Below are 119,488 nucleotides of genomic sequence, written 5' to 3'. Positions count from 1 at the left end.
CGTCAAATCGTGCGGCCTATTCGGGAATGTGTGCTATGACTTTTATAAGCGATCGGGCGTACGATGTTCGTCCGGCGGGCGAAAAATCGGCGCGAAAAAACCCATAGACAACATGCGGGTCAACTTTGACGGATCGTAGCTCTGAGAGAGAATTTCGCAGAACACGTGAATCACCACATTTGGAGAGGCTATCAGGCTGTGCGAGAACATACCCCAGGGGGTATAAGTTGTACCCCTGGGGCGCAAGAGCCCCCCAAATTTGCCCCTAATACAAAGTATAGGGACGGGTTTTCCTACTATGGGAAATTACATAGGATTTTGTATTGAACATAACTCGGCATCACAGTGTCATAGAGACAAGGGGTGGGCTCATTTGAATCAGGCAACCAATCAGTCTCTCAGGATCACTGTGAATCTATCAAGCCACGCCCTAGCAACCATATAGAGCACCATAGCAACAAGCCCCATAGACTTCCATTGAAAAAGATCAAATGAATAACTTTGGATAGAAGTGTCATAGAAACATGAGGGTGGGCTCGTTTGACTCGGGCAGCAAACGGCCAATCATGTATCTCCTTCAACACTTCACTAGCCACGCCCTAGCAACCATTAAGAGCTACCTAGCAACCTTAAATCCAAAGATAGATATCTTAACATCTGAAAGACATAAAAGCATGGGGGTTTGGTTTATATTGTCAAGCAGACTTTGAAGTATCATCATTGGCAGCTGCAAGGCCACTCCCTAGCAACCAACCAGAGTACCCTAGCAACCATTTTTCAAAACCAATATCTCTGCATCAGAACATCGTAGAGGCATGGGGGGTTGGTTTATATTGGCAAGCAGCCTTTGGAGTATCACCATTGGCAGCTGCCAAGCCACTCCATAGCAACCAAATGAAGTACCCTAGCAACCGTTTTGCACGACCCTATATCTCTGCATCAGAACATCGTACAGACATGGCGGTTGGATTTTTTGACACATGCTAGCACACTGAACTTCCAACATGCTAGTCATGCTAGCAGTGATTAGCTACATGCTAATAGTGATTAGCTAAGTGCTCAAATGGGGCTAAGAACTCTATAATAACTACATAGTGACCATCTGTGACAACTACCCAACCACCAAGTAACATCATAGCAACCACCCTGGTTACCATAGCAACTGCCTAGCAACCACCCCGGTACGCTAGCAACCATATAGCAACACCCTAGCAACCGGCCCCAATTACCCTAGCAACCACCCTGTGTACCTTAGCAACGGCCCTAGCAACCATCATGGGGACCCTAGCAACCACCCTAGCAACCACCCCGGGTACCCTAGCAACCACATAGCAACACCCCTAGCAACCACCCCGATTTACCCTAGCAACCACCCTGGGTTCCTTAGCAACGGCCCTAGCAACCATCCATGGGGATCCTAGCAACCGCCCTAGCAACCACCCCAGGTACCCTAGCAACCACATAGCAACACCCTAGCAACCGCCCCCGATTACCCTAGCAACCACTCTGGGTACCCTAGCAACGGCCATAGCAACCATCATGGGGACCCTAGCAACCGCCCCTAGCAACCACCCCGGGTACCCTAGCAACCACATAGCAACACCCTAGCAACCGCCCCAATTACCCTAGCAACCACCCTGGGTACCTTAGCAACGGCCCTAGCAACCATCATAGGGACCCTAGCAACCGCCCTAGCAACCACCCGGGTACCCTAGCAACCGCATAGCAACACCCTAGCAAACCGCCCCAATTACCCTAGCAACCAACCTGGGTACCTTAGCAACGGCCCTAGCAACCATCATGGAGACCATAGCAACCGCACTAGCAACCACCCCAGTTACCCTAGCAACCACATAGCAACACCCTAGCAACCAACCTGAGTACCCTAGCAACGGCCCTAGCAACCATCATGGGGGACCCTAGCAACCACCCTAGCAACCACCCCGGGTACCCTAGCAACCACATAGCAACACCCTAGCAACCACCCCGATTACCCTAGCAACCACCCTGGGTACCCTAGCAACGGCCCTAGCAACCATCATAGGGGACCCTAGCAACCACCCCGGGTACCCTAGCAACCACACCTTAGCAACAGAGGGGCGAGTTTTGCCACTGCAAGCACCACTCACATTTTCTCAGGAAATGTACCTTCTAGTTATTATTAATTATTATTATTATACTAGATCCGTACAAATTTCGGCGCGTAACTAGTCCCGCAGTTTTTGTCACAGACCAACGAAACAGGCGTCAAATCGTGCGGCCTAATCGGGAATGGTGTGCTATGACTTTTATAAGCGATCCGGGCGTACGATGTTCGTACACCGGGCGATAAAACGGGCGAAAAAACGCATAGACAATGCATTGCGGCCAACTTTGACGGATCGTAGCTCCGAGAGAGAATTTCGCAGAAACACGTGAATCTCCACATTTGGAGAGGCTATCAGGCTGTGCGAGAACATACCCCGCAGTGGGGTATAAGTTGTACCCCTGGGGCGCGAGAGCCCCCCAAAAATGGCCCTAATACAAAGTATAGGGAGGACTTTTCCTGCTATGGGACATTACATAGGGATTTTGTATTGAACATAACTCTGCATCACAGTATCATAGAGACAAGGGGGTGGGCTCATTTGAATCAGGCAACCAATCAGGTCTCTCAGGATCACTGTGAATCTATCAAGCCACGCCCTAGCAACCATATAGAGCACCATAGCAACAAGCCCCATAGACTTCCATTGAAAAAGATCAAATGAATAACTTTGGATAGAAGTGTCATAGAAACATGAGGGTGGGCTCGTTTGACTCGGGCAGCAAACGGCCAATCATGTATCTCCTTCAAGACAACCTAGCCACGCCCTAGCAACCATTAAGAGCTACCTAGCAACCAAAATCCAAAGATAGATATCTTAACATCTGAAAGACATAGAAGTATGGGGGTTGGTTTATATTGTCAAGCAGACTTTGAAGTATCATCATTGGCAGCTGCAAGGCCACTCCCTAGCAACCAAACACAGTACCCTAGCAACCGTTTTGCAAGATCTATATCTCTGCATCAGAACATCGTAGAGGCATGGGGGTTGGTTTATATTGACGAGCAGCCTTTGGAGTATCACCATTGGCAGCTGCCAAGCCACTCCATAGCAACCAAATGGAGTACCCTAGCAACCGTTTTGCACGACCTATATCTCTGCATCAGAACATCGTACAGACATGGCGGTTGGATTTTTGACTCATGCTAGCACACTGGACTTCCAACATGCTAGTCATGCTAGCAGTGATTAGCTACATGCTAATAGTGATTAGATAAGTGCTCAAATGGGCTAAGAACTCTATAATAACTACATAGTGACCATCTGTGACAACTACCAACCACCTAGTAACATCATAGCAACCACCCAGGAGACCATAGCAACTGCCTAGCAACCAGCCAAAACACCCTAGCAACCGCCTAGCAACACCTTAGCAACCACCCCAAGTACCGTAGCAACTGCCTAGCAACCACCCAGGTTACCATAGCAACCGCCCTAGCAACCACCCTGGGTACCCTAGCAACCGCATAGCAACACCCTAGCAACCGCCCCGATTACCCTAGCAACCACCCTGGGTACCTTAGCAACGGCCCTAGCAACCATCATGGGGACCCTAGCAACTGCCCTAGCAACCACCCCGGGTACCCTAGCAACCGCATAGCAACACCCTAGCAACCACCCCGATTACCCTAGCAACCACCCTGGGTACCTTAGCAACGGCCCTAGCAACCATCATGGGGACCCTAGCAACCACCCCCGGGTACCCTAGCAACCACATAGCAACACCCTAGCAACCACCCCGATTACCCTAGCAACCATGCTGGGTACCCTAGCAACGGCCCTAGCAACCATCATAGGGACCCTAGTAACCACCCCGGGTACCCTAGCAACCACACCTTAGCAACAGAGGGGCGAGTTTTGCCACTGCAAGCACCACTCACATTTTCTTCAGGAAATGTACCTTCTAGTGTTACTATTACTATTCGCCTTGACAAAACTTTGGCACGCTACTCCTCCCGCATTTTTTGTCACAGACCCATGAATGAGGCGTCAAATCGTGCGGGATATTGAGGAGAGGTGTGCTATGACTTTTCTAAGCAATCGGACTTACGTTAATCATACAGCGGGCGAAGAAAATGTGTGAAAATATCCCATTGACTTAACATTGGAAAAACTATCTGACATCATATCTTTGGATCAGATAGTCATAGAGGCTTGGGAGAGGGCTCTTTTGACTCGGCCTATCAAGCAGTCCATAAGTAGTGACATAACAACTTCATATCCATGCCCTAGCAACCAATTTTAGCCCCCTAGTAACTGTTTAACTACATTTAAAAGCTGTATCTCAGCAAAAATAACTATATAGAAACACTGGCTTGGGCTTTTTGCATTCAGGCTGGTAAATAATCTTTAAATATCACCTCATAAACTATATAGTCACACCATAGCAACCATATAGAGCACCCTAGCAACCATGTAGCAATATAAATCCTTCTATCTCTGCTTCAAAACATCACACAGGCATCATGGGTGGCTACAGGGCGCAGAGTTTTGCCACTGCAAGCACCACTCACATTTTCTTCAGGAAATGTACCTTCTAGTGTTACTATTACTATTCGCCTTGACAAAACTTTGGCACGCTACTCCTCCCGCATTTTTTGTCACAGACCCATGAATGAGGCGTCAAATCGTGCGGGATATTGAGGAGAGGTGTGCTATGACTTTTCTAAGCAATCGGACTTACGTTAATCATACAGCGGGCGAAGAAAATGTGTGAAAATATCCCATTGACTTAACATTGGAAAAAACTATCTGACATCATATCTTTGGATCAGATAGTCATAGAGGCTTGGGAGAGGGCTCTTTTGACTCGGCCTATCAAGCAGTCCATAAGTAGTGACATAACAACTTCATATCCATGCCCTAGCAACCAATTTTAGCCCCCTAGTAACTGTTTAACTACATTTAAAAGCTGTATCTCAGCAAAAATAACTATATAGAAACACTGGCTTGGGCTTTTTGCATTCAGGCTGGTAAATAATCTTTAAATATCACCTCATAAACTATATAGTCACACCATAGCAACCATATAGAGCACCCTAGCAACCATGTAGCAATATAAATCCTTCTATCTCTGCTTCAAAACATCACACAGGCATCATGGGTGGCTACAGGGCGCAGAGTTTTGCCACTGCAAGCACCACTCACATTTTCTTCAGGAAATGTACCTTCTAGTTTTATTATTATTATTTTACACAACATAAGAACACAGCATATGTTGTCTTTCTGTACATGGTTTTTTTTGTGCCTTAAAACAAAGGCAAAATCAATGTTACTGAAAAGAAAAAAGCTTTGATTTTCTTTTAAAAATATCAATTTAATAACAGGTCCCAGTATCAAGTCCTCACATAGTGTTTTTTTTTTTCAATAAGAGCTTCTCTATAATATGCAGGAAATGTCATTTCCTTGAATAGAAAGGCTTTTTTGTGAAATCTCCTGTTTCCTTCCATCCGGGTAACCGACACAAAGCTTGTATCCAGTAGGAGCCCCTGGTAAGAGGTCAAAGGAAGGCACCAATGCTTTCCTCTTACCGTGATGCTCGCCGTGTGCAGTGAAGATGGAGGCATGTCTCTCTCGTGTGGTGGATCTTGCTCAGAGTGGCTCACGAACCTCCCTCAAGGCAAACATCCACAATAATCCATGGGTTTCCAAAAAACATTAACAAAAAGACAGCAGAAAAATATGATTTGCAGATGGAAACAAAATAAATGGTGCAAAACGTGCACATTCATACGATCACACACATCTATATACTATGAGCACCTATACACACCCACACCCACCCACCGACTTACACACGCTAATGCACATACACAATGAGATGCAGGCACTCCATCTTGTCTCCAGCAGTCGTACATTCACACGGTGCTCTCTAGGATCCACTCTGAACTGGAAAAGGCATTTTTCTCACTGTCTAGATTTGAGTTCGCCATTTGGACTAGCATTCCATTCACGGACATACTCCGTTTGTAAAACACATTGCCCAGCTTCTGCGAGCCAATGTAGCAGTGATGTTTCGACAGGTTCTCGTTCAAAGAGTACCTGCGTTTAGCCCGTGCTCCTTCCACGGGCAGTGTCATATACTTGGACGAAGACGGACGAGCCCTCCTTAAAATGGGAGTGTCTTTGAAGCATGATGGAGGGGTTGGGACTGGCTCTTGAAGAGCGGTGGAGTTGTTGCGGTTGGTGTTTTGCGTCTCTGCACTGGGTAGCGCCTCTACTTTGGGCTCGGCGCCGGACGCCGGCACAGGCTTTGGCGCTGGTTTGCGCTTTGGCTTTAGTGACCCTGAAGAGCCAGGAGTTGTCCAGCTTTGGCTTACCAGGGAAGTGGAGGTGGTGCAGTCTTGGATGGAGGTCTCTGAGGTGTGGGTTTGGGAATCTGGAGGGGGAGGAAGAGGTGCGGCGGAGCTCTTTTTGCACCCCTCACCCTCCTCTAAGCTGAAAGCACCTTGTTTGGAGACAGACGGTGTGACGGTACACCCTTGGGATTGCGCGCCGTTGGTTTGAGAGTGCACGTCAGTGACCGAGGTCCCCTTGGCGGCGGCACCACTGTTGCACACCTTGTAGCGGATCATGAGGATGATGATGAAGACGAGGACGGAGGCGACAATTATGCCCCCGATGATGATGATCATAGTGCCGCCCAAGAACTGGGACTGCATGAAGTGGCAGCGCAGATATTCAGATTCAGTGGTGAACTGCACGCAGCCCACAACCCGCGTAGCTGTCAAGGAGGTAATGCCATCGTCATAAATAGCCAGCACACAGAGGTCATACTGTGTCCCGGCAGCCAGGTTATTCACCAGAAAGTTTTTACTCGTTGGGGGAATCATTCTGTTGGGTGAAGAAAAGAACAATGTTAGAATAAATCATGATACGTTTCATTCATCATTCATTTATTAAACAGCCGTAAGGCTCATGAGTGGTACGAGTTCCTGTTTTTTTTTTCATTTATCTATTGCAAAGCTGCACTTTCAGCAGTTATTACTAGAGTCTATACTATACTACAGCATGATTTTTCCATTCTAATATGATGATGTGGACCTTGCTTTCAATGTTGAAAAGAGTTGTGCTGCTTAATATTTCTTTAAAACTGCACTATTAATTTTCAGGACACCATATATTTAAAAAAAAAAAACTTATAATGCAACATTATAAAAGATTGCACAGGGCTCTGTACAGAGCACCCCTGTACTAAGCTATTGATAAATCTGGCAAATTTAGCCAGGATGCCGAGGTCACACCTCTACTCTTTTCGAAAGACATCCTGGGATTTTTAATGACCACAGAGAGTCAGGACCTCAGTTTAACGTCTCATCCGAAGGACGGTGCTTGTTGACAGTATAGTGTCCCAATCACTACACTGGGGCGCTAGGACCCACAGTGTTCTCCGCATAAACCACAGGGTGAGCACCCCCTGTTGGCCTCACTAGCACCTCTTCCAGCAGCAACCTAGTTTTCCCAGGAGTTCTCCCATCCAGGTACTGACCAGGCTCAGCACTGCTTAGCTTCAGTGGGAAACCGGTTTTGGGCTCCAGGGTGATATGGCAGCCGGCCATATCTTTATGTTACAATAAACACGTAAAACAAACTCTGATATCAGGACTATCTCTTATCTGTAGCGTCTACTCTGCTGCAGTCATGTTTAATCACATAATCTAGAGAGAGTAATTGTGAAACTGTGGTAAATCTTCTTCGGTTCTGTATCTATAGGAAGTCCTGCTGTACCTACAGGAGCCTGGGGTCTGCGTCAGACGTGAACAATAGAATCTCTTATCATCCTTCCCCGAGTGCCCAACCTGCCTCTTCTGCAGCCTGGCAAACATTCAGCTCATTCAGCCTGCTGAAAGAAGCGCTCTATGATTTCCCCATGCAAACTGACTGGATTTGGAGCACAAAGGTTCTCAGTAGAAGCGGTCTTGTGACACAGCCGGTCAAAGTGTTTCAGTTTGCTGGGTGAGAGCGTCTGCCGTCATACATACAAATGAACGGGGGCAAGCATTTTAATTGCAGGGTTGCTCTGAGTAACTGAATGTGTGTATAATGGTGTCAAGTTGCTAGGGTTGCATTTCACAAAATGGCTGAAGAAATTTGCATGGCTCTACTGTTTGAGTAACTACTGATTTTATGAAGTGAGACTTGAATATATCCTCCCATTTCTGGATGCTTCATTGTTAAACGTAACATCTAATTAGCTCACTGCTGTGACACTATTAGTGTCACTATGCCTGGATAGCAGAAGTTTCCTCTGTGGAGGAGGTTCTTGATACTAGCAGGCAGTTGGCGCTGTTAACGTGAAGAGGTTGAAAAGTTTACAATGCTTGGCAATGACAACAAATATTGGTTAAAAAACAAAACAAAACAAAACAAAAGTACAGAGAGATTTCTGGTAAGGTATGGATACTTTGTCAATGTTGTACACAATTAAAAGTCAAAGTATTCAGGCAAAAAAAATAAAGTTTCCACATTTAATTGTACTTAATATTTAATAGTAGCCTAAAGATTACTACTTTGTTTTTGAAAAAGACTGATGAAACCAGCATGGGATTTCTCATTAAAGTAACTTTGATTCTCAACTCTGCAGGACATTCCTTTTAATCACAATCTTGTTGATATTTTAGTGTTTCTTGGACTGATCGATGATCATCTCAAACCAGATTTGCTTAGGGTTATAACATGCACTGATTTAGATTAAAAACTCTACACTGAGGTGACTGAAAAAAAAAAGTCTCATCTCAAGGATGAATGACCACAGTTTTGGCCAATTACATTTTACCCAGATTGTTTTTTTTAGTTTGAAGTTCAAGGAATTGAGACTGCCTGGACTTGCTAACTCAGTAGGACAGACAAAAAAATAACTTATTTTTCAAAAAGAGTATAGATACAGTATGTGTCATGATGAGCAGTGAAATTAGTTTTTTTTTCTGTATTTTGAAGGTATAAATTAAATTACGAGAATTAAAAGTATGATTTTCTACCTTAGAAATATGACTGAGTATCAGTCTTCAGTTTTCCATGAAATAATTAAGCACAATTAACTCAAGTATTTTACACGTCTGAGAAATGAACACAGATTCTAATGAGAAGTGAATTGTGTACTTTGTAAATTGAAGGTCTAAATGAATTTACAAGGATTAAAAGCATGATTATCTGCCTTTAGAAATGTAACTGAGTAAATATATTAATGTTCAATGTGACTTGAATAAAGGAAAAATTCGGTTTTTACTATTAGTGTCCAAATCCTTTTATCAATATGCTTCTCCTGTGAAATGGCATTCCTTTTCGACACTTACACCAGACTACTTAACATACATTGTGAGATCCAATCAATCTCTCATTGAATATTCTGTATAACTCAGAAATACATTGTGTAAGATGTGAATGACATTTCATATTGACTTTAAGCTCAGGAGTGATAGTCGGAAGGTTATGGAACTCGAACAATCAAGATAACAGCCATCATTGTGCCCATGAGCAAGAAACTTGTCTCTTTTATAAGTTCATGGCACTTTTCTGCAGCTTTATCACATAAACAAATTCAACTGGCCTTGTTTTTGTGCCGAAAATCTGATTATAGTGCGTGTTTCACTGCGACCGGTCTGTTGCTAAATGTGTTAACTGAGAAGGGAGCACTTGATAACAACATGGGGTATCAGCCAGCTGCTTCTCTAGTAGAAAATAGGTCGAGATATATCAGTAGTCTTTTTTGTGGGCTTCATTTTCAACTTTTGTGTAAAGAGCTTCCCACACAATGTGCTCTGTACACAAATGATGAGGTAATGGCTTTGCTTCTGCAGTTTGTCTCATTGAACGTGAACACTCATGACCAGTGTTATTGCAATTAGCTGTCTGTGGCTCATTTAAAGCAGCCCATTGAGATAAAGTAAGCCAAAAAATGAATCTCTTTTTGATTCCCCCAAGTGAGTCTGCAAAGCACGCAATTATGAGAAAGTATTAATGAGTACAGTGTATGTGAAATGAAATACTGTTTGAGAGTACTAAAGCAGATCGACTAACACACATAATGGTTTCTGAATATTATCAACACTATAAACTATAGTGATTATTAAATTTTATACTTTAATACACTCTAGGTAGACACTCTTGCTAATCCTAATCAAAGAGGTTCATGGATTTTTTTCTGTGTTCAGTCTCCCAAGCACTCACAACTTCTTTAAACCATCAAACCAGACCAGGAAAGACAGGCTTAGGCTGGTTTAAGCGGTGTCTTTCAGCAGAAATAGCTGCAATAGAAAACAAATGACAAAATAAAACTATATTATCAAATATTCTGGTGCCCAAGTCTTCCAAACATTTGCCTAGTCCGCCACTGGTCAGTTGGTCATTGGTCAGTCCTGCCCCAAACTCACACTCTTGATATAAACACTGAAAAACTTAATTTAATTTAACTTAAAGTATAATGCTAATAAAAAGCTGGGCTACATTATGACTAATCACAACCACAAAAAGACAAAAGCACTGCACATTCTAAAAGCCAGGCTGCAAAAACTAACACAGCGAAAAACACCAGCATTATTAATTTAAGAGAACATTAGAAATGGATTTCTATTCGACCACTTCACATGGACATACAGCTAAGCATTGATTCATCCATCCATTAGAACAACACAAACTAGTGATGGATTTTTGCACTAATGTACAAAATACAAGGTCTTTTTTTCAGCTGGCCCCCTTAACACCTTGCTGTTGACTTAAAGGGCAAAAGTCAGTTCAATCATGCATCTAGACTGATCGTGTTTTTCAACTGCCTTTTAAATCAGATCGTTTGCTCTCCTCTTGCCGGTTGGTTTGAGAGTCTATTGTCAGACAGTTTCTTAAATTTCAATCTACAAATTACAATCTACAACTCATTTCAAACCATATACTGATATATCAGCCCTTTTGCCCAAATGTTTGAGCTGTATTATTTACGTGATAAACATGATGTTCTTTCCTAAGTTTTACTCCTTGGTCGTTTCACAGTGGGAATAAGTTGTCACTGTCCTTATGAACTTTTCTCTAAATGATGGTGGTGGGGCTTCAGTCACCAAATCCAAACGAGCAAAATGAACATAGACACTGCAACAACAAAAAACAATGACTAACAATAACTGTTCAAAATCCACTGCAAGAAATGGCTAAACAACTAGCTTGCTTCCTAATCTAGTTTTCTAATAAACCTGGCATTATATATTATGAATATTGTTGGTTCTTTGACAAATTGCTCTTAATTCTCTTTTGTACACTCTCAGGAAATAATTTCAAAAGTTGCACCTCTAGGGGTACAACTGCTAGTAACTGGGCCAGTACCCTCAAATTGACACCTTTGTTTGTTATTTACCCTTAAAGGGTGCATATTAAGTGCAATAAGAGTACATATTACTACTCTAAGGTACTATTATGCACCCTTAAGGAGTACAGAAGGTTGTAAACGCTATTTAAGTGTCTTGTAAATGCATAAATGTAAAAAGTATTGCGTCTTGTAAATGCATAAATGTTAAAAGTATTGCTCACCTGTAAACAAGAGAGTCATCGTAGGTTCCATTATACTGAATCTGAAACATGCGTATTCCAGGTATATTCCTCTGGAAGTTAAATTTAATGAGTGCTGTGGATGAAGTGGCTTCTACCATAACCACCCTCTTATCGGAGCTGGTTTTGGCATCGCCTGTTTGGTTGCTGCCGTTTGCTCCCGCCCTTGTCGAAGTGGAGATGTCAGAGGAGCCCGGGTCAGGCTCTTGGATGTTATTGGTGTTGTTGCTAATGTGTGGAAGCTTTATGATGACCAGCTCCACAGTCTGGTGGGCCTCCCCAGCGGGATTCGAGGAGATGCATGTAAAAGAGCCTGTGTCCTTTACTGTGCTTATGAGGATGTCCAAAGTTCCATTGTTGTAAACCAGCGTGCGTGACGAGTTTGAAACCAACTTCCCATCAGGAGATATCCAGTGAATGGCAGGTTCTGGATCTCCCCTAGCTTTGCACTTCAATGCTACCCGTTGGCCCTCCAGGACCCTCATCTCGTTAGAGTGGCGGGTGATGAGGGGTGGCTCGCAGAGGAACTCCTCCTCTGGGATGGACCAGAAATAGCGTCCAGAGAGGTGCAAAGGTGTGGCGCAGGTCTCCAAGTCATCCTCCCGATTGAGCCGCCGAAGCCACAGCAGCTCACAGTTGCAGTGTAAAGGATTTCCTCCAAAGCTCAGAGCGAAAGAGGAGGGATTCATTGCACCAGATGTGGCCAGAACCTGCGCCCGCTGGAAAAGTGGGTCTGGCGGAAGCTTCTGGAGCTTGTTGGAGGTCACGTCCAAGCGGTTGAGCTTCTGTAAGAGGGAAAAAGTCCCCTCAGGAATGTATTCGATCATGTTGTGGTCCAGACTAAGTGTGTGTAGGCTGGTCATCTTTTGAATGGCCTCCCAGGGGATGGTCTCCAGGTTATTGTAGGATAAATCCAGTTCTTCGAGTGCTAGTAGGTCATTAAAGGCTCCCATGTGGATGAGGGTCAGTTGGTTGTTGTTCAAAATCAGGTGATGTAGCTTAGACATGCCACTGAAGGTATCATTGGCTATTCGTGTCAATCGGTTATGGTCTAGATGCAAGGCTCGTAGGTTCTCCAAGTCCGCGAACGCATGTGGAGTTATGTAGCTTATTGTATTCCTTGACAAAGTAAGATCCTGCAGCTTGGTCATGTTGGCCAAGTCTTTCCGTTTTACACTTGTGACAAAGTTATCAGCTAGCCGGAGCTCCACGGTGTGCCTGTCGATGTTGGGCGGAACAAACAGCAGCCCTTTTTTGGCACAGAGTGTTGCAAGGTTGGGGGACAGAACTTGACAGACGCAGCGCTTTGGACAGATCTGAGCCTTCACTGCCATTCCGATAACCAACAAGCAGACAAGCAGTTTTTCCATTGTAAATCAGGTTTTTACACCTAGGAAAAAGAGGGTGGAAAAGACAAAGGGTTTGATTAATATACTACTTTGAAGTACAATTTTAAGCAAATCAGGCCTTTTTTAGTTAGAGCATAATTGCAATTGTAAATGTTTATCATGCACCAGTGGTTAGCACAGCCAGAATGCATCTGATAACAGCAGGTCATTGGTTATCCCCCAGTCATTTCAGGAACTGTGATAAACAGTTCATCTTGCACAAACAAAACCCCATGTCAGATGTAAGAAATCAGCAGTTTTGTAACACAGCAGTAACATTATCAGGCTCAAAATCGGTGCTGCTAGATCTCAAAAGAAAATAAGCCAGATAAAATGTCCAAAATAAATGACTCACTAAAGATATATATATATATATATATATATTGTGAACAGTATCCAATCAGTTGGAGAACCCCTAATATATATATATATATATATATATATATATATATATATATATATATATATATATATATTAGGGGTTCTCCGTCTGATTTGGCTACTGTTCACAATCGGCCTATAATCACTTTAGAATTCTCTGAAAAGGCCGATCTCATAAAACTGATCTCAAGCTGATGACGTGCCTGTCTTGAGAAGTTTGGCTCGACATGTATGTGATCGACAATAATGTTGATAAAATGATTCAAATAAATTCTGTACAAAGGTTTTGAACAGAGGGTTAGTATCTAATGTATAAGTAAATCATAGGTTTTATGAAGAACAGGCAAGGTATATGTCAGGTTATTCCACAATATATATTTTTACCTTACAGTCAGCTGTTCAGAAATATATTATCAAGTGAAAAGGTAGGATGCATTGTATATTTACATATTTTTCTAAAGCTTTATTGAAAAAGTCTAGAATAGTCATTTGCACTTCACTCTCATTAAGAATGGCATTGGTGGAAAGGTTTTTAGTGTATTCAGATCCATGTACTGTATTCTAAACGTAAATCATGTGTAATAGGAACCAATTTTCTAACATAATATTTTGGTTTTACCATTGGAAGGTTACAGAAACAGATTGAACAGCTGGAAAAATTCTGTAATCTTTATGGTATAAGAGTGAAATTGTGCAAAACAAAAGTTGTGTTTTTTAGAAGGGTGGGTTTTTTAAACAAGAATGAAAAATGGTATTTCACTGGTGAGCAGATTGAGCCTGTCCTCCATCAAAAAAACCAACATATAAGTCATTTGTGCAAGCACCTTATTACGACCTATATTTACGTTTTAAAGTTAAGCGCCCTCTAGTGGGCATAAAAATAATGACAGTATCGCGTTGCGTCTGTCGTCATGAAATGACGTATCACGTCATTACCAATCAAAACGCACGTTTATTTAAATGCAATGTTTGGGCTTTTTACACCGATCTCACAGTATTTCCTACATATTTTACTAGGTTGCTTATTCGTTCGAATGACCATCCCTAAACCTAACCCTCACAGAAATCATGCTAAATTATGATTTATTGAGCATATACATTTTCGTGCACGTCCGTTCCCTGGGATCGAACCCATGATAGCATGATTACATTTCAAGGCATAACACAATAATCTACCAACTGAGCTACCCGAAACGCAAACCAGAGTGCAAATAAAAGAAAACAAAACAAAACATTAATATGGAAATGACCTTTTGCCTATAGAGGCGCAACTGTAGGATACGCTCTGATGGGTCGTATTTCAGGGATTTGGACAAACGACCTATACGAGCGTATTGGTTGGAGGACTTTTAGCAAGGTTTGTTAATAATCATAAAATTAGCTGCAAGTGAGCAATGTAGCAGTTTTGGGTGATTTGGGTAGATTTGCACTGTCCACTTCTTATATAAAAAGATGTATCATTGGATAAAATTAGTATCTATGTCTAATCATCGTGGGTAGATAAACATGGGTTACTCGGATTAGAGCTCGGATTTCTATTGCTTTGGAGGCTTAAAGTGTAGGTGACACAAGAACATTCACAGCTATTTTTAACCAACAATTGACAGAAAAAGCACACAAGGCATGGTATACATCAGTTATATAAAATAATAAGAATCTTTACAATCTTACACATTTTGTTAGTACAAGAGAGCTACATTGTGTTTATTTATTATCAGGTCATCATTTAGCTAAAGAAACAGGCAGATGGAGTAATACAACAGTGGAGAATCCATAAATATTGTTAACATCAAATATTTCTGTGAAAGACAATGACAATTTATTTATATAGCACAATTAATTACAACTTTTGTCGACTGATGTGCTTCCCATTAGTTCATTAAAAACAGATGAAACAAAGAAGATGAGAAGCATTTCTTGTATGACTGCTCCTTGTATTGATGTTTCAAGTGTTTGTGATTCTGAGTATGCATGGAGATTGGCATTGAATATATATATATATATATATATATATATATATATATATATATATATATATATATATATATATATATATGCACCCTGGAATGAAGAAAAACGTATCTGCCATGCCATCTTATGGAACTATGGGCCAAGAGGCCATATATTCCTGAAAATTAACCTGAAACAATTATATATATATTCGATGATGATAAAATTGATGCTATAAAGTGTGGTTTGAACTAGGGATGTCAAATTTCGATTATTTCCATGATCGATCGTTGTTTAAATTAACGATCAATTAATCGATTAATCGTTAACCATAATACTGCAAAATGCGTCTATTGCAGGCACGCAGTCAGCGGTATGACAGGATGTGCAAAAGCCACACACACACACAAAACGCTTTCTCACTTGAATTAAAGAGGTTTTAGTCTGAATAAAATGCTAGTAGCAGGATTATAAAATGAATAGATGCGATTATGATCATTTGATAAAATGAAGAGAGCGCGCCATACTTTTGAGGTCATTTTACTTTGTTGACAGTTTCCAATCCCGCACGGAGAACGCTGAACGCGCCTCTTTAAATGGTTTTGTGGTGCTCGTTGTTGTATTTTAAAGCACAATTGCAATGTTTTCAACTGACATTATTGTATAAAATTATCCTAAATGGTGGAGCGCGTGTGACTGCGCTGCACATTAAGTGAACTACATCGGCGCTGCTGCACCAAAACACAGTTGCTCACATTAATTTGATCCTGCTGGATTCTGTCCTAGAAAATGTCAGATTTTTAAAAATCCGGCATACAGCGCATTAGATCGTGACAGTGCATGCGTGCACACGAGGATGAGCGAGCGCGGATTTGGCTAGATTTATTTGGAGGTTATTGCTCATGTCTCATTCGGCACAAATCGAAATGTTTCCATATTCGCAATGTATTTGAATGTTAAACTATTATTTATAATGTAAACTAGGCTTGTACTTAACACGCATTCGCATATAGACGGAAAAGATGATCCTCTTCATATGAGCAAAAACGTCCTTGGCATAACAGCAGAGTGGACCGGTATACTACGGTCTATATGCTCCAGGAATGTGTCGGTCACAGCGCCTATTAATCGCTGTTTTGAATCCAGCGATTATTTATTTAGAAATGATAAGATCTGATTATGACAAGTGTGGTATAAAAGCTTTGTTTATTAGAGGAATAATAGGTTAACTGGAAAATGTTACATCGCGACCATGCTTTTGGACCCCATAGTCTTCATTTACGCGGCTTTGTTCTGGTTTGCCGGTTGGTCACGAATTTCCACAAATTCAGTATATTTAAGCATTGTTTCTTTTCCTAAATCTTCATAGTCTAACCCTCTAATTTCCCAGGTTTATTTTATTATCTTTCGCTTTTAATAACTGTTTTCGCATCTCTTACAGTGGTAAAAATGGGAAGGGAAATTAAAGATTTCATGAATTAAGAATTCGTTCGATTTATTAATTTGTTCCCTTATTTCACTTAAATCATGGGTTATTTAGGGAACAAAATTAAGGAAACATGGACAATTGCCACATTAATAATTCGTAGGAATGAATTAACAAGTTGTAGGAATGAATAGACTACCTGTCCTGTCACTGTGTCCCGCAGCCCTGCAAAGCGCACGATATAAAACAGTTATCTGATGAAATGATTAGTAACTACATTTCTATTGCATTTAATGTTGAAGAACTTTTATGTTGTTTCTATTTTAATGTACTTTAAAGTTTAAATCACATTAAAAGCTTAATTTGTACATTGTGAATGAATGATGATGCTTTTATATATCGTCACCGTCACTCACAGCCGCTCGCACGTGTTGAGTGCGCATGAGCCGCACGCAGCCCAACATTGAATCGGTTAACCGACCATCGATAGCCTTAATCGATTGCATCTCTTATCGACAATTAATCGATCATCGATTAATCGTTGACATCCCTAGTTTGAACAGCAGGTGGGGAGATTTGACACCTATGATTAGTGGTACTTTACTGTGATATGGCAGCAAATCACTAGCTAAATACAAGACTGGAAATAAGCCCAAAAATGCAACCACTTGCCCATATTTATAAGCAACTGTAAAAATACAGGCCCAAAGTAGCTTATAACAAGTGCTCATGGCAGCACTGCTCAAAATATATCAGTTAAGTCTCTAAAAGAGTGTGGGTTTATTACACGCAAAACACATGACTAACAAACGCAATGCATACTAGAGGAACTATTCATATAGGAACACTTCAGTTTATTAGTGTTAAATTAAGAACTACATGAATTAATTCAAAACCCAATATGCTCTTTTCAACTTCAATTTCAAGGACATCTTCCTTGTCTTATTTTCTCACACTTCTCTCAAAGATGTGACTCATTCTTTCCTACTGTAGAGTCCTTCACTCTCCGGTAGAACTGTGTGGGTGTGCAGAAGAGCTGTTTCATAATGAATGTGTGTGTGAACAGGGAATGGTTTTACAAGACCCTGACACATGGGGCAACTGTTTTATATTTAATTATATAATTATGCTGAGTTGAGTATGTAATGATTCAATACGGGGTCTAAAAACTCTACATTACAAACAGCCATCATTAAATGGTAAGAGAAGCTAACATCAGACTATGAAATCATGAGGAGACTGTCTGAGCAATAGAGCTGTAATTACTTGAAGAAGCATGATCATTGATTGATTATGCCATCTTCTTGGTGGTGACAGTCTTAATAGGATAATATATCTCAAATATGACAATTATTCATAGTTTATGTATCCTCATGACATTCCATACAATGAAAAGTGAATAGTGATGAGGGGCCGTTACAGCACAGAACTGACAAAAAGAACAATACATTTACAGTAAAAGACGTCCATACGACTCGTGCTACATTCAAAGTCACATGAAATCTTTGTAAATCTTCCCTTCAATCAAAATTAAGACATCAGAGAAAGTTCTGGTAACTACAAGGACTAACTACATGGGGTAGGGTTAGGTTTAGGGATAGGTTCAGTACATTGTAATTACTATAATAACATAGTATGTAGCTATATGAGGAACAGGACTACAGTTACTACTAATAATCATGAACAGGGTTACTAAAAAGAAAGTGCTACAATTATTTCTATATTATTATACTATAACATAATTTACTATTACGGTACTTATTAATGTTTATATACATATATATATATATATATATTTATTTTTTTTTTTTTCAGTTTTCGTTTTAATATTAGTTTAACCATTTTTTTAGTAAATATGAATTTGTAAATTTAATATACATTTAATATATTTAGCTTTAATTTATTTATTTCAGACATTATTTAGTCTGTGCAATTTTAGTACTTCACCTTTTTGAGTTGCCAAGGAACATTTCTAACATTTTAAAGTTTTTAATCAATATTTTCATTTTATTTCAGCTTACAAAATCATTGTTTAGTAGTTTTTAGTCCTGTGTCAATATCACGTCTAACGTCATCTTTTGTGCTTCTTGGAAGAAAGAAAATCATGCAGGTTTGAAACAACATGAGGGTGAGTTTATGTTCGGCATTCCTTTGAGTGAAAAATTTGATGGAAAGATGATTCTCGAACATGGCTGGACGAGATAAAATACTCCATCTCATGTGAAAGAATCATCCAGTGAAACTATCTTCAGCATGAAGGAAACTCGCAAGAGTCCCACAAAACTGATGCTGCCACCCAGTCACACAGCAAATGCAAAGATCATGTTCTTTCCCACACTGCAAGTCTTCACTATTGATTTTCATTCCACTCTGTGGACAGACCGGAGCAGCGAGATTTGAGTAAGCAAGAGAGAGAGGGAAGGAAAAAGAAAAGAGTGAGAGAGACAGAGAAATATGATCCTTTAATGGAGACTGATGTGTTGTGCATAAGAACAACAGGGAATAGTATGTGGAGTGTGATTCATGCCAGTGGATCTGATTCATGAGCCCTGACTCTTCACCAGTGCAGTAAAGCAGAAGAGGCCTCAGCAGATGTATGTTATGTTTTGCCTCAAGATGAACTGAATCATGTGTTCAAGCCACATGGTTATGCAAGGATCAGTGTCTTTTTCTACTTTTTCTACGGCTTTATGAAATAATAGGACACAGTCTCTTTCTTATATTTAAGAATATTTTTTTCTTATATGGTCTTAAAACCTAACCTAGAGTATCACAGATTGTATGGGAATCTAAAGCAGCTTGGGAAGGTACTTGCCCAAATTATCTAAACTTTATCATGGACATTGATTAAACATGTTAAGTTGTGACAAATATTCGTAAAGAGCATCAACGACTAGCTAAAATGTGTTCATTTATGATCCAAGCTTATAACACATAACATCACATTTCTTTATTACTTGTGAATACTAAATTTGTTTTACACACTTAAATAGAGACAAACTACTGAATAATAGGCCTAATTATTCTGCACATAACATGCTTAATTAAGGGTATCTAAGTGATAAAAATATTCAGAAAACAAAACACTACCAGCCTAAAAACAACAACAACAACAAAAACATTAATACTTTGTTCTTCTTCCAATCCAGTTTGAATTAATTTCTTTAGCATTTTAATTTTATATGTTCTGACGAGTGCTTCACAACTTTCACCTGAAATAGTTTCCATTTAAAAACTTTTTTCATACTTTACCAAGCACATTTGTCCAATCCCTCTTTTTGGATGACCCAAATAAACTAACTTTTTTAAATAACTTATTCACCTCACATATAAAACTGTTGAATCATTAAATGTCTATGAGGAGGGTTCTTAGCAGTATTTACAGACACTATTTTGTATCCAAAAGCTCATACTTCCCTACTAAACAGTAAGGATGCATCGATCCGATACTCGGGATCAGTATCGGCTCTGATATTGGCAGTTTCTGCAGATCGGGTATCAGTCAGATGAGACAGATCCAAATCCGATATTGTGCGTATACTAGGCTATTCTGTGTTATAGTTGAGCCATCAAAGTGAGGTAGAGATTAATGGTGAAGTCATTAAATTCAGTTCACATAAACTCTTCTTTCCGCTGAGGCTGTCTGTCATCCTCCATTCAACAATCAAATCCATGAAACTCACTTCAAAAGTGCACAGTAACTGAGGTTTAAAACCATTCAAAGAAAAGGCTCAATAAACTAACGCACAGATTTAATACACTACGTATCAATATCTCTTCCCTTTGTACTAGTGATGTCCGGTTCGCGAACGAATCGTTCGATTTAACCGATTCTTCTTAGTGAACCGGTTGAACCGGTTCAACAAATCGGACTGAATCATTTGTATCAATTCGTGTCTCCAGTAAGCATTAATACACAAATGACTTAAAATATTCACTTTTTTAATGTGGCTAACACAACATTTACTCAACAGTACACTTCAACTGCTGTGAAGAGAGAAATAAAGATAAACTTGAGAAGAGCAGCATGGATGTTGTACTAACTTTTCTATGTGGAGGGCTGCACACCCTGCGCACTGTGTTGTTTCAAGCTATTAATTCTGCACACAGGATGTGCATAAGCGCTCTGTGCCACTCTTAGCCTTTCTTATTCTGTCCCATCTATCAGATGTTTCTACCTTTATTACTGTTCTATACATTTAAAAGAAACATCTTTTACATTTCTATATAGCTGTATATACTTGTTTTTTCATGAATGTATTTTACAACAATACGAAGAGCAATGTGTAACATTTGACCAGATTTTAGACTTATTCACTTTTATTTGTAAATAAAATATTTCACTAGATTTTATACAATTAATGTGCACCCGTGTTTTGTTTATTTGACTCTAGAGTATATTTTGCTTCTGAATTATCCACTAACCTAGTTTATAATAGTATTTTTTGTCATAGATTTTGTTATATATTTTCATTTGTTATTTTTCATTAAAATGAACTTATTTATATGTAGTACATTGTGTTTAACACACAAAAGAGTGGTGCTCAGGTCAACACAGATTAATATAGAAATTCTACATTGTTTAAAAAAAAATTGTGCCATTATCGTAATGGATCAGTATTGGCAGATACTCAGAATTTTCAGGATCAGATCGGTCCTTAAAAAATGGTATCGTAGCATCCCTACTAAATAATAGGTGAGAAACAGTATGTGAAAATAGTAATATGTTTGAATTCACAAGGTGCATCCCGATTCAGGTACTTATGCACTGTTCTATATGCGTTTTTTAGTATAAACAGTGTGAGTAAACAGTGGAACTTGCGAGTTCCAGCAAGTAAAAAAGTTCCTAGATGAGGCACTTTGCTAGCAAAAGAAAAAAGTGTGGAATTTTGGACTCTTCATGTACTCAACTGTCACTGCTTTAATTGCGATGCAACGCGGAGGGGTATCAGACTCCGATGTTGAATGAAAAAATAATCTTACATATAGTTATACATAGTATATAAACATAGTATATAGTGTATAAGTGCATACTGTATAGTGCGTCATTTGGGACTCTTCATAAAAGAGTAGGTGAAAAGCACCTGGACTACCTACTCTTTCCAGTCAGATATTAAAGTGTGCATGTGATGGGCACTTTACTATTCTATGAGGCCACAGAAGAGGACTTGTGAATGGCAGTGAAGTGACACAACTGACTCTTCTATGTGTAGTAGCAGACTGACACAATGAACACTATGAAAGTTGTAGTACATCCGGATTACATTCATACTTAAAACATTCTTATAAATCATACCTTTTAACGGTCACAAACCAATTACTGACTCAAAGGAAGTGCCCACTGAGTTATTATGTGATTTTGGAGTCATTGTGCCGTATCTGGAATAGACGGATGACTTTTATTTTATAATTGATTTCAGGCTTATAAACATAATACTACCAATGCTGCATATTCCTGTAATATGCATACTGTGCACAGTACACACATTCTGTATGCATAGAATACCCAGGCGATCCATTACATTTGCAACTGTGTGGAATACTGCATCCCACAATGCACCAGTGTAATGGATGAATCAGTGGTAATATCAGATGTGATGCATGTCTTTCTTGACTCATTCTATCAGACTGCCTAATGTTAAGACATGTTTACACAAAAATCTAAATGCAAATTAAATGTCTATTATGTACAAGAATTTAACATGAAAAATAGAGCTAGCAATATATAATTCTAAGAATATACATATTGTAAGGTTGAACATTATCTGAAGATTAATGTATTAATCTGCATTTGTTTGGTTAAATAAACCATGCATGGGATCCGGCATACATACAGTCTTACATAATCTTCAATCTAATGAAACAACATCAGCAATCCCTCCTAAAATGCAAGCTTCTGATCCAAACACATAGTGATGTACAAATATCACTCATCCTACTAAAACCCTCTTTAGTCTTTTTAAGCATACCAAACAAAAGCCACTTTGCATTATTCTAAATGACAAGTGACCACACTGAATATCACATAGATGATGTATGCACAGCAAACACTTATGAAAAGCAGAATGATAGCTACTGTAATGAGGAAGCTGAAGAGTGATGTCAGTCACTTTGACAGGAAGCAATTGCCGTGTACTTCACTGCAAAGAGCAGCCCCAAGACAAACAAACGCTAATCAAGCATGTCTAAGAGAGTAAGGATGTTCCACCCCACCACAGCTCTTAATGAAGTGAGGCGTTCGGTTAAACCATAACACATACGCCCCACAGCTCTTCTGTGGTTCTTTATGCAGCGGTGTGAATCCACCTCAGTCATGAGATTGGAAACTTTACAAATAATGTTTAGATATGATTAATAATAATAATAATTACAATTCCTGTATGTTAAATAGCTAATTGCAATCATTCATATTGCACATGAAATCTGATAGAAATTGTTATATTCATGACTTTATAATTTATTTATATATTATAATTTTATGATTATGTAGTCAGCGATACTAATGAACAAAATGTATTTAATCCATGTGTAACTTGTAATGTGCAAAGCTTCCAGTGTGAGTTGCTTTTAATTATTATTAGCCGTATAAAAAAGCTGCTTGACTTTGCAAATTGGTATTTCTTATTACAGTATTTTAATGTATTGTTGTGGGGAAAAAAATACTAAAATAAAAAAAAGGTAATTGTTACTTTTTATCGTAATGTGCCCTTATTATGGGTTATTAAAGGTTCATATTTTGGTTTTGGGAGTCCCCAACAACAGGTTGACATGCATGCAAGGTCAAAAAACACGTTCATTATCTTATAATATGCATTTATTTTTACCTTATTTGCTTTACGACTCTCAAACAATTCGCTCAACTATTCATTTTTTCAAACCCCTCCTGCTGTGGTGCTAATCTGCAGTGATTGGTCTGATTGGTCGATGTCCATTACATCATGCCTCTAATGCCTGATAAAGCAGTGTTTGTGAGTGCAGTGCTGCTTTGTTTAAAGCATTACCGGGGAAACTGTTATTTTTACAGCTCCAAAAGTGGCACCTAGTGGCAAAGAATTAATTTGCATTTTCAGACCAACCCTGTGTCTCATTGTGCTCATTGTACTCTTTTGGTGAAGAAAATTTACACACTTTTGAGTGTGTAGTAAAAGAATAGGCAAGCTTTGAAACATACTATCACGTCACACAACTGCGTCTTTAAAGGACCGCTCTGTCGCACCTGTTATATACATCCTGTCACTGTAGACTGACCTGTCAATCATCTTGTCACAGTTAACTTCCTCCGCATTTCATTTCATTTAACTTCCTACCATACAGGAGAGAAAAGAAGTAGCTTGTTGATCGGCCAGTCGCAAGTATTTCATGCAGAGAACTCTGCTCATTTTTTCTGCATAATAAAAGTTAATGACCAAATGAATGTTTATAAAAGTTCGCATAGCTGTAGCAGATGAAATATAACATGGAAATCAATAAATAAATAAACAAATACATTTGTACAAGGTTAAATGTTGATTAGTAGGCTAACTCAAACCCCTTTTTGTAAACCTCTCTACCTAACCGTCATTCGCGCACATCCACCATGTTTGTAGCTTTTCAAACGCGCTTTATTCGTGTTCGTAGTTCTGGACCAAATCCTTCACCAAAGTGCAATGGATTGTGGGCATTTTTAACCATTAGAGTGTGCATAGATCCACACTTCAAAAATTTACCTGAAATAGTAGACTATCCGAGAGCTTTTGGCATACTCTTTTCAAGATACTATTCTTTGGGGCACTTTTTCTAATCATATAATCATATATTCTAATCATACATATTCCGTGTAATAAACAATTCTTTGGGACTATATATAGTTCTCAAGTTGGAAAAGACACATGATAGTTTGACTAAAATGTTAAGGTGTTTAAAAAAATACATTTATAAATGAAACATGTTCATTCTGTGGCCATTAAAAAATAATAATTTGGTCTATTTTCTGTTTCTATAGGAGCCAAAGGCTCCTTAAGTTATTATTATTTATTAATTTATTTTGTCTGGAGCCCTGGTATTGTATATGTAACAACTATGTGTTGACCTGAAAGAGACTGCGAGAATGAGAAAGACATGATACAGAATACCATGATTATCATGCATCATTCATATGGTAAAACATGAAAACTGCTCCATAATTCACACTGGTCATATTTTAAACACATTCATTTTTAAAAGCCCTAAAAGGAAATGTTTTCCTCTGAAAATATTATCATAAATATTAAAGACATGTCAACACAGCAGAGATGCAGAGCAGGATAATTAGAGAGAGAGAGAGAGAGATAAATGTAAAATGTAAGTAAATCCCTGCTGGTAGATGACATAATTGCACTCAAGAAGCATGCTTCTCCACTGACATCCATTCATAAGTAGCTGTGTATTCTAACAAAATGTAGCGGCATGTACGATCGTCTTTTGTTCCAATTAAGTAGGTTTTTATATCTGCGTAAAGGTATAACATCCATACTTCATTCAAAGGTATAACATACATACTTCATTCATAATGAATGAATGAAGTATGGATGGGCCAATGGATGACAACAGTTTTACAAAATAATTTCAACTGTTTATTTTTTCAAACAACACAGTACAATCTAGTTAAATGGATAGCTTACACTAAAATAAAATAAAAACTGTTCAATTTTTTATTTTTATAGAACGTAAAATAATATATTTAGAGACATGTATGCAAACAAACAGTTGCTGGTCCCTACTGACTTCCATAGGGTTTATATATATATATATATATATATATATATATATATATATATATATATATATTAGGGCTGTCAATTGATTACATTTTTAATCAAATTAATCAGAATTTTCAGAGGATTAATCACTATTTGCAATTACATCTGAATCCTAACCATTTTTTTTCTGAAATGCATACCAAAAGATAAATAACAGGACACAGAAACATAATTTTCATGTATTGATTCATCAATATGTGGTTCTTTTTTTCTGAATTTCAAAAGTTTAACATTTACTTAATCAAATTTACCTGAGCACTATATCAAACCATGCCCTTTAACTACAGAGTAGTTTTAGGTGAACCAGTGGTTAAATATAGCCACATATCTATGAAATTATGCATAGAGAAACTCGAAAGAATGAACTCAGAAACACAAACATGCGCCCTCTGCACTCTGGGCACTCTTGTTTTTGGGAGGTGTTCATTTGCTCTGCCACAATACTTTAGGATCGATATTTTCACGTTCTGAAAGCTTCAAGTGCCAGTAAGACCAAGTAAAAATGCATATGCTTTTCAAACCGCTGTAATTTTCGCTGCATTGCATGTAGGTGTTCTGCGCATGCGCAATGTGAAACACAGGACGCTATAACAGGAAGAAGCTCCAGCGTATCAACTACCAAAGTCATCTCTGTTTCTTGAGCTTGGCATGAATGTATTTGAGAGTAACTGGGGTAAAACCTTAAGCATCTTAGGTGTTTTCGTCGCGGCGCTCGCCGCTGTTTTTTACTATCTTGAGAATTCAGAGATCGACGAGACTTTCCTGACCTGAATAATTTGTCACACTGTGCATGCGTAATTAATGACAAACAACTAATTAACATCGTTAACGCGCTATTTTTGACAGCCCTAATATATATATATATATATATATATATGTATATATATATATATATATATATATATATATATATATATATATATATATATATATATATACTATAGAAATCAGTAAGGACCAGTAGGTTGGAAATTCATTCTGGTTTGGAACAACTTGAGGGGTTTTCAATTTTAAGTGAACTAACACTGTAAATCTTCTTCATTTAATTTTTTCAAACTTGTTTATATAAAATGAGATTATGTAAAAGAAACATTGTCTATGTTTGATCCAAGAGGACAATCCAAGACAGATCTTTACTGGTCAAACATACACATTCTCCCACTTCCGTTTATGTCATAAAAGATGGGCATGCTTACCTTGCATTTTGCAAGGATAAATTCTAGCTATTTACAGGTTCATCTAAGTTTGCACAAGTGGATAATCTTAAAAAAAAAATCTGAGCCATTTGGATATTTACTGTATTTACAACACCACTAACCAAAATGGGGGCACAATGTGAAATCCCATTTCTGGCCCATTTGCACTACGAACAGTGATGCACTGCAGATGTCAGCCTAAAGATGTTTTTGAAGAAAAATGTGGAGGCTTTTTCTCCAACGGCTGGGAGGGAGGCTGACTTGTTTTAGAGGATGTAGATCCAGACTTCAACAGGAAGAGAAATTGAGCTGCATTTTTTCCTCACGTTAAATGATGGCAGCAGCATTTTTCAGGCTGCTTATTCAAGATTAATCAGCACCTAATGGCAAAACAGAGTGCTAAAATCTCCATACAAGAGAGAAGGGTACAGACTAAGCGAGATGAATTGAAATACAGAAAGGGAAAAAAGAAACATCAACACTTCCACAGTAGTTGCCTGGAGCAATGACCGGCCTCAGCATCACTCCCACTGACACACATGCACAGAAACACAAGACAGAATCCATACTAAACATCGCTCCTTACTGCATTCACTACGTCCTTTTCTATCATTTCCTTCTGTTTAGCCTTTTCTCCTCAACTCATTTTCTAGCCTTTCCTAACTTTTTGCATCCTCCCCCACAGGAAAAAAACAAAACAAAAAACCCCACAAATGAGATCTTTCAAATATCTCCGGTATTTCTTCTAGACATCAAATAAATGCTTTGCTAACACATGCTACAACATAATCTCTCTATATTATGAAGGATATATATCAATAATCACATAGAATAGAAAAAATGAAATCATAATAATTTTCTTTGTTTTCTCAACAGTTTCTTCTACTGTAGATGACAATAAGATTACATTAAGAATTTGGAGTCTCCTGTTGACAGAATTTTCTACTGAGAAAAAAAACCTCAGTAATCTAATTCCAAGTTCTTTGTGTGTGTGTGTGTGTGTGTGTGTGTGTGTGTGTGTGTGTGTCTGTGTGTGTGTGTGAGAGAGAGAGAGAGAGAGAGAGAGAGAGAGAGAGAGTTTGTATCTCACAATTCTGTTTATATAGCAATTTTGGCCCTTTTACTCATAATTTTGAGAAACAAAGACTAAACTGAGAGATATGAACTCCGAATTGTAAGGCAGAAATGGACTCCAACAGAATTGTAATGAAATACATTTTTCATTAATTTGCAAACTGGAACGAAGTATATAGCTATTAAAAAGTTAAACAATGTTGTCTTCCCTTTTTTTCATTACATTTTCTCAAAACCAAATGTTCGGAGCTACAATATCTACATAACATTACATTTTATGAGAGACAATCATAAATACAATAAGTCAACAACCATAAGTTTGTCTGAGTGATTTATCACCCCCTGACCCCCCCCCCCCCTTTTTTTTTTGTACAAAAATATGACAAAATAAAGCTATATTTTACACCTTTTCCTGCTCTACCAACGTTCCCCCAATTTTCTGGAGTTACGCTTTAGAGGAGCAGAGTGCAGCAATCATGATAAATCTGTGCTCTGTAAGATAACCTATTGTTCAGCACTGCTCAAACCCTGAGTAGGAAAAGACTGTGACTGTGTGTGCGTGTCAGAGATGGGAACAACAGCTTGACAGCAAGAGAGCTGGCACGCAGGTCACTTAATTGGATGAGAAAATGAATTTGGCGTTGCATACGATGGGATGAATTTTAATAAAGCTTGTGACATAGGACAGATCCTATCAGGGGAATCTCATTTCTCTCTTGGTCTCCGTGCAGTCCATGGCGTCTTAGCATGAGCAGATGCAGTTAGGCCCATTGAACATTTTAATGCCACTCTAGCTGTTTATTATAAGTAGGTGTCAATGCCATCAGACAGTATGATGAGAAACACTCTGACACTAGTCTGTCAGAGACCTGTGAAAAAAAAAAACTCTTCTGAAGTGGTTTTACCATATTACCCTTAATTTTCAGAAAATCCTGCTATGTAATGATGGCCACAGCAACATGATAACACTAATGTTCCATGATTTAATTATTCTGTTAAAAATAACTATCACAACACATTCTTTAAAATCATAATTTTCTAATATAATAAGTAAATGAAAGGCTAAATATATAAAAACAGCTCACCAATGACTCACAAATGAGAAATACTGTTCCTAATTTTAAATTCCTGTCAAATAATTAAGTAATTCATTAGTCTAACTATAGGACATTTATGGTTTCCGAGCAACATACCAACTTGGCTCATCTCTATCGTATTTGACTGATGTGCAGTCACAGGTGTGCATACGGTATATCTTTTACAATTTACAAGAATAGATGAATAAAACAAAACACAGTTACAAATAAAGTCAGTAACAGTATCATCCGGGTGCAGAAATGCACTAATTAAGAGTAAAATAAAACAATAGTGCTCACTGCATAAGTTAAATACATATTCATCTTTGTTAGAGCTGTAGTGTAATATGATTAGCAGAAAGAAACAGGTTTTATTGGTTGCTGTCTCTTTAAGACCAAATGCATGTACCTAATACTTAAACACATTCGGTTTCTTTCTCAGCTGTTTACCTTCACTTAAGACATAACTGAGTTTACTAGAATATTTGCCAAAACGTGTATTTTAACATAACTTTGTGTGTATGTGAAAGAGGAATGGGTGTCTCTCTCTCTGCGTGTGCACACTTCGGGTGTGTTCGGCAGCGGCTGAGCACACAGACAACAGTGTGCAAGTTAAAATTGCTTGAATGTGTAAACTGGTAAGACCAAACATTTGCAAATGATAAACTTTAACACTCTTATTTATTTTTTCTCGAACACCTGGTATTCCCCACAAAATGGTTTTCGTTCGACCTTGAATATAAATCGCCCATGAGTGAACATCATGATTCAGTTCATCTGGAAGAGAAGACAAAAATGGTAAGACCTCAGCTGTATGGGAGCACTTTAAATTGAGTGAGGACAAGACAAAGGCAGTGTGCCAAATCGTCCCCTTGGAATTATTAAGTTCTATCTGACATTTTTGTCAAAATTGAGTTATTCACATATTCTTATTCTGTGACAATTTATTTACATTATGTGATGTTTTATTTTAAGTTTTGTACATTTTGGGATTTTGTATTGAAAAAACAAAAAGGTTCTATCTACAGAAGTCTATGGAATACAAAAACTTTGAAGCTCAATATCTCAAAACTACTGAGAATGCAGATAGAACCTTATAATTCCAAGGGGACGAAATATGCGATTTGAAACTGGCCTACATCACATCCCACATCAGCACATCAGAAAGAGAGTTCTGTTAGTACACCCATAGTATATTTTTAGCGTAAAAAAACTAGCTGCTTTTATCCATCATGTTGATCATACATTTTGCAAATGATAAAAATGTGCACCTAATTTCCATGGAAAATACTTGTGAATATGGCAGTCATAAAAAAATAAAAAATACCTACAGCAGCCCAGCCTAATAATAGTTTGTCTATATTAAAAGTATTGCTCTAAAAGGGGTCATATGATGCTTTTTTAAAAATAATTATTTTGTGTATTTGGTGTTACAGAATATGTTTACATGCTTTAATGTATTTTTCAAATACTGTACATTACTTTAAGTCCTCTATGCCCCCCCCCCCTCTCAAATGCATCGTTTTCATCGTCAAAGTGCCTCCTTCTGGCAAGCGCAGTCTGCTCTGATTGGCCAACTGACCCAGATCATTGTGATTGGTCGAACACCTCAAGCACTCAAGAAAATGTAACGCCCCTTTCCATAATCGCGAGCTTCATCGTAAAGACAGTTGATAATGTCCTTAGTTTTATGATCAGTCCAAGCCCGAAAGGGGAATAGGGTCGCTTGACAGACACAGTGATGAAGCTTGTATGTTTTTGCAGTACACAAGCCACGGTCGGTTAAGACAGCTGACTCCACTGTGTGACCATGTGTCTCTCTATCTCTCTTTCTCTCACACACACATACGGTGCCCAAAACTCCACATTTGAAGAGTCTATAGTAAATACTTAAACTGATTCAGAAGCGCCAGACTGTCATAGCAAAGTCAGAATTACCTCCTCTAATAGGTTCACGAAACAGTCGTCCATAAAACGCGATCCTGCTCTGTTGAAAGTAATCTTAAAAATGCATCTACTTTTGGAAGGCCAAATAAACTGCTTTTGCTTCCGCCAATACTGTACCATACTGTAAGTCCTCTATGCCCCACCTCTCTCAAATGCATCGTTTTCTAGATACACACAGCATCTCCCTGACATGGCTGCTTCAACACTAACTGCAGTTACTGAAACCATGCCTTCTTTCTTGGCGTGAACATTTGGGTGGCATTACGCAAATATTTCCACATAGTGACATAGACATGTGGGGACGTGTTTAAATGAGCCGTTTAGATGGGCGTGCAGAGTCTTAACTTTGATAAAGAAATATCTCTTTGGATTTGAGACTTTAGTCTTTGCAACTTTCCAGATCTTCTTCATGCACCAAGAGCTTGTAACACTCCAAAGAGAAAGGAAAAATTGAAATCACATCATATGACCCCTTTAACAGACCTGTGTGTTTTGTATCACTAGAGCAGTGTTCATTCTCTGAGCATATAAGCCCTGCTGGCGTGAGGCGCTCCTATAGTTTATTAAATGTCGCATGTCCATATTGCATCAAAATGCGACACTGTACTCCCTTCTGGGTCTGCAGCAACACACCCGCCACGTGTGAAGTCAATTGAATGAAATTCTCGAAGTTCTCGACATAATAAAAATGCAAACAGACAGACAGAAACACAGAGATTCCTGCCTTTATTAAACCGTGTCTACATCCAATGTAGATGGCATAAAAGGTTCTATTGTATTTTGTCACACCACACCGCTTGTGTCAAGTGTAGACACGGTGTTAGAGAGAAGAATATGCCATCCGAACCCTGGTGCACACCATCTTTTTAGCAGGCTCGGTCGGCTTCCAAACAAACTCTGGTGTGGCTTGCATTAAACACAACATGGACCAAATAGTTCTAAACAAACCAACAATGTGGAGCAACAAGGAGGTAAAGCATTTTATGAGCTCTTATGAGCTTGCAGGTGGTAAAATCCAAAGTACACACAGCAATGAGTGTGCTTAGTCCAGGAGACGGCATTAGGTGTTTTCGACTTAAAGTGACGCTGAGCAGACCGATAGGGCACTTTGATGCACAGCGCCGCTTTAAGACGAACACACCTTTTGGTTGGGTTGTTCAGTGAGTCCCATTAAGAAATATATGTCATTCAACCTGACCAATCGTATCACTGTGAACGTATCACTATGCCTTTAGGTTCACTGTCAAAAATGCCACTGTGAATGCTTAGCAGACCAAATGTATTGTTTTTTTGTTTTTGTTTTTTGGTCCAGACCAAATTATCTAAGAGAACCGAACTACAAGTGTGAATGCACCCTAACAAACCTATTTCCACTATAAAGAACCTTTTGTGGTTGGAAAGGTTTTTAATGGATGTAAAAGGTTCTTCATGGAACCATAGATGCCAAAAAAGAACATTTATTGTTAAGAATGTAGGAGAAACAAAGTTGATACCTCAATTAAACATAATGGAGATGGCCACTAAATCTCCTGAGAGCATCCTTAGAGTTGTTGATTTAAATTGGAAACCGCATCTAACCACTTAGAAGCATAGAAGAGTTGAGCCAACAATGTATGCCAAGCGACCTGATAGTCATCTTGACATGACAACAAGCGTGTGCATGTGCATGCTGGCATATGTTAATATGGTCTATGTGTGGAATCATGTGTCAGATGACTGACGTTCTGTTCTGTCTGGCTGTCAGTGTTTGACCCAGTGCATCCATACACACACACAAACACACACATCCCGTGCCCTTTTCTGGTGACTCTCTGGCTTCATGTGGCCCCCCGTAACCTGCCTCTAAAAGATCCTTCACCCCCCGCTGGGCTTCCGCCCACCTTGGCCACTGATCATAACTGATGTAGAGAGCCAGCATCATCAGCTCAAGCTGAGAGAGGGGAGAGATGCCGGCGGGAATGGTCAGACAGAAAGGCCTCCAGATACTTATGCTGGACTGCCACCACAACCCCATTGCATTTGAAGCAGAGGACCCAGAACTCTTTAATCTGTAACAGAGCATCTGTAGCACCTCCGCTGGGAACCGAGTGTAAAAAGATTGGTAACCAGAAGGTGATAGGTTAAAATCCCTCTTCACCTTATTACTGTGACACTAGACTTAGCCTCACTGACCGCCCACAGTCTGTTCACTGACCACCTGATTGCACACATAAATGGCAAAACCTCAAGCTCACTTCTGATTGGCTGGCTTCAATGAACCAAGTCATTTTTACAAAATACAACTCACTCTTCTGAGGAAAAACTATCCACTGGATTTGCCAAAGTTTGTCAAGTAAGTGGTTCCAAATTTTGTAGACTACATACTAGAGTTGTTCCGATTCCGATACTAGTATCGGAAATATCTCCGATACCACAACAAATTCTGGCATCGGCATCGGCGAGTACATGAACCCATATACCGATCCGATACCATTTTCTTAAAAAAGACCTAGTTATGACCGCAAGCTTTGCCTAACCGCTGCACGGTTCTTCTTCGCTGCTCAAAATGCATTGAAAACACAGGAAGTTGTGCTGTGTTGCCACAAGCAACCCCTGTTTAGAGCAGCGAAGAAGAAATGAAAACGCGTTAGTAGCCCTTATCTATATATGACTGGATCACTCATCACAATGTGGCAGAACGAGGGGAGCTCGTAATTCGTGGGGCACTAGGGCCTAGCTTTTTAGAATAGAATAACTGCAACTTTACAAAAACCGACTACGCCACTCTGACATCAGAGAATGAATGATACCCTTTATCTTAAGACACACAAGTTCGTTGCACTAGTAAGGAACAGACATGCAAATCATACAAAAGGAGTTCTTTATTATTAAAAGCAGACAGGAGTAAACCGGGCGTACCAGGCAAAACTCCTCACGGCATCTGACCATCGAATGTATGTGTTATAGAGGCAGAGGAGTTTTACAATCATTCAAAAGTCAATCACTACAAAATAAACATACAATAAAACCTTACACTCAAAAGCTTTTCAGCCACGGGCTAAAGAACAAGGAACCAAACCACACACTGTAGAGTAAACTTATCACTCACACACAAAATCGGTGCGTCTCACTGCACACAGCACCCAGTGTTCAAAACCACCACCAGCACGCTGAGGAAAAGGAGGATTCCTGACTGAAGCCCCTGGCATCTAGCAGAAAGAGAGTTTACAGTTGCTCACACATACACAAAAAAAAGAAAGAGATCACGATTAGAAAAATCACAATGAAGTCAATATAAACAGCAAAAAAACACAAATACTAATAATCCAAAAACACTTCACTGAAAACTATAATTCACACTAACACAATCTCAAAACAAAGAAACAAAAAAACAAAACAAATTACTAATAACATCATCCAACCCACATAACAAACCACTCTTACAAATCAGACTAAATGAAACAGACAAAAACCACAAAACAGTAGGTTAGGACAACGGCGATTCCTCGCATTAAATACGGAAGAAAGGCAGAGAGGAAAAGATCTCAGACACCTTAGAAGGGAAACACAATGGTTAAATGCCCGCCTGAATGCCCAATGGTCTCGACCCAACAAGGAAAAGACTCACCCGCCGATAGAACCATGTCAATCACTTAAAACAAACCACTCTAGATCGCTCGTTGATTTGTTTTGATCCTGTAGCGTCACACGTTGGTTTACATGTGCCTGAAATACACGAAAGACCCATACCCACTCGTCAGAATCCCAACCAGAGAGCTGGTTCCCACAAATAACTGCAATAACAGCTTACCGAAAGAAATCATTTCAGGAGCACGCAAAAGCTGGCATACAGCCGCAGTCAAATCACCCGCACGTTGGAAGCAAATGGGAACCCCCACTCAATCGGAGGTGACGTACATCTCGACATGAATGGATATGCGCTATTTATAGCCTAATCGGAAATGACGCGTCACCCCAACTAAAAGGAAATTTGTAGGCGGCAAATTCTAATTAAATCATTAGTATCCATACAAACATGGGAGGAGAGCATCTGGTCACAATCTACCCCTGACATTTTCGTCGTCGGCCCGACAATGAATACTTTTTATACATCTATGATTTTAATGCCAGGGTCGAAACCAGGCAACCACAGCACTAGATACCGGACTATTGACTGTACCCACTTCGTACCTTGGTCTTTCTATTGTGCGAGGGAGGTGATGTGGATTTGAATGGTACCCTGCCATCAACCTCCTTGTACGCCTAACCCCTGTATCCTCAAGAGGAGTAATCTCTGGTGACCCTACTCCCACCATCACATTACCTGGGGCGGGTACTATAACCTCTGTATACTCTGCCTCCTCTTGAAGACCATCTGTAAAAGTTTGGTCCTCTCCGGCAACTCCTGATGGGGTCTCAACTGGTGGTACTGACCTTTGCCCCTCCTGAGGGGTCTCAGGTATTACTACAAACCAATCTCCAGTCTCCTCTTCTTCGTCAGTGGGTGCTATTGGCTCCAGCATACTACACTTAGGGGGTCAACCAAAGGACTTTTACCAACCCATGGCTTTATTGCAGAGCGATGTACTTGTCTCACTTTACCCAGATTGTCCACTGGTGCAATAGAATATACCTGCTCACCTGCTCTTACAATCTGATATACTAATGGGCCCCAGAGATCGTGTATCTTATGTCTACCTCTCACATTAAAAGCTCGAAGGAGCACCAACTGACCCTCCCGTAAGGGTACCTCCCGGACCTGTCCATCATGACGGGCCTTGCGGCGGTCCGCCGCAGTCCTTAGCTGCTCTCTCACCCCCTCGAAAGCTACTTTGAGCCTATTCTGGTGTTCTAATACCCACCTCTGCACACAGCCGGCCTCCGGCTCCTGGACTCTCCCAAGCAGAAAATCCACTGGGAGCCGAGGTTCCTGGCCAAACATCAAAAAGTGCGGGGATTCTCCAGTACTCTGATGGGGGGTACTATTATATGAAAATAACACCTGGGGAAGACACAGCGGCCAGTCGCCCTTCTGAGAGTCGGGCAGAGAACGCAACAAATCGTGCAAGGTCCTATTAAACCGCTCGCACTGTCCGTTACCAGCCGGATGGTACGGAGTAGTGCGAGACTTCTCAACACCGTACAAGCGGCAAAGCTGTTGGATAAGGGTGGCCTCAAAGTTCCGACCCTGATCTGAATGGATACGACTTGGAACACCGAGTCGGCAAAACCATTCAGATACCAGAACCTGTGCCACAGTCTCTGCCCGCTGATCTCTGGTAGCCACACCCCACGTATATTTAGAGAATACATCAGTCATGACCATAACGTTCTCAATACCAGACTGGGAAGGCTCCAGAACTGTAAAATCGATGGCCAGAACTTCATTCGGCCGTGAAGCCATCAAGTGCCCCATGAAACTACGGTGTGTCGAGGGAAGGCCCTTCGCATGCTGGCACCTCTCACATTGCTGGCACCAACGTGCAATCTCAGAAGACATGTCTGGCCAATAGCACCGTTGTCGCACCAACTGAGTCGTCCGTTCCACACCCTGATGTCCGTGCTGCTGATGTAACTGTGTCAAAACTTCCTCCTTCATAGCCATAGGCAATAACACCTGCAGTGTTTCTTCCCCACCGTCTGGGCGCCTCACCCGACGGTACATTACCCCATCCTGCTCCACCAATCGGTCCCACTGCCGAAGCATCGTGACCACTGGTTTTGGCAACTGCTTGCGCTCTTCCGGTGTTGGGAGTGCCTGTCGTCGCCAGAACCTTAACAGTTCTGCAATATGTAGATCGGCCCTCTGACCTGAGCGCATATCTACAAAGGGTGGACCTGGGAACACTGTTACCTGGCTCACCTGGGCCACCGGTCCCCCATGGGCTAATTGAGCTATCCTTTCGGGGATAGCCTGCCCCGGCACTAGACTTTGGATGTCCTCCCTTGTAAGTGGATTCTGTCTAGACAGGGCATCCGCATTTCTATTACAGCGACCGGACCTATACCTAATCTCAAAATCAAAAGCAGCCAACTGAGCAGCCCAACGCTGTTCAGTGGCACCCAGTTTGGCTGTAAGAACATGACTGAGAGGGTTGTTGTCTGTAAAAACCAGACATTTATGGCCCAACAGGTACTCCCTAAATTTTTCTGTCATGGCCCACTTGAGCGCCAGAAATTCCAGTTTCATAGAGCTATAATTGTCCATACGGCGCTCAGTGGGCCGAAGACCACGACTAGCATATGCTATTGGTCGTACCTTTCCTCCCTGCTCCTGGGACAGTACTGCCCCAAACCCCCATAGCTGGCATCAACCTCCAGGATGAAAGGCAAGGAGAAATCGGCATAGGCCAGCACCGGGGCCACAGACAGTCGCTGCTTCAACTCCTCAAAGCTCTGTTGACACTGTATAGACCAGGCATCGGCAAAGTCCTGCTCCGAACACCTCCGACGTTTTGGATTGGTCAGCCTTGCTACTAGCCCATGTAACGGGGCAGCTACTTTTGCAAACCCCTCCACGAACCGACGGTAGTAGCTGGCAAATCCCAGGAAGGAACGCACCTCGCCAGCAGTAGTGGGACAACGCCACTGGGTCACTGCCTCAACCTTACTTGGGTCTGTAGCGACCCCTTCAGATGAGACCACATGACCCAAATACTTTACCTTCCTCTGGAAAAATGAACATTTCCCCAATTTAGCTTTTAATCCCTCCCTCTGAAGGCGATTCAGGACCACCTCCATCCGAGAGAGATGTTGATCTACTGATGCCGAAAACACAACTATATCATCGAGGTACAAAAGGAGGGACTGTCCCTGTTGATCCCCAAACAATCTTTGCATCAATCGCTGGAAGGTGCTAGGAGCATTACACAGCCCAAAGGGCATCCTGTTCCATTCGAACAAGCCAAATGGAGTACAGAAGGCCGTTTTGTATCTATCCCCCTCCGTAACAGGTACCTGATTGTACCCACTGGCGAGGTCCATGGTAGAAAACCATTGGGCACCCGTCAGTGAGTCCAAGGTCTCCTCGATACGAGGTAATGGAAAAGCATCCTTCCTTGTACTCGCATTCAGACGGCGGTAGTCTACACACAAGCGCAGACTACCATCCTTCTTTCTCACGAGCACAATGGGTGATGCATAGGGACTACTGCTCTCCCTAATTATTTGTGCCTCAAGGAGCTGATTTATGTGCGCTTTCACTACCTCATACTCGGATGGAGGTATCCGCCGATGTCGCTGCCTAATGGGAGTATGGTCTACAAGGGGTATGTCGTGAGAAATGAGACCTGTGCACCCAAGGTCCCCCTCATATGTGGAAAACACCGACTCATAGTTTAACAGCAAAGCCCGAACTTTAACCTGGTCTGCCGTTGGCAGTACAGACAGATCAAGGGAATCAATCTGATCCTGCACTGGAGTAACTTGAGCCGCCTGTACACTTGCGGACACTGCCACTGGCTGAACCTCGCTAACCTCAGAAGGCAAACTCACCACATCCACACATCTTAACGCACCAATAGTAACTCGTGGATACAGAACGATATCCGTTGTACCGACATTTACTACAGGTATATATACCGTTCCTCGGACCACTCTCACCAGGGCAGGGGATGCTAGCAAACCTGCTGGGAGACCTACCTCTGGTGGCTCAAATAAGACTGCCCCACTGGAATACTGGGTTGAACAGGTAGCAGCTACCAGCTTTAATGTCCCCCCGGGAATACGATTCACATGGCGACCTCGTACCCTGACTTGACCCCTAACAGTTATGACAGGCTTAATGTCGGCCTGATGACAGTGTTGCAGTGCCTGTGTAATGAATGAAGGAGCCTGGGACACAGCCGGTAGCTCAAAGAGGGCGGAGCCATGCTGGCCAAAGAGCTCCCGGTAGCAGCGGCCCAAAACATCCATCCCCAAAACCTCAGGGACTCGGCCAGCCAAACCACCAGGAGGATCCCGGACCACCAAGACCCCACACCCCAAGATCAGCCGACCACAAAGTTCAATATCTAACTCCAGGTACCCTATATACGGAATCGACAACCCGTTCGCTGCTCGCAATTGCAACCACTGGCATGAAAGGAGACGTTCGGGTCCCCAAGGCTTAAAATAAGTAGTAAAACAACTTTCTGTGACAGTCGTCACCATAGAGCCAGTGTCCACTAGACAAGACACAGGAACACCTCCCATGTGGACAACGAGCTGCGGACAAGATGACACCAGACGAGCAAGTGAGTCTGGGCTAATCAGGTGACTTGAGCCCCTCCCTTCCCCAACCGAACAGTGGCTCAACCGCTCGGTGGGTATTAGTTTTCCGGCGGCTGGCTGGCTGGAGCCGGTCCCCCTCCCCGGGGTGGACCTGCCGGCATGGTAGACTGAAACCGGGTAGCTCTACGCTCCCCCTCGCACTCTCTTGCGAAATGTCCCGGTTGGTTACACCGCCTGCAAATAATATGACTAAATCGCTGTACTCCACCCCCCAGTTGAGTTCTCTGAATATGGGCTAAACTTTGAGTAAGTTGATTTAATTGTTGTTGTTGCATTTTCATCATCTCCTTTAATTCACGCAACTCAGATGACCCTCCTGGAAGGTTACTACCAGGCTGCGACTGTCCATGCACACCATATTGTATACAATGTGCCGTTGGAACGGAATAGCTACGTCCCCTTGCACCCCCGGGGGTCCCCTCTCGCTCCCAACGAATGGCCTCACTACGCACTTCAAGCAACGTACTGTCAGGGCTACGTCGAACTAACTGTTTTAACTCACGTCTAAGTGTATTATCGCTAACATTTTCCACGAACTGATCTCGTAACAGAGCACCAGCATTAGACATTTCATGTGGCGCCTGTTCTTTAACTTTTTCCCATAGGCTCATCAGGGCCAGGGAGAATTCCACAAGAGTCTCCCCTTCCTGCTGCCGCCTAGAGAAGAACAGTTCTTGTAACGCTACATACGATCGCGTACACCCGTACAATTCGCGCAATGCCGCAATAATTTGGTCTGGATGTCGCCGCTCTGCCCCAGAACGATAACGAAGCTCTTCACGCGCCTCACCCTCTAAATGATCGATTAAAAAGAAGGCTTGGTCAACGGTAGACATATGGCGTGCCCTCATACAAGCACGTGCCTCCTCTATCCATTCATTAACATCAATGCCAGTCCTGCCATTAAATTTTGGGCACTTACGATCCCTCGGGATAAACACAAATCGCTCAGGTGGGCCGGTATCAGGAAATGAGGGACTAACTGCTGGAGGAGTCACAGCAACAGGTGGATCAGCACTAGGAGCTGGCCGCACAGCTGGTGGCCCCTGTCGCAACTGCTCATTATCAGTCCGCAGCTGAGCCACCAACGCCCGGAGCTCCTGCAATTCCTCCTCCATACTAAAGTATTTAACTTTTCTCCCACTTTTTTTTTTTTTTTTTTTTTTTTTTTACCTGAAAGGGCCAAAGCCAAAATCGAAGAAAGCGGCTCACCGCCCGATCACTACTGGCCGCGCAGGGTCGCCGTTGTCCTGTTCCTACAAAAGCTCAAAAAAAAAAAACAACACCACAACACACCCTCCACACAACCAAAGTCAAGGGAACACAAAAAAAAACATAAACCCTATATAATTCACATCTCTGTCCTACACCAGTGCAAAGACCCTGCCGACTACGCCACAATGTGGCAGAACGAGGGGAGCTCGTAATTCGTGGGGCACTAGGGCCTAGCTTTTTAGAATAGAATAACTGCAACTTTACAAAAACCGACTACGCCACTCTGACATCAGAGAATGAATGATACCCTTTATCTTAAGACACACAAGTTCGTTGCACTAGTAAGGAACAGACATGCAAATCATACAAAAGGAGTTCTTTATTATTAAAAGCAGACAGGAGTAAACCGGGCGTACCAGGCAAAACTCCTCACGGCATCTGACCATCGAATGTATGTGTTATAGAGGCAGAGGAGTTTTACAATCATTCAAAAGTCAATCACTACAAAATAAACATACAATAAAACCTTACACTCAAAAGCTTTTCAGCCACGGGCTAAAGAACAAGGAACCAAACCACACACTGTAGAGTAAACTTATCACTCACACACAAAATCGGTGCGTCTCACTGCACACAGCACCCAGTGTTCAAAACCACCACCAGCACGCTGAGGAAAAGGAGGATTCCTGACTGAAGCCCCTGGCATCTAGCAGAAAGAGAGTTTACAGTTGCTCACACATACACAAAGAAAGAGATCACGATTAGAAAAATCACAATGAAGTCAATATAAACAGCAAAAAAACACAAATACTAATAATCCAAAAACACTTCACTGAAAACTATAATTCACACTAACACAATCTCAAAACAAAGAAACAAAAAAACAAAACAAATTACTAATAACATCATCCAACCCACATAACAAACCACTCTTACAAATCAGACTAAATGAAACAGACAAAAACCACAAAACAGTAGGTTAGGACAACGGCGATTCCTCGCATTAAATACGGAAGAAAGGCAGAGAGGAAAAGATCTCAGACACCTTAGAAGGGAAACACAATGGTTAAATGCCCGCCTGAATGCCCAATGGTCTCGACCCAACAAGGAAAAGACTCACCCGCCGATAGAACCATGTCAATCACTTAAAACAAACCACTCTAGATCGCTCGTTGATTTGTTTTGATCCTGTAGCGTCACACGTTGGTTTACATGTGCCTGAAATACACGAAAGACCCATACCCACTCGTCAGAATCCCAACCAGAGAGCTGGTTCCCACAAATAACTGCAATAACAGCTTACCGAAAGAAATCATTTCAGGAGCACGCAAAAGCTGGCATACAGCCGCAGTCAAATCACCCGCACGTTGGAAGCAAATGGGAACCCCCACTCAATCGGAGGTGACGTACATCTCGACATGAATGGATATGCGCTATTTATAGCCTAATCGGAAATGACGCGTCACCCCAACTAAAAGGAAATTTGTAGGCGGCAAATTCTAATTAAATCATTAGTATCCATACAAACATGGGAGGAGAGCATCTGGTCACAACATTCTAAACTGCCAAAAGACAGTGAAGCCGCTACTATATTATAGATCAGTGGTTAGCAGTATGTCTCTGTAGTACCGGTAGTTACAGACTCTCGAGTATATTCAGTACCGGCAACTGCGTTCAGTCGCTTCCGTGTAAGTCAAAACGCAGGGCTCCAGACAGTAGCCGAATATATACTAGTGTCTGTGAATATTAAACTGCAAAATACTATTTAAATATTACTCCCGCAAAATCTACATCTCTGTGGGTGACTGGCACAGATGCGCGAGAGCTCGCTGTTTTGTAGTCTCTGCTGTGTGTCATGAGGACACGAACGCATAAACCATCACTTCATGAGAATTTACCGTTTCATTTGAGAATACTGTCATATCATAAACACAGACACTCAAAGATCTTCATGGCAGCCCATTAAAATAAATGTTTGGTTTACATGAGTAAATTGACAATATATAAAGCTACTGTTGTAGCCTACAGTAATAATAATACATCTCTATAATAATAATAATTATGCCTAGATGGTTGCTTGTTTTTTACTTGTTTTTTACTTGTTAGAGATTATCTGATTAATAGATCTTTTTTTATATTCCTAGACTTATTTGTTGCAGTTTTTTTATACAGTTATATTGTAAAACTTAAATACCTTTTTTAGTTTGCGGTGTTAGATTTTTGGCTGCATTTGAAGTTCTTTTTTGCATAAGAAAATAAATAATACTGTCAAATTCATGTTAGATAATAAAAATACTGTAATAAATACAGTAGTTCACCATGTATTTGTTCATGTTTTATTGAGGGATCTGTCTGAAGCACACCATAAAAAAATTCTAGCAATTTACACAGGGCTAGTAGTATATACAGCTGTATATACAGATATACACCCAGGTATCGGATCAGTACTCGGTATCGGCCGATACCCTGAGCCCAGGTATCGGAATCGGTATCGGGAAGAGAAAAAGGGTATCGGAACATCTCTACTACATACCCATGAACATAAATCATATCTTTCTCTCTATTTCTATCAGTCTGTCTGTCTATCTATCTACAAACAGTGTCCCGAAAAAGCATTTGGATGCTTAATCCACAATTAAAGTGGTAAGTAAAAGTACTAGCATTATATATATAAAAAAAATCAAAATAAGTGCCATTTACCCTTCTAAATAAAAATATTTGGTAGTATGTTTTAAAATATGAAATAATACATTGTTCAAAATGAAGACCAAAAGTCTTGGACACTTTCTGGTTGTTAAACTCTGTGGAGCATGTTTATTAATAAGCAGCAAAAAAAAAAAAAAAAAAAAAAGAAAAGTCAAGTTGGTTATGTGAAAAGCTCTAGCGTCATATGTTTGCAAAAGCAAAGTCGGTTGATATTTTGTGTCTAATGCAAGAAATTAAGACATGACAACTTAAAATGTTCAATGTCCTATACATCTATATTATATACAATTGTATTGCTTTACAAGTGAGTGAGAAAATCAATCATCTACACTGGAAGAAAAATAAATATAAAAAATTGGAAAGTAACATTAAATTAGGCATACAATTTTGAAGTAGAAAGACTGAAATAGTATTTTCATGTAAAACATACTTCAATAATCTTCGGAAAATTATTTTTACAATGTAAGTGGTGAGGTCTGTGCCAGATGAAAATGCAAACTGAGTATTGTTCCAACCCGCCTAATATATATAGTTTTGTATCACTGTGCTATTAAAGTGCATGTATTAAATAAACAGTTATTTTTGTGATTAACATGTTCTAAAGAAGAACTGCTTAGTGGATCGACCTAAGGTGTAAGAAGTATAATGCTTCACAATAAGGCATACCGTCCAAAGGAGCAAATGCTCATTTCATCACATCATTCATCTTACAAAACGAGAAATCTGGATATTTGCACAGACAATAGCATTCTCTCTATCAACCAACACTGGACAACAAAGAATGAAAAGACATTGATCTTAACATTTCACTACATAAATGCTTATTGTTTAGTGTTATTAGTGTAATTCAGATACTTTTACTACAAAGTAGCTATAATAAGTAAACTACTCAATTTCCTGCACTCCAATGCAGTGCAATCAGATATATGGCAGCCCTTACCATCATCAAAGGCAAAACGGCAATGGTAGATAAGATGAAAATGTTTGTGATGTGCACTTTCCAACATACCACCCAGGGCTGAAATACTCTCTCTGCCAATTTGGTGTGCGATTACGGGATGAGGATTTTATTCTTCTCACCTGAGCTGTCTGTCAGATCCATTGCACCAGGGCTTAGCAGTGTAGATATCTCTCTTTCCCAGAACTAGAAGTAATTGATCCAGATTTGAGCATTTGTATATATATATATTTATTTATTTATTTAATAGACAATATTTTTTGGAAGCTTTAAGCCACACAGCACATCAGACACTGTTCAATGTTATAATGCACTAAGGCTTAAATTGTGTCACATCAGTGATTTTATGTAAGCGTTTCTGCTAATGTTATATAAACGACTAATACACCAAGAGTGCTTACTATTGAAAATGCTTTGCGTCATCATAACCTCTGCTAAATCTGTCAAGCAGATGTATTTCAAATCCATTATAGATACAAAAATCTAATCACCGCTAAGAACTAAAATAGGCTCAATGCCAATGAACCGAGATGCTTTTAATAAAATATTTTGAAGGTTTTAATCAAAACTAATCTGTCATATTAAATGAGTATAAAAATCCCATCTGACAAAATCCTTTAAAAATACAGTGGGTTCTGAAAAAATGAGTGAATTGAGAATCTGGGAATTTAGGCTTTAATTATTATTTTTTTATAATTATTAATTAAATAATTGTATTATATTTTTGATCAATTAAAAGAAACAAATGTTAGAATTTTAAATAATAAATATTTCAGATTCTGCACTTAGGTTGCTAATCAAATTAAAGGAAAACACAAATATTTTTGCATTTACAGTAATAACATATATTTATTTATTTGTTATTACTTTTTATTAAGTGATTTTATTTACCGTGTTTTTCGGACTATATAAGTCCAACCTGAGTATAAGTCGCATCAGTCCAAATATACGCCATGATGAGGAAAAAAAAACATATATAAGTCGAACCGGACTATAAGTCGCATTTATTTAGAACCAAGAACCGAGAGAAAACATTACCGTCTACAGCCTAGAGAGGGCGCTCTATGCTGCTCAGTGTAGAGTACAGGAGCACTGAGCAGCATCTCTGGCAGCATAGAGCGCCCTCTCGCGGCTGTAGACGGTAATGTAGACGGTAAATTATCTCATCATAGTAATTTCTCCAAATTTGATGTGCGATTAATTAGATTAATTAATTAATTACCACATCATGTAATTAATTATATTAAAAATGTTAATAGCTTACCAGCCCTAATTTATGTACGCAAACCTAACTATGGACTGAAAAAAAAAACTGTACTAAATGAAAGCATTTTCACTAGTGAGCTCAGAATTTTGGATTCCACTGCATGTGATCCATAAATGAATAAATTAGGCAGCATTGCAAAGTTTACATCAGAAACACCCAGTCTCCAAACAAGCTTTGCTTTTGTAATGTTCACGGGTGGGTGTGCTTGTTTGGTGTTTCGCCTGAATGTACTTGCCATTAAAGTGTCTGTAAATATGTAAAATGAAGCAAGCATCTCATCTCTGAGCTGAGACCTGGCATTCACAGCCGGAAAAGCTAGGCTTTATGAAGATCAATAGTCCTCTCCCTTTCTCACTCTATCTCTTTGGCTTTACTCGGTCTCAAAGTGAAGAAAAAGAAAACACACCCATGTGAGGTGATTACCTCATGCATGACGTTCACATCACCCTTTCAGCCAGGCAAAGCTTTATGGGATTACAGGAAAATACCAGTGGAAAACAGGAGGATGAGTAGAGGATAACTGTCTGTGCTCCTCAAAGGAGAGGTTAAAGACGAGGGAATCGTCTTTTGTCGCCGGTGACATTTGAACTACAGTATACACAAACATTTGTAAATATTATAACTGGGTCCAATCCATCAGAGAATGTGGGAACTCTAACAAGCCTTTACAAAAGGTTAAGATCAAGAATATAAATGTATAAAGTGGTTTATCTGAAGAGGGATATCAAATGTAACTGCTCCACTGAAGTAATGGTGAACAGGTCAAAAGTTATCTGGCTATGTGATAATACAAAAATACCAACATGGTCTAGTAAGGCTTAGTTTTTAAAAAGGCACCCATGTCTACAGACTGCCCGCAGACTGTATGATGCAGAGTGCACACAAACACAGAAAATTACAATAGGTTGTTAATGATATGTGACTAAATAAATTATTTTTATCCACTGGATAAATTTTCAGATTTCACCTGCTAGCAATTAAGTAGAAGCTAAAATTAAGTTAAGCACATATATATATCAACTATATTAACTAAAAGAAAATAAACAAATTTAGAATGCAGTGAACTGACTCATGTATTGTATAAAAACCTATATTAAGATTTTTTCAAGATTTTTTTTTTAAACAACATAGAATATTAAATATTATTTAATAAGAAATCAAACAAAGTTTATACATAACAATTGCAAATGACCATTCATAAAAACCCGTCCCCCTTAGTTGCTACATCTGACAAGCCGTGATACTCTCACACCACACTTCATGTTCTCACGCAGTGAAAAATACATTACAGAGCAAAGAGGAAACTGACAACAAGCTGACAGATAAGACAAAGCAAGTCATTTTTGAAATGAAACAAAGTAATAATAATAACACCAGAAGGACATCGGAAGAATATCAGAAGGTATTTTGTTCAACTGCGGAAAGACATCAATACACATAATTTTTCCACCGACATTAATCTACTCCTGTCTGGTTTGTGTTGGATAGGGAAAAAATTGCTAGGTATCTTAATAAAATGTTGTAAAAAAAAAAAAAAAAAAAAAAAAAAATCTTAAAAATGTATGCTGGAAAACAAGACAAAAACGCATGTATACTGCAGTACTGTGTATATTTTGCAATGTATAATAAGTGATTCCATAGAAGTTCCGTAGTAGTTGATGCTATCACATAAAGATATCCATGAGTTTTATTTCATTCTGAACACAAAGTCTAGACAATTGTTCCAGTAGACTGTTGTTACTTTATTTAAATGAGTTTGCACATTGTTCTATTATTGTGGTATCATTGATTTTAGATCTACTCATCCCTAAATCTTAAAGCAAACGGTATTGATTTTAATATATCTTTTTTTTTTTTACATTTTTACCACAATCAGCTTTGTATAAGTGGGTGGATCTTGTACCAGACAAGCTACAATATGGAGCAGACTTCATGCCAATAGTCAAAAGTCTGGCTTTGGCTAGATCGAGCAGCAGCTCTGGACTCGCTAATTGTTTCTCCTGACCTTCACCCCAGGAAATGTAAATAAGCAGGATCCTAATCCGGACCCAGAAGAACTTCTCAAGGTGTGCCAGACCTTAAGAAATAAACAAACTGCCTTATATAGACACACCAAAGGGTAAAGAGCTTAATCTAAATGCTCATGATGCACAAGAAATACATTAAATCCAGAGCAACCACAACTAAAAGTGGTATTTAGTGAGATATCATAATTATTTGGGTATAAATAAATTACTCTACTGTACATGCAAAGAAGCAGGTGTTTACACTGACACATACAAGCGTAGACCTGGTTTCACTGCATGACACAGAGGAGGAAGGCTAAATGTTAACAGTCCAACATTTTTTCCCATCGTGCATTTGTTTTGTTTGTTTGATTTTAGCTTGATCCCTAAATCCTCTTGTCTCACGAATGAGCATTTGAAATGCATGGGTCACATGGTTCCTCGCGGGTATAAGGACAGCTTAACCCTAAATGTCTCTGTGGAGTTGATCATTGCCATCTGTGTGAGAGCTGATGTGGTTTGATACTCACCCTTGGCTATCCGCACCAGCCATGAATAGACATAAAAACCTAGAACAGATGGATACGCCACAGCTCTGTCAAACAGAGGACAAGTACACACACAAACTCATGGTTCAGAGAAATAAGCGTAAATAAGCACATAATGTATGACAACAACAACATCTTTCTGCAAGCTCATTACTTCTTGATACGCCTCAGTGTCTTGTCCTGCAATTGAAGATCACACAACTCTAAAAAGCGTCATATTGTGCTATACTCTCAATACTCATTTGTATTTACGACAGTATAAAAAGGCTTTCAAGCAAGCTCTGTGCCTGTCTCAAAAGACATTTTTAGATGTCTTCTTGTTTTCTCTGAAGAACAGAACGTGGGGGAGTAAATTAACAAATATCTGGTCAGAGCATGACTGGCACCGGCATGTATTTTTTTAGGGTCTGTTCCCTCCTATCCTTCTCTCCAGCAGTGCTCTGATCTCATTTGCCTCTCTGTATTGATTTTGCATTTAAGCATTAATGCAGAGTCTAATGAACAATCAGTAGGAATAGCACCCCACCTCCCTCTCAGTCTTCTCGGCATCAGGAGGAAGGGGCCGCCGAGATCTATCATCAGTTTGTTTTGCAGCAGTGCTCGCTGTTGTTTCTGGCAAATCATTGTCTTGTCTTTATTGCTTAAGAGCTGAAAATTCAAGACGGTCCTCAAGCACAAACTTTTCATCAGAATTGGTGTCTAGAATCAACTATATTAGTATGATTTCTATACTATTATGGTATTTATTAATATTTTGAATTAGTTATTTACTAGTTATTTACTATATTTTATAATATATAATATATATATATATATTGTTTTAGCTTTCATTTTCATTTTTGTAAGTTTTAGTCATTTTGTTATGCACTTACTGTTTTTTATATAAATTATTGTGCATATTATTTCTATTTCTAAATAGCTTAGATTTATATATAGCTTTTTATTTCAGTTTTAGTCATTTTAGTACCATAACGTAATTCAGCTAGTTGGCAAGAAAACATCCCTAATTTTATTTAAATTGGTCTAATATTTATATTTTATTTCAGCTTCATTTCAATTACCAAAAAGATATTTTAAATACTTTGAGTTAAAAATAACAGCTCTGCCCTAGTGAAAAGTAATATTTTTTAAATATGTACATTTATTTCATACTAAGTATAGTTCAAGTCTTTTAAGATATTTACTGACATATCGCTCGGGACTTAACCTATTGATATAAAAATTATAGTTATACTTTATTTGGAGGAAAAGTCGGCCCCGGGCCCATATGCAAAAAAAAAAAAATAGTTGGCTAAATCGTGTGCACAGTTTACTAACCTATTTCATTCCCACGATTTATAAATTGTGCACACGATTGACTAATTAATTCCCACCATTTGCTAAATCATCCAAACGATTTGTAAATTGAGGGAACAAATTTGTAAATTGTGCGCTTAATTTTGTTTTTTTCTTGCATGTCATGTGCTGGGCTCCGTACCATAATGAAAAGAGTTTTTGTTTCAGATTTGAATTATTTTGTTTTAAAATAGTAATTTAAAGCACTGTTGATATATTTATCAGATCGGTGAAGCGCTCCTGCTTAAGACCAAGACAACAGAAAGCGCATCGTGTTTGTTTTCCTTATTTTACAAAAGCACAAGGTTTTTTTGGTATTGTAAGAGCACACAAATTTAAGTAAACCCTTTGCAATTCCGATTGATATATACTCCTACATTTATGAGCAAAAATGACAGTGTATTTTTAAGTTTCCAATGTTATAAAAAAATAATAATAATGCGCAAGTGATTGTGCTGGCACCTCCATGTCCTGCAAAGCGTGCTTTAGCTTCCAATCTCTGCACACATTGATCAAACATAATGCTCAGCTCACTGTCTGCCACTGCAGCTTGGTTGTTCCTTTAAAAAACAAAAACTTTTTAACACTGTTCCAAACATATTTCTAAATTAACTTAATAAAGAAACATGACTCCTTTGCTATTAAAAAATAAATAAATTGAACTATTTTAATAGCTGAGAGAGAAGAGAGAGAAAGAAAAAAGTCACGGGATCCAGTCGGTCTCGGGCCGAGAATTATCATAAGTTTTAGGACAAGGACCAGGCCCATGCAGGGCTCTATTCCCTTGTTTCAATTACAAGTTCCCCCCAGCTCGACGGGCCCCCAGACTGCACCTGCACACCCTGACGAAACTGAATGTCATTATTGATGAGGATTAAATGCAACATATTCAAAGTGTACCTGAAGTATACTTGCAATATTTATGTATCTTTAGCTGGACTTCTGCACAATTTAAATGCATTAAAAAAAAAAAAAAAAATATATATATATATATATATATATATATATATATATATATATATATATATATATATATATATATATATATATATATATATTATTTCTGTCATTATTTACTTAAAACTTTTATTTTCATTCTTCTAAAGAACAACAATTTAGATCTTTGAGATTATGTTTCCAATAAAACAAAAGCAAAGCTCCAAAAGGGTCAACAAGCAATATAGAATGTATAATAAAAAGCAGTCAGTATGACCAGTGCTCTATATCAGTGTTGTTAAGTGCAGAGATGTGTGCACATGCACAGATGTAAAATTATTGAATTTTGGTCAGTTACTCTCACCACGTCTTGTATAAGCTATTGCACTCTTTGAATTTAATTCTGCTGAAGATTTGAGACTTACATTACATTTTTGCAACTGCTTTTTGTTAAGCCTAGGAGCTTGACAATCCACTTGCTTTATACACAAAAGAATTGTGAACACTGTGCCTAAGATCTTTTATTGTGTTTCTGAAAGGAAAATATGAAAATATAATAGAGTTGCTTTGACATAAGAGTGAGCCAACGATGACAAAATGTAAATCTTTGGCTGCCTATTCCTGGAGAGATCAAATAAAATGTTTAGCTCATTTCTCACTAAAAAGAGAGCATTATAAAACGATTTAGGGAATAGAATAAAAATGATTCACTCTGCACTTTAAAATTGATGATTTTGTCCATCCAGCTTTGCAGTTGCCATTTGTGCACTGTGGCTTTTTTCTTCCTTTTTTTTTTTTTTTTTTTTTTGAGACAGGTCTGCTTAAGCTGGCTGTCTCAGCTCCTCTGGGTTCTCCAGCACCTGTGTCTGCTGCACCTGGGGTCTCTGCAGATGGTGTTTCTCCCTCCTCTCCCTGGTGGGGTTTCATCCTTGCAACTCTCCAACACTCCAGCACATAGCTACGTCTGGCTCCTCCATCTCAAACATTCCCCACTGTTTCCCCTCTAGTTCCTCATCAGCAAAGTTTGGCTTCGAGGCACGAGGTTGAGGCCTCTCTGATCAATGCTGCTCACTCATTTCACTTTAAACCTGCCTGTGGCATTCACAAAACATGCACTGACACGCACAAACCTTACACCAACTGTGCCGGTGGTGCAACTTAGGTCGTGCTCCCTCCTGCAATCCAAACTAAATGATGCAAATCCCATTATCCAGAGAAGTAGGTCACAGTTTATATACCACTGGCTCACATAAAAAGCACAATATCTTGCCCATATCTGGGACATGGAAAGAGAGAAAAATTGTTTGTTTAGGATTTCAAGCTTACCGCACTTACATTTGGTCTCTCAGAAGATTGAGAATTCAGCCAGGACAGATGTCTAAGATGTCGCTCTCAATTATTTCACAATGTCTGTCAGTGATCCTGTCGTGGGAGCCACCAGTCACCGTCCCACACATACTGACCAAGGGTTTGTTCAGATCACTTGTATGGTCCATTAGAGCTACTTGCCTAAGTACAAAAGCAAATTCACTGGCTGATTGTTCACCTAGCAGTCTGAAAGCTCTAATACATTCAGAGATTGCATCTCTGCTTACAAATACAAAAGGCAAGCATTTCTTAAGAGAGAAGGGTAGGAAGCAACAGCATCAGCCCACAACAACAACAAGAATTTGTGCTGATTCACCTTACTCTCAGAATAAAAGGTACAAAAGCTGTTACTGAGGTGGTACCTTCTTCAAAAGCTACACATTTGCACCTCGTTTACCCCTAAAGGCTATATATTAGTACTTAAAGATATATATTGGTTCCTAAAGTGTACATATTAGTATCTAAATGGTACATTTCAGTACCTTGAAAGGTTAACCTTTACCCTTATTTCTGAGAGTGCACCTGCTTTATTCTGTTCTTTGCTGTTGTCTTGGTTAGGGGCTTTAAAATTTTGATGCCTAAAATAAATATTCACCTTTACATTTTTATGGTTACAACAGCTTTATATTAGTATCACTGAGACACTATTATAGTGGTCTTAAATGATCTGTAAATTTATAATAGTTTATTTTTTATCTTTTGGCTACTAAATCTGCACAGTACACAAAATGTGTTTTTACTTATTACTTACTTATTATTTTATATTACATATATATATATATATATATATATATATATATATATATATATATATATATATATATATATATATATATATATATATATATATATTTATATTCTTATAGATATTTTATATATTTATGTATCTATTATTCCTTACTGTCCACAGAATTTAAATTAAAATCATTAGGGCTGCAACTAAGGATTATTTTGATAATCGATTAGTTGGCCGATACTTTTGTTCCCATTGTCTTTATTTTAATTTTACTGACAAAAACACACTATTCCACATTCTGCCCAATGTCTTTAAAACAAATGTGCCAACTGAATGCTATAAAAACATACAGTGCTTAACAATTTATAAGACCACCTGTCATAAGACAAAAAACATTGTAGGAATATGATATATATATATTCTAAAAAATGTATTGTATTTTTTGGACAAATAACAAGCTGGAACAACTCGATAGTATTTATTCACATAATAACAAAAATGACCTCCTTTGCCTTTGATAACAGCTCACACGCTTACTGCCATTGTTTATGTACTTTTTGACTATTTGGTTATCTGAATAAAAAATAAAAAATAAATTGTCTACCTTTCTTTCACAAATAACTGCAATAATTATATTATAGCCAAAAAAAATAACTTATAACTATTACTAAAAATGCATATTGGAGATCTAACCAATACATAAAGCTAAAAAAAAATATTTTGGTAGTTACCAGTACTGTTAGTTAGGAGCAGCAGTGGCACAAACCTTACAAAATCGGTTAAAAAACTTATATAAATTTGTTTAAATAAATTTGTTAATTACTGTAAGCTATATAGTGAATATAGTTTAAATGTCTAGATCAAAAATTAAAACAATAAAGATAATAAAGGCTAATAAAATCACAGTAATGCTGTGCAGGAACACGTGTCGCGTGCACTTTGATCACAGTCAGTCTCTTACTGCAATTTCTTTATCCTGTAAAAGCGTCTGTTATTTCAGACTATTACACGCTGCTGTCCCTTCACAGTTCCTGCTCTCATAAATTAATCACACTGCATGTTGACTTTTAAACCTAAATATAAATGTTAAACAACAGTTATTTCAGCACAACGAATGTTTTTGCACATAATATTTTGTCTCCCTCGCCTCTCTGTGTTCCGTCTATTAAATGCACGCGCCTTTATGCAAAGATATGACCATTAACAAAAAGTTTTTTGCGCCGAGGGCACACACACACGTATCTGTAAAAGCGCCTGACTGGCAAACCATTACGCTAATGCATCAGCTTGAAGCTTCAAGATTTATCATGTTTGGGGCAGCTTGAATCGCGTATTTTTCCTGCAGGAGCTCATTGTTTTCTCCAATATTTGTAGATGCATTTTGTCCATAGAAATGCGTTATTCAGTGCTGTAATTTGATGCGGCCAGCTCTAGTTGTACATGCACTGTGGGCAGACCCGACTAATCAATAATGAGTATCATAATCGATTTTATTGTTAGTCAGTGTAGCCCTAAAAATGATCATGATTAATCTCATTACCCCCATGGCTCCAACCAGTCTTTAGAAAGCAGAATGAAGCAGTTATATAAAAATAGTACCAATTTATTCTCTAAAAATTTCCACCAGCACTCCACCAGGCCCCAGTTTGAAAACCCCTGGTCTTGATGCTTCCAAGTTACAGTACAGCTTACAGTCGCTATTTACAGTGCTTTGTGAATGACGATTTGTCGCATTCATATGTTGCTTCAATGACTACTAGCCCTAGCATCTCAAGGCCCATCTTAAATGGTAACTGCAGGGGAAAAACCAGCACAAAGTGCTCAAAAATCATACAGCGTATTGATCAGGCTCATAGTGCAGTGCTCTCAGCCTTTCTTCAGTCATATTTTTGACTCTGAATAGGCCACTCTATGCTATGAAGTGCTGCCCATGATTAATACTGAAACCGTTAAATAGCCCTTGGTCTGAGATGATGAATGATCCACATTCAGCTCACTTACCGTCCCTGTATATGTATGAAAAGCCATCAAATTTAATGACGCTTTACCTTTCCCAAATGCAATACGCACTGGGATGTCTGTCCGCAGGAATACAACAATCCGCCCCTTTGTAAATCCTATAAAATATAGATTATGCTATGTATGCAGACTGGATGTGGACAGTATTGCAGCTGTTTTTCAAAAAGAATGGGTCCACGGGGATTTCAGCCACTGTGTGCGGAAATGCTGACGACATGAAAAGCTAGAACCATTAGACAGTGAACAAATCACAGAGGTATATTTTCAAGAAGGCAAAACAAACAAATACCGGCCCCTTAAAGGGCTTCCTGCTGTCGCTTGGTGCATTGTAGCTTCTTTATTATGACAGTCTCTGTGTTTCCTCCGTAATAGCTGATGGCTTACAGCGTAGACATATCTCAGCAATTACATGTATTCTTGTAGGTATGTGTGTGTGTTGTGTGGGTGTCCCATCTGAAGAAAAACTCTGGTAAGTCATAACAGTCAGACAAATAGCACAAGCTAAAAGCATTCGCTCCCATGGTGATGTTTTCCATCATAACATATCACAAGCGCTCTAGTTTCAAATCATTTCACATACATGTATTCGCACATGTGCGGGACGAGAAGGGTTATAAGAAGACACAGAACATAGGAAAGCCTTAATCATCAATATGCTGCAGCATCCTAATGATTTGCTTCTTCTGAAGGTCAGGACAACAAGCTGCAAATTAGTGGTGATCAAGCCAACAAAGCACTATATGGAGAGAGACTGGAGATGAATGCCCTCTAGGTTTATCCAATAAATGCGAGGAGATAATTACAGGGTCATTAGGATTTAATGATACTGATGATGTTGCTTCTACTTGTGCAGTATAAAACACATGGGTCTAGGAGAGATGAAACTGTGATAGATCTCTGACCTAAGAACACATCTGGAGACAAATAAACAAATAAATTGCAGCAGAGGTCAGTTAATTTAATCCTTATGAGGATACATCCACAAATAATTAATTAAAAACACTAAAAAAAACTGTAAGATGAATTAAATAAATAAATTAAATATGAATAATAATAATAAAAAATTAGATACAGTGTCAAAAAACGTAAGCCACATTTTTAAATGTATGAATATGTATATATAGTTTAACAAATTAAAAAAAAAAGTAGAATTTGTAGAAAATATGTAAGAAAAACATAAAGATGTCACAAAAAGAAGTTTGTTAGGTCTTAAAAGATAATTGATAAAGGATACAATTAGATATAAGGTTCAAAATTAAGATAAAACATTAGAGAATAAAATATAAAGAATAAATATAAAATATTATTCCTTAAAATATGAAAATGTGGCATTTATTTTATAGAAAATTTGGTCAAAATGTTAATAAAAAAGTGAATTAGATCTTAAAATATAAGACAATATAGATACAGTGTTCATAATGAAGACACAATATAATTAGATTCTAAAGCTAAAATGTAAAACATAATAACAATGCCTTAAGGAAACGTACAATTAATCTATTTCATGCAATGAATTGGATTTCATTTTTATAAAAATGTAAAAATATAAAAATGTCATATTTATGTATATTTATATTGTAAGAACAACATACGTCTCCATTTAGATAAGCAGGCATGTGTGATTGTGTGTATAACTGAAACATCTGAGACTTTCAAGACAGTTTCCACAGTAACCAAGACAGTAGCCATGAAGCGCAAAATCTTGAGTGGATTTCAATGAAACTTAACACTGCTTTTACACAGATGAAGGTTTTTGCTGCTTCTATTATGACAGATGTGTTCAAACCTTGAGTTTATTCTCCAAAGGTGAAGTCACACTGCAGTCCACTATCTTTATCCATGACTTATCTAAATTAGCTATAAAATATGTAATATGTCTGAAGGAAAATAAAACGTTGCATAAGATTTTGAGGCCATTCAAGCACTATAATAAAGTAATCAAGAAATAAGGTAATCAGCTGAGAAATGTGGAAAGTGGCTCAAGGAGAGAATAAAAATGCAGAGAGCATAAAATGTAAGAGAAAAAGAAAGCCTGAGAGAAGAAGAGAAAATAACCTGAAGCCTTAAAACAATGCATATATTATGGCACACCTCAGATGGGAAGTGTGGCATCAAAGCTATGCTAATGCTCATAAATAAATTAAAGTAATGCAACAATCACATGCGATCTCTGTCACATACCACGAGAAAACACAGCAATCAAAAGGAAACACTTCAGTACCTTGCTGCCATATTGCACATAAGGCATGTCACATGTGTTTAGCTAAACATTTGGAAATGTCTTGACATCTAAGAGTAATGCAGAAACCAATAAAATTAAATGTTTTCTGCTCTGGGGGAAGAAATAAATTGCAACACAGTTGCCACTCACAACTACACTTCAATGGTTCCTAGTATGATTTGTGCTTAATAAACTGTAGATCTTCATCCGTGAAAGTAATTATGATGCTTCAAACTCCTTTCACTTCTTTTTAATTGTTATTTCACAGTTACTGGACCAACGTTAATCACTCAGGACCGCCTACAGTGCATTTAACGCATACTGCACACAACAAATGGTGAGATAAGTAAACAATAACAAGATCTGATCTGATTGGCTTGTTAAATGCAATTTCAGTTAATCAAAGCAAACAAATTAGTTAAAAAATTAACTGATTTATGAGCTGGGAAGTTGTAATTCGGGAAGTTTTTAAAACTCCCTAATGAAAGAAAGTTCAGAGTCCCCCATTAATAATTACAACTTAGTTGGAGTGTTCACATGCGTTCAACTTTCCAACTTGACTTGAACACACTAGTATTACTTCTAACCAGTTCTAACAACAAAGTTAAACTTCCACGGGTAGTCATAGTCTAATGGTTGGAGAGACAGACTTGTAACCCAAACGTTGCAGGTTTGAGTCTTGGTACCAGCAGGAATTGCAGGTGGGAGTAGTGAATGCAGTGCTGTCTTCCACCTTCAATACCAAGACTGAGGTGAGATGCTTGAGGAAGGCACTGAACCCCTAACTGATCCCTGGGTGTTGCATCAAAAATGGCTGCCCACTGCTCCAGGTGTGTGGAGTTGGATTGGTTAAAAGCAGAGCACAAATTTGGAGTGTGGTACACCATTAGGGCTACATGATAATGACAAAAATCATGATTGTCGATAATTCCGTTGAAATTTTAATCACGATTATCACAATTTACATTAAATGTTGTTTATACCATTGTTTGATGCAACTGCATGCCGTATTTGTGTATGAAAATAAACAAGCTGAAAACACTCTAACTGAAAAAAAAAAAAACTTTTAGTGATTTACTATAGTATTAAGCCTCAAATGTCAACTATACATTGGTTTCTTTTTTAAATTATAAAAAATATGAATGATATTATAATGTTATCCAAAAACTAATATTAAAATAATGGGAAAACCCTTAAGATAACATGTAGAAAACAACAACAACAACAACAACAAAAAAAACACATCTTAAGCATTAAGAATAACATAAGTGGACTTTGAACGATTTCACACCTGCCTGGCTGATTAAAAAAATCACCCTCACTCAATTCTCTGAGCCCTAGCAAAGAGTCTTGTTAGCAGAATTTTATTTGAACCAGGGTTGGGTTTGGAACTTTTTTAGTGTATTCCCTACTATATGCCTCTGAATGAAAGTGAAAATGACCCATACTCAGAATTCGTGCTCTGCATTTTAAAACATCCAAAGTCTGCAGACACACAACAGTGAATATTATATAAACACACACACACACACACACACACACACACAGAGCAGTGGGCAGCCATTTATGCTGCGGCACACGGGGAGCAGCTGGGGATTCGGTGCCTTGCTCAAGTGCACCTCAGTCATGGAATAGAGGGTGAAGAGAGCACTGTACATCCACTCCCTCCACCTATAATTCCTACCGGCCCGAGACTTGAACTCACAACCTTTGGATTACAAGTCAGAATCTCTAACTATTAGGCCACGACTTCCCCAAAAAGGTATGCTATTACTGTATGTCAAAAATAAATATTGTCTACTGCCACTCGCTTGCGGAGTCAGTTGGGTTTTAATGGCAGATCCATCAGCAGTCTTTGTTCTACAACCTCATCATTTACAAATTAAGAACAGCTTGTTAGCATCTGATATCTTTTTTATCCTCTATTAGAGCCTGGCTAACCTCTGGTAGTGCTTTGACAGACACATTTTCGGATCTCTACATCCTCCTAGGTGCTCGTTGTGCTCTGTGGCATCTCTAAAGACAGTGAGTGGCACATCTGGAGTGACAGACAGCTTTTGCTCACCTCATGAGCCTGCCTATCCTGGGACATAAACTCACGGTGACAGAACCTTTCAGCTTCTTAATGAGAATCAACAAAGCATCAAAGCCTTTCTAAACTCCAGCTTCCTGTCTTTCACTACATGATTCTCTCTCTTTGCAGTACAGTGGGAATGAATGTCAAACAATGCAAACTATTCTTTTTATTGAATTTGTGTAGTGACATGGCATTTTAAGTGACCTGCAGTGTGACAAGCCATACTTTACCTAAAATTATTTGAAACAACACATTATTAGACTTGTCACAATATCATAATTTTCACACCGCTGCAGTATTCATGTTCAGAATTACTATACTAATACTACGGATGGTGCTATGAGGTAATTGCTGTTGGGCAATAATACAAGGTAGCTTGACCTTGTATTTTATATTTGAATTAAACTTTATAACTAAAAAAATATATATAAAAAAAATAATAAATAAAACATGCAGTCATATTAAATTGTGTTGTTTTCCAAAACTCTATTTCAAGTGTTCAATCATAAAAAATGTTTGCTTCTAAATGTGGATTTGCACTTGCTGTTAAATTCTAAGTTCTACAAATCTAAAATCGTAATGTTCAATAAAGAAAAAAAGGTTGATGTGAGTATATATATAACTACAGATTTATGTACTTTAAGTATTTCAAAAATAATGTGTTTTTTTTACATTAAAGCATGTCAACATACTCTGTTACACCAAATACACAAAATAATATAATCATATGACTCCTTTTAGCCAACATATTTCATTATCTGTTATCTCATGCCATCCAATTGTTCCTTTTCCCTAACTTGAGCTTTCCAGAAAGTGCCTAAAGTTTATATTTTCAGATAAATATGCAAGCAAAAATCCCTGATCCACACAGGTCATAACAACAGTGCCGTTGCCCCTATTAAACATTAGCCTGAAATAGTTTGTGGTGTGTGATAAATCACTGGCTAATGAGAGAGAGCGAGGTGGTGGTGCATTTGTATTCTGCCCAGCTGTTGGCAGACTATCTATCTGCTTTGAGCCTCTCATGGCCATAGAGGGAGGGCGAGAGACTGCATTAAGCCATTATAGTCTGCCGTTCACCCTGAATACAGATGTGCATACAGCAATTTCACTCCATCATTCAGTGTCAATATGCACAGGAGACAGAGGCCAGAGGAGGTAATCATAGACGTAATAAATGCACCTACCGAATCTTTATCTTCATCAGCCGTGCCAAGTGAAGTGCAATTAGGGTCTTCTTGCGTAGGACACATCGCCTAGCTGCTCTTTACAGTTTGTGCTTGTGTACGCCTGTAGATAAGAAGCCATTTCCATTACCAGAAACTGGTGCAAGGATACAGCAAGAACTTTTAATGTGCTCTTTACCACTTAAGCAAGTATAACAAGCATGCTGGGTGGAACTGTCTCATTTTACTGGAGATCTGCTGCAGATGTCTTTTATGACCCAATATCTGCTTACTTCAGTAAGCCCTGCTTACTGCAAGCCAACCCTATTTAAAAATCTAAAATAATAATAATAAAAATGACAATAATCATGATTAGTTATCATGGTTATAATTTCTGAGTAAACCTTTTGCGATTATCAGTTCAATGCAGCCCTAGAGAGTAGCATCAAATACTCATTTATACTAAATAACAATTCAGTTTTGCTCATATATGCAGAGCCAAGTAAACTTCTGGAATGTTACTCTTATGCTGCTTTGACATGCGAACCTAAGCATTCATTTGATAGATTGCCCAAGCATGAGGTACTCAGGTCTAGCTTAAGGCCATCTATATTGTGGATGGCTCTTCCTCTATGTCTGTAATCTGATCGGTTCAGATAAAATCAGGTCTAACGCTCTGATGCACTCCCTTTCTCTGAAAACAACTCAAATATTTATCCCATTTTCACTTTGCAAATACACAACTAATATTTGCAAACCGATTAGATGGGATTGGCATTGCTGAAAGGCCCTATAATAAGGATCAGAGAAAACAAATATGAAATGTTTTGAAATCATTCCAAGGCAGTTCTGTTAAATGAGTCTAAAATAAGTGCAGTATGGATGCACTGGCTACTTTAAAGAGATATATTTGGTTATCTAAGCTCTATTAATCTTGTTATGGATGACACAGGCTTTGCTCCATACAAAGGAAAGCAGAAGGTAGTGGTGATATGCTAATGTAGATGACAGCTAATTCACGTTGATTATTTATTTCTAGATCAGAGAGGCCTAATGAAGCTTCAGTCAACCAAAGACTTTCAGTTGTACTGCAAAAAAAAAAACAAAAAAACAAAAACAACTGCACAGAATATCAACAATCTTATAATCTTCTATGACTCCATTAGTGCTTTTGATCATAATTCTCATTTTATGGTCTACTCCATCACATTTCTTAGAAGTCAGTGTTAATTGAGTACACAAATGTGGGCGAAATCATGAAATCTGTCAAGAATACACCCAAAGATCATATTTCACCCCATATTTAAAAAGAAAATATGAGGAATATTTCACTCCTACATAAAAATAAAAACAATACTATTATATTTTGTAACAGATTCTATTTAATACAAGTTGCATTTATGTGATATGGCATATTCAAAGAAATTAAACCCATTAAACAAATTTTAGGTATAGTTCACACACACACACACACACACACACACACACACACAAAAAAAAAAAAAAAAAAAAAAAAATATATATATATATATATATATTTTTTTTTTACCCCATATACTTATCCTCAAGCCATCCTAGATGTAAATGACTTTCTTCATTCAGACCAATGCAATCAGCATTATATTTAAAAATGTCCTAGCTCTTTCAAGCTTTATAATGGCAGTGAATGGTGATATTCAATAGTCCAATAGAAGTCCAATAAACTGTGCCCATCCATCATAAAAAAGTGATCCACACGGCTCCGGGGGCTAATAAAGCCCCTCAAATTTCTTTTGAATGTAATACATTTTTGTTTAAATAAAATTATTTTGTACAGAGCACGGTGCATGACATGAATAAATAAATAAATAAATAATAAAGATTCAAAAATAGTAAATTGTGGCCACGTTATACTAGATTGTTATTTTGTTTAATGTGTACATGAAGAGTATGGTTCACAATAAATAAATTTTGATCAATTTGAGTAAAAATGTGTTTTCCTTACCAAGAAAGTTGCAAGATGAAACCTACTATTTTCTGTTTCAATCTTTGACAAAAATCTTAATGGTTATAATTACATTAAAAATTCAAATCCAAATGTTTTTTTTTTTTTTTTATAAATCTGTGATAGGCGTACTTTTTTCCCATTTTTCTCTTTTTTTCTCAAAATGCACTAAATCCATTGAATCAATATGAAAGTAATTTTTTCATATTGAAACTGAAAATGACAGCCTCTGAACTTGGTCAATACTAATCTTATACTTTATACAGGCACTGGACTAAAAACACATTCATCAGTTATCACTTCCAAAACGAATTCAACGGGTCATCTTGTTAACAATTTACTGTGTACAATTAATCACAGAACCGGCATATACACACACACACACACACACACACACACACACACGCGTTTAAACAAATTTAAAACCATTTAGTATGATATTAATTTCTTTCAGTCAAAAATTTTAAGATATTCAGGTTTGTAACTGATGATAATGATGATAACATTTTTATTTTGGGGCATACTATCTCTTTAATGTTCCTAAAAACATCAAGTTTTTCTAATTCAAAGTATATTATATGTACTGTTACTGTATATCCACATAATTTGGCACAAAATGACAATTTCGTCACACAGTTAGATGTGGCGCAATTAATATTTATTATACTACCAAATACTCTTCAACATCATTAAAATTATGCTTTGATGTTTCATTTGAGCTGGAGCACTTGGAAATGGTAGGGAATCCACTTGAGTATTGATAATGCTATTATGATATTATTAGATAAGATAACTCATCTTTTGTCACTTCCTCTTCCTTCTGATGATTTATTCCCTATTTTTACCCTTGATGGCCTCTAATTCATGATCATTTTTCTGTGTTCATGTCTCAATAGACCACATCAACCACAAACCAGTACGACAGTGCTGCAGACAGAGGGCAACACACATTCACTCTGAACACAGAGGAAAGCCTCCATTCCCCAACACATACACATAACTAATGGCATTATTGCCTCATTGGCCTTTGTACACAGAATTTATTTCTATCCACAGCTGTCAGTTTTCTCTTGCTTAAAGCAGCAGGGTGGCAAGATCAAAACAAGGCACCGGTGCCTCAGTGACAGCTCATTATCACAGACAAACACCCCCTAAAGTGACTCACACTCGAACCTCTGCCATTTTACCTCGCTGCCTCTCCTGTCACTCTGAAAACAACCACACTCTCCCCATCTCCGTATACCAGCACTCCTGAATCCCACATTCAGGATGTTTGGAGATGATCAAGACCTCACTGTGGCTGTGTTGTGATTTTATGCAGCTTCAAAATCTAACTGTTTTGACTGGAATTGTTTCAGTTTATGTCTCTTGCCAAATGTTCCATGAATGGCTGCCGAAAGCATTTTACATCCTAGTGACTGTTCTCTGTGACTCAAAAATAGCTTTCAGAAGATTCAGGTGGTGCCTCACAGTTATTTTAACCTGTGCAGACCTGTAAAAAAAGAAAAGTCTGGGGAGTCTGAGGTGTAACTTTTAAGGGACATCTTGAGTGGTCATCAGCTGTGTATCTCATAGTTGGCGTGCACTTCAGTGTGAGTTTTGACCTCATATACAGTATCTAATCTGTTCTGAAATGTTTACATTTGTCAATCTGGTTTAATTCATCTGTTCTAGCTGACTGAACTCATGGACAGCTGGCCAGCCAGGCCTACAAATACTCCACACCAGTCAGAGTAGATAGACTGTACAAATCTTTCCCAGAAAACAACATGGATGATTGACTGAGATATGACTTAACCTTGTAATGTAGTCCATGTCATCAGAATAAATCTAGGTTTATTCTTTACTCAACCACACATATATAGATTACCAGTCAAAAGTTTGGCATAAATTAAATAAAATGTTACGTTTCTTTATGCTTACCAAGGCTGTATTAATCTGATTAAAAATACAGTAAACTGTAGGCTAATATTGTGCAACATTACTACAATGAATTCTTTTTTTCAGATATATCTTAAAATGTAATTTATTCCTGTGATGCAAAGCTGAATTTTCAGTAGCCATTTCTCCAGTCTTCAGTGTCTCATGATCCTTCAGAAATCATTCTAATGTGCTGATTTGGTAAGCAATTATTATTCTTTAATATTTTGATAAATTAAATTTCTCTTAACATCAGTCTCAGACATGCAGCTTACAGCTTACTGTACCATTATAACTCACTTACTGTACAACCTGCCCGGTCTGCTGTGACTGTGGTTGCATAATTTCAAGGGAAATCTCAGTTTTACTCAACGAGTGTGATCATCCTAATAAATAATGACTGTGATAATGCAAGAGCATTATTTATTTATTTATTTTTACCTTTCCAATTCCTTACTCAAACAATCCCGCAAGCTGTAGGAATCATTGCGCTCTTGCTGGCTTCTTGGCTCCATCTCATCATATCATGGGTCTAAGCTCAGCAAGAGTAATTAAACAAGTCTGAAGGACTTTCTGTCATCCTGGCACCACATTCAACACAACAGACAGCCACAGGAGATCTGGGATCGGTCAACAAGGTTAGAAAACATGCTAATTTCAATGTTATGCCACCACAGCACTGAGACTGCTCTTGTCAGAATAACCAATGATCTACTGTTGGCAGCTGACTCTGGGCTTTTAACTATACTTGTCCTCCTTGACTTGAGCACTGCCTTTGATACTGTCTCACATAACGTACTTCTTGACAGATTAGTCTCCATTGGTATTACTGGCACTGCTCTGTCATGGTTTAGTTCATATCTATCTGGACGCAGTCAGCGTATTCAACTAAAAGGTTTTAGTTCAAGAATATCTACAGTCACCACTGGTGTTCCCCAAGGTTCTGTTTTGGGCCCGCTTCTCTTCATTATATATATGCTCCCTCTTGGTAATATTTTAAGGAAATATGGTATTAATTTTCACTGTTATGCGGATGACACCCAACTTTACCTGTCTGCCAAACCTACCGGTTCTTTTCCTCCGCCATCTTTGTCAAGCTGTTTAGCTGAAATTAAAGACTGGCTTTCAGCGAACTTCTTGAAATTAAATGGCAATAAAACGGAGGCTCTGCTTGTTGGCACTAGATCTGTTGTGTCTAAATCTAATTGTTTCTCTTTACACATTGATAATACTGCAATCTGTCCTTCCTCTCAGGTTAAAAGTTTGGGTGTCATCATGGATAGCACATTATCTTTTAAAGCTCAGATTAATAATATCACACGGATTGCATACTTCCATTTGCGCAATATTAATCGTCTACGTCCATTTCTTTCAAATAATAATACTGCAGTTCTCATTCACGCACTAGTCACCTCACGTATAGACTACTGCAATGCTCTTCTCACAGGTATTCCCTCCAAATTGCTACATAAACTTCAATTGGTTCAGAATTCTGCAGCTCGTGTTCTCTCTAGAACACCTTATACTGATCACATTTCTCCGGTTCTCCAGCAATTGCACTGGCTTCCAGTAAAATATAGAGTTGAATTCAAAATCTTGCTACTCACTTATAAAGCACTTCATAATCTTGCACCACAATACCTTACTCAACTTCTCCAGGTTTATACTCCTTCACGTGCACTTAGATCTTCATCTTCAATTTCTCTTGTGGTACCTCGGATTCGACTTACTACTATGGGTGCCAGATCTTTTAGTCATGTTGCCCCCCGCCTATGGAACTCCCTTCCCCTCGATGTTCGCAATAGCGATTGCTTGTTGACTTTTACAAAGCGTCTTAAGACATATCTTTTTATACAGGCTTTTTTATAATTTTTTTTATTAAGACTTAAATCCACTTTATATGTATATGCTGTTTGTTTCTTGTTTGTTTTGTCTTATGCAGTGACCTGTATATTGCTTGTAAGGTGACCTTGGGTGTTCTGAAAGGCGCCATGAAATAAAATGCATTATTATTATTATTATTATTATGTTAAGGGGAATCTGTGTTACACATTTTACACATTAAAATAATTAGTTCCAGTTAACCATGAGGTCCACATACAAGCAGTTCCACAAAAAAAAAAAAAAAAAAAAAAAAACTATATATGCAGTTCCTTAGAGGTTCTGTAACATGAAACATGAATATCCTTCTATATTGTCTTGTCAGCGTGATAAAACCATAGTTTCCCACACCCCTCTCCAGGAAAAGGCACTTGGGCCTCTGAGCTGCTGTTTGAGCCATAAATTGAATTATAGCACCACCAGCCAGTGGAAGAGGTGCTGCAGTTCAGTTACCCATCTACTCTATGTTAAAACTCAAACACTGTTGCCAAAAATATACAGCAGCTTTATATCAAACAACATATCTCATATGTCTGTTTACTCAGAAACAACATATACAACAGTAATTGCATTTCTTTTCAAGTAATTCAAGACAAATTGAGGATTTCTGTCAAAGCAATTGATGGAATTGGAATCAGTTTAAAATAAAACATACATTTGGGGTTTATTATTCTGAAATATAATTTTAATCTAAACGCTCTAGCGAGTTGTAGAGTAAAGCATGCAAGGATATATTTCCAACAATATTTTATTCATTTATCTTTTTGGTAACAGACAGGCTGATGAAGACTGATAGAGACCGTTCATATTGCTGCAGGCTACATGTATCAGGTGAACGGCAAATGATGATAAAACCTAAGCAGCAAGAATTTTTCTACTATGTAGGTATTCAGAATAATCAAAAAGCTGTGCACATCCCCAAAAACCACTGCAAGTGTTTCTTCCCTCTTACATTAATATTAACTATGCATGCTTGGAATTCAGAATTAAACCATTTGCAGACGGATGAAACATTTACATCACACACAAAATACATTTTTACAGTGAAAAAAAAAATCACAATAAAATACAAGTTTCAGCGCTGCTATATTCTTTGTCTTCCTGCAGTGAATGAAAATCACTTTTATCTGAAAAATGACATGTAACACAAGTGCACATATGACTGTAATACCCCTCCTATATCATCGACTGGATCTGTGCCAATTCTGAAGACTATTACTTCACTGCTTCTGCTAGTCTATATTTCACAAAAAAAAAAAAAAAAAAAAAAAAAAACCTTGACATTGACAGAGCAGATTACGGATGTGGACGCAAATTAAAGAAATGATTTCAATCTAGTCTTTCAACACAACCCCCTCTACCGCCCAACAACCACACAAACCCATCCATACCATTATCTCCACAGTACAAGCACTCAGACTAAACCATAACTATATCTTTTATGGATGAAGCTGATACTCCACAATACGGTATTATGAAGCATTTCAATGCACTTATTTATCATTTCTGAGAGCAAAATAAAATGTTCTACTCCTGAAGATACATAATGACCTTGCCTAAAAAGACACCCAGACACTCTGAAAAGGTATTTCGACTCCCGGCACCTATTCTTCAAGGAGGTCGAGAAGGGACCGTTCAATGTGAAATTCCACTCAATATTCAGAAAGAAAAGTTTACCTAGCAGAAGGAACGCCAGTCCGGCTTGAAGCACCGAGGGTCAGAGGAACCGAATCTTCTCACTTGTCATATTTTCCCATGTTGTGTTCCACTGGATTCACACTAAATTAAAAGGTGCGCGTGATATGAAGGCATCCAACTCCCCAAAGCCCATTTCCAAAACCACTAAAATCCAATGTTTTTCCCCCCTTTCGACGTAATGGATAGATATCTCCAAAAAACGAACTCTAAGGGACAATCAAATTCCAGCGCAATGTGCCCGACGCCCCTCAAGAAAGCCAAGTACTTGTTTTCCCCTCAGAAGCGCGGAAGCTCGTGCCATTCTCCTCCCGCCCGTCGACGCACCTCGCTCGAGCGCGAGCTTTCGTCCGCATTAAACCCGAGAAGTCATCAGAGATCTCAACAGAGAGACCTTCTCACCACTGCACCTTTACAAGCACTTCTTCCCCGCTTAATCCACACAGTCACTGACCGACTGCCTTCCGCGCAGACCCTCCATCCAGAAGGTAGTAAAAGTGTCTTCTCCTCAGGCAGTGTACGCTCTCCACACGCGACTGAGAATGGATTTATTACTCGAAATATCTCATACAAGTCGGTACACATAGGATGCTGAAAATTTAAGGAGAGGTCTAATTAATTGCCCATGAGGCGGAAATATGAAGCGAATTCCTCATCAAAACGGTCGAGCCGTTTAAACAAACTAGTTTTGCACCAGTCACTGCCTGGGATCATCAGTACGGCTGTGCTTTCTCCCCTGCTGTTTGGATTGGGAGAGAGAACGCAGGACGTCATGACGGATTGGCTCAGACTGACGCTCGCAATACTCGATACGTGTGTAACTGAGAAGTGAGAAGTGCTGTTGATTTAGTGCTCGAAGACGACGGAAAAAGTAAAGAAAACCACGAACTATGGCAAGCTGCTTTAGCGTTTATTCATGGAGGATCGATTTTATTTTTGTTTTATACTAGGGACCTTTAATTTCACTAGTTAACTTTTCATTGGATACTATTAAAGGTTTCGTTCACCTCCAGAATAGAAAATAAAATCCTGATGATTTACTCAACCCCATGTCATTCAAGATCTTCATTTCTTTATTCCCTTAGTCGCAAAGAAATTAAGGTTTTTGAGGAAAGAATTCCAGGATTTTTCTCCATAAATGGACTTTACTGGTGGCCAACAGGCTGAAGGTCCAAACTGCAGTTTCAAAGCAGCTTCAAAGGGCTCTTCACGATCCCTGTTGGGGAATAAAAGGCCATTCACACCTAGAAAAAATAACTATAAAGATAATTAGCATCCACACCAGTGGATATCGTATTTTTATTCCAAGCACATGCTCCTCTGCTGATTTAAATTCTAAAACTATATATTTATTGTTATCTTTATAATTATCGTCCTTGAAGTGAACAGGCCTTAAGGGTCTTATCTAGGGTCTTATGATTGTTCATTTTCCTAAAATAAAATAAAACTGTATATCGTTATTAACCACAAATGCTCAACTTGATGGACTTCATGCATTAAGTATTATTGTGTTTCGTGTAGCTCAGTTGGTAGATTATTGTGTTATACCTTGATATGTAATCATGCTATCATGGGTTCAATGCCAGGGAACGGACGCGCACAAAAATGTATGTGCTCAATAAATCATAATTTAGCTTGATTTTTGTGAGGGTTAGGTTTAGGGGTGGGGTTAGGTGTGGTCATTCGAATGAATTATCCACCTATTAAAATATGTAGTAAATACTGTGAGGTCGGTGTAAAAAGCCCACACATTGCATTTAAATAAATGTGCATTTTGATTGGTAATGACGTTATACGTCATTTCAGGACCACAGACGCAACACGATACTGTTATTATTTTTACGCCCGCTAGAGGTTGCTTAACTTTAAAATGTAAAATGGGTCGTAATAAGGTGCTTGCACAAACGACCTATATGGTCGTTTTTTGTTGGAGGACAGGCTCAAAAACAAGTGATTAACAAGTAAATACATTTTTATTATGTTTTTTAGAAAATGACTGATCATTTCGCTAGATAAGACACTTATTTCTCGGCTGGGATCGTGTAGGGCCCTTTGAAGCTGCAATGAAACTGCAATTTGGACCTTCAAAGAATTGGCCACCATTTAAGTCCATTCTATGGAGAAAAATCCTGGAATAATTTCCTCAGAAACCTTAATTACTTTGCATCTTAAGAAAGAAAGACATGAACATCTTGGATGACATGTGGGTGAATAAATTGTCAGGACATTTTTATTCTGGAAGTGAACTAATCCTTTAAGGTGCGGGTCACATTTTTTTGCTTGGTATAATCTCGAAGATGAAATCCAGTAATTCCAACAGAAGGTGATCAGAAGTCTTGCATGAAAAGACTTTTTTATTTTTTTATTTTTTGGAGTTTTAGTTGAATTTTAGTTTAATGGAATTTATCAAACCAGCTTTAATTTCTCTAATTTCCACAATGACACTGAAAAAGTCTTTAAGAATCATCATTGGTCCAATTCATTTTAACATTTGTATACCAATTATAATATATTTGTTATAATTGGTATACAGTTGCTGTTTGGTATATAATTGCTGTTTACTTGGCATTTATAATGGCGTCTATATAGTTTAATAATGATAAATTTTGTATTTTTTAACCAGAATTTACTGTAATAGTGACTACAGTAGTAGTAAATTTGCTAGTAAAGCTAGAATACTGTCAATTCACATTAGGTCTGTTACTTAAAGTATAAGTGCCTAAATAAAAGCTACTAGTAAAACTGGAATACATTACATAATAAGTAGTTGAAATCACAGATTTACAGCATTACTTGGATTATTTATAGTAAATATCAGTAAAAAATGTTACTTGTCATCATTAGAATAAACCAGTAGCAAAAGAATACGTAGCCTAATTGTGAATAATGAGAAAGTATCTTTCTATTAATATAAATAAATAACTAAATAAAAGATGGGCTACTAGTAAGTTTAAAGGAATAAACGTCTATATAGCTTGCCATAAATGGACAGGTTACTATTTGTCTCGGACTACCGTTCAACGCAAAACCCTCAGCCCCTTACATAGAAATCCAGCAAATGGTCTGGATTAAGAACGAACCTTACGTGGCCCGAGTGCAGGAATGTTCCACGCAGTGAATGCAGTGCCGCCAGTGAGTGTAGTTGCAAATGATTTAGCTATAACGCGTTGAGTAGCTGCAGCTGAAATACCCCTTCTACACTCGTGTTGGGTTGTGTGGGGCAGGAGATCGATTACTTAAGATCATGCTAATAAAAGCGTCAACGCTTCATTTATTTCTGCGTCAAGAGTTCACTTATTACATATTGCTTAACATTTCAGCTCTCGATGTGGATGCAACTTTGCGTTATGTGCCGTGATTTAAAACACTGATTTCATAGCCATTAAAAGCTATGTCATCATGACTATTACCAGGATTTCTACAAGCGAGTTTGCGAATACAGGTTTAACTGCTGCTACAAACATGAATACTCGCTACAAACCACTTGAGGCGCTTTGTGTGAAGGGTAATGGTGATTCAGTACCATGGACAGCGATTTCGACAGTTTTTGTTCATATCTTTGAAACCATATATAGCCCATGACTATTTTAAGTGTTGATGTAATATTTCAGGTTAAAAAATGTACCCCCCCCCCCCCAAACAAATAAATAAATACTACAATAAATGAATAAACACTTTGCATTTTTTTAATAGTCGCATATGTGTATCTCAGTTGGCCCGAGTGTGAAAAGATGGATGTTAAAATCAACCATTGTTGTAAATGTCAAATACACTGCAAAACCAAAGTATTTGTGTGTCCTGAACAGCGGGCAGTTTAACTGTTCAGGACAAACAAGGCACTTATGAACAATATATATATATATATATATATATATATATATATATATATATATATATATATATATATATACACACACACACACACACACAAAAACATGGATAAAAGTAAAAATAAAAATATTTTTTAAGTTCTAAAATATATTTAAACATAAGTAATTTGTTAATACTGTAGTTGATATCACAGATCAATAGCATTATATGAAAAAATGAGTTTTAGAAAAAAATTAGAAATTAGACACTGTCACTGTCAGGATGGTAGCAATTGTTTAAATAGCCTACTTTTATGTGTATATGTACCATAAACCAAATATATCTGTTAGACCACCCACCATCACCCCCCCCCCCCCCCCCAAAAAAAAAAGAAAAGAAAAGAAAAGGAAAAAAAAACACCCACAACGAGTTGTGTTTGAACTTTACAAAGTAATCTCACATTGAAGTCCTCAAGGAACACTCTAAGAATCGTAAATGATCCGCCCACTTCTTTTACATAAGACCACCATGCGTTCATACCATTTGTACACGGTTGAAAAGAGTTTGACAGGTATTTGACTTTTTCACTCGAGAGATTTCCTGAGCAATTTACTATTGGTTTTATTGTCAGCTCGCACTGTAAAATAACGACCAGTCATTTTCTTTCATTCAGTGTAACTGCATGAAAGTAGAACATATCATTAAAATTGCTTTATGTGCTGGATCAATTTATTTTGAAGCACAGTGTGCATGCATGTGGTCTATTAAGATGGAGGAGCTGTTGAACTGAACACTATATTGCTATGGATTGTTCAGTCCAGCACTTCCAGTACAGTCATTTATTTGAAGCAAGGCGAAACACGTTGTGCCTTCTCTACAGGGTGAATTACAAGATGGCCATGAAATCTCCTTATTTGTACTTTTTTTTATTACCTCTCATTGTGGGTGTGGGCATTCTCCTTCCAGTGTAAACACTTCCACTCAGCATTAACCAGTCCATCAGCATCTCCCCTGCAAAAAAAAAATGCCCTCGTGCTGATCATCTCATAATCAAGCTCTTGTTTAGCTGAATTAGCACTTACTTTATTTCACTTTGAAAGCCATTATGAGGACTCTGATTTGCCAATGCAAGCCATGTTTGCAGACAGATCTATCATATTAGTCATATCACCCTGGAGCCCAAGACCGGTTTCCCACTGAAGCTAAGCAGGGCTGAGCCTGGTCAGTACCTGGATGGGAGACCTCCTGAGAAAACTAGGTTGCTGCTGGAAGAGGTGCTAGTGAGGCCAGCAGGGGGTGCTCACCCTGTGGTCTGTATGGGTCCTAGCACCCCAGTGTAGTGATGGGGACACTATACTGTCAACAAGCACCGTCCTTCGGATGAGACGTTAAACTGAGGTCCTGACTCTCTGTGGTCATTAAAAATCCCAGGATGTCTTTCGAAAAGAGTAGAGGTGTGACCTCGTCATCCTGGCTAGATTCGCCCATTGGCCTCTGACCATCATGGCCTCCTAACAATCCCCATATCTGCTGATTGGCTTCATCACTCTGTCTCCTCTCCACCAGTAAGCTTGTGTGTGGTGGGCGTTCTGGCGCAATATGGCTGCCGTCGCATCATCCAGGTGGATGCTGCACACTGGTGGTGGATGAGGAGATACCCCCTGACTATGTAAGCGCTTTGAGTGTCTAGAAAAGCGCTATATAAATGTAAGGAATTATTATTATTATTATTATTATCAAAACACTGAAACTATAAAAGCTACATTGCATTTCAAATTATTTAAATATACAAATATGAATAGATCAGAATTAGTAAAATGATTAGTAAAAGGACTAAAGTTTTAGGTCTAATTACACTCATGGGGCCTACTGAAAAGGCTGAAAGTGGCAGCCCGTTGGGGGAGACAGGGGAGGCTCAGCTTCGTCTTAATTAAATATTACAACAGGCAGATCCCTTTTAACACAGACATTTAAGAAGGGATGAATGCTTGCGTATAGTGATAATACAGGTAAGTGAAGTTATATTATTTTGGTGTATGTGTCATTTTCTTTACGTTTTTCGACTAAAAGCCACAAAAAAAAAAAAAAAAAAAAAAAAAAAAAATTAAAGTATAAGCAAACAATAATAATAATAACAATAATAATATTTGGCAGGGATCCCCAGTCCAATACAAATAGTGTGTCTCCTCTATTTTAAAACCCACGAGCCACTGCTGACTAATTAACCCTCATATAGTGTTTCGGTCATTTTGAACCAGAAAAGATTTTCCTTTTCCCAAAAATGCTAGTTAATGTTTTTGCATTGGACTAAAACCTATTGACTTTGCTCAAATAGGGTATAACAACCTCACAAGAAAACATTAATAAAACTGTATTTGTGTAAGTTTTGCTTTTTTTTTTCTTTCTCCCACCTTGTTACATTTCTGGTGTGCTTGGTCAAAAATTACCGGCCTACAAAATTTATTATACATTTCTTATAATGCTGTATTATTACTAAACATTGGAATCAATAATTGATCCACTTGTTTTCTTTCAATTAGCACCGGTTTTGTATTTTTCTTTACAACTGATTGAGGCCTCACTGATCTGAGCTTATACACATGTGACCAAAATTATCCACAAATAATGTTTTTTTTTTATTTTATTTATTTTTTCCACTCAAAAACTGATGTGAAGAAAGTGGAAATACAAAACCTGTGTTAATTAAAAGAAAACAAGTTGACCAAAAAGATTGAATCCAACAGGTAATATACCATAAAAAAAAGTTTTTAATGGGTAAAAGTGGCAGTAGTAGGTTGCTATGCAGTCAATTCCTAACACCTATTCTCATTTAATTATCAGCTCTCTACAGAATACAAAAATACTGATAAATACGTTCCCCATATTCCCATGTGTCTTCTGCTGGCAATCTGTCATCTGTCAGAACCAAACTAAAGTAATTTATGCAATGGACAAATTAGACAGACCTAGTGGACAGAAAAAAGTTGTGGAAGGCCGCCTTCACTAGAAAGGATAGAATCAGCAACTGTTTCATTTCCCTCGAGACAAGGTCTCTTTTTTAATGACTAATATGATCATTGAAAAACCATCCTCTTTCCCCGCTCCATCCAAAAACAGATGTGAGAAGTTCCCTACTCAAAACCCACGTGCTTGTGCTTACACACGCATGACCTGCACTCTTTAGTGCTATATCTTGTCACATCATCAGAGGGAATGAAACACCTTTGCTGTAGCCCCTGAGGGACACTTTCACGCTGCTGATTTAAGCTTCTGCTCTCCTGAGACTGCCTCTCTTGTAATCATGCTATGCATCTGCACAGTACAATATTCTGTTTTTAGAAAGACAGGCAAAGGATGGTAATGACTCTGAATGGAGTGTAACTAGCTCAGATTTTATGACAAAGCTATTTTTCTCCTGGATTTAAAGGTTTCCTTTTTTTTCTTCAGTGCAGTTTTATTTTATTTTATTTTATTTTATTTTATTTTATTTTGAATGTTCACACAGGATTTCTATTTTGAAATACAACATGGTAGTGATTTCCCAAGAGTATTTTGTGTTCAGAGGGAGAAAGCACCAAACAGTATGCGGAAATAATGACATTTTATATATATATTGGTTTGTGTGTGTGTGTGTATAGTTCAAGTTCAAGTTCAAGTTCAATTTATTTGTATAGCGCATTTACAACAGCCTCCTGGCTGACCAAAGTGCTTTACATAAGAGCAAGAATATTACATATACATAAAGAAAAATAAAATAAATAAAAAATAAAATAGACCAGACAAAAATTTAAAACCACCCATTTCAAAATGTAGCATAACACAGTAGTCAGTACACTAAGGAAAATAAAAAAGTTTTTAGCAAGGATTTAAAAATAGACAAGGAAGGGGCCAGTCTAATCTCTAAAGGCAGGGTATTCCAGAGTCGTGGTCCAGCCACTGCAAATGCACGCTCCCCTCTACGCTTTAGCCTAACACGAGGGACCACCAACAGAGCCTGGTCACAGGAACGTAGGTTTCTTGATGGAGTATAAGGATGAAGAAGTTCAGATAAATAGACAGGAGCTTTGTTATGAAGGGATTTATAAATGAAGAAGAGAATTTTAAAGTCTTCTCTGAGAAATTGGCAACCAGTGAAGGGATCTGAGAATTGGGGTTATGTGTTCATGTTTACGACAGTTTAAATTATATATATATATATATTGTCACGATCATTAGATGGAGTGCCCATGAGCTTCAGTAGAGGGCACTCCACTCAGGACCATTCCACCCATCAACCACCAGATGTCACTTGGACACTAGCACCTGTCATACTGTTGCACCACTCCCAAACTACATTACCCATAAGTCACTGCATCACAATCACCCTGCCAAACCTGCACCTCATTCATCAGCCAATTTCCTTGCCACACCTGCACCTCATTTACGCGCACACATATAAGCAGCATGCTCACTCTCACTCACTGCAAAGTCTTGTTTAGCCAGTCTGACATTTCCGAGTGTTTTCCTTGTGTTTTCCTTCTGTACCTGACCTTTGGATTGTTTATACCGACTCTGATTCTCTGCTGCTTGTCCCCGACATCTTCTTGTTTCTGTTATCGATTCTGATTATCCTTACATATCTGACGCCGTTACTGATCATTGCCTGTCTGACCATTCTCATCATTAAAGTTCTGCACATGGATCCGAACGTCTGTGTCTCATCATTACATATATATATATATATATATATATATATATATATATATATATATATATACCACAATTTTTTGGTTCGGTTCTGATGACTTGGCACATCAGTGTCTTGCAATCTAAAAATTTATTTTTTTAGAACAAAATAACCACAGAAAACTCCTGTAAACTTCTGTACACTGAAGAAAGTCATGGATTATTATATTTATACTTAAAATTTCTTTCAAGAGAAGTATTTTTGTTTTCCTATTTTTCCCAAATCAGGATGGATTGGCCATTATTGGGTGCTAAAAACACATAATGAAGTGCTAATAAACACGTACTGTAATGTCTGTTTCAGTCATACTGGAAGCCGGAGGGCACCCTTGCGCAGAAACTCCACATATGGATCACAGAAGTAACAGAAATGATGATGCTCCAGGAAATCCCTAATATGGATAAAGCATCCAGCTATTGCAAAAAAAAAAAAAACAAAAAAAAAAAACATTATAAGCACATATTGAACCATAAATGTCATACCGAGCAGTTCAAAATTATACAGAAATTGTGGCATTTCTAATAGATAGAGATATTAGTTTTATCCAAAATATGTAATATTAAATGTGTGTGTGTGTGTGTGTGTGTGTGTGTGTGTGTAAATAGATAATTAAATTAATTTAATAATGAGTAATATACTCAAAAATATTGAATACTTATTACAATTATTTTTTTACTTTAAAAACATATTATAGCACCACTATAGCATCAGCATCAGGGCTAAGAAGGGGATTTATGTCATAAGTACAGATGCATTAGGTCTGTTTGTTTATGTTCAAGTTCAGAATGTGTGACAGGTCATGTGCTTTCTGATTGAGAGTGCTATTTGCTCACTGTGACACAGAGGAACTATTTTGTTCTATTTCCTCCATGTGCGGGAAAATTCCTTTAAGCCTCGGCCCACCTGCTGGTTACCTCCCCCAGAAAGCAACCAGGCAGAAATCTCCCTGAGTCACATCATCTCCTCCTCAGCCCTCGGGCACAGCCACTGTCCAAGACAAGCTGAAAAAAAGTTTGGGCAAAATTTGGGATTTTGGGACTTTCCTTAGTTGCCAGTTATAATAATCAAAATTAAATAAATAAACATTTGAAATGTATCAGTCTATGTGTAATGAATGAATCTAATATACAAGTTTTTGAATGAAATAATTTAATTTTTTGATGATATTCTAACTATATGACCAGCACCTGTATACTCTGTGCTGTGTCATGTTGATTGTTTCCTGCAGCCCAGACATCTTCAGCACAGTCTGATTACTGGCCACAAGTGGTAAAGTATGGCAGGTATTTGCATACTGATGAGTAAGCGAATATGACACACACATTGGAACATTAGCAGGACTAATTGGAAAAGAACCAAATGCGCTTCTGTTAAGGTAGACAACTACACATCATTTCACTCCAAGAATGAACAGCAAATAAAAGCCAAATTGTCTAGAATAATAAATTGATTCTACGCTCATAATTAAATTGCTGTGAAGTGAAAAAAAAAGAAATGAGAACATAAAGATAAACAATTTCAGCCAAGCCACATAAGTTATGCCAAAAGAGCAATTATGATTTTAGAAATGATTTAGCCATTATATTATCAGTGTACTTCTTTCAGGACAACTACTGTATACACTTAAAAAGTGTAAAAGCAATTTTCACTGAGAAATTACAAGTAAATTTCACAAATAATTAAAGAGAAATGGCAAGTAACACACTGATTTAAAGTAAGGTTTTGAAGTAGAAAGACAAAAGTATCTACACAGTTTGGTAGATTAGGAGCTACCTGGTGTTGTTACTAAGATGGCTGTCGTGCGAACTGACTTCAAGTCCCGAATTTCCATAAGGAACCATGTTTTGCATTTCTCCTCACACTGCTCAGGACTGCTTGTGGATCAAGTATTTTGTCTGGTAAGCAAGGGGCAGCTGATATTACCATGCAGATGAGCACTGGCAGGATGGAGGCAATCTGTTCGCCCTCAGTCAGAGAGTAGTCTCAACACCTTCTTGAGTTTCCTGCTCCTCCTCCCTATCTGCTGTTCGCTGTATGTCATGTCTGAGGTTCTTCACCACCCCTTTATAATTGGATCTTGTTCTGTAACTTTCTCCCCCTGCAAACCATTATTTTGTAGGAACTGTGTGAAAAAAATTAAATAACAAGAATTTACCGGTTGGAAAGTACAAGAGAAAAATGAGATGTTCTTTCAGCCTCTGTATTTCCTGCTCTCTGAGTCTTTCCTTGCGGGGTGTACTGGAGGGATTTGTGTAAAGAGAGCAAGCTCAGTAGTTCTTAAGAAATAAAGAGTCAGGATGGATTGGCCATTATTGGGTGCTAAAAACACATAATGAAGTGCTAATAAAAACGTACTGTAATGTCTGTTTCAGTCATACTGGAAGCCGGAGGGCACCCTTGTGCAGAAACTCCACATATGGATCACAGAAGTAACAGAAATGATGATGCTCCAGGAAATCCCTAATATGGATAAAGCATCCAGCTATTGCAAAAAAACAAAAACAAAAACAAAAACATTATAAGCACATATTGAACCATAAATGTCATACCGAGCAGTTCAAAATTATATGAAAATTGAGGCATTTCTAATAGATAGAGATATTAGTTTTATCCAAAATATGTAATATTAATTACAAATATTTTTGTTTCAATTCCATATATAATTATTATTATATTTATATTCTTATAATAATTTGTATACATATTTTTAATTTTTTGGGGGTTTATATAAGTATACATACATATTAGTGTATGTGTGTGTTATAAGAATTACTATGTGTGTGTGTGTGTGTGTGTGTGTGTGTGTGTGTGTAAATAGATAATAAATTAATTTAATAATGAGTAATATACTCAAAAATATTGAATACTTATTACAATTATTTTTTTACTTTAAAAACATATTATAGCACCACTATAGCATCAGCATCAGGGCTAAGAAGGGGATTTATGTCATGAGTACAGATACATTAGGTCTGTTTGTTTATGTTCAAGTTCAGAATGTGTGACAGGTCATGTGCTTTCTGATTGAGAGTGCTATTTGCTCACTGTGACACAGAGGAACTATTTTGTTCTATTTCCTCCATGTGCGGGAAAATTCCTTTAAGCCTCGGCCCACCTGCTGGTTACCTCCCCCAGAAAGCAACCAGGCAGAAATCTCCCTGAGTCACATCATCTCCTCCTCAGTCCTCGGGCACAGCCACTGTCCAAGACAAGCTGAAAAAAAGTTTGGGCAAAATTTGGGATTTTGGAACTTTCCTTAGTTGCCAGTTATAATAATCAAAATTAAATAAATAAACATTTGAAATGTATCAGTCTATGTGTAATGAATGAATCTAATATACAAGTTTTTGAATGAAATAATTTAATTTTTTGATGATATTCTAACTATATGACCAGCACCTGTATACTCTGTGCTGTGTCATGTTGATTGTTTCCTGCAGCCCAGACATCTTCAGCACAGTCTGATTACTGGCCACAAGTGGTAAAGTATGGCAGGTATTTGCATACTGATGAGTAAGCGAATATGACACACACATTGGAACATTAGCAGGACTAATTGGAAAAGAACCAAATGCGCTTCTGTTAAGGTAGACAACTACACATCATTTCACTCCAAGAATGAACAGCAAATAAAAGCCAAATTGTCTAGAATAATAAATTGATTCTACGCTCATAATTAAATTGCTGTGAAGTGAAAAAAAAAGAAATGAGAACATAAAGATAAACAATTTCAGCCAAGCCACATAAGTTATGCCAAAAGAGCAATTATGATTTTAGAAATGATTTAGCCATTATATTATCAGTGTACTTCTTTCAGGACAACTACTGTATACACTTAAAAAGTGTAAAAGCAATTTTCACTGAGAAATTACAAGTAAATTTCACAAATAATTAAAGAGAAATGGCAAGTAACACACTGATTTAAAGTAAGGTTTTGAAGTAGAAAGACAAAAGTATCTACACAGTTTGGTAGATTAGGAGCTACCTGGTGTTGTTACTAAGATGGCTGTCGTGCGAACTGACTTCAAGTCCCGAATTTCCATAAGGAACCATGTTTTGCATTTCTCCTCACACTGCTCAGGACTGCTTGTGGATCAAGTATTTTGTCTGGTAAGCAAGGGGCAGCTGATATTACCATGCAGATGAGCACTGGCAGGATGGAGGCAATCTGTTCGCCCTCAGTCAGAGAGTAGTCTCAACACCTTCTTGAGTTTCCTGCTCCTCCTCCCTATCTGCTGTTCGCTGTATGTCATGTCTGAGGTTCTTCACCACCCCTTTATAATTGGATCTTGTTCTGTAACTTTCTCCCCCTGCAAACCATTATTTTGTAGGAACTGTGTGAAAAAAATTAAATAACAAGAATTTACCGGTTGGAAAGTACAAGAGAAAAATGAGATGTTCTTTCAGCCTCTGTATTTCCTGCTCTCTGAGTCTTTCCTTGCGGGGTGTACTGGAGGGATTTGTGTAAAGAGAGCAAGCTCAGTAGTTCTTAAGAAATAAAGAGTCAGGCGTCTGGTTGTGGTAGAATGATTCCCGCGGGGCTTTAAGGATCAAGTAGTGAGTGTCTCTGCTGTCTGGACAGGTTCTTCTGGGACTGTTAATGTTGTTTCAGGTGGGTGAACAGTAGTCTTAGTCTCAGACGGGCATGACAACCATATGATGCATGCTGCACATAAAACTGTCAATTTTTTCGATTTTATAAGCTCAGATCTAATTGGCTAACTTTACACAACTTACACAAAGTAGCAAAATGATTTTTTCAAAGGTCTGTCTGGAAACAAAATATTTTGATTTGTTTTAATTTCTCTTTTCTATCTGCTTCAAAAAAAAAAAAAAAAAAAAAAAAAAAAAAAAAAATATATATATATATATATATATATATATATATATATATATATATATATATATATATATATATATATATATATATATATATATACATTTGTAAACAATCCTTACGAAGCCAAGAGTCAAATTTTACCCAGATAAAGTTTACTTTTCTACTTATAAATATTATTATTATTATTATAAATAATAATAATAATAATAATAATAATAATAATAATAATAAATTAGGCAGAAAGTTGCATCTGAATAATAAGGTAATGTGACAGATTGAAATATTGGTGGGATAGACTGATATATGTATTTTAAAAGATTCTTGAATTTTTTGAAACAGGGAAAATAATCTACATTTGGACTATTGTGAGTATGTAAAAAAAAAAAAAAAGTAATTTTCAAATCTATTTGTCAAGCCAACATTAACATTTTGACAAGGCAAAGTTTTACTTAAACTTTTTTGCATTCAGATTGCAATACAGCATCCTGTCTGTTACCTCAATTCAAATATAATTCAACTTCAGGAATTGGATTGGATTGCATTTTCAGTTCAATTCGGAATCTCTTTTACATTATCTCACTTATCGTGACACAGTTTTGTAGTAACTTCCAATTCCCTGTCCAGAAAAAAAGCTTAAACTCAATCCTATATTGGGTTCGAATCACACAATGCACGCAGAAGCATTTGGTAAAGAAATGTAAGCCTTGGTTTTAAAGCCATATATAACAAAGTTAGTGAGTGTGCCTACAGAAGCCACTAGATAAGTCAGGCAGCAATCTATTGATGCACGATATTGCAGGGGAGGATGCATCTGTGGTGATTTTAAGGTCACGATTGCATCTTTCTGCTGTTCTGTTAATATGAATAAACAAAAAACATATATCAAGCTGTCATGTTCACTATAAAAAGCCACAACAGTTTCCTGCTTTCCAACAGTTTCAAAAGCCCCGGCCAATGTCCCAGTTCATCTCTGAAAAGAACCCAAAAGAACCCAGGAAATCTGTTGAAGTTTACTTCACTTTGGAGCATTCATTCATGGATTTGTGCTATGCCACTGCCTGCAGTGTATTCACACACAAACGAAACTTACAAGAGAAGTATGAAGTGTAACATAATATACCTGATTAAATAAATACAATTGAAATTCACATCTCGCACACTTTATTGTTCTTTGAATGGAACATATATACTTCCTTCGAACTGGAATCATGGCAGAACATCCTGTGATCTCCACTTTGGAGGGCACTTACGGTCAACTAGAACAAATGTCTGAAGTGCTAAAAGATACATACAAAATGTGTAGAGTATGTGGGGTGGGGGGGGGGATCTTGCAGATACACTCTGGAAATAAGAACATTTAGTTTCCCTAGTGAAAAACAACATATAATGGAATTGGATTGGAGGGGGCCTGAACACAGTAGCTCAAAGTGTGGCCTTCCTTCACCTTGCTAAACATCTAACCCCCCTCAGTGAACAATGGAGTCAAGGATTAAATTGTGAAGGTAACCTTCCTGAATCTCCACAATGCTGAGGCTGATATGATGAGGGATTGTGGCTTGGTGCCATGTGAGGTATGGAGTGGGAATAAAGCATTGGGGGGGGGGTTGGGGGGGTATCATGAATAAGCTGGCACAGCAGGTCAGCTCTGCTTTGTAGCAGCATTTAGATACTCAACACAGTGAAAACATGAGCATTAGAGCACACTGAAAATTACTTTACACTTATTTGTTTATGCATTGCATAATGTGTTATAACATTGAAGGAAATGTACATAAACTTAAAAATATACTGGAAATTTCTGAGACATACAATTGTTTATGAATCTGAGTCTGGTCAGACCTGGAATCCTTAAAGTTGAAAATTGTGTACTGCCATTAAAAAAAGATCTATCTATCTATCTATCTATCTATCTATCTATCTATCTATCTATCTATCTATCTATCTATCTATCTATCTATCTATCTATCTATCTATCTATCTATCTATCATTGTTTATCCACGTGTGACCAATTTATGTGTGCTAGAGCCACACATTTTGTATGAATACCCATGAATATTAATAAGATCCTGTTGATTATTTAAATGGCTGAACCAGCATATAGCAGAAGGAAACCATCTGATAATGTGACATGGTGGAAAGGAGGTTCATGTGAGGGGCACACTCATTATTAGTCTAAAGCTAGTAAATAAATGTGTGTGATGGGGCCTTGACATGCCCAATCTGTCAGGCATGGCTTAGCCTGCCTCTCTGACACTTGCCTAAAGTGTTTACAGAACAGATCCGTTTGCTATTCTCCTTGGAATAAATGGCTGATTAATCCAGTGATCGGCTCCAGGCTCCAGGCTCCAGACTCCAGCGCAACACCAGTAAATAAACACAGACACACACAAACTCATCCTCTTAGCGCAAATAAGACTGAACCGCTAACTATTAGCTTTCAACTTAGAGAAGGCATTTCCTCTAATGAGTTCAGTGAACAGCTTTCTTTTTTTTTGCCTGTTGACTTTCTTTTTTTTCAGATTTTTGCAAACATCCATGCAAGAATAAGGAGTCAGGAACTCTATTTATGAACGCTATTCTGCTTTATGCTAAGCCAGAGTGTGGCAGTTTCACAGATGGATTTATCTGGATCAAAACAGGGCCATCTACCAGTACAGTTTTAAATGTAAAATAGAGTCCAAAAAAGAGTATGCTAAGCCTACTCAAACAAAGCAGTACATTATACACCCACAATCCACTGCAGTCCAGTTCAAGCAAGGATCTGTTTGTCTGTCTCTCATTTCCTGTCTGTCTGTCTGTCTGTCTATCTATATGTCTACCTATCTTTTTAATACATCTAACAATGTCTGTGTATTACCTGTCTGTTTGTCTGTCTATCTGTCGGTGTGTGTGTGTGTGTGTGTGTGTGTGTGTGTGTGTGTCAATCAATCTGCCCGGACTCCGGAAATGTCTGTACCTGTCTCTCACTCCATTTTCCCATCTGTCTGTCTATCTATCTATCTATCTATCTATCTATCTATCTATCTATCTATCTATCTATCTATCTATCTATCTATCTATCTATCTATCTATCTATCTATCTATCTATCTATCTATATATATATATATATATATATATATATATATATATATATATATCCATGTGTGTGTGCCTGTCTGTCAATCTATCTGTCTGTATATGTCTGTATCTACCGGGCTCTCCATTTTCCTGTCTGTCTGTCTGTTTATCTATGTACCTGGCTGTTTGTCTGTCTAGAAATGTCTATATCTACCTGTCTGTCTGTCTGTCAAGTTAATAATCTGTCTTTCATTTCAGGGTGTAAAAGTAACACAATCCTTGATGCATATTAATAACAACAATGTCGCCAAACTCTTAGTTCACACCTTTCTGAATGAATGAGAAATTTCCTTCAAAGGTGAAAGAACCTGAACACTGTACAAAATGAGCAGGAATCAGAGCATGCAGCTTATCTCAGGATGACACGGTCTGGCACCCATAGAAAGGCAGAGCTCTCAGCACCAGTCCTCACACGCTCACCTCTGCAGGAAAAACAAAAGACCTCCCACTAATGAGCAGGTGACAGGAGAGACAGAGCGAGTCAGAAATAGAGACCGACTGCGTATGTGTACTGTCATGCATGTGTGAATGAGCGAGCGGGCAGGAAGCATACACAGCCACCTGCCACTCGATGCTGCAGTTGAAGCCGTAATGAAGCATACAAGCTGTCATGCTCTTGTAGCTTGATAAACAGCAGTAACAGCAGTAACAGTCCCAGCCCTCCCGTGAACCCTCTCAGCCCGGGACATAACCACAAAATAGTACTAGGGATTGTTGGATAATAATATAATACTAAAAGGATAGAAAGACCAGTTTTAGTTTTAAATGAAGTGGTTAAGTAAATGATTCAGTGATTCACTAATAACAAAAAGATAACCACCTACTGGCATAATATCGTAGTCTGCCAATATACCCACTAGATGAAATTCAGAAGAAGCTCATCTCTATGATGACTGGAAAAACTCTTAAATTTGTCCTCCATTGTCAATAGTGGGAAAACTATGGTGACTTTCAGTCATTTATGTTTATAGGTGAATATGTGCATATAGATGTGTATCACTCCACTGCGATGTGCGAGTGAGTGTGAAACAACTGCCTTGTCACCCACTGCGAGACTCTGGCATTCACTCGTAAACTTGTGAAACCAAGCAGAAAAGGATGGTAAAACACACAACAGGGGGCACAGACAGGATTTCAGTAGTTGTTCTTTATCATGTAGACATACACATAATAGTCCATGTGTACAAGTACTTCAGGGAGCCCCGGACTGATGACAGTCACATTCAACAAATATCTTCGATTATCCATCCTCTTCCTTTACTGACAGAGGATGGATGATAAAATTACTTTTATTCAGCAATAACCAGGTTTTCATCCAAATCTGTGAATTTAACGTACATGCAAAACTGGAATATCGCATAAAACATTTGCAAATAAGCACTGTTTACATCCAACAAGTCAAAGAGAACAAGATCGTCACTTTCTCATAAACTGGCACTAAATATCATTATGAAAAATTGGAGATGCCCCCTGAATATAATAATTTTCATATATAATAAATGACATGTGCCTCAGAGCAAGCAGATGAAATGCAATAAATTCATCATTGCTTTCAGAACTAAATTGATGTACTCCCAGTTCCATGCTCTGACGTCACATAGCCTGCGAAACAATTGCCCCTATTGAACAATTCAACAGCCCCTATGGATAATATTTCTTACTGATGCAGTGTTTATGCAAGTGGTACACGGTGAGAAATAAAATAGACTTAAGGACAATATAACGTTGCAGTAAAAATTAATATTTTATATTTTATGCTTAGGCAGTTTGGTGTGACTTGCCTGGAACGCTGCAAAGTCGTGAGTCGTTGTTTGAAGTTGTGACTTACGGGCTCAGAAACCTGCTTGGAATTATATTTCAAAATATAGTTTTTGTTTCTGGTTGGACTCTATAGAGAGGTGATCATTGCAGTTGTCTTCAGCAACATGATTGAACTCTTTCATTTCAAAAGTACAAGGGAAATCATGTTTTGCATGACATACCCCCTTTGAATATATTTATACTGCACATATTGTTCTTCTGTCGGAATTTAATACAATGTACTTAAGAATTACAAAGCTCGGGATGTTAAAATGTGGACCTTACCATATGAAACAGTATTTAAGATTTATCACAATGATTGCTTTTAGAGCTTTGTTTTTTGTTTTTTTATCCAAGCCTGTTGTGCATGAGGTGACATGTCATAAACGCTGCACGCTGGCCATGCGATTATGGGATTTTGTAAGATGGCATCCCATGGGGATTAAAGAAAATGTAAGATACGGACGAACAGCCAGAGAACAGAGAAAACCTGAGTGCATGTGTCAGAAAGAGAGAGGGATTTTATGGCCCACTTTTGAAGATTGTAAATCACAAAATGGGAGCATTGGGAAGAATCGTTCACTTTCACCCTAGTCCACATTTCACAAGCCATATTCTCCCTCGTTCTCCATTCCAGGTGCTGATGAATGACCCTGGCAGTTGCTGAAGCAGAGAGTGCCCTGCTATTCTGCACGCCAGATAACTTTACCTAAAACTGGGTGCTGTGCACAGGACATTTAGCTTCAAAAACACTGCTCTCTCAGCTGTTCAAATGATTGGGCAGGTGCACTAGACCTTAGGGCAAGTACGAGTCAAGGAAAATATACAGGGGTTGGGCAAATAATGTGAAGACCTGGGAGAAATGGGAAATATGTTTGTACTAAACAATGCTGAACACAGCTTACACTGTTTACAAACCAGGGAATATAGACAATGAAAAGATAGATAAAAGATCATCATTGTTGGGGGTTACTGTAGCTTACACAAATGCCATTAACCCCAAATGGATGTTCACATTATTTTGTCCAACACTGTCCATGAGCACTTCTATGTCTGTAAGAACCAGAGATTCAGTCATTGTTGTTGTTCAGCCACTCAGAGCCATGACTCAGCAATGCTTAATATCGTGTCTGCTCACCTAATGCATCCTTACTGACAATTTAATGTGAAAGCTGCCTCTACATATTATCATGAACTTATGACCTTTAGTATTTATAAAGAGAGGTTGGAATTGCCATATAATGCAAAATGGAATTTACTGAGAGTGGATAAAGATATTTAATCTTTTAAGGCAACATAAAGAGCATTTGCATTAAGTTTAACCTCTACATATAATGTGATGGAGTAAAACAGAAAATGACACACTTGTTATTATTATTATTGTTGTCGTTGATATTATTATTATTATTATTAATATTATTATTATTATTATTATTATTATTAGATTGTGAAAAGTAGGCAATAAATATATTGCATAATATTGTACACTGACATGCATGCTCTTTTGGTTATTATGTCAGTAAAAATAAAATTTAGTAGTTTAAAAATTTAGTAAATTTAGCAATTAAATTGCAAATCCATGTTTTACAACATGAATACATAATAATAAAAAATTAAAGTAAATACAAATATATTTTTCATAATGGTCTATACTGCATTTATCATTTATTTGATCAAAAATACAGTAAACATGGCAATGTTATGAAACTTTATTCCCGTATGAAATAATTATTTTATTTTAATTTTAATACATTCAGAAATTATTCTTATATGCTAACTGAAGAAACATTTATTGTAATCAGTGAAAAAATAGGCCGGTATGTTTCTTCAAAATATCTTACTTTGAATGATGATACATATTATAAACAGAACATTTTGCAGCACAGAGCGTCAATAAAGTAACTGTTGCACATTTTTCAGATAAGTTTACAGTGCCAGGACTGATGCAGCACATGTATATGCTTCATAATATATATCTGCTGCGTCAGTCTTTAGCTTTCAGATTATGGACTTCAACTAATGTGCAGTTTCACATTAGACTGCAGACAGAGTGGGTGCATGCAATTTTTGTTGCTTATATTGATGCACAACCGCAATGCAGAACAATTTTTTTTTTTAAAGGCAACTAACTATGTTCTGAATCAGTGCTAATAACTGGATGCATCAGCTGGTTCTAGAGTTGGCAGGTTGTCTTCCAGGAGATGTAAACATTTATTCAAAGATGATAGGGTTGAGGTGACAGAAAACAGTTTTTTAATCTTGCAGACAATCTGCCAATCACGAAGGGATTTTGAAGTCTCTTGATACAAACAAAGTGTTCATGTTCTTTATGTACTGCAGCTCGTTTTGATTTTCTCATTCTATGCTTCGAACTCAGCAGCTCTCCATACCCTCGCATGTGACCTCCAAGACTTCATTAGACAGTAGCTGTTGATTTGTGACTTCCTGGATGCTGTAAAAGCAATAAACCATAAGATACAGTGATTTACCTCTGTTAAGGTATGTTGTTAGGCATGGATTTACCCCCTTAACCATGAAAAAAGCTTCAGCAGATGGCTTATTGCTTTTACAGAATCCGGAAAGTCATAAGTCAACAACATGATAACCCAGCAAAATGACTGACATGACTGTTCAATAAACAAACACATTAAATAGCAATATGCACAATAATTAAGTCTTTAAGTCATCCTAAATTAAACGCTTTCTTAAAACAAAAGTACAACCAAAAATGAACATTTGCTGAAAATGTACTCACCCTCAGGCCATCCAAGATGCAAATGAATTTCTTCATCAGAAATCTAGCTTTACTGTACATCACTTGCTCACCGATCGAGCCTCTGCAGTAAATGGGTGCCGTCAGAAGCTGATAAAAACCTAGTAATCCATGAGTATATGTTTGTGATAAACCGATTTGTCATAAAGATATTTTTAACTTCAAACTGTTCCGGCTAAAGTACAAGTCCATAATGTTGCTTTCGCCAGTGAAGAATCCATCTGGTCTGAATCAGGACAGAAATATGCACAGATCAAGCACTGTTTACAAGTGAAAACAGTCCTAAACAAAATGTGAGTGGATTTTTATGCGATAGCACTTCAAGGCAAGGACATTTTCACTAGAGGAAACATTATTATGGATTATGGTTCTTATACTGTACTTTGCCCAAAAGCGACATTTTGAAGGTAAAATGTCTTAAAGATGGTTTTGTTACAAACACACAACTTTTTGACTTTCATGGCAATTGGATTATTTTGACGTTTTTATCATCGGTTTGGACTCTCATTCTGACGGCACCCATTCACTGAAGAGGATCCATTGATGAACAAGAGATGTAATGTTAAATTTCACCAAATCTGTTCAGATGAAGAAACAAACTCATCTATATCTTGATCTGAGGGTGAGTACTTTTTTTATTATTATTTTTATTAGTATTATTTTTAGTATGTTAAAGAATAAAAAAGAAAAGAAAAGAAAAAAAGAAAAGGTCACTGTGTTTATAAAATGTCCATAATCTTTTTATAAAAACGTGTGTGTGTGTGTGTTGTCTACAAGGACACAGCTTGTTGGTTGTTTGAGGGTTTCCAGTAAATCTGGCTGCTCTGTGTTCAGCTGTGGCCATGGGCTGCTCTTCTCTGTAGCATCTGTTCCTGTCACATTCTGTAATCGTCCATGAAAACACTGACTTTACCACATTCACGCGAACACTGGCCAGAGAGGAACTCCGGTCCAGAGGGAATCTGGTGACCAGTGCATGGACAAAAGAAGCCCAGCATAGTCTGATCCAGAGCTTTCCTTCCCCTCAGGTCTCCTGAAATATATGGCAACAGAAATATTTTAGCTCTTTTGTATCTCATGTTACATACAATACCATTGAAAAGCCTGGGGTTAGTACACTATGATTTTTTTTTTTCTTTTCTTTTTTAAGAAATTAATACTTTTATTCAGCAAGGATGCGTTAAATGTATATTAAATAAGAGTAAGAAGGCTTACAGTGTAACAAAAAGATTATGTTCTTTAAAATGCTTGAAATTATGCTTGGTGGTTTTCATGAAAACAGGAGCAGGACAGAGCATTGTTTAATTTTTGTATGTTTTTCCTTTTTGGAACTTAATAATTTTAAACCAAAGATCTAAATATTCTTAAATGAGTCTAGTTTCAGTGCAAACATTAGATATTACTGGAGACGAAAACAAACTAAAAAACTAAATGATATTACTAAATGGACAGTTAAACAACTGTAAACACTGCATAAGAATAAATAAAGTCAATTTTTATGATCTAAAGAAAAAAAATTAACAATAGCACACAGGTTTGGAATGACGTGACAGTGAGTAAATAACAGAATTTAGATATTTTGGGCTGAACTATCTCTTTAATGCTCGAAAAATACTATTGTGCATATTACTGAAGTATTTCCAAGATGGAAGACTATACTGTTCAAGGGGTTTTCTGCAGGTACTCAGAAGGCATTCAAATACATAAATCAACCATTACAAAGTCATTTATCCAAGGTGGGTCACCAAATGATCCCTGAAAATCACGAAGTTTGGTAAAGTTTTGGTATATAGTGGTATTTTATTTTTATGAATAAATGTAAAAATATATATGCACACAAGGTATGGTAAACATAGCACAATGTCAGCATGAGGTTTTATAGAAAAAGTATGATACTTAGCTTTAAAATGATCAATCCACATACAATAATGATAATGTGGTGAACAATTTATGTGATGAACCTTCTGTGTCTTTTGAGCAGTGACTCGTCAAAAGACTGTTTCAGAAGAAAGCTATCTGTAATGACTTCTGACATTCCTGCCAAGGCAGCCTTTTTTCTACAACTAGCATTCTACCCTACTTGATATATATATATATATATATATATATATATATATATATATATATATATATATATATATATATATATATATATATATATATATATTGTTTTTCTTTTGCTTTCTTTATTCCTTATTTTATATTTGCATTTTGTGATGTATAAATAGTCTTTATCTCACGAAAATAAAAGTTTCCACAAAAGGAGATATTTATACAAATGCCTCAGTATTTAAAGAAAAAAGACATACAGGTTAGTTTATACCTTTAAAGCAGCTAATCAGTTTCATAATTTATAACCAATTTAGATGTATTTTGGCACATAAACAAAAGGGTTTCTAAATCAATAAAAGCCAAAAACACAGCAAGAGTTCATATGCTGCTCATGTAGACACAAACACTAAAAACCTTAACAAATAAAAATTAATAAATAAAATAAGAGGGGTATAATATAATAATAATAATAATAATAATAATAATAATAAAACTATAATAATAATAAAACAACAAAGAAAAACATTTAACAAAATATTCACTGTAAAAACAAAGACCTAAAATGCAGTGAATGCTTGGATTGTTTGATTTTCAACGATTCTTTTACATGATATACTGTATCTTTAAAGGAAACATGAATACTGGGCATGTGAACAGTAGTTAACCCAGCTTGCCACGGACATCAAGACGGGTGGTGGATGCTCGGCTGAGACCAGGCCTTTTCAGCTGCTATTGGGCGTGTGAAAATCGAAATGGCAGGGCTAGTTGGCACTCTTGGGATGCACCAAGGGTGCGTGTTGGGCATGTGAGCGAGAGGAGAGACTGCAATGCAGACACACTCTGTTTGTTTTTAGGATTAATGTCCCATCTCGGCAGGACTCATGTTTGCACAGCCAGAGAATGAGTAAGGGAGTGAGAGAGAGAGAGAGAGAGAGAGAGAGAGAGAGAGGGCAGGTGGTACAAAGGAAGCTACAGTCAATGTGCCTTCCATGAAATACTCTCTCACATGCGCTCAGTTGAGAGGAAAATCCTCCAGAGTATTCCAGGTGTCTGAAGCAGAGGTCTGACACCGGCAAGGATGAGGACAAACTCGAGCTGCATGGCAATGATGCTGATATGAGTATCACACACTGTCTGGAATGGGAATAGAGAGAACGGAGCTGGCTGAGGAGGATGCACTGACAGACATGCATATGTGAAAATGGGGTTGGCAGGCCAGTTCACAGGCCTCTGAAGCTCAAATAATGGGGTCATGAGCTTGCGGGCTATTGAGGTTATGAGTTAGAGCAGCCTTGCTATCTGTACTCTCATTTTAGCACATGTATTAGGAAAGAAATTACACAATCTGTCTCAGTCACATCGGTTTGTTCAACAATGGTTGGAAGATCTGATGACATTGATAAATGGGAAAAAACCCTTCATCTAAAATTATTTCCTTTCTGGGCAGACCTGGGTTAACAGTACTCCTGATGAAAAGACCAGTTAGGGCTGGTTTGGTGCTAGTCTAGATATTTAGGAGTGTTTTATATATATATATATATATATATATATATATATATATATATATAAAGTGGTAAAATGTGCTTGTTATGCAAGTTAAAGGGTAATTCACTGTCACAAGATGGGATTTTATTAAAAATAAAGAAGAATTTTATTTTATTTTTTTATAGTTTTTTTATTATTATTATTACATGCTGAGTGACTGCTAAAAAATTCAACATCCATATTGCACTTTTGATTTTGGTGCCGCCCCTTTGTCTGACTCTCTAAGCAGGAATACAAAAATGTAAATTTTTATCTGTAAATAGCTCTAGAGATGTCAAAAGCGCCACATGACGCAAAATGACAAATTAATATAAGAAAAAATACAAAAAATAAACAATAAAATAGGGATATCTGGGTGCAGATAACAGAAATAGTGCACAATCATAAAAATGGACTATGGGCTATTTTTATGATATTTTATGTTTTTTTTAAATAATGTTTGACAGGCCTAAACCTCCTTTAATTTCATTATGGTCAAAAAGAAGCCATAAAAGTTTGACTTTATATCTGCCACATAATAAAACAAAAGTCATTCACATTTAAAACAACATTAGAGTGAGTAAATAATCACATAATTTGTAATTTTGGCTAAACTAGTCATTGACAGGATAAGTTCGCAAACAGCTTATGTATGTTTTTACTCACCCAAATGTTTCAAATCCATTTGATGACTTACATGGAATACAAAAAGTGAAACATTTTTGAATTGAAAAACCACTTTTTAATTATATAAACTGAACGAGGATTGGGCCTTGTCAAACAGCACTAATATAGAAATAAATTATCATAAAACTAGTCCATAGTCCATTTTTATGACCGCTTGTCATAAAAAAAAGCACACTATTTCTCTTACATCTGCACCCAGATATCCCTATTTATTATCAAATATACAAATAAACCTTTAAATGATTACATTTCAGTTTAAATTTGTGTCAGGGTCTTTAAACAACTGGGGATTTAGTGCAAAAGCCGTATGGACCACCCATGGTACTTTTATTGGTGATTTTGAATCCTTTCAAATTTTCTTTGTCTTAATAATATCAACATATGTTGTGCTTTAGACCCAGGATGCGATCCTGGTGTTCTTGTGTCAGGCTTTCTAACTAGATTAACCAGAAAGACATTCTTGTCCTCAACAACCTTCATATGCTGGTGCACAATCTAGACCAACATAAACCAGCTCGTACCATCATGGAAATTAATTTTCATATTTTCATCAGGGTCTGTTTTAATACACACCATGAATAATTTGAAAAATGAGCCGAGGCACGTACCTTCCTCGTGGAAATGTTGCATTTGGTTTCTTGCCTTCCAATTCCATCTTCAAAACAATGCTGCAGATATTCGTAAAATTAAACCTGAAGGTCCTTACTGCATACTCTCAACTCTCATCTGCATCTGCCGGTGACAGTATGTGAGAACTACAAGCCATGAAATTAAATAATAAAGACATGTAGCCTTTCAGACAGACTTGTTAATATTTCTGTTGAAACCCTTGCTTCCTAACTTATTTTTGATCACATCAAGAGCAACATGTAAAATGTGTGACAGTGCCTTGCTTTTACAGAGCTGGAGTCTTCATTTGCTTTGCCACATCTTAATGTTTGCTTCAACATACAGTCTGCAAATAACATGGGACCAAGACAAACAGGAACAAAAACCAAGGTCATTTCTTCCACTACTTTGAGCCTGCTGTCTATAACCAATTAAAGACATGCAAACTACCACATTAACGAGTTTGTGTGCTCTGTGCATCTTTAAAAAGGTTAGGCATTAATAATAAATAAGTTTAAGGACTTCAGGCTTTATAGGCACACATCGTCCTTGACTAGCACTTTTGATTGTAATCATTCACCTGCCCTTCACACTCAAGATATAATAGATGCGGTGCTAAAGGGTACTGCTTGCAAATGGATCAAAAGAGGGGATTAGCAACCATTTAACCTGGGGGACATGTAACCCCTCTCATTATGGGATATAATCTTTATATTTTAAGAAAAGCATGTGGCGTAAAAGTTTCATATCAAATCAAAGCCCAGGGTTGCAAAAATTGTTTGAAAAATTTGACTTCTTGCAAACAAGAGGAAACAAAAACTTGTTATAAATGTTTTAGAATTTGTTGATGGTGCATAAATTACATTATTATGATACATATTACTATATTTACTTCAGATTTCAAATGCAATTTCATTTTGATTAGTGACAGAATCTGCACTAACCTAAGGGCCTGGTGCCACAAGGAGACCTCAGAAAACTGAAGTGGGATGCAAAATAACTTAAAAATTCTTTAAATTTATTCAAATATATAAATACCAGTGGTGTTTTAGTATCAATGTGATATTTAGAGATTCCGTATGTTCTGTGTTTTATTGACATTTTTACCTATTTAGTTATTATTAATTTTATTACAGTTAGTTTTAGTTATCTTAGTACTTCAGATAACAACTAGCTGAAATTATATAAATGTTAATTGGAATAAAAAAAAAAAATGTGGTTTTAGCTTTAATTTATATATAGGTATATAATTCATATAACTACAGTATGTAAATTAAGGTACTATATTTTAATATAATGTTTATATATATATATATATATATATATATATATATATAATATTATATATATATATATATATATATATTAAATTATAATAAAATTACCAAATAATGAATAATTGAACTTCAAGCTAAGGGGAATGCATGATGAATTGAAATTATTGAAATTATGAAAAATATAATGTATAATATAATTGATTCTAATAAATTAACAATCAATTAATAATCTAACTTAATAAAAAATCCCCAATAATTAAAAATAATAATAAAGAAGTTGGTACAACCTTTAAACTTACATCATGTATCATATTATAAATTACATATGTACTTTGTACAAATTATGCATGAAATCTGATGTAAATATAGTAGTGTACACTGTGATTTACAGCAAGCACTAACATTAGATTTTAAAACACTTAGGACAGATGTCTGTTAATTGAAAGACTTCTAAAACATTTGCAGTTAAGTCAGAAGTAGTTTAAAACATGACTTCACTGCATCTATATCTTTCTGAACATAAGAACGTGTAATATGACTAGTACCCATGTGCTTTCAACAAATCATTAATAGTACTACTGGGCGAGTTATATTGGTGAGTTCACATAATACTCAATTAGAGCTCTTGGTCAGCTTCCATTCGTCTTACCTTCCTCCCTCATCAAAACCAAATGGATGTTGGATATTGGTATTACATTTACAGTGTTTAACGGATTAGAGTACATAATAACACAATGAACAAAAATCCCACTAGTGGCAAGCAAGAATCCAATTTATTTTCAGTGCAACTATTAAATGTATCGGAAATAACTTCAGAAATGTCAAACATGTCCTGCGAGTTGGTATACATTGCAGTTTTCAGAAAGAGTCTGTGATTGCAGTCGCTTTGGGGAGCCTTTCTAACTGTCTGATTAAATTTGAGATCTGTGTGACATGACTGTGCTCTCACTTTTCACCTCGCTCCATCTTTTCTCGCTCGTTTGCTCTCTATATCTCACACTTCCTCCCCGTTTTTGGATAAAGCAGAGGCTGGTGCCACTCGTGAAATGCTCTACTTCCCCCTGACACTTTTAGAGATGGCAATGAAAATTCATAAATATTCATGTTCCACCACAGCTTCGTTGTGCCGCACATCTATAGGGCTGATAGAGAGAGAGCTTTTCTATTAGCCGGCTTTCTGCTCAGATAATGTTGGGTTCTAAAAGAGGCATTTTGGAGACTGGCTACGTGGGCACCTCCTATCAAAAGTGACAGGAAAAAGAAGGAGAGAGGCCTGGAGGAAAGGACAGAGAAAAGCACAAGAGCGAACGTGAGTCACCAGGGCGAGCGAACAGACTAAAATGAATCGCTTTAGAAAGAGGAACGCTCACACTCACTTATGCAGAGAGCAGTTGATGCTCATGCAGTGCCCTTTGTCAAGAAAACTCTACTGCTTTGATTTAAAATAAGTTTATAATTAGAGATCATTCAACTAAATAATTGAAATGATCATAACTCCCCTTCTCTCTCTAAAAGATAAACCATCTACTTCCAGCTTACACCAATTGACACCAGCCAACCAGCTTAGGCTGGTTGTAGCTGGAATTTTACATTTATTTTTTTCACAACATGGAACAAAACAGAAGGGACCAGAGAAATATCTAAAGATCAGAATAGCATAGAGACTTAAAGGGGGGCTATTATGATTTGTCCCTGTAAGCAATCACAAAATAACTACCCAGAACTCACTAGCAACTGCCTAGCAACACCATATAATTTACTCTAAAAGCAGTAACTGCATTGAAACATTAAAATGCACCAAAACACACAGTAACTGCAAAGCAATGTTCTTACAAGCACCTACAACACCTTGGCGACAATAGAAATGGCATGACAACTACTTCAACAATCTAGCAAACACAAAGGCTGTTTACGTCCTTGTGTTCTCGCTATACGTCATCATTAACCGTCATTAAGTTCAATCCCAATTCTCAAGAACGCAAGTACAGAGAACGCATGGAAGTGCCCGAATGTGTTCTTGATATTGAGGATGCATCAAGTTCAGACTTGAGGGGAATCCAGCCGTTAGAAATCCCAGTAGGCACTGCGGGTGGCCGGTGTATGGAAACCTGCAAGCTTTAAACTCGCTCTCACAAATGCTTGACTGCTCTTGAAAGTATACATTTCATCACAATATATCAATATAACATAGAACGCTGTAAAATAAGACAATATACAGAATATACGGTATGTAAATATTATCTATAATAGTTTGAAATGTTTTAATAATAATTTACATTATATGCTGTGATTATGTGGCCAGTTTAGCAAGAACGCAGCACATATCAATACTCATACAGGTGTGTTCTGTGTTCTCGTGTCCTTCCGAGTTCGTTCTTCCAAGGAAGCTTGCCAAGACCAGTATCCACGAGAACACAAGTCTGTTCTTTGCATTCTTGTTGGAATTGAGAAACAGCCACGGCAATCTGCAAAAAACAACTTAGAACACCTTACCAATAGCATAGCATTGCCCTGGCAACCAGTCACAACACTTTAGCATCCACATATGACTGCCCAGACAACCATCCACAACGCTCCTGCATCAGTGCGTGTGTCTCAGTCTGCTCCCTTGTTCAGTAGTATGGGCACTGGACAGGAAATCGGCAATTTTAAGGGCTGGTTCAACTGCAAAATCCTACCGGTGAACTAGAACGTTCGCTCCCACAATGCACCACAAAGCCTAGGGAGCATCGGTGCTCACTATGCTACATTATCGGAAATAACGTCACATTTCTGACGTCCAACTCGATAAATATAATCACATTCAATAGAAGATTTGAAAAGACAATCCGTTTCAACATAAACACACACCGCTAGACAGGTAATTAACACGTCTAATAAATTTTTATAATTAATATTCGACTGAAATGTTGTAAGAACTTACTAGTGACCGAATTTGTGTAAATGATCTACTGATTCACAAGCTCGGGAGCAAGGGAGCTGATTGAGACGCACCGAGTGACTTTTGAAAATGTAAATTCTAATTTATTATTGTTTAAAATGTCTGAAGTAAGAAAAGTACTCGACTCTTCTCAACAATCTGCATGGTTTGAGCTTTATTTAATTCTACCAATACTGGTTAAACATCTTAAATCTCTAAATCTCGAAACATGAGGAATTGCAATAGTTATGACAGCTCTAGAAAACAACACCACATACTACACACACACACACACAATACTTATTACATTCTAAGTACAATATAAAAGTCATCTTACATTTAAATTTACATTTAATCATTTAGCAGACGCTTTTATCCAAAGCGACTTACAAATGAGAACAATAGAAGCAGTCAGGTCAACAAGAGAACAACAACAGAATACAAGTGCCATGACAAGTCTCAGTTAGTCCAGTATAGAACGCATAGCCAGGTGTATATAATTTTTTTTTTTTTTTTTTTTTTTTTTTTTTATTAAATGAAAAAGACAAGAAAAGGAAAAGTACTTGTGTTAGTAGGTTAAGTGCAGGCGAAAAAGATGAGTCTTTAGATGTTTCTTGAAAATGAGTAAAGACTCCGCTGGACGAATTGAGATTGGGAGGTCATTCCACCAGCTGGGCACAGTCCAGGAAAAGGTCCGTGAGAGTGATTTTGAATTTCTTTGGGATGGCACCACAAGGCGTTGTTCACTTGCAGAGCGCAAGCTTCTGGAGGGCACATAGGATTTAACCAGTGAGTTTAGGTAAGTTGGTGCCGTGCCAGTGGTTGTCTTGCAGGCAAGCATCAGTACCTTGAATTTGATGCGAGCAGCTACTGGTAGCCAGTGTAACCTGATGAGGAGGGGAGTAACATGAGCTTTTTTTGGCTCATTGAAGACAACCCTCGCTGCTGCATTCTGGATCATTTGCAGAGGCTTGACAGTGCATGCAGGAAGGCCCGCCAGGAGAGCATTACAATAGTCCAGTCTGGAGAGGACAAGAGCTTGGACAAGAAGTTGCGTTGCTTGCTCTGACAGGAAGGGTCTAATCTTCCTAATGTTGTATAAGGCAAACCTGCAGGACCGGGTCGTTGTAGCAATGTGGTCAGTGAAGCTTAATTGATGATCCATCACAACTCCTAGGTTTCTGGCTGTCCTCGAAGGAGTTATGGTTGACGAGCCCAGCTGTATAGAGAAGTTGTGATGAATCAATGGGTTAGCTGGAATCACCAGTAGTTCAGTCTTTGTAAGGTTAAGCTGAAGGTGATGGTCATTCATCCAGCTAGAAATGTCACTCAGACAGGCTGAAATGCGAGCAGCTACCATCGGGTCATCAGGCTGGAATGAGAAGTAGAGTTGGGTGTCATCGGCATAGCAGTGATAAGAAAAGCCATGCTTCTGAATGACAGATCCTAAAGATGTCATGTAGATGGAGAAGAGAAGTGGTCCAAGTACTGAGCCCTGAGGAACCCCAGTAGCAAGGTGGTGTGACTTAGAAACCTCACCCCTCCAAGACACACTGAAGGATCTGTCAGAGAGGTAGGACTTAACCCACAGGAGAGCAGTTCCAGAGATCCCCATCTTTCTGAGGGTGGACAGGAGAATCTGGTGATTAACAGTGTCAAAAGCAGCAGACAGGTCCAGTAAGATGAGTACCGAGGATTTTGAAGCTGCTCTTGCTAGTCGCAGGGCTTCAGTAACCGAGAGCAGAGCAGTCTCAGTTGAGTGGCCACTTTTGAAGCCAGATTGGTTGCTGTCCAGGAGGTTGTTCTGTCCAAGGAACATAGAAAGCTGGTTGAACACAGCCCGCTCAAGTGTCTTTGCAATGAATGGAAGAAGGGATACCGGTCTGTAGTTTTCAAGAAGCGCTGGATTTAGAGATGGTTTCTTGAGCAGTGGGCTTACCCGAGCCTGCTTGAATGCTAAGGGAAATGTTCCAGATTGAAGAGAGGAGTTGATAATGTGAGTAAGTGAAGGTATGACTAAGGTAAGAAGAGATCGCTTGAAGGAGGTGAGTGGGGATAGGATCAAGTGGACAAGTAGTAGGATGATTGGACAGGAGAATTTTGGAGACGTCCATCTCTGAGAGTGGGGAGAAGGAGGATAAAGAGTGTGCATCAGTCATTGTGAAGTTTTCCACAGTCTGTGGTGTGGAGAATTGTTCACTGATGGATCTCGTCTTATTTGTGAAGAAAGTTGCAAAGTCTTCCGCTGTAAGAGTCGATGGAGGAGGTGGAGGCGGCGGATTAAGAAGAGAAGAGAAAGTCTTGAATAGTGTCCGAGCATCACAGCAGCTGTTAATTTTGTTGTGGTAGTAGGATGTTTTAGCTGTTAAGACCTTTGCAGAGAAGGAAGAGAGGAGTGATTGATACACACTAAAAAAATTTTTTGATTTCTGCCATTTCCTCTCTGCAGCCCTGAGTTTAGAGCGATGTTCACGGAGAACCTCGGACAGCCAGGGGGCAGATGGGGCAGTGCGTGCTGGTCTAGACAACAGTCGGGCAAAAGTTGTCCAAGCAAGATGTTAAAGTGGAGCAAAGAGTGTCCGTAGCACTGTTTGTGTCCAGAGCAGAAAACTGAGAGAATGGTGGAAGAGAGGATGAAACCACAGCAGATAGGCGAGATGGAGAGAGTGAGCGTAGGTTCCGTCGAAAGGTGACCTGCATTGGAGTGTGTGCCACTTCAGGAGTAAGTGCTAGGTTAGCAGTAATGAGGAAGTGATCAGAGGTGTGCAGTGGAGCAACTGAAGAGGTGTCCACAGAGCAACCACGCGTGTAGATGAGGTCAAGTTGGTTGCCCGATTTGTGAGTCGCTGTAGTGGACATTAGCTTGAGATCAAATGAGGTGTTTTGAAGTTTTGAAGTCAGCAGCCTGGGGTTTATCTAAGTGGATGTTGAAGTCGCCAAGCAGTACCAGAGGAGTACCATCTTCAGGAAAGTTTGATAGCAGCACATCCAACTCCTCCAAGAAGTTTCCCAGTTGACCTGGAGGACGATAAATGACCACAAAGTGGATTTTAACAGGGTGGGTTACAGTAATGGCATGTGATTCAAATGAACCAGTACCTGTAGGTGAAGGCTGAAGTTCAAATTTCCATTCTTTGGATATAAGGAGACCCGTACCTCCACCCCTCCCAGTGGTACGAGGAGTGTGGGAACAAGTGAAATTAGTAGAGAGGGCTGCAGGGGTGGCAGTATCTTCAGGTTTGATCCAAGTCTCTGTCAGTGCCATGAGGTTGAGACCGGAATGGGTAGCAATAGAGGAAATGAAGTCTGCTTTGTTAACTGCAGACTGGCAGTTCCAGAGACCAACTGGAATAGAGAGCATAGTAGTAGAGGTCAGAGGGACATGGCGTAGGTTTGTCAGACAGGCCTTCCTGCGACGTACATAGCGTGCTCTCCGAGTGTTAGTAGTGATAGTAGAGATCTGAAAGCACATAGTGACTACAAGTTTAAGATATATTTGAGAACAAACTATACAAAGAGTGCAAAAAAAGAGAAAAGCAAGACTCAGGTGCCCTGTCTGTGTCCTTGATCCGTGGAGTCGTGCAGGTAGAGTCGATTGTCTTTACACTCATCGGTCTTCACACGAGGAGGGTTCACACGAGGGTTGCCGCGACCGCTGCCGCGGTGAAACCTAGTGCTTTGTATTAGCCTGATTACCTGTGATTGAAGTCAGCTGGACACGCCTCACTATTTAGCAGATCGAAACCAGGCAGTCCCGCGATAGGCAAACGCAAAACCAAGCGCCACTTTCAGCACGTATTAACCACGGTAAGATACACACAATTTAAACCAAAACAAAAACTTTCCTAGCAATGATGATCACACACTAGTCTGATGAGAAAACAAGACAAAACACTCACAAGCTGCTGTCCTTCTATGTTGCTCGACTGTTTCTTCTATTCCAGTTTTCATTAACAAAATAACATCTAAATCTGCCTCACCCTTGTTCAGTGATTCAGAATGTTCACTAAATTGGTGTTATCTTGTTCAAGGAGCAAATATCACCTTATTTACTGAACCACATCTACTATATATATATATATATATATATATATTTATATATTGTTTTTTTTTTTTTTTTTTTTTTTACCACCAGGACATGAATGAAATACATTGTTCCTACATTAATGTTTCATGAATCACAAAATACTAGTGTGCATAACTGTGATGGAATAAAATGACAAATGTGCAGGAGCACAGGAACCACAATTCGGAAAGTAAGATAAGGGAAACTACTGTACTATAACAATAGTTAGAGTGAGAGAAGACAGAGTGATAGGATGATGGACAGACAGATGGACAGATGGACAGATAGACAGACAGACTAGATAGATAGATAGATAGATAGATAGATAGATAGATAGATAGATAGATAGATAGATAGATAGATAGATAGATAGATAGATAGATGGATGGATGGATGGATGGATGGATAGATGGATGGATGGATGGATGGATAGATAGATAGCAATGAATGAATGTGCCTGAGGGTCCGAATTCAACTCATTTCAAATTACAACTCATGAACTGAAAGAAAATCTTCTAACATACTTTAGAATATTTCATTTTTGTCATAACTCAATATGTAGTTTATCCATCACTTGGTAGAAGCAAGCCAAATTCAGCAGATGCATCTAAATATATGCTATAAAGCATTATTAATAAATTGTATGAACGAGAGAGTGGTGCAGGTCTGAGGTCAGCTGTAGTTGTGAGCCTTTGCTCTGCTGAAAGAGGAATCTCATCCGTCCCTGTCTGCAGTCTGCCCAGCGGTTCTGGTTCAGTGCTGATTTTCTATCGATCTTCTGCCTCTCTCAGAGCTCACAAGACACTACGATAAGTCTCACTGGACCTCCCAACTATCCGTCTGTTTTTAGGGCCCTGCATTTTGCCCAGGGGACTGAATGCGTGTTAAATAATTCCTGAGCAGTCATTGATACCAGATGTCAAGTGTAGATCTCTCCACTCCCCTTCATTTGGGACATTGATTTAATCGAGGTGAAAATCTGTCTCGCTCTTGTTTTCCTTTTTCATCAGATCAGACACCTACCAATGCTCAAAGGGCATAACTGTAGGTTACTTGGTGTTAAAATGTTCCCAGAGATTTTAATAGAATAATAATCTCTATTATGCATCTGTTATCACTATTTTATGCAAAAAGGTATCAAAACCAGAATCTAGGCACAAAAAAAAAAATTGTAGCTGTATGCTATTTGTTGAAATGCTACAGTATGCTTTTTGTAATATTTGCAGAAAGGAAAGACAAATATTCAACAGGATTGTACAAAATTGAATGTCACACAAAGGTACTACAACTAATTGCATAATGAGATACTGCAGACAACACAGCGATTTTTCCAGAATAACATTTGTTTAAAAAAATAATTTCCAACCCAAAATGACAATGCTCTCATTATTTATTCGGCCTCATTTCATTCCAAACACATATGCTGTTATTTTATTTTAATTTATTTTTTTACACAAAAGGAAAAACGTGTACTGTGACACAGTTCTTGCCACAAAAACTGTTAAATATTTCACCCAAAAAATGAAAATTTGCTCATGGTTGTTTCAATGGAACAAATTTTGAGAAATTTAGCAGTACATCACTTGCTCACCAATGGATCCTCTGCAGTGAATGGTGCCATCAGATTGAAAACAATTATATATATATATATATATATATATATATATATATATATATATATATATATATATAAATGATATATAATTATAAAAAGAACAGTACTTATTACATTCTTTAAGGTTTCAGGTGACTACACATGACATATGCTGTCTCACTCTACACAAAGCCCCTCTATGGACCCAGAAAACACACATCTGATGGAGCGAAACACCTCAATCTCAGAGGAGTTCAGGGCAATAAACTGAAGGAAAATGATGATGATACATGTTCCTGGAGAGCATTGCTCGAGATGCAGCACATTAGATGAACGGTAAGAGAGGTAGTATGGAGACATCACAATATTGATGACTGATATTCACAGCAGCTCATGGGGCTTTAGACATCAAATTAGTTTCAATAGAGGTAGGGAAAAAGAAAAATTGAACTGAATATTTCATTATTCAGGCCCGTTTCATATTAGGATTCGATTGGTTCCCTCGGGCAAACCACGTTTATCTGACGTTTTATTGGATGCGTTGTGAATTATAATAGCCGTTGTATTTGTTTGGTTTAATTTGGTCATTATTCACTCACCCAGATTGTTCCAAACCTATACGCTGAATCTTCATGCAGTTCTTTTCAACTCGTACAATGACTTAAGCATAAAACTATCATAGGCAATGGCTTCAAAATGTCTCCTTTTTGTGTTACAAAGAAGAAAGCTATAAACTGCATTGAATTGTCTTTGTGACAATCGATGAATGTTATTTTAAAAATCATGCAATCTGCACTGTTATCAAACTACACAAGAGATAAACAAATTAATCGGCTGCATTTGCACACTTTTACTCTGAAATACTTCTGCATGGCTCCATCCACCATTCTCTTTCAATCACGCACAGTTTTTAGTTTTTGAGATGCACCACAGACCTGCTGTTCTGAGAAGGATGCCAACGTAAAAATGATCAAGGGCAGATAAGAGCTCCCTTCTACCTCCTCGGTATCCAGTGCGTTTATAATCACTGACCTTGACCTTTCATTGCTGTGTTCTCACTGTCAGAATTCACTCTAGGTGCATGTTAACTGCATGGTAATCGAAAGCAATAAAGACTAGGGGTCACGCCGAGTTTGCATGAGGTTCTTCAAACTTTACGAATTTAATGCATCACTATCTAATGGTTTCCCTCAACGTGTTAGCATTTCTGCAAAGCACAAACTCCTAAAGCAGCTACTATGGAATCTATTATAAAAGCTGTCACAGAAGGACTGTGATAAATGATTGTGCTGCACTAATAAACTGAGTCTTTCTTTTATAGAACATCTCCACCTGCTCCAACGCTCCATACCTCCTTTCATTTTCACACACAGGATTACGCAATAGACCTAACCATTGACATACCCATCCATACCCATCTCACTGTATGTTTTTTAAATAGTTTTTTTAAAATCTGAGTTTAATGTAACAAGCTCTATGGCTTGTTGTGCACTGAAGGCATCGAAAAAAAAAAATATTCAGGTGATGTATGCCTGGTTCTAATAGGCAAAACTATTTTGAAAACAAAGACATGAAACAATGTTTCTTATTGCTTAGTAAGTCTGCTTATGCTGAATGGCACAAATGCTGCACAACAGGACAGAGAATACATAAAATTATACAATAGTGTGAAACTACAAGAAGTTCTCCAGAATGTAAGAGAAAAATAATTGAATTTCCTGTACTAATGACTTAAGTATTCTATTTATATAATATGTATTATTTCTTTAATTACTTAACTGTCTGCTTCACAGTAAAAATTTTAACACAATTAACACATGGAGATTAGTAAGAGATTATTGAGTAACATAAACAGTTTGTTAGGACTAAGACATAGTATAAAAAATTATATATATATATATATATATATATATATATATATATATATATATATATATATATATATATATATATATATATATATATATATATATATAATAGGTACAATAGCCAGTAATATGGAACAGTGTAGCTAAGGTGGAAATGAAATGCATTTTTTTTTTTTTAATTATTAACAAATTAAATGAAAATAAAAGGATGAAATTAAATAATTTAATTAAATTAAAAACTATTTTATAAACATCTTTTTGTCGTTGCTATTTGTCCACAGAGAATGACAAATGTTTTATCATGTCATATCATGGCAAAACATTTTTTTTTTTATTAAATTAATTTAAATTAATAAATAGCAATAATAATAATAATAATAATAATAATAATAATAATAATAATAATAATAATAATAATAATGAAATACAATTTCTTACTATTGGACATAAATATTGGGTAATTTATTTTATTATATTTTAAGGAGGACAGTCATAGACTATTTGCATATTTGCTAATTAAAATAAAATAAAAAAACTGAACAACAAAATATTAATGTGCTTTTAAATAAAAGTGGTGTTTTCATGAGGAGGCTTAGCATAATTGCACATTGCATCCCTTCAAACTAGCATGACCATAAAACTCCTTAAAATGCAATTAGCAGGTTAGAAGCATCTGCTAGGATGGCCAAAAATCTTGCAGATGCAGACATATCCTGAATGTGAATAGAAATAATAAGTGATTCAACAGACATCTGAATACGCGTACTCTGGGAATATGAATAAATATGTTTGAAAGAGATGTCCTTGAAATGACTGCATCCTCGTGACTAAAAATGTTTGGCAGCAAATTGATTATATTTATCGCAGACAACAAGTCAATTGTTTTGGCGGTGTGAATGAACATCCCTACAAATGTGTACATCAATTGACAGACGAACAAACCCACTTCCAAATGTAATAATTCCTGTTTAATTCTGCGATATGCAAGTGTCATTAAGATTAAGTGGCTATTGAAAATCCTTTTAATTTAGCCCTACTTGACAGTCAGGAGGTGAAAAGAAATCTGCAAGTTCTGTCAAGCCTCCATCTACATGTAATGAAAATTTTAATTTGCAAAACTACTTCCCTTCATGCACCGTTAAGTGCTTTATCTATGAGCCTAATCTCTTTGCAAGAATCACTGATGTCGCTGATAACCGACATTTCTTGAATCATAAAGAGCAAGGAATATCGAGTTAATATCCCCAGAGCACTTCCAAGAATACTAAAGAAATGAATAAAAAATAAATAAATAAATAAACAGTTCGAGCTCATTAGAGGGAACATTAAGTTATGAAGTGTATTTCTAGTCTATAACAGAAATGATCAGTGTGTCTGCGTGAGACTGTCTGTGTGTGAGCTTCCGAGCTTCTCCGATATTTTGCATTTTGATGAGCTCATTTTCATCAATTTGTGATTCATTTATCAAACAATCTATTATGTTCTATTAGTGAATATCTTGGGAAATTAGTCTTTAATTTGGAGTCAATTTAGATACGAATTCAACATCTTCGGTGTGACTGTCCTGACTCCATTGAAACAAATGTAAAATCGAACTGGAAGGCAATCTGATGGTTATGCTGCTGCCGTTTCCCATGTCACACCAGGAAATGATGTGTATTCGCAGCGTGTGATGTTCCTCAGCCCAGAATTCCCATTAAAGCTTCATCTTTATTTTACATGTTATGTCTCAGGTGTCTTTGAAGGTATCAATCAGAAGCTCCTGCAGTCAGGATGAAGGGTTATGGGTGGTAATTGGTGTACTGACCCTGGGATTCCCAACAGGTGGTCACTCAAAGCATATGCTCTTTCTGTCTCTATGTTTCCTGAAACACAGTACTGGATCAGCCATTAAAGAAAAGCTTTAAGGTGAAGTGTTTGCTATTATGTTGAAAAGGAATAGCTTACCCAAAATGTTGAAAATGCACTCATGTACATCTTGAAAACCCTGACAGTGCTTCTTTCTTCTTAAAATTTTGAGACATTTAGCATTATATAACTTGCTCACCAATGGATCCTCTGCAGTGAATGGGTGCCGTCAGAATGAGAGTTTAAATAGCAAAAAAAAAAAAAAACAATTACAATAATCCACAAGTAATCCACACCACCCCAGTCCATCAATTATCATCTTGTGAAACTAAATTCTGTGTGTATGTATGTAAGTAACAAATCCATCATTGAGATGATTTAACTTTAAACTGTTGCTTCTGGCCAAAATGTAAGTCCATAATAAGACTTTCTATAGAGAAAAAGTCTGTCCGTGTTGTCTTCTCACATTAGAATCCACCACATATATTTGTTTGGTAACACTTCAGGAACCAATTCTCACTATTTACTAGTTGCTTATTAGCATGCCTATTATTTACATATTAGCTGTTTATTAGTACTTATAAAGTATATATTCTGCATGACCATATTTTACATCCCTAATTCTACCCAATACCTAAACTTAACAACTACCTTACTAACTATTAATAAGCAGCAAATTAGTAGTTTATTGAGGCAAAAGTTGTGGTAAATGGTTTGTTAATAGCGAGATATGTGCATATTTCTCTCCTGATCCAGATGAGAAAATTTTTTCACTGGAGAAAGTGATAGAGAACTTGTTTGAAGTAATAATGTCATCATAATGATTACAAACATGCATCTTTTTGCTTAACCTATGGTGATGATGTGATGATTTTTTTGCTTAGATGCTTATTCTGACGGTACCCATTCACTGCAGAGGATCCATTTGTGAAGTGATGTAATTCTAAATTTCTCTGAATCTATTCCAATGAAGAAACATCCTCAGGCCATCCAATATGTAGATGAGCTTGAGTACATTTTCAGCACATGTACATTTTTTGGGGTGAACGATTTTTTTTAATACATTTCTTTTCTCTGCAGTTGAAATGAAAAATAAAGGCAGAAAAAAAATGCCACAAATATACCCCAAGTGACAAAAAATAAAATTAAATAAAATTCCTGTATTATACCAGCAAATCTTTTCATCTTAACATTAAGATACAAAAGTGTTGTTGTTAGAATCATTGCATTTTATATTGATCTGCAGGCTTTAGAATTTTTTATTTTTACATAGAAAACACATAAAATAAATCGTGCTCCTTCAGTTTAATGTCAGTTTCCAAAAATATAAAAAGAGAAAATGCTGGAAAGCCTGTAGCATTGAAGAAATGATGAAGCGCATGACAACAAAGTCTGTTTACACACAAAAGTGGGTTTCCATTCTTTACTGGCATATGGCTACAAAAACATCTTTTTTAATTTAACGCACAGGTTCAATGCAATCCAGTTTCTCTTTTGGTCTCAACAGGAAACAGTTTTCTTCACAGAAAATTAATGTTGTTTCAGAAAAACCAAGCGTACTATGTAAACAAAGGTATGTATTTTGAAAAACAAGATTATCCCTCATACATCTTTGGATTTGATTTCCAATGAAACTCCCCGTCGCGATACACATGAGTACGGCAGGAGTGAAGCAATTTATAATGTGTGGAACTAATATGGGGGGGGGGGGTGAAATGAATTGCTAGGAAAATGACGAATACCTTCCTGATGATGAGGAACAAATCTTGTTAATGAGATGTGCCAGTTCAGGAAGAAAAAAAGAAAAACATTACATTAAGCTGCTAAGATTCAGAATGCAGAATTCAACTAAGATAACACAAGCCCCCATACCTCCAGCTGCATAGTTTTCATTTATATTCCATGGCTGTTAAATTGCTGATAATTACAGGCATCAAACATACTAATAGCTGCTTTGATGCAATGAAAGAGGTTTTAATTATTCATATTTTGGAGTGGGGGATGGTTTGACTTTTGATCTTAAACTTGTAATTAAGTTCAAACCAACACATGTAACGTTTCATAAGAAGCAGATGAAACATTAACCACCATTTCTGTTTTAAAATGTGTTCACACACTTCTGACCACAGTTAATTAAGCCTCATGTAATAGCAGGGTTCCCTTAATGTCAATTAGAGATTAAAATTATTACGGTTTTACCTCAATATCTGGAGAAAGTCATGTTAGCATTAACATTCAATAGCAGTTTCTGAGGCTAGATTCCCTGAAGCACACACAATGTCCATATAACCTCAATATGTAAGAACAAGTCTCAAAAACTAACCAATAAAATAGATTGGAATTGTATTACATAAAACAGCATGACAGAAGTTTTATCTCAGGTGCTTTTGAGAAATCACTAGGCAACTCCAGATGGGTTTATTGATACAATTCTGCAGACGTGCAATAAAAAGCATTACACCAGGGGTGGGATGAATAAACTGCTTAGACTAGTCTTAAAGTAAGTCATCTCATTTGTTTTGTTCAAGACTGAACATAACTTTTTAAAGTCATTTACAAAAAGGTAGATTGGTCTAACGTGAATCCAAAAAGAAAGATTGATTACCCCTTGGCTGACTGCTAGTTGGTCAAACTAGTTTGTAAGAGCTCAGTACAGCTCTGATAACTCGATTGATTCAACAAACATTGATTCTCCACCGTGACTGGCCATAAAACAGATCAATGCTCTGCTTTATCATTCTCCACAAGAGATGGAAAATCTCATTACAAACTCACAATACACAACATTAATATGACATTATATTGAGATTGTGTGGGGTAACTAATACCAGGGCTGCTTCATACCACACAGAGCTCATTAAAGGAATTGTGTTCAATAGCAATTAAGCTCTATCGACTGTATTTGTGGCATATTGTCCATTAGAACCAAAAATGTTTTTAACCCTCAGTTTTAAAAAGTACACAGGGTCAGGGAGCAAACATTAAAATTAGGGGTGCTCCGATCACGATCGGCCGATCGTTAATGTGCAAATCCACTTCATTTTCAGCGTTTTTTGGCACATCTTCTCTGTTAACAACGGCTCTCTGTAGTAACAGCTGCTCTATGTGAAATCACGCACCTGATGGAATTAACCGCTGATTAGAGAACCGGCTTTACTGACAAGATGTGCATTAACGATCGGCCGATCGTGATCGGAGCACCCCTAATTAAAATAAACACTGTTACAAAAGCACAGCCACGAGACTTAAACAGTAAACATATTAGCATGATACTAGTGTAAAGTTTGAGACTTGTTTCCCACTTTTACACTTTCAGAAAAAGTACAAAGCTGTCACTGGGATAGTGCCCTATGGTGTGGTATGGTAAAAAAAATACATTCCACATCTTTGTACCTCATTTCCCTCTTAATGGTAAATTTTAGTACCTCAGAGGTACATATTAACATAAATGTATTTAAAGTGTATATATGAGAATCGGTATTATGCCCCAGTGACGGTTTCGTACCCTTTCTTCTGAGAGAGCAACTGCCTGGGTGGGGGGGGGGGCAATATTTCAAAGTATTGCAATATTTTTCATCACAAAACTGAATACGGATGCCAAGAACCAATATTTTCAGTTATATTTTTCACATTCATATTTTTGTACAAATTCTGATTCACTCACATTAAAATTTGTGAGCTGATGAAAAGTATTATATACTGTTGGTCAATGCGATCTCTTTTAATTTACTTTTTTTATATATATATATAAAATGTTATTTATTATTTATTGTCTTATCCTTTAATGTCACTGCAGAAAAATTATTATCCTTTGCTGACAAAACAAATTGTAATTTGACCAAAATTATATCAGAATGTGGATGAGGAATGTAATTGCACAAATCACGGTAGTCCAGTACCAATAAATGAAAAACAAACATATGTATAATAATGCAATACAAAATAACATAACAACAATAAAAACAGAACTGTGCTTTTTTTTTTTTTTTTTTTTTTTTTTTTTTTTATAAATCAAAATTATCATCTTTATTTTTTATTCCTTGGTGGAAAAAAAAAGACATTACGAGATGTAAACAGAATTCTGAGAAGAATAAAAAAGGCCAATATTGCAAGATGTAAACTTTTATTAGTAAAAGAAAGTCAGATCTGTGAGATAAAAAAAAAATAAAAAAAATAATAAGAATCCCATGGTGAAAACAAGCGCCTATACATTTATGAATAGAAATTTAATTTAATGTTTCCTTGGTGAATAAAATGTAAAAAATAATTTCTGAAAGATATTTAAAAAAAAAACTAATGCTGTCAAATTATTAATTGTAATGAACAGCATCCAAAATAAAAGTTTTTGTTTACTTAATATATGTGTGTGTGCTGTGTACATTTATTATGTATATATAAAGACACACACAGACAGCAAATAAGAAAAAATTACATGTATATATATATTTATATTCATAAAATGTATATTATATATAAATATATTGAATTGAAACGTTATTTATATATATATATAAATATACACAGTAAAAAAAATACAAAGAATAACTTTTATTTTAGATATGATTAATCACGATTAATGGTTTGACAGGAGTAAAATCAATAATCAAATATCAATATCAATATGGTACTATCAACCGATCTGAAAATTTTAGACCTGGAAGTTTCTTTCAAGCAGCTGCAGTTTACAACAAATATACCTAAACCTGGCCACACACACTTCCTTTACAGAAAAATACTCTATGATGAAAAAACAAGAAGCAGAAACCTTAATTGCTCCAGTTAACAGCTGTCTACACCGCATATAAACAACGTCGGAAACTACACTCCAAGCTTTTTATCGCGCCACATTGTGTCGCTCACTCTCAGTGTACATGCACAAAAACAAACGTGCCGCATAAGAAAACACATCAGTCACATGCAAGATGTCAATGGTGTGTTTTTCCAATAGGCTTCTTCCCTTGAGAACCAATGGGCTTGAGAAAATGGATGGCGTAATAAAGCAGTGAAGGAATAGCATGTAGGGAGATTTAGAAAAAGGTGTTCTGACCCTGGGGCACTGCTTTTTCAACCCTGATGGGTATAAAGAGACCCCAACTCCTGGTGGTCACTGGCTTATTAGCTCTGCCTCTCACCGCCACTCGCTGATGGGGTGATTATGGGCCATAATGGCAGCCGTGTGTGGGGGCCCTCATTAGAGAAACTAATGGACCTCTGTTTGTGTGCGAGAGAGAGAGAGAGAGAGGGAAGGGGAATGACAGAGATGAAGCGATCCGATAAAATGACAGCCCACACACAAGTCCCTATGTGTATGTGTGTGTTTATGAGCAGGAAAAAACAAAGCAGGAAACAGAGGTAGAGCGACTGAAGTGAGGACCAGAGGTGAGAGAGATTATTAAGAGTGTAAATGATGAAGAAAGGAACCATAATTACAGTTTCCTGCTAATGTAAATGCAGCTCTTTTGCTCTTAATTATGCATCTGGAGTTCAAAGGTATCACTGGGTAAGACCGGCTCCACTGTTAGCGAGCAGCTGTATAATTACCATACATTAACAGGCATATAGTTCCCACCGCACACAGTTTTAATGAGCTCAACACACTGTAATCTCGCTCACTGGGGCAGCTTTGTCAGCACGCATGAGTCTGTGTAAAGCACATTTCTTTAAATCGATAGCATATCAGGATCTGCCATGGGTATTTTAATAATTCTATAGTTAGGCTCTTATTGCAGTGGGTTTTTCAGTAACATATACATATAAAAGATACGTTTAGGGTTAGTTTTTTTTTTTTTTTTTTTTTAAGAAATTATTAATAATTTTATTCAGCAAGAATGTGTTAATTTGATCAAAAGTGAGCGTAAAGGAATTTATAGCTACAAAAAATTTCTATTTTAAATAGAAGCTGTTTTTTAATCAAAGATTCCTTGAAAAGCAAAACAAAAACAAAAAAATCGGTATGAATAGCTCTAATTATCACAGAAAATAATTTCAACTCCTCCTCAAGTTTGTAAAAACAATCAACTTTTAAAGCACTTTCAATGGAACAAGACATCGTACTGGGGTGAATATTAAAAACACACTTGTTAGAAATTACAGACATTATATCAAACCAGGGACAAAGCATCTGCCATCACATTATCCATACCTCTTTTTTACTTTATCTTGAGTTTGTAATTCTGAATGACGAGGGACCATCTCACTAATCTCTGGCTCTGGTTGGACATATGTAGGAAGACATGTTTAATAAAAAATTTTCAGTGCTAAAAATGTTGACAACTTTTCAGCTCAAATAACAATGATTTTGAACAGAAGACTAAATATAAGCAGTTCAAATAAATAAATGCATACACCCATACAAATATCAGGACTTTTATTTACAGCCCTTGAATGCCTTGCCCCATAGATAAATGCATTAGTGTGAAAACAATTATTAATACTATACATTTTTAAGAACAGAGGGCCTGAGGTAATCAGCATTGCACTCATGCTGTCAATAGCACTTCAGAACCGGGAAAGTGCTTATTTCCTTTTTTTTGTTTTTCAGTTCTAGAGAAAGTCATTGTACTGCATACAGCGGTATTGAATTCTCCTGAGAAACAACACATAAAAGCATTGTTTTAAATGCATGAACTTTAAAATAGCCTGCTGTTGTTGAGTCAGAACAGTATGAGACGAGGTTATTGTAACATAATTCAGAGTTAGACATTATGGGTTGTTGGGTGACAAAAAAACACATTAATAGTATTGTAGTGCACTTACCATCTCATGTTTTCATACTGCTGATGCATTTGGCTTTTCAATCATATACCACCTAAAAGCAAAATGTAAAATCACCGATAATTACACAGACCTGCAACTTGAGGAAAAAAACTGAAGTGCTGATTCGTCAAATGCTCATAATGTTACAGAAATATATGATGCCGAGTTCAAATGTTAGATTTTCAAATTTGATCGTAATCGTGTGGATTACTTGAGGATTATGATGATGTTTTTATCAGCTGTTTGAACTCGCATTCTGGCGGCACCCATTCACTGTAAAAGATCCATTGGTGAACCACTGATGTCAATTTCACCGAATCTGTTTTGATTAAGAAACAAACTCATCTACATCTTGGTCAGCCTTAGGGTGAGCAGATTGTCAGCAAATGTTACATTTTGGGGTGAAATATTTATTTTAGGGATCATATAAGACTTATTTGCCTTATAAATGGTTTCCTAAAGCACAAATGCTCCGAAATGCACATATTTTGTGAGAAAGGCACTATTTTTGGAATCAGCACCCCCAAAAAAGTCAGAAACAAGTACTCATTCATTCAGCAAATATAATGATATCATCGACTTTTTTGAGAATATTTAGCTGACAAGGTTTTGAGTAAACTTACACCACTGATCACAACTATCTGATTGAAGTCTTAAACTCTCATCTGACATCTACTCTAGCAAAAGAAGCCCCTAACCACTTGATTCTCTTACAAACAACTCGGCGATTGTTGGACTGAATCAGAGACACTGTTTAACAATGTTTTCCCTTCTTCTGCTCAGATGAACTGACTACAGCTCTTTATTTACCAGGCAGCGCAATCACAGTTATTCTTCTATTCAGCTGAGCAGGCTGACAGTCAGGCAGTGTCAAGCGGTTCGCTCCCCTCGGCCCGAGACCTTGAGGATGTCTGTCATGTGTCCTCCCCTCTCTCTCTCTCTCTCTCTGATCTTGTTTTTTCTTTCTCTCGCACATCCGCCTGCCCTCACTCTACCCTCCTTTACGGCGAGATAGATTGCTCCTTGTCGCTGCCAACAATCTGCAGTGCTCGGAGGGGAATGGATAACTGGGAGATTATCCATTGTGATGAGAAACATTATTTTATTCTTCGGGATAAGTGCAAGCAAAGTCATCTCTGATTCGCAGCAACAATCAATCTGCCAACACTTATTGCTAGGCGGTTCATAACAGGCCTCTGCATTCATTACCCACAGCAAACAGTGAGCGAGCGAGCCGATGTGACCCGAATATGAAAAAGCTTATCTACACAACCTAAGGCCTGATGTTTAAATACATTTTTTTAAATAAGTACAATAATTATAGGAGTTTCAAGTGACAAAAGTGTGATGGTGTAGATCAGGGCTATTCAATTGGAGGCCCGCCAATTATCTTCAACGGCCTGGAAGAAGAATCGCAGATGAACCTCAATTTGTTTTTGTTCTAATTAGTCTGTCCACAAGGTGGCAACACTGGCCCGGGCTGTTGTTTCACAGCGAAAAAAAGAAGAGGAAGACACGCAATTATGTTTAAATGTATGGCTATGGCGAGTGACCTCATGAACACGGTCTTAAAATGCTAGGAGAAAAGCGAATGTGTGTGTTAGATCTGATCAGGTTTTAAAGTGAAACCTGATGAAGTCTGTTATTGATGTAAATCAAAGAACAAAAGAAAAGGAGAAATCTTTCCACTGCTCTAGTCACTGATTAAAGGTCTTTGCACACGGAGTCCGAAATTTTCGCACGTTGAAAAATAAATACGAGCTCATGTTGTGTCAATAATGTTTTCACGCTGACTCTGAATCTTTTGTCCGTCATAAAAAAATTTGGATCAGGTTAGATTGTTCTGCGTTTTAGCATCCGTAGCATGCACTTTGCATCAGAAAGGATGGTGGAAAAAAAAAAAAAAAAACGGAAAAACGCATGCGAAAATTTCAGACTCGGTGTGCATAGACCTTAACTTTTGTAGTTTGTACAAATTTTAATTTATATTCACTTTATAGTTTATACAAATACAATTTATAGTTTATCTAAAGACTGTTTTTAGTTCACATATTAAAAGTTGTCATATTTTTCAGAGCCTCTTAAGTGTTAAAAACAATGGCTTTCAATTGTAATGTATAATAATGGCTTTCTACTGTAATGTTGAAAGGGCTAAAATTTTGGGCAAAAATTGAGAGAAAATTGATTTAATAGAGATATCAGTAACATTATTGGCATCAATGATACTGGCCTTCATTAACAGTATAGGCTGCTTAGTAAAAAGACGCCATTAAACCATAATTAAAATATACCATCATTTTTGTTGTTTCTTCATTAATTTGGAGGTTCTAAGTGAAATTATGATAACATAAATATATTAATATGCAATTAATTACATAGAAAATGTGAGATTGATTGAGAAATGTGTTATTTTTTTAAGTGATTGATAGCACTAATGTTAACCTTTCAAAGATGTTATTGTTTGTATAATATTTGTTAATTTTACAGCTCAATATGCTTTTCAATTCAGTTTCTTATTTTATATGCCCCCCAACCCCCCCCCCCCCCCCCCCCCTCGACTGCCCCTGATGTAGATTAGAAAGTGTGATGTAAGATTTGCACAAACACCTTTTGTACGTCAATATAGATGCAAATTAATTTTCAACTTTTTTGGATGTGGCATTTAAAATGTATTGGCCCCTTTTCAGAGAGAAAATCAGTGCTGAAATCATGCCATGCTCCATGATTTAAATTTGATGTTATTTCAGAACAGGAAAAAGGTAACTGATCGATGTCTTTGGTCCACAGGTGAATCTGTGAAGTCATGCTAATGACACTGACCACATTTTAATATTAAACAGTTTAGGATCAAACCCATTGCATGACTGACTATTGTTGCAGATGATTGCATCACAGTCAGTCCTCACTTATTTTCTTCAAGTATCCGTCAGTTCTTCTCAACTTCACTACAATGTGATTTCATTCGAAACACCAGAGAGCTTCAAGCAACACATGTCTGTCTTCCAAATACAAACTATTTAGATGTGATTTCACCAACCCAGCTAAGAGGGAATATTTCCAGACCTTTGGTTAATGTTCTGGCAAGGTTCTCCTAAAGTTATGAATAAACATTCTTCCAGTAACATTAAGAGAACATCAATTTCAAGTAATTTATTCTTCAATAATGGACTTAAAACATTAACACAAAAACATTTAGTTCATTGAACTTTTTTCAAAAAATGTTTTAGTTGGACTTTCCTATAACATTTTTTAAATGTTACTTGTTTGAACATTCAAAAGTAACATTTCTATAATGTTTGCAAAATGATAAAATGAATTAATGTTTCCTTTATGTTTGCATAACCAAATAAATAAATAAACTAACATTAACTAAACCTTCTTGTTCTCAGGGCCGGCCCTGACCAATTTGCAGCCCTAGGCAAGATTTTACCTGGCGCCCCATGCATCACAGCCCATTTCACCGTCATTGTGTTCATGATTTAGCATATATACTGTATATATAAACACACACACACAGACACATTACAGCAGAACTGTTTCCAACACTCATAATAAATCATCATATTAGGATGATTTCTAAAGGATCATGTGATAGACTGGATGTCACATGTGACACTGAAGAATGGAGTAATGATGCTGAAAATTCAGCTTTGCATCACATAAATAAATGATAATTTAAAGTATAATAAATTGAAAACAAATTACTTTAAATTATAATAATATATCACAATATTACATTTTTTCTGTATTTTTGATCAAATAAATGCAAGCTTGATGAGCAGAAGAAACTTCTTTCAAAAAAAATTAAAAATAGTAATGTTTCCAAACTTTTGGCCTGTAGCTACTGTATCCCCCAAAACTGCACAACTGTAGAGTAAAACATTAATAAAAAAAGTGATAATAAAAAATGCGGTTTAAAACTGACATGATTGTACAAAATCACAGTCTGGGGACTCAGAACTCAGAACAACTGCTAACATTAAGTTTAAGGTAAAAATAACTGCCATGAAATTATAGTATCTTACTCCTATGCAATAAATTGTTCTTTCATTACATCTCTTTACCTCTGTCTTTATCCTCTTCTCTTCTTTTTGGCACTGTATCTATCGCAGACTATGCTCATTTATAATGTGTCATGTAAATTCGGCCTTCCGTCACAATCAGGAAACTTTCAACCGTGTCTAGAACTGGCGCGAGCTGCCAGGCCCGTTTCTACGAGCTGTGTGTAACAAAAGCATTGCTGTTGAAGAGCCGAACTTTTTTTTTTTTTTTTTTTTTTTTTTTTTGCTTTATTGGGTAGTATTTTCGAATTAATGGTTTTTTAAATAGTAGCCTATTATTTAAAAAAATATATATGTTAAAAAAAATAAAATAAAATAATCACTCGTTAACTCATTCTGGCACCCCATTAATGAGTGGCACCCTTAGCATTTGCCTATACCGCCTATGCCGCGGGCCGGCCCTGCTTGTTCTATCAAATAATTTTTTTTAATTATTTGCATATAGGTGATTATTTATAATATTTGCATATATTTTTATGAATTATTTATGCGATATTTTCATATTTCTGCATTTCATTGTCTGTACAGTACGATGTTTGGTCTCCAAACCCCTAAGATCCCTTCTCACCCTAAATCTCCACCCTCCTGTTTATCCTTCTTTTCCTCAATGTCTTTCATTGTCTTCTTCTTTTTCTCTGGGCAAGTGTGTGTCGCAGCAGCAGATGTTCTTGATGGTGTGACATTTGGCTGTGGTGTGAAACCAGTGCTCTAGTCTTCATGCTAACTAATTAACCCAGACTAAACGCAAATGTCTAAGTGCTGCGGAGGACCGGGAGTGGATGTGCTTTCGTCTCAACATGACCCATTTATCGCTGCAGTTCCAGCGCTCCATTAATAGCATGCAATGCAGAAAAGGAGAACTATACACCCAAAAAAGGAAGATTTTTAACGTACCTCTAAGAGCTGAGGTTGTGCTTCAGGGCAAATCAGAACAGAGGGGAATAATGAAAGAGATTTATAAATAATGTTGTTCATCCATAGAAGAGCACATGCTGGGCATTGTTTTTTTTTTTTTTTTACTAAGCTAAGAGGAATTTTGTTGGAAAAAAAACCTTGCTCTAGTTGGCTTAAGCAGCTGTGCCCCTGATTTGAAGTTGAGCCAATTCATATTTTAATTAATCTGAAGGTTTTAAGAGACCAAATAAATTAGCTTTTATTTCTTTACACTCTTGCAGTAACAAACTTTTCATTTGTTGACTGCAGGTCTTCTATAAAAATCCACATTCCATGTAATCACATAATATGCTCTGATACATTTGATAGTAAGGTAAATGTTCAGTATTAAAATATCTATATTTATGAAACAAAAGCATAAAATAATGACGAATGTTATATTTGATTTATATATTAACTTAAACCTATATTAAGTGCTGTAAACTCTGTTCATTGTTAGTTCATGAATGCATGAATTCATAAAGCCTGAACTTGTAAAGTGCTACTCATGCATGAATCAAAGAACATTTCTATTCTTAAAATGAAATTAATAAAAATAAATATTATTTTTTGGCTCTCAGGATTAAATTTCTATGGGTGTCTCCCTTTCCCCAGCACCCAATTAGAAGGGACCTCATAATCACAAAACCAGATACACTGTTCCTGGTTGTCTCACAGATGCAACAGATCCTGGAGATATAGATAATAGTTTTCATTTTTGTTCAGCACATTTGGACCTGACATCTTGCATCATTAAATAATAAACAACATATTTTATGATGATTCTAATGGCACAATTTACCATGTTAACATGAAATAAAATGACTATGCTCTATACTAAACCTTAAACCATAATAATAAAATATTAAGATCAATTATGAATGCTTTGTCATCTTGGCAGTCTCCTACTTTATGCATACTGGTGTAAGGAAACATTAAAGAAAATATTTTAGTATGTGTATGTCTATTGTGTATGAATCAGATATAAGATATGACATAATGTTTGCCAAATATTCTGTTGTTTTTTTTTTTTTTTTTTTTTAATCTTCTGCACATGGCAGGTGATAAGGTAAATTATTATTATTATTTATTTATATTTTTTAT

At 37.5% G+C, this 119,488-nt stretch overlaps 1 protein-coding gene across 2 annotated transcripts; it reads right to left on the bottom strand.

Annotated features, from left to right (window-relative positions):
• Positions 1–5,261: 5,261 nt before the first annotated feature.
• LOC113079336 (leucine-rich repeat and fibronectin type-III domain-containing protein 5-like) lies at positions 5,262–67,856 on the bottom strand. Of its 2 annotated transcripts, XM_026251587.1 has the most exons (4): positions 67,104–67,856; positions 59,663–59,765; positions 11,601–13,008; positions 5,262–6,920 (listed from the first exon to the last, which is right to left on the bottom strand). In XM_026251587.1, the coding sequence occupies exons 3-4, from the start codon at positions 12,986–12,988 to the stop codon at positions 5,945–5,947; spliced, it is 2,364 nt and encodes a 787-aa protein (XP_026107372.1). In that variant the 5' UTR covers positions 12,989–13,008; positions 59,663–59,765; positions 67,104–67,856; the 3' UTR covers positions 5,262–5,944. The 2 variants fall into 2 exon arrangements, with proteins under 2 accessions (XP_026107372.1, XP_026107373.1); XM_026251588.1 differs by lacking the exon at positions 59,663–59,765.
• Between the last annotated feature and the right edge of the window lie 51,632 nt (positions 67,857–119,488).

The sequence above is a fragment of the Carassius auratus genome, unplaced genomic scaffold, assembly GCF_003368295.1.
Source record: "Carassius auratus strain Wakin unplaced genomic scaffold, ASM336829v1 scaf_tig00027665, whole genome shotgun sequence".
NCBI lineage: Eukaryota > Metazoa > Chordata > Actinopteri > Cypriniformes > Cyprinidae > Carassius > Carassius auratus.
This window is presented reverse-complemented; position numbering and strand designations above follow the sequence as displayed.

Bases quoted from the DNA above. Each gene is read 5' to 3' on its own strand.
- LOC113079336 (XM_026251587.1), bottom strand. From the start codon at position 12,988: ATGGAAAAACTGCTTGTCTGCTTGTTGGTTATCGGAATGGCAGTGAAG. The intron at 6,921-11,600 runs GTGAGCAATACT...TTCACCCAACAG, and splicing joins GATGACTCTCTTGTTTACAG to AATGATTCCCCCAACGAGTA.